The following is a 144,179-nucleotide window of genomic DNA, read 5'->3' on the forward strand; positions in this document are numbered from 1 at the left end:
CTGTGAGACCAATTCTGAATAAGACTCCTTATGAATTGTGGAAGAAAGTAAAACCCAACATTTCTTATTTTCATCCTTTTGGTTGTGTTTGCTATGCTCTAAATACTAAGGATAGATTACATAATTTTGATTCTAAATCTTCTAAATGTCTATTACTTGGTTACTCTGAATGATCTAAAGGTTTTAGAATTTATAATACTGATGCTAAAACTATTGAAGAATCTATTCATGTTAGATTTGATGATAAGCTTGACTCTGATCAGTCAAAGCTAGTTGAAAAGTTTGCAGATATGAGTATCAATGTTTCTGACAAAGGCAAAGCTCTAGAGGAAGCTGAACCAAAGGAAGATGTTGGTAAATCCGCAAGTGTACGGAATCCACCCGATTTTAAATATCGAACCACAGGGATTGTGAGTGAATAGATTCGGTTCAAGCTTTGAGTTTGAAGGTTTGTTTTATTGAGGCAAACATATGTCGAAGTAGTAATAAGGAAAAAGAAAATATAAATTCAGAAATGAAACAGAAAATGAAAAGAAAGAGTGATTTACTTTGGATTCTTGCTCAACTAATCAATTCAAGCACATCATTCTAAGCACATGTTCTCATGAATCTCTCCTTGATGTTATAGCCTAAGCAACTACCTATCGATGCCTCGCATAGATAATTCTTTCAAACCAAAAGATAAGCCCAATTCCTTGCGTACTTAAACATTTGTTTGAAGCATAAAGATTATAAAGTTCAGGCCAACAAACCCCAACCCTTCCTCTATTCCTAGCAGCAAGTAAAGAAGGGGTAATCCCACAACAAGTCCCTAATCTATAACAAACTTCCGTTCTATTATAGAAAAGCATAAAGCTAGCACATGTTCTAACTTGAAAGATAAAGCATGGATATGGGATTCAAGGAAAGAAGAAGAACATGTGGGAAAGAACTTAAGATTATAACTTAAAAGGAAAAGTCTTACAAGAAAACCAAAGTAAAAGAAGAGAGATTAGCCTTGCCATGCTTGGCTAAAAACCTGAATTACAAGCTTGGAAGCCCTCTCTCACTCTCCTAGATGATCCTCTACCTCTGAATTTTACAAAGTATCAAAAGATATCAAAGATTACAAAAGAAAATGACTAGAATCCTATTTATAGGCAAAATCACGAGTCTGGGCTGTTCCGGGCGCTCAGGCGCCAATTCAGAGCGCTTGAGCGCCAATTCCTTGCTGAAAAAGTGCCTCTGGAAGGCAATTGGCGCCTAGGCGCTCAACAAGAGCACTCAGGCGCCAATTACTCTCTAGCATGATGTACACAACGATCCAATTGGCGCTCAGGCGCTCAACACGAGCGCCTGAGCGCTCTCGACATGCAAGAAAGCCTCTTGACCTTCTTCTTAACTCCCCTTTAAGCCTCCCTTCAATTTTCCAAGCCTCTAGACCTTCTCTCTTCAGCTGATTCAACCTGAAACCTTGGTGAACAAGCTTGGAAAATATCTTGAAACTTAAATGTCAGGATTGCACAAAGGCTCCAAAACAAGTGGAAATTGCCTAAGACTTCTAAACTCTAATAAAATGCAACTAAAGCCCTTATAAAACTACAAAATTACTAAACTAATGCAAATGCACAAATAAAAGTAAAAATGCATGAGAATGCATGAAACACTACATGAGACACAAGAAAAAGACTCAAAACTTACAAGGAAAAACCCTAAAAACATCATATAAACTCGGGTCATCAGAAGACTCTCCAAAGGAAGTTGGTCCCTCTGATCCACAACCTCAGAAGAAGAGCAGAATTGTTGCCTCTCACCCCAAGGAGTTGATTCTGGGAAACAAAGATGAACCAGTCATAACCATATCAGCTTTCAGACCCTCTGAAGAAACTCTACTTAGTCTGAAGGGATTGGTTTCCTTAATTGAACCAAAATCAATTGATGAAGCTCTTCAAGTCAAAGACTAGATTTTGGCAATGGAAGAAGAACGGAATCAATTCTCCAAGAATGATGTTTGGAACCTTGTCAAGAAACCTCAAGGTGCTCACATCATTGGAACCAAATGGGTATTCAGAAACAAGCTGAATGAAAAAGGAGATGTAGTCAGAAACAAAGCAAGACTAGTTGCTCAAGACTACAGTCAGCAAGAAGAAATAGATTATACTGCAACGTTTGCTCCAGTAGCAAGATTAGAAGCAATCAGTCTGCTGATCTCTTTCTCAGTGAATCACAACATAATCCTTCATCAGATGGATGTCAAGAGTGCCTTTCTAAATGGATACATCTTAGAAGAAGTATATGTGCACCAACCTCCTGGTTTTGAAGATGAGAAGAACCCTGACCATGTTTTCAAATTGAAGAAATCTCTCTATGGTCTGAAGCAAGCTCCCAGAGCATGGTATGAGAGACTCAGCTCATTCCTTTTGGAAAATGAGTTTGTAAGGGGTAAAGTAGATATAAATATCTTTTGCAAAACTTACAAAGATGATATCTTAATTGTGTAAATTTATGTTGATGATATTATATTTGGATCAGCTAATCCATCTCTTTGCAAAGAATTTTCTGAGATGATGCAGGTTGAATTTGAAATGAGCATGATGGGAGAACTCAAGTACTTTCTGGGTATCCAAGTTGATCAGACACCAGAAGGAACGTACATCCATCAGAGCAAGTACACTAAAGAACTTCTGAAGAAGTTCAACATGACAGAATCTACAATTGCTAAGACTCCAATGCATCCTACATGCATCATGGAGAAATAAGATGCAAGTGGTAAAGTGTGTCAGAAGCTCTATCGTGGTATGATAGGATCACTTCTATACTTAACTGCATCTAGGCCAGACATTCTGTTTAGTGTTCATCTATGCGCTAGTTTCCAATCAGATCCAAGGGAAACCCACTTAACTGCTGTTAAGAGAATCCTGAGATATCTGAAAGGTACCACTAACCTTGGCTTGATGTATAAGAAAACATCAGAGTATAAGCTTTCAGGTTACTGTGATGCTGATTATGCTGGAGATAGAACTGAGAGAAAAAACACTTATGGATTAGTCTCATGGGCAAGCAAGAGACAGTCTACTATTGCACTATCTACTGCAGAGGCAGAATATATCTCAGCAGCAATGGGTATGACATAGACGGTCAGGGCATGCCAGTATGAGAAAGATTTCTCAACTGAGTAAGCTCAACCTTGTCAGGGGCTTACCCACTCTGAAGTTCTCTTCAGATACTCTTTGTGAAGCATGTCAGAAAGGCAAATTCACAAAAGTCCCTTTCAAGGCAAAGAATGTTGTCTCTACCTCAAGGCCGTTGGAACTTCTGCATATCGACCTGTTTGGACCAGTGAAAACTGAGTCTATAGGTGGCAAGAGATATGGGATGGTCATTGTTGACAACTATAGCCGCTGGACATGGGTAAAATTTCTATCCCGCAAGGATGAGTCTTATTCTGTGTTCTCTACCTTCATAGCCCAAGTGCAAAACGAGAAGGCTTGTAGGATTGCATTATCCACTGCAGAGGCAGAATATATCTCAGCAGCAATTTGCAGCACTCAGATGCTCTAGATGAAACATCAGCTGGAGGATTATCAAATCCTTGAGAGCAACATCTCAATCTATTGTGATAACACTGCTACAATCTCACTGAGTAAGAATCCTATCTTACACTCAAGGGCAAAACACATTGAGGTAAAGTATCATTTTATTAGAGATTATGTTCAGAAGGGCGTACTTCTTCTGAAGTTTGTTGATACTGACCATCAATGGGCAGATATCTTTACAAAGCCCTTAGCAGAGGATAGATTTAATTTCATTATGAAAAATTTGAATATGGACTTTTGTCCAGCATGAAGATGAATCAGAACCTCTGACTAAGATGCTTCTTTATCAGAAGATGTCTAGTTCAGAAGGTAACTCAATCAGAGGTTAAGTACCCATTGGTGCTTACTCTGAAGCTGAGACAGTAAATGTGTGTCAGTAGCTATGATACATCGTTCCTTGTGCCCGTGCTGACAATCTGTCGTAATGAGTGTTGATGTGCTTCTCTCCACCGCGTGATATGTGTATTAATTGTTTGTAATGATGTCTTTAATTTTTAACTGTTGATTTTACTTTGCTTTTTAATCAACAACGATTATTTTCAAAAAACCACTATGCACACACGTTCTCCATCACTTATTATTTTACTCTCTCTCTCTCTCTCTCTCTCTCTCTCTCTCTCTCTCTCTCTCTCGTTTGCAAAACCCTTAATCCCCACGATCTCTCTCTCTCTTCATTCATCCTCTCTCTTTCTACCCAAACCTTCAACCGCTTCAGAAATGGTGAAATCCAACAGAGGTGAAACTGTTGAAGGAAGGAGATTTCCTGTCATGGTGGTGGGTCAGGCTACCGGTCAATCGAGCTCCGCTACTCAGCGAAATCAACCAGAAGCTCAAGCTACAGGCCAGGTAGTTCCTCTCGCACAAAGGGGTTGTGTTGTTACTTGTGTCTACTCTCCTGATGAACTCCAGGTTCTTGCTGAATGGAGATTTGATCTTGACAACATTGCTGCAAATGGTTTTTATCTTCGTCCTGAAGTAAAAGCTCAAGGCTGGGAAGAATACTTCAACAAGCTTCCTGGTCCAGTCTACATCAAATTGGTAAAGGAATTCAGGAAACATGCCGACTGTGATGATAACCAAGTAGTCTCCTACATCGCTGGCAGAAGAATTATCATCACGGAGAAATCAATCGTTGATCTTCTGGGTGAAAATACCAGTACAGGCTATAGATTCCAACTGTTGGAATCAAAGGTGAAACCCAAGACCAAAGAAGCTGTTAACCAAGCTCTCTACACAAATTGGCAGCCAGGCAAGAATGACTGCAAAGTGGTAGAACTTCATCCTAAGCTGAGGATTTGGCACAAGATTCTTCTACATTGCATCAATCAAAGGCCAAAGGGAAGCTCTCCAGACTACATCAATTTCTGTTAGAAAGTGATGCTTTTCTTCATTCAGGACCACAAGAAGATCTTCCTTCCTTTCTTCCTGTTCTCTTATCTCAAAGAGTGCATCAAGAAGTCCAGAACAACTGCTTCTCCAAAGTCTGCAATCAGATACATTCCTTTTAGAAGATTGCTCTCAGACCTTTTCCTTGAAAGCAAATTAATAGAGGATCTGACTACAGCAGGCTGCACAGAGGATCTGACGACTGTTGTTGGTGATGTCTTCACCTCCACATCCATGAAAAAGATGGGACTGATTAAAACAAAGGTTGCACCTGCTCATGAAGACACCTCTGATGAAATCCGACAGAGAAGAGTCCCTCTGACCGATTACCCTCTATGGTCCAAAGCTGATGACCCAGTTGCTATCTTGCACTATCTAGCTGATCTGAGGGAACAAGGTTATGAAATAGATGTGGATGAGTTTTTCAGAACCCTGCCTCCAGCTCCAGAATTTGATTCTCCTCCCAAGAAGAAGAAGAAGAGAAGAATAATTATAGAGGAATCCTCTGAAGAGACTGATCCCTCTGATGGTGTTGATCAGAGGAAGAAGAATGAAAAGCCTAAGAGGAAGCATGAGGAACCTCCAAGCCAGATGCTCCATCTGATGGTGATGATGATGATGCTCCTCCACCAAAGAAGTTGAAGAAGCAAGTGAGAATTGTGGAGAAGCCAACTCGCGTGAACCAGCTGTTGAGGTAACCAGAACTGAGGCTTCTGCCAGGATTACTCGATCTGCAGTGAAATCATCAAGTAAGTTTGCTGTTTCATTTAATGATGATGATTTAAGCTCATTTGATGCACTACCCATTTCTGCCCTTCTAAATCGCACTGCTACCCACTCTCTCTCATTCAAGAGTCTCAACCAGCTGACCAAAACACATCTCCAAATACCACACCTAGATCTTCATTCTTTCAACCCTCTGATGAAGAAGCACCTCATTGGAATATGCTTCAGACTCCCAAACCCTCTGAACCTACCTCACCTATAACCATTCAATATAATCCACAAGTCTCTGAACCCATTATTTCTGACCAATCTCACCATGAACTCAGAACCTCTGATCACTCTGTCCTCAGAGTATCTGATCATCCTGCTCGCAGAACAACTGATAGAGACAATACTGCTCCTTGTCCCTCTGTATCCTTTCCCACAAATGTTGCCGACTCCTCACCTTCAAATAACTCTGAATCCATTCGCCAATTTGATCAAATTCCGAAACAGAAAGAGTCTGCTATCCCTGACTACCATCAGACCATTCCTAGCCCAAGGAAATATCCTGGACCTAGACCAGAACGTCTAGTTGATCCAGATCATCCCATTCCAGTAGTCCCTCTGAATGCAGCTTCTCCTTCATCTCTTCCTGTACAACCATCACTTCCCTCACAACCAGAAAATGTCCAACCAGAAAACTCAGTCTCAAACCATTCCTCGGTTAAATCTCCAAACCCTGAGGTTGAGACCTCTCAGCCTAACCTTGAGATCAACACCTCAAACGTCCAAACTCTAGATGTTGGTTCTCCTCAAGGCGCTTATGAAGAAAATAGCAGTAATCATCCCACTTCTCCTGAAACTAATCTCTCCATTGTTCCCTATACATATCTCAAACCCAACTCCCTTCTTGAGTGCATCAGTGTGTTTAATTATGAAGCATCATTAATGGTTCGCAATGTGCAAGGTCACACTGACCTTCATGAGAACCCTGACTCTGTTGCTGAAGAATGGGATCATCTGTGTGATTGGATGATTGCTCAAGTTCTTATCTTGATGAGTCATCTCACAGCTGAAAGGGATCAGAGGATTGAAGCTGCTAGGCAGCGTTTCAACAGAAGAGTGGTTATGCATGAACAAAAACTAAGGGTTGAGTTACTTGATGCTATTGAGGAAGCTAGAAAGAAGAAAGAACAAGAAGAAGAGGCTGCAAGTCTAGAAGCTGAACGCCTTGAGAATGCAAAGTTAGAAGCTCTGAAAGAAGCTGAGAGGCTACAGGCTGAAGCTGATGCTCTCCGATGTCAATTTCTTGCACCAGTGCCTTTCACAAGTGCTGCTTCACACTCCACTCAAGCTCCTCACTCTGCTCACGACAATCTTCAGGATGTTCCATCCAGTTCTACTCAGCCAAGATCTTCCAGACTTGCTATTTTGGAACAATGTCTTAATTCTCATGAGACTCTCTTGTTCAGCATGAATGAAGCTATTCAAGAACTCCTTCTTCGCACTGCAAAACCTTAGTTTTAGGATCTCTCTCGTTTTCTTCTTTGTTTGATAAACTTTTAGTTATTTGTTTCTATGTTTTTAGTTTCTTTATTGCGTTATGTTTTTTTTTTGATAAGCAAAAGATTTGTATTTAAGAATTAGCACAAGGGGTGCTATGCCCAAATACAAGGAGGAGAAAGAAAAGCAAAAAACAAAACACAGTGACTTCCCCACTGATTAGAAGAGAAACAATGAAAAAAGAAACAAGGAGAACCAAGGCCCTAATTGAGATATCTCAAAAAAAAAAAAGAAACAGGGCAACTACAATTAATATCCATGCGATATGTTAATCAAGAATATCCATTCCAGCAACCAAGGAAGAAAACGCAAAAAGAGCCCCAATTCAAGCATCCTTTGTTCTCCTTTGCTATTATGTGATTATTTATTTCGCCTTTCTTCTTGCATTTAACACAACATATATCTGAAATTTTTTTTTCTTTATATATCATATCTCAACATTACATATTACATCATCATACATCTGCATTTATCTAGAATAGAGGATCCTTCCTCATTCTCCTACATTCTTGGCGCTGCTCTACTCTTTCCTTCTCCAGACGATCGAGTATGTACTCTATGTTGCCGAGCCTTTTGCTCAGTTCATCCCTCTCCAGACTCTCTTCCATCGTCTCCAGATCCTTCTTCACTTCTTCCTTCTCTTCCAGCAGATTCAGCTCTAGCTTGCAAAGCTCCTGAATCTCCTCCACGAAGCAGAGGAACTCCTTCAGATCTTTCTCCAATTATGGACTAAGATCCTTTTCCAGCAGCGTTGTAGTCAGCTCATGTATGGTTCTCGAACCCTCTGGGTGCCTAACATTGATGAACAGATCTTCATCAAAAGCCTTCTTTCTGAGCTCCTCCAATGCAACCATGTATGATGCCATTTGTTATTCGGAAGTAGTCTTGTTGTGAAGCCTACTTTGTTTCTAATTGCTTTATATAAGCATCCCTTTCTCTCCAGAAGTTATTGCTCTTGCAGTTTCTCGAGGATAAGTTATTGGTAACAGAAGCTTCTCTTTACTCCCGTGGCCGGTGGTAAACGTTCTAAATATGCATTAATTCCTTTCTTTAATTCACTGATTTCTTTTTTATCATTAATTCCTTATCCATCTTTTTGAAACTTAGACCGTCTCTAAGGGGGAGTACCTTGTACTTCAAGCTAAGTTTTTCACACCCCAAGCTTTTTGCTTATGACAAAAAGGGGGAGTATAACCCAGTTTTTGATGTGTAAGTTGTGTTAGTGTGATTTTTTTTCTCTTGGAGAAGTTAAGAGTTCCAGTTTTATGACCATAGATGTGTCACTGGGCAAATACAAGGAATACATTTCACTTCTTCTGAAGTGATACTGGTTGACTCTGATACCCTACTCGTGACTCTAAATACTTATGCGCTCTGATTATTTCATTTCATCTATGTCATGCGTTTTCACTCTGAACTCTTCTATTATTTAGCTCAGAATCTAGATATCACTAACGTTTTCATTAAGTCTTAGATTCAGGGGGAGCTAAGCTGAGAATCAAGCTGTGACTTGGATTCAGAATGAGTAAAATAAACCATTCACATCAGAATAAGTCTAATTCTATTTCTCTAAACTCTGAGTGAATTCAGTTTATTGTTTAAGAATTGTTCATCAAAATACTTGGTTTTGTCATCATAAAAAAGGGGGAGATTGTAAGAACAAGTTTTGGTCGTGTAGTACAACTCTATGTTTTGATGATTACAAGTTAACATTTTAGTATGACCAATTATGGTACTCTAACGTGTTTTCTGAGTGTGCTCTTAACATGCTCCGACCTTAATATAATCACACACAAATCAGAAGCACTTTGCTTAAAGAGTGACCCTAGCAACGCTTTCGCAATCTCTATGTTCAATCTGAACAGTAGAAAAGCTTTAGAAGATATGAAGTTAATCAAGCTCTGTTATGGACTCAGCTCACTTGAAGTTCTGAAGATCCAGACGTTCTGATAACTCAGACACTCTGAAGGATCATAAGTTCTGACGGTGTAGAAGACTCTGAAGATCCAGAAGCTGAAAAGTGAAGACTCTGAAGTCTAGAAGCAAAATGGCTCTGAAGACCAAGTACTTCTCCTCTATGTTCAGAATCAGAAGGTACAACGGTCAGAGGATCCATGCTTCCCTCTGACTCTGATCAACAAGCTTCACAAGTTCCAACACGAAGCATTCCTCTGATCAGAAGTCAACAAGGTTAAAGGTCAAGTCACTATCCAAAGTACAAAAGCAAGTGTACTATCCTGACGACCTAACCTAACATTCTCAGCCACAGCAGAAGCTAGAAATCCCAGATCTGCCCTCCAACGGTAGCATTCCCATGCAATGTTCAAACCCTAATACTTGGAGTATATATAGAGGCTGAATACTGAAAGATGCGGTTGGAAGAAACTTATAAGCGCAAGCAATATTCAAATCTTCTTATCAATCTTTCTTCGTCGAATTCATTGTGTTTACTACAAGCTTTTAAGAAGCAACTTCTTTGTAAACAATATTCTTTAAACAGTTGTTTAGTTTACCTTTAGGAGATCAAGGTTGATCGGATCCTAGAGAAGACTAAGAGAGTGAATCTTAGTGTGAGCTAAGTCAGTGTATTGTTAGTCACTTGTAGGTTTCAAGTGCAGTTGTAACAAATCTCTGATTAGTGAATTGTCTTCATTCTAAGAAGGAATAAATCACCTTCACGGGTGGACTGGACTAGCTTGAGTGATTCATCAAGTGAACCAGGATAAAATTCTTGTGTGCTTTTCTCATCTCTTATCTTAAGCACTTTACTTGTGTCTCGAAAGATTTGTTAAAATCTTAAGTGGGAAGTTTTATTCTGAAAACGCTATTCAAACCCCCCCCCTTTCTATCGTTTTTCATACCTTCATACTCTACATGGAAACCAGGGAAAAATGACTGCAAGACCAAGGATCTTCATCCTCAATTGAGAATCTGGCACAAGATTCTGCTAAACTGCATAAATCAAAGGCCAAAGGGAAGCTCTCCAGATTACATTAACTTTACTCAGAAGGTGTTACTCTTCTTCATCAAGGAGCACCGCAAAGTCTGTCTGTCTTACTTTCTCTTCTCCTATCTAAAGGAGTGCATCAAGAAGTCGAGAACCACTGCTTCACCAAAGTCTGCAATCAAATACATACAATTTGGCAGATTGCTTTCTGACTTCTTCATTGAGAGCAAACTGATAAAGGATCTGCGACAATTAGGATGCACTGAAGACTTGACAACAATTACTAGGGATGTCTTCACTCCTACTTCCATGAAGAGAATGGGCCTGATAGAGACAAAGGCTGAGGTCAAAACTGCTGATGCAAGACCAAGAAAAAGAACTCATTTGAAAGACTACCCCCTCTGGTCCAAGGCTGATGACCTAGAGGCAATCAGAATCTACCTTGATGATTTGAGACGACAAGGCTTTGAAATTGAAGTGGATGAATTCTTTAGGACTCTCCCAGATCCTCCTGATTTTGAATCTCCCAGGAAGAGGAAGAGCAAGAGAAAGCAAGTTGAAGCCTCTGAGGAGAATGATCCATCTGATGATGATGATCATGATGATGATGAACCACCGCCTCAGAAGAAGGCCAAGAAGGTCAGGATTGTGACTCAAGTCACTCATCTGCAACCAACTCAGGAGCCTGCTAGACATGCACCCTCTACCAGAGTCACAAGATCTGCAGCTAGAGCTTCAAGTAAGTTTGTTGTTCTTTCAGATGATGATTTAAATTTGCTTGATGCAATTCATGATCAAACCAATCCTGAACCCACACCAATCAATCAATCAACCTCTCATCCTTCACCCCCTAGGGCCTCATTCTTCCAAACTTCAATTGAGGAAGAACCCCTCTGGAAAATGCTCCAAGCCAACAAACCCTCTGCTTCCACCTCACTTATTATCCTTCCATACAATCCAGAAACCTCTGAACCACAAGCCTCTGAACCACAAGCCTCTGAACCTCAAGACTTTGATAAAACCACTACCAATCCACAATCACGTCATCCATCAGATCGTGACAACCTCTCTCCTTCTCCATCTGTTTCCTTTACCACAAATGTTTCATTTTCTTCTCCATTCAACAAGTCAGAAGCCACAAGGCAATTCTTTCAAATTGCTAAGGAAATGCTCTCTGAAATCCCTGAACATTTCATCAATGTTCCTAGTCCTCGCCGCTACCCTGGACCTAGGCCAAAACCTCTGGTTCCTCCTGATTTCCCTATCCAAGCAATTCCTATTGCCTCAATGCCTCCTCCTCCTCCTCTTCATCCTCTTTCTCCTCTTCAAGACAATGCTGAGTCAGTCTCCAACCATTCACCAGATAACACACAGAATCCTGAGACTGAAACTCTTCAACCAAACCCTGAGACCAATAACTCTACACATCAGACTCTGCAGATTGGTTCTCCCTCTGAAGTTGCCAGCAGCAACCATTCCTCATCACCTGAGCCAAACCTCTCCTTTATTCCCTATGCCTACTCTGGACCAACCACCCTCCTTGACTGCATCAATGCATTTAATCATGAAGCATCATTAAGGATCAGCAATGTGCATGGTCGCTGTTGGTCAATCTGCAAGTGCACAGATATCTCCGAGTTTTAAATTATCGAACCACAGGGAATTGGAATGTGAATTCAGTTTAAGAGTCAAGTTCAAGGTTAAAAAGCGAGTAAAATTCAGTTTTAAAGGTTGATTCATTGTTGTGATACTTAATAGAAAGCTAACAAAGATAAGTGTGTGATAATCAATGGTGAGAATGCCTTGGGTTCTTGCTTGACTAATTCAGTTCTAATCAACCTATTCTATCCACAAAACTCCGAGTCTCTCCTTGATGTTCTAGCCTAATCAATCATCTATCGATGCCTCGCATAGACAATCCTCTCAAGCCAAAAGATAAGCACAATTCCTTGATAACCTAAACATTTGCTAAAGGCATTAGGCATGCAATTCAGGCCAACAAACCCCAACCCTTCCTCTATTCCTATTAGCAAGTATAGAAGAGGTAATCCCACAACAAGTCCCTAATCTATAACAAACTTCCGTTCTATTATAGAAAAGTATAAAGCTAGCACATGTTCTAACTTGAAACATAAAGCATGGATATGGGATTCAAGGGTTTACTCAGAGGATTCATGAATAGAAATAGGAATTAAGATTAATACATCATAAGTCTTACAAAGAACCCAAACCAAAAGGGATTTAGCCAAACATGGCTATGAAATCCATACAAGAAAAGAAAGACAAAACCTGGATCATAGGACTTGGAGGAAGCTCCTCAAGCTCTAGAACCCAAACCCTCTCTTCTAACTTATTGAAATATGAGAAAATGACAAAAGATCCCAAGAGAAATGTCAAAAATCCTATTTATAGGTAAAATGGACGAGATTTCTGGTGTGCCGGGCGCTCAAGCGCCAGACTGATTTTCCCAACATTTTGGCTTCTGCCTTTCTGGCGCTCAGGCGCCACTGTGGGGAGCTTGAGCGCCCCAGCTCGCCTAAAAAACCTTAAATCTTCAACTTTAACACACTTTAATGCCTCCATCAAGCCTTTAAACTCCTTGGCCTTCTTCCTTTAGCTGTTACAACCTGGTTACTTGCATAGAAAGACTAGGAACAAAAGCAAGAAACTCAAAGGTTAAATTGCACAAAAGTATAAAATGAACTAGGAATTAAACAAGACCCCTAAACTCTACTAAAATACCATTAAAGACCTTATAAAACTATGAAATTACCAAAGCAATGCAAAAGGTCTAATAAAGATAAAAATGCATGAGAATGCATGAAACACTACATGAGACTCAACAAAAAGACTCAAAACCCACAACGAAATGACCCTAAAAACACTACTAAACTAGGGTCATCACACCACTATACTCAACGACAGCTCGCCCTCGAGCTTAAAGAACAACTCGCTTGCCCTCAAGCGCAAGAAATGCTCCCAAAATAAGTACTCTCAACAATATACTTATCACAAAAACCGGGGGATAATGAAACTACAGCTGGTTCCAAAAGAAAGACACAACAATCCACTTCATGCCACTTTCAGACAAAGAAGAGTGTAGAGTCCATTATGAGAAACATATAGATCTAAAATTCCTAGGATGAGATATACATTTAGTGCACTGAGCACACAAGCAGTTCATAGGTTCTGGATTTCATTCACTCAAAAGCAACAAAGATTCAAACATGCACAAATTCAAAGAGACTTCACAAGGGGTGAAATGTGTGGCTTGGTGAAGTACAAGGTGGTTAGCCCCTAAGGAAGACTAGGCTTCAAAACATATTGAGTGTGGTCCTATTAGTACTGATGACCCTTGTTTAGTGGTGTTTTTAGGGTCATTTCTTTCTTTGTTTTGAGTCTTTTTGTTGAGTCTCATGTAGTGTTTCATGCATTCTCATGCATTTTTATCTTTCTTTGAGTCTTTACTTCATTTTGGTAATTTTGTAGTTTTATAGGGAGTTTTCTTGCATTTTAAGTAAGTTTAGGACTTGCATGGTTTTATTGTGTTAATTGAAGGATCTCTTGTGCTAATAAGCTCTTTGAGCTTCTGGAATTTTCCTTGGCTTGTTGGTTAAGTTTGCAGATCAGGAACTGAAGGTGAAAGAAGGCCAAGAAGCTTGGAATTGAATGAGGACTTAAAGAGGCTTGGAAGAGGAGTTACAAGAAGCTAAAAAGTCTTTTCCAGCGAGCTTAAGCGCCTAGGCGCTGGGAATTTGGCGCCTAGGCGCCAATTACCTTCCAGAGAGCATGTTTTTGGCTGGAATTGGCGCTTGAGCGCCCAGACTCGACTCTTTTGCCTATAAATTGGTTTTTAGACATTTCTCTTGGAACCTTTTGTCATTTTATCATATTTTCATAAGTTAGAAGAGAGGGTTTGAGTTCTGGAGCTTGAGGAGCTTTCCCTAAGCCCTATGTTTCAGGTTTCATCTTTATCTTCTTGTATGGATTCCATAGCCATGCTTGGTTAAAACACCTTTTGTTTTGGGTTCTTTGTAAGACTTTGGATGTTTTAGCTTTCATTCCTTTTCTATTCATGTTGTTCTGAGTAAACCCTTGAATCTCACTCCTCTGCTTTATCTCTCAAGCTTGAATGCATGCTAGCTTTTTACTTTTCTATAATCATAACGATAGTTTGTTATAGAATTGGGACTTGTTGTGAGATTACCCCTTCTATACTTGCTGCTAGGAATAGAGGAAGGGTTGGGGTTTGTTGGCCTGAATTGTATGCTTAGTGCTTCTAGCAAATGTTTAGGTTATCAAGGAATTGAACCTATCTTTTGATTAGGAAGGGTTTTCTTTGCGAGGTATCGAAAGAAAACTAACTAGGCTAGAACATCAAGGAGAGACTCCGGATTAAGTGAATAGGAAGGTTTGCTAAAATTGAATTTGTTGAGCAAGAACCCAAGGCAATCTCATCTCTGAATTTCAATCGCTTTATTACTTGATCACTTGTCTTTTTACAAACTCAAGAAACAACCAATCATTAAAACTGAATTTTACTTGCTTTTCAACCTTGAACTTGAATCTTAAACTGAATTTGCAATCTAATTCCCTGTGGTTCGATAATTTAAAACCGGGTAGATTATGTACACTTGCAGAAGAACCAACAAGTACCACCATGGAGCTTTCAACAACAAACATTTTTTTTGTACAAGTCTTTTGGCCCCTCTTTTTCAACGTTCTTTTCGTCTAATTCTTCCTTTTTGCAACTCCAACTTGATTAGGATTCTTTTTTTTTTCTTCTTTTTTTTTCACATGGGGCAAGAGACAATTTCCAACTTTAATTACTAGCTCCAACACAATGCAAGGACCAACACTCCCCAAAATCCAACCTATCATCCATCCCTAATCATTTAGCTAACAAAGAAATCTTCAATAGGCTCAAAAGGGACAACTAGGGACAAATGTTCAAGCCAACAAACTCTGAAGCTCAAAAACCTACAAGTCTCAAGAGATGTGCGAGTATCACAAAGCATGCAAAGTGTGAAATCAATACAGAACCAAGAAGTACGAGTGAGTCAGGATCCTCCAGGGTAATTTTATGGTGAAGGGTCAAAAATGGACCCTTATGGACTCACACCAACTCTATCCTTAAGAAACACTCGGAAGACCGAAGTCTCCTCCTCTCTTCCCCAAAGCATGCAATCACTCATCCCCAAAAGAAACACAAGTATTCACAAAAACATTTTCCAAAACCAGCACAAGCTAGAGAGCATGACTAAGGGCAAAAACATGTGAGTATAGGGAAGTAAAGACCCAAAAACGACTCTAACAAAACAATGCATGATTAAAAGAAAAATAAAAACTACAAAAGAAAATTATGCAAAAATGCATGAGCTTAACTAAGGGAAAGAGTCGACCTCCTTTACAAGTTACCATGGAGGCTTTAGACACACCTCCTACTCCAGAATCAATGCTCTTATTCCCTGCAAAATGCAATAAACAAACAAGCAAAAGAAAACAAGACTTGGGTTGTCTCCCAAGCAGCCCTAAGTTATAGTCCTAGGTGGACTCTCCTTCCTTTGGTGTTAGGAAGGAAATTCCTTACCATCAATCTTTCTTCCACATGTGCAAGGTAGGAGCCTTGCACAAAATTTTTGGAACAACTCCTCCCAAGAGAGGGTATCATCTAAACCATCGTACCAAATCCTTGCTCCCCTCTTCAAGGAATGTGGGAAGAGCTTAATCATGAACTCATCATTAGTCACACCTTCCATATTTACAAGGGAATGAGAGCATACTTGTTTTCTTGGAAATTCTCCTCTTTAGACCCCCTTATACTTGTTTTCACTAACAAGCTTGATGAGAGCTTGATTAAGCTCAACATCTTTTTCACTTAACTTGGGGGTCTCCTTTGAAGACCTGGACAAGCTTTTGATCATATCACAAACAAAACCATCATTAAGGTTAGTTTGCAAATTAGGATTGAAAACCGAAAATCTTACCTTGTCCTCACCTACTCTGAGAATGAGCTGACCCTTATCAACATCGATCTTGGCCCTGCCAGTGGCTAAGAAGGGTCGGCCAAGAATGAGAGGAATCTTTGCATCCTCCTCCATGTCCAGCACCACAAAATCAACTGGGAACACGTACTTATCAACCTTAACCATCACATCTTCAATGATCCCATAAGGTGTTTTTAGGGATCGGTCCGCCATTTGTAAGGAGAGCATGGTCGGGGTGACCTCTCCTAAGTTCAGCCTTCTAAACATGCTAAGCGGCATCAAGTTGATGCTCGCTCCCAAATCACACAAGGCTTCAACAACAGTCAACCCCTCAATCTCCACTGGGATAGTAAAACTCCCAGGATCCCTTCTCTTCTTAGGCATTTTTCTTTGCAAAATGGCACTACACTCCTCGGTCATCATGATAGTTTCATCAACCTCACTCAACTTCCTTCTCTTACTTAAAATGTCCTTCATGAACTTAGCATAGATAGGCATCTGCTCCAAGGCTTCAGAAAAAGGAATATTGATGTGGAGTTTCTTAAAAACTTCCAAAAACTTAGAAAACTGTTTATCCAGATTTTTCTTGACCAAAGCCTTGAGGAATGACATCTTACTAAGTTCAGGAGAAGGAGTGCTCACAACTCTAGCTTTCACAGGTTCACTCACTCTCTTCTTCGTAGCACCCTCATATTCTTCCTGTAATTTCTCATTTTTCTCTCCCTCATCTTGTTTTTTTGACTCGTGTAACACTCTCCCACTCCTAGTGGTAACAGCAGCAAAATTTTCTTGTTTAGACAAAATTAAAGAATCGGGAGAAAACTTACCTTGAGGTATCTCGGCCATTTGCTTGGCTAGCTGGCCAAGTTGGTTCTCCAAGTTCTTGATAGCCGCCTCTTGGTTCTTATGGTTGTTATTCATGCGGTTGATGCAACTCTCCAATAGCTCCTCTAAGCTCTTCTTGCCACCATCATTTTCACCAACTTGCTCTTGGACTTGTTGAGAAAGTCCAGAGCTTTGACCTCGGAAACCCTGACTAGTAATGGTGCAAAATTCACTAACATTGGGCCCTCCAATAGCCACACACTCGACTTTGGCTGCTGTAGCACCGACCAAATTGGTCGCCTTTATGTGATTTTGAATCTCTGCAATTTGTTCGGAGAGTTGCTTGTTGGAGGCCAAGAGCTTGTCGTAAGCTTCCACTTCAAGCTTACTCCTTCGGGTTTGGCGATCATTTTGAGAGTTCATGGCTCTCGCTGCCATCTTTTCTATTAAGTCATACCCCGCTTGTGGGGGAAGAGCATCGAACTCGCCATTTGAAGCCGCATCTAGGCCAAACCTCCAAGAGTATTGTAGACCATCATAAAATGTTGCAACCAATTCAGCTTGGGTGAGATTGTGTTGAGGACATTTCCTCATGAGCTTCTTGAAGCGCTCCCAAGCTTCATAGAGATTTTCTTCAGTGGGTTGCACAAAATTCATGATGTCTTTTTTCATTTTCCTCAAAAGGGCTCTTGGGAAGAACCTTGTTGTGAACTTTTCCGTCAAGTCTTCCCAAGTAGTGAAGCTCCCTTGAGGTTGAGAATTCAGCCATTCCTCAGCGGTGTCCTTCAAAGAAAATGGAAACAAGCTCAACCGAATTGCATCCGCCAGAACATTGTTCACCCGGTAAGTGTTGCAATTCCGAATGAACCTCTCCATGTGAGCATGTGGATCTTCCAAAGTACCTCCACCATATTGGTTTTGGCTAACCAAGTTGATGAATGCCGGTCTCAACTTAAAGTTTCCCACTCCCTCGGGAAAGGCAATGCTCCCGGGATAGTCATAACTCATGGTAGCCGAAGTGAGTTCCCGAAGAGACCGGTTGGCATTCTCAACTTCTTGTTCACATAATCGGAGAGTGATCCCCTCTTGGATTCTTGCCTCGATATGGACTTGCATCTCCTCCTCCGTCATATGGCCACCCATGACGGTGTCTCTCTCTCGAGCAACCTGAAAGTGTGACACTCAAACAGAGAAAGATTAGTAGCACCAATTCTAGACAAAGATAAAAACAAAAAATAAAACCACAAACTAAAAATTAAACCAAAAACCACAAACAATTCCCCGGCAACGGCGCCAAAAACTTGTTGGTCAATCTGCAAGTGCACGGATATCTCCGGGTTTTAAATTATCGAACCACAGGGAATTGGAATGTGAATTCAGTTTAAGAGTCAATTTCAAGGTTAAAAAGCGAGTAAAATTCAGTTTTAAAGGTTGATTGATTGTTGTGATACTAACAAAGATAAGTGTGTGATAATCAATGGTGAGAATGCCTTGGGTTCTTGCTTGACTAATTCAGTTCTAATCAACCTATTCTATCCACAAAACTCCAAGTCTCTCCTTGATGTTCTAGCCTAATCAATCATCTATCGATGTCTCGCATAGACAATCCTCTTAAACCAAAAGATAAGCACAATTCCTTGATAACCTAAACATTTTCTAAAGGCATTAAGCATGCAATTCAGGTCAACAAACCCCAACCTTTCCTCTATTCCTAGTAGCAAGTATAGAAGAGGTAATCCCACAACAAGTCCCTAATCTATAACAAACTTTTGTTCTATTATAGAAAAGTATAAAGCTAGCACATGTTCTAACTTGAAACATAAAGCATGGATATGGGATTCAAGGGTTTACTCAGAGGATTCATGAATAGAAATAGGAATTAAGATTAAAACATCATAAGTCTTATAAAGAACCCAAAGCAAAAGGGATTTAGCCAAACATGGCTATGAAATCCATACAAGAAAAGAAAGACAAAACCTGGATCATAGGACTTGGAGGAAGCTCCTCAAGCTCTAGAACCCAAACCTTTTCTTCTAACTTATTGAAATATGAGAAAATGACAAAAGATCCCAAGAGAAATGACAAAAATCCTATTTATAGGTAAAATGGACGAGATTTTTGGTGTGTTGGGCGCTCAAGCGCTAGTGCCGGGCGCTCAAGCGCTAGACTGATTTTCCAACATTTTGGCTTCTGCCTTCCTGGCGCTCAGGCGCCACTGTGGGGAGCTTGAGCGCCCCAGCTCGCCTAAAAAACCTTAAATCTTCAACTTTAACACACTTTAATACCTCCATCAAGCCTTTAAACCCCTTGGCCTTCTTCCTTCAGCTGTTACAACCTGGTTACTTGCATAGAAAGACTAGGAACAAAAGCAAGAAACTCAAAGGTTAAATTGCACAAAAGTATAAAATGAACTAGGAATTAAACAAGACCCCTAAACTCTACTAAAATACCATTAAAGACCTTATAAAACTATGAAATTACCAAAGCAATGCAAAAGGACTAATAAAGATAAAAAATGCATGAGAATGCATGAAACACTACATGAGACTCAACAAAAAGACTCAAAACCCACAACGAAATGACCCTAAAAACACTACTAAACTAGGGTCATCATTCGCACTGACCTAAGTGCAAGTCCAGACCTGGTTGTTGAAGAATGGGAACGTCTGTGTTCTTGGATGGTTGACCAAGTTCCTCTGATGATGGGGTTTCTCAACTCTGAGAAGACAAAATGTGTTGAAGCTGCTACTCAACGTCTCAGACGAAGAGAACTTCTGGCTGAACAGCAGATAAGGGAACAACTCTATTCTGTTATTGAAGAAACCAGAAGGAAGAAAGAACAAGAAGAAGAAGCTGCACGGATTGAGGCAGAACAACGTGAAGCTGCAAGGTTGCAAGTTCTGGAACAAGCAGCATTATTACAAGCTGAAGCTTAAGCACTTAGTATTGTTGCAATTACTGATGTTGCTTCCACATCTGCTCAAGTTCCTCACTCTGATGAAGCTACAATGTCTGCTCAACCTCAATCAGACTCAAGGATTGATATCATTGAACAAAGGCTCAACTCTCATGAAGTTCTCCTTCAAAGTTTGAAAGAAATGTGCACAGAACTGCTTCGGAGGACACCTAAACCCTAGTTTTAGGAACTCTCTTCTTTCCTGTTTTATCTTTGTTGATTTATTTTCCTGTTTTATGTTTTTCTTTTTCACGTCTAGTTGTTTTGAACCTTGTTTCTTTATCTATTTGTTGGTAAATTCACAAGTATACGAATCCACCCGGTTTTAAATATCGAACCACAAGGATTGTGAGTGAATAGATTCGGTTTAAGCTTTGAGTTTGAAGGTTTGTTTTATTGAGGCAAACATATGTCGAAGTAGTAATAAGGAAAAAAGTAAATATAAATTCAGAAATGAAATAGAGAATGAAAAGAAAGAGTGATTTACTTTGGGTTCTTGCTCAACTAATCAATTCAAGAACATCATTCTAAGCACATGTTCTCATGAATCTCTCCTTGATGTTATAGCCTAAGCAACTACCTATCGATGCCTCGCATAGATAATTCTTTCAAACCAAAAGATAAGCCCAATTCCTTGCGTACTTAAACATTTGTTTGAAGCATAAAGATTATAAAGTTCAGGCCAACAAGCCCCAACCCTTCCTCTATTCCTAGTAGCAAGCAAAGAAGGGGTAATCCCAAATCAAGTCCCTAATCTATAACAAACTTCTGTTCTATTATAGAAAAGCATAAAGCTAGCACATGTTCTAACTTGAAACATAAAGCATGGATATGAGATTCAAGGAAAGAAGAAGAACATGTGGGAAAAAACTTAAGATTATAACTTAAAAGGAAAAGTCTTACAAAAAAACCAAAGTAAAAGAAGAGAGATTAGCCAAGCATGGCGCTAAGAACCTTGAACACAAGCTTGGAAGCCTTCTCTCACTCTCCTAGATGATCCTCTACCTCTGAATTTTACAAAGTATATCAAAGATACAAGAGAAAATGACTAGAATCCTATTTATAGGCAAAAAAAACGTGTTTTCTGCTGTGTCGGGCGCTCAAGCGCTCTCCTGGGGCGCTCAAGCGCCAGATACAAATTCTGGCAAAAACACCTACTGGTTAACTGGCGCTCAGGCGCCACAGACAGGGGCGCCTGAGCGCCCGTGCTCGCCAAAAAAACTCATTAAACTCCATTTTAACTCCACTTTATTGCCTCCTTAAAGTCTCCAAGCCTCTAGACCTTCCCTCTTCAGCTGTTACAACCTGAAAACTTGATGACATAGCTAGAGAAAATATCAAGAAACTTAGAGGTCAGTTTTGCACAAAGGCTCCAAAACAAGAGGAAATTGCCTAAGACTCCTAAACTCTAATAAAATGCAACTAAAGCCCTTATAAAACTACAAAATTACCAAACTAATGCAAATGCACAAATAAAAGTAAAAATGCATGAAACACTACATGTGACACACGAAAAAGACTCAAAACAAGCTAAGAAAAAACCTTGAAAACATCAAATAAACCCGGGTCATCACTATTCTCATGTTATTCTATTATCATATTCATTATGTGTTGCATAATACCTGTTTATCATAAAATTTATTTCATGCATACTCATTAACCACCAATCAAATTTTTTTATTAATAAGATATTGCATACAAGCATGACTACATTAAAAGGGAGGATTTTTCCTCATTTCTCTACACTGCCTACGCATCGTTGCTTTCTCAAGCTCCAGACGATGCTGCCTATACTCTAAAAGGACTAAGCTCTGGCGCAGCTTCTGCATCTGAGTACCCGCCGCCACCGTCTCCAGAGCCGCCTCTATTGCTCTGATTTCCTCGTACAGCTCCAGCTCCTTCTGAAAGAAGACTTGCAATTCCTCCACGAATATGAGGAAGCTCCTAAGGATATTGTCCATTTCTGGATTTAGGCTCATGCCTAATAGCTGGTTTGTGAGGGTATAAATGCTCGGTTCCTCTAGATGGCATACGTTGATGAAGAGATCTCCATCAAAGGCTTTCCATCTCAACTGCTCGATCCTTGCAATAAAGGATGCCATTGAATTATTAAGCTCAAGAGAAAATGAGATGTGAAGACTGATATGGTTTAACCGCTACTTATAAGCTCAGATTAGTCTCCAGAAGTTAATGCTGAAGCAGTTTCTCGAGGTTTATTTATTGGTAACAGAAGTTTACCTTAACTCCTTGGCCGGTGGTAAGCGTTCAACCTCGTCATTTAAACTTTCTGCATATGCATTAATTAAATACGTTTTCCCTAATATTTCTTTTTCTCCATTTTTTTTACTTAGACCTTCTCTAAGGGGGAGTACCTTGTACTTCAAGCTAAAATTTTCACACCCCATGATTTTTGCTTATGACAAAAAGGGGGAGTATAACCCAGTTTTTTATGTGTAAGCTGTGTTAGTGTGATTCTTTTCCTTTTGGAGAATTTAAGAGTTCCACCTTTATGACCATAGATGTGTCACTGGGCAAATACAAGGAATACATTTTCACTTCCTCTGAAGTGATACTAGTTGACTCTGATACCTTTACACTGCTCTTGATACTTATGCGCTCTGATTATCTCACTTTGTCTATGTCATAAATTATCACTCCGAACTCTTATGATTTAGCTCAGAATCTAGATATTACTAATATTTTCATTAAGTCTTATATTCAGGGGGAGCTAAGCTCAGAATCAAGCTGTGACTTGTATTCAGAATGAGCAACATAAACCATTCACCTCAGGATAAGTTTTTCTCTATTCTCTAAACTCTGAATGAATTCAGTTTATTGTTTAAGAATTGTTCATCAAAATACTTGGTTTTGTCATCATCAAAAAAGAGGAGATTGTAAGATCAAGTTTTGATCTAGTAGTACAACTCTAGGTTTTGATGATTACAAGTTAACTATTAAGTATGAACAATTATGGTACTCTAACGTTATTTTCTGAGTGTTCAAATGACAGGCCATGACTCTGGACCTATCTCACAAAAATCAGAAGCTCAATGCTCAAAGAGTAACCTCTGCAACGTTTTCGCACGTACTATGTTCAATCTGAATAGTAGATCAAGCTTCAGAAAATATGAAGATTACAAAGCTCTAATATGGATTCAGCTCACTAGAAGCTCTGAAGGATCAGACGCTCTGAAGGATCAGACGCTCTGAAGGATCAGACGTTCTGAAGCATCAGAAGCTGAGTAGTGAAGACTCTGAAGTCCAAGAGTAAGCTGGCTCTGAAGACCAAGTACTTCTCCTCTGAGTCCAGAAGCAAAAAGTACAAAGGTCAGAGGATCCAAGCTTCCCTCTGACTCTGATCATCAAGCTTCACAAGTTCCAAGATGAAGCACCCTCTGATCAGAAGTCAATAAGGTTGAAGGTCATGTCGCTATCCAAAGTACAAAAGCAATTGTACTATTCGTGACGACCCTACCTAACTGATTCAGCCATAGCAGAACTTGGAAATTCCAGATCTGCCCTCCAACGGTAGCATCTTCATGCAACGTTCAAACCCTAATCCTTGGAGTATATAAAAAGGCTGAAGATTGAAAGAAGCTGTTGAAGAAACTTAATCACGCACAAGAAATATTTAAAATCTTCTAAGCAATCTTTCTTCAAATAGAACTAAGTGTGTTTACTATCAGCTTTTGAAGAAGCACTTATTTGTAAACCCAATACTTTCAAACAGTTGTTTGATTTACCTTTAGGAGATCAAGGTTGATCGGATCCTAGAGAAGACTAAGAGAGTGAATCTTACTGATGGCTAAGTCAGTGTATTGTTAGTCACTTTGCAGGTAGCAAGTGCAGTTGTAACAAAACTCTGATTAGTGGATTGCCTTCATTCTAAGAAGGAAGAAATCCCCTTAATGGGTGGACTGGATTAGCTTGAGGGATTTATCAAGTGAACCAGTATAAAATCATCTGTGTGTTTTTCTTATCTCTTATCTTTGCACTCTTATCTTTGGTGTTCGAAGAGATTTATTTAAATCTCAAGTGGGTTGAGTTTTTAGTTGTAAAACGCTATTCAAACCCCCCTTTCTATCGCTTTTCATACCTTCAATTGGTATCAGAGCGCAAGTTCTGATTACCACACCTAACAGTGTTCAGTGATCCGGGCCGGTGTGAAAAACTAAAATGGCTGCCATCATTGAAACGCAAAAAGATGTCTACAGTGCAAAGCCTCCTATGTTTGATGGGCAAAGATTTGAATACTGGAAAGACAGGATTGAAAGCTTCTTTCTGGGCTTTGATGCAGATCTCTGGGATATTATAGTGGATGGCTACGAGCGTCCAGTTGATGTTGATGGCAAGAAGATCTCAAGATCAGAGATGTCTGCAGAACAAAAGAAGCTTTACTCACTGCATCATAAAGCTAGAACTATTCTTCTAAGTGCTATCTCTTACGAAGAATATCAAGGTTTAGCTTTAGATTTACTTACTATTCCATGTTGGCAATCATCCTCAATCACTAGGCTTTGACATTAGATAGTTTTTCTTATTCTTGTCGCCCCTGTTATTAAAGACACTCTTAGCTCTCATACTTCGAGCTCGGTGTCTTGTGGACTTGTGGGACTAGGCGAGACCCCAGGGGACCTCGCCCAGGGATGCTTGCCTCAGGGCGACGCACAAGCTAGGGAGTTGGGCCTCCCCCGAGAGGCCCAATTGGCCCACTAAGGACGGTTAGAGACGCTAGGCCCAACCCCAAGCCTATAAATAGGAGCGGTTACCAATTGTAAGGGACTCTTAGCTCATTTGAGAAATAACAAACTTGAAATTCAGTTACATTCTCTCTCTAAGTGGTTACGCGCTCTATCTCTCTCTCTCTAGATTCTCACATTGCAATCCTCTCACTCTAGGTACTATACCTTATCTCTATGTTCTTGGCTGGAACACTACTAATCTCGGACCTTAAGGTGAATTATTCAAAATCCTTGCTGTTTGGATGTAATATGGATGAAATCGCGGTAGCTTGGATGGCGGAAATGACATATTTTAGTGTTGGTTCGTTCCCCATAATGTATCTTGGCGCTCCCCTAGGGGGGGAATCCAAGGAGGAAGGCTTTTTGGCAGCATTTCATAGATAAGATGAGGAAAAGGCTAAACATGTGGAATTCCAAATTCCTATCTTTAAGTGGTTGACTCATCATACTAAAATCAATGGTCAATGCAGTTCCAATCTTTTACATGTGTGTTTGCAAAGCTCCAGTTGGTGTGGTGACATGCTTGGAAAAAATCATGAGATCCTTCTTATGGGGTAAGGTAGATGGTGGTCGTGGAATCCCATGGATAGCATGGGAGCAAATCTGCAAAGGCTCACAGTTAGGGGGCCTTGAACTAGAGTTCCTTGGGTGGAGGAATAAGGCGCTATTGCTGAAGTGGGGGTGGAGATTTGGTTCAGAAAGGGAGTCCCTTTGGAGGAAGATGAGAAATCTTTTTATCGTTTGGAAAATCAAGATTTAAGTGGGGCACAACTCAAACCCCCTCCCCTTTCTTGTGCTACTTTGATCAACTTCAGTTGTAGCTTTAGACCTTGAGTTAGTGATTACGTCGAGTGTACTTGTGAAGAGCACGAAGAATGGAAACACTTTACATCGGAGCTACACAATGGTAGGAAGCAAGCCGACACAAAAAACAAAGATGTGATTGGATCGGAGTCACAACTTAGAAAGGAAAATGCTTAAGGTAAGGGTAACTCAGTCTAGAAGTGTAATTCGAGTCATGCATGCTTTAATTGGATTGCTTGTGTTTGAGATGAATGTGTTTTAGTTTGATTGTCGGTTGATTGTGAATTGGCATGTATTCCTCTATTGTATGCTGGCTGAATTTTTTAAGAATATAACTGGTTAAATTGAGTACCTTATTGTGTATATGGCATGAATTGCTCAATAACTTGCTTTATGAGAATTTCTTTGTTGTTAATGTTGATTGGATGAGTTCTTAACTATATTTAATAAGACTTATGCTTGTCGAAATTTGGAATGACATGTGGGGTTATTCTATCTTGATTATTGGATTGAGAATGGTTGATTGAGTGATGATGACCGGGTTTTTGTCCTGGTTTTTAGGGTTTTTCCTTGCTTTTTTGGAGTCTTTTTGTTGAGTCTCATATAGTGTTTCATGCATTTTTACTTTTATTTGTGGATTTGCATTAGTTTAGTAATTTTGGGGTTTTATAGGGACATTTATTGCATTTTAGAAAAGATTAGGAGTCTTAGGTAATTCTCACTTGTCTTGGAGCCTTTGTGCAAAACTAACCTTTGAGTTTCTAGATATTTTCCTCTATCTTTGTCATCAGGTTTTCAGGTTGTAAAAGTTGAAGAGGGAAGTTCTAGAGGCTTGGAGACATGAAGAAGGCATTAAAGTGGAGTTAAAATGAAGTTCAAGGGGTTTTTGGGCGAGCAAGGGCGCTCATGAGCCCCTGATTGGCGCCTGAGCGCCAGATAGGCAGAAGGTTGGGCTGCCAGCATATGATGCTGGCGCTTGAGCGCCATGGTCTGGCGCTTGAGCGCCCTTATGACAGAAAACTCGCTCATTTTGCCTATAAATATGTGTTTAGTTGATCTCTTTTGTATTCATTTCATTTTTTCATAAGTTCAGAGGTAAAAGGAGCATCTAGGTGATTGAGAGAATTGATGACCCTATTTTAATAGTGTTTTTAGGGTCATTTCTTTGTTTGTTTTGAGTCTTTTTGTTGAGTTTCATGTAGTGTTTCATGCATTCCCATGCATTTTTATCTTTTCTTGAGTCTTTGCTTTGTTTTGGTAATTTTGTAGTTTTATAGGGAGTTTTCTTGCATTTTAAGTAAGTTTAGGACTTGCATGATTTTCTTTTGTTTTATGAAGGACCTCTTGTGCTAATGAGCTCTTTGAGCTTCTAGATTCTTCCTTGACTTGTTGGTTAGGTTTGCTTATCAAAAACTGAAGGGAAAAGAAAGCCAAGAAGCATGGAATTGAAGGAGGACTTAAAGAGGATTGAAAGAGGAGTTACAGAAGCCAAAACGTCTTTTCCAAGCGAGCTTGAGAGCCTAGGCGCTGGGAATTGGCGCTAGTGCATTTTTCAGAGGGACAAGGAATTGGCGCCCAGGCGCTGGGAATTGGCGCGTAGGCGCCAATTGGGCTCCAGAGAGCATGTTTTTGCATGCAATTGGCGCTTAGGCGCTCTGAATTGGCGCCTGAGCGCCCAAACTCTGAGACATTTTACTCATTTTGGATCAAGTTTGAGAGTTGAGGAGAACCTTGGGGCTGTGGGAAGGCTTCCAACTTGTATTTTTCTCAGGTTTTCATTACATTTTCTGTATGAATTCACTAGCCATGAGTGGCTAGTTTCCTCTTTTGCTTTGGGTTAAGAGATTCTATGAAGTTTTAGTTTGTTAAATCCTATCTCTATGCATGAGTTCTTGATTTAATCTTGTATTTCAATTCCTTTATGCATGTTTAGCTTTGGTGCACCTTTGCTATAGGCTAGATTATAATCAAATAGAAGTTTGTTATGATTTAGGGACATGAATTGAAATAGATCCTTCTATACTTGTTTCTAGGCATAGAGTGAGGGGAGGGTTTTGTTGGCCTGAATATACATGCTTATAAACCTCTTATGAATGTTTAAGTACACAAGGAATTGGGCTTAACTTTCAGTTTGAGAGAATTACTTTTGTGAGGAATCAACTAGTAAGTACATAGGCTATAGCAACAAGAGATAAATCAAGGTGTCACATGCATAGGATAGGTGGACTAAAGTGGATTAGATGATCAACAACCCAAGGCAATTTTCTATCAATTGTTATTTACAACATTATCAACATTGCTCTTTCGCAAAACTTTTGTCACAAACAACCAAAACCAATTTCTGAATTTTATTGCTTTAGAAACTTGCAAACTTTAGGCTTAAATCAACAATTCTCACTCACAATCCCTGTGGTTCGATATTTTAAAACCCGGAGGTATTCGTACACTTGCAAATTGACCAACAAGAATGCTTCCAAGCTTGTAATTCAGGTTCCTAGCCATGTCATGCTTGGCTAATCTTTCTTCTATTGCTTTGATTTTCTTGTAAGACTTTTCATATTTGACTTCTAATCTTAAGTTCTTTCCCAGATGTTCTTCTTCTTTCCTTGAATCCCATTTTCTGAATTTCAATCTAAGCTTGTATGCATGCTTGCTTTATGCTTTTCTATAATCACAACTGAAGTTTGTTATGGATTAGAGAACCGATTTGGGATTACCCCTTCTATCTTAACTACTATGAATAGAGGAAGGGTTGAGGTTTGTTGGTCTGAGCTTTATAATCTTTATGCTTCAAACAAATGTGTAAGTACACAAGGAATTGGGCTTATCTTTTGGTTTGAAAGAATTATCTATGTGAGGCATCGATAGGTAGTTGCTTAGGCTATAACATCTAAGATAGATTATGAGAACATGTGCATAGAATGATGTGCTTAAATTGACTAGTTGAGCAAGAACCCAAAACATATTTCATTTCTGAATTGTCTTTTTATTTTCCTTTTTCCTTAATACTACTTCGACGTAGCTCTGTTTCAATAAAACAAACCTTCATACTCAAGACTTAGGATGAATTTATTCACTCACAATCCTTGTGGTTCAATAATTAAAATCGGGTGGATTCATACACTTGCGGATTTCACAACAAGTTTTTGGCGCCGTTGCCGGGGATTGTTTGTAATTTTTGGTTTATGTTACGAGTTTAAAGTTTATCTTTTGCTTTGTTCTCAAAAGTCTCCCTAAGACTATAACTTAGGGCTGAATGAGAGACAACCCATGTTTTTTTTATTCTTTTTTTGTTTTACGTTTTTGTTTCTTTTGTTAGTTTTTCAAGAAATAAAAGCCACTGGAGAACACTTGGAGGCATTCAAATCATTACGAAGGAGGTTCTTTTCTTACTCTGAGTTTAATCCATGCATTTTTGCATATTTTTATTTTATATATTTTGTTTATCCTTTGATCATGCATTGTTAGTAGAGTCTTTATACTTTGGTCATTATTTCCCTATACTTACATGATATGTTCCCAAGTTTTGCTCTCTCACATGTTGTCTGTTTTGAAAATGCTTTTTTAGTGGATACTTTGTGCTGTTTTTGGGGGAGTGATTGTATGTTTGGGAAAGAAAGGGGGAGACTTCGGTCTTCTAAGTGTTGTCCTGAGGATAAAGTCGAAGTGAGTTCACAAGGGTCCCTTTTTGACCCTTCACTATATAATTTCCCTAGAGGATCCTGACTCACTTGCACTTCTTGGTTTTGTGTTTCATTTCGTGCACCCTTAAGAGTAGCTCTATGAGACTTGCATTTTTTAGAATGGTAGGTCTTCTTGGAGACTTGTGTGCTAAGTATCAAAGACTTGTACTGTATATATTTGTCCCTAGTTGACCCTTTTGAGCCTTATGGAGAATTATTTGTTACCTTTGTTATTTGGGCTGGTTGTTTGTGTTGGGTCCAGGTGGGCCAGCATCCTGCCTGCAGGTAGCATTCGAAACGGGGCGCTGTCTGCTACGCTATAAGAAATAACGTTGCGCCCTCACTAACACCAATTGGTTTTGGCGTAGTGGTAAGCGCGTGATCCTATAAGTGGTATCAGAGCAAGGTCATGGGTTCGAATCCCCCGGCTAACACTGGGGGGGAGATTGTTGGATTTATTAATCCAGCGTCACCCTTAGGATTCGATGGGCTTAACATCCCACCCCATGGCGCTTAACATCGCAGCCCCTTGAGGACTCTGTGCTATAAGGAAATAAAGTTGCGCCCTCACTAACAGCAATTGCTTTTGGCGTAGTGGTAAGCGCTTGATCCAATAGTTTGGTTGAAAAAAATAGGGAGTTGTGGTTCTTAAATCTTAATGGAGCTAGTTTATGTAAATTGCAATTTTCTCTTACTCCAAGTGTAAAAAAAAAGTTGAAAAGAAAAGTAAAAAGAGAAAATGAACTCCATGGCCAAGGTGGAGTTCCAAAAAAAAAAAAAAAGAACTCCATGTCAATGGTGGAGTTCCAAAAGGGGTTAAGAGACTTGTGTGCTAAGTATCAAATGCTTTAAGCTCCGCTATTTATGAAGGACCACACTAATATTTTTGTGCAGCCTTAGTCTTCTTTATGGACCATCTACCTTGTGCTTTACCTAGCCAACAATTCAACTGATCAGGTTTGCAGTTAATCCTTCCACCAGTAGTACATTGCTCAGGTTTGGAGAACCATCACTAACAATCTTCCCATATTCTTTGATCTTTCCTTTAGCACCATCACCAAAAGTGACATAGCTGGTAGAATGTGGTTTGATATTGTCAAGGTACATCTTCACACCTATCATTTCTCTGGAACATCCACTATCAAAATATCAATCCTCCTTAAAAGATACTCTCAAAGAAGTGTAAGCAACTAGTGTTGTCGCATTGTTCTTAGGTTTTCACTCTCTTCTTTTTGGACTAGCATAAGTGTGCATCTGAGTAAACTTCTTATGTTGAGGAGCTCCATACAGCCTGTAACAATAGGGTCTTATATGTCCATGCTTACCACAGTGATGACATCTCCAGTTTGAGCTTCTCAGTTTTTGGACTGGAGGATAAGCATAAGGAATCTGGCGATACCCTTGTTGAACACCATGTTGTGACATCCGGTTTGACATCTTGAACCCAGTCTTCTTCTCAGCAGGAATGAACTTGTTAATGATCTTTTTGTGTTCTTCTGATGCGGGGTCTTCAGCATAGCCTAAGCCAGTCATATCCTTTGCCACTTCCTGTTTCCAAAATCAGATCAAACACATCAGTTCCTTTATTCAACATACAAACAGGATTTTATCATACCTTCAATCTTTGAATTCAACATAGTGACTTCTTCTTGAAGATTGTCATTTATAATCAGCAAATTCTGCTTCTCAATCTCCAGATCCTTGACAATTCCTTCCAATTCCTTTCTTTTTTCACATGCATCCTTCCAGCTGTTGAACAGAAGTTTATAGGTTTCAACTAGTTTCTCCTAAGATATTTCACCATCACTTGACTCGGTTTCAGAGTTTCACTTCACAGTGAGACCCATGACTTGAGGTTCATCTTCCTCTTATGTATCATCATCAGACCAAGTTGCCACCATCCCTTTTCCTAGCTTCTTTAGATAAGTAGCACATTCTGCTTTAATATGCTCATATCCTTCGCATTCATGACACTGGACTCGTTTGATTTTGTTGGGTTTGTCTTCTTCCTTGCTTCTGCGAGCAAAACCAGAGTTCTTCCCAATGTCAGACTGCTTGTCTGGCACATTTGGTCTAGGTCTTCTTTCAAACCTTCTCATAACTTTGTTGAACTTTCTCCCAAGCAAAGCTATTGCCTCATACAAATTTTCATCAGACTCTTTCTCACTCGAATCATCATCTTCAGCATTTGACATAAATGCTATGCTTTTACTCTTCTTGTTCGACCTTTCATTAAGTGAAGTTTGCAAAGAACCAATTAGTTCATCAACTTTTATGTTGCCAATATCCTGAGCTTCCTCAATAGATGTCACCTTCATATCAAATCTCTTAGGTAAAGACCTGTGAATTTTTCTGACTAACTTTTCCTCATACATTTTTTCTCTAAGGGTAAATGATGCATTTTCCATGTCTCGCACCCTCATGTGAAATTCAGAAACAATTTCATCCTCATTCATCTTCAGATTCTCAAATTGAGTGGTGAAAAGTTGGAGTCTTGACACTCTCACACTTGTAGTGCCTTCATGAGCCACCCTGAGGATTTCCCAGGCATCCTTAGCCACAGTGTAGGTGTTGATCAATCTGAACATGTTCTTGTTCACTCCATTGAAGATGACATTCAGTGCTTTTGAGTTTGCTAGAGCTTCATCGTCTTCTTCTTTGGTCCATTCTTCCTCTGGATTAGGTTCAGTGGTTGAAGTTCCTTCTTTGTCACTCTTCACCGGGTGCTTCCAACCTTTGACAACAGATTTCAAGGTCTTGCTATCAATGGATCTCAAAAATGCAATCATGCGTGCTTTCCAGTAGTCATAGTTAGTACCATCCAAGATTGGTGGCCTATGAACATATCCTCCTTCCTTGCTGTTGTCCATAATACCAGAAATATCTCCCAAGATCTCACCCAATAGTAGAACAGAGGTGTCTGCTCTGATACCAATTGAAATTCTGGCAACTGTATGATAGATGTTCTACCAGATGTCTAAGACATCTTGTACAACATTGCTCAAAACATAGTGAATATCGCAACAAGTTATATGACAGAAAAACTAAAATCACACAAGCGATTATTAACCCTGTTTGGTGCAATATCACCTACGTCTGGAGGGTTTTCACCTAATAGAGATAATCCACTATTATAGAGAAATTGTACACAAAAGGTCTCACAAGAATTGCCCCAGTTCAACTACCTTTTCTACCTATCTCTACACGTGGATTATTACTTAGGTCTCCCCCTAAGTATGAGAACCCCCTCTCACTCTCTCTCACACAATCACTACCACAGTGATTGAACTCAAACACGAGTTACAAAGACAGATCTCAAGATCACACAGAAAACACACAACTCTTAGCTCACAACTATTGCATAAAGTTTCTAAGAGAACAAGAACAGTATGAACTCAAATGAAAACCTAATACAACAATATTCGCTTAGTTCATCGAACCTAGGTCTTGGGTCTTCATAAGTAATAGTCTTCCAGGTCTTGTCTTCGTTGGGCTTGAAAGAGCACAGAGTCCACACACATGTTCAGGAAGTTGTTTTAAAAACAAAACAAGCAACAAATCTGCACAGGATCTTCAAGGCGAGAATAAAGGTGTAGATTCCAACTTCCACAAATAACTCCAAATCAAACCCCCTTGAACCGGGTTTGATTACACAAAGAATATTCGTTGATGGCACACAGAAGCTTCCAACAATAACCTTACTTTATCACAAAGTAATCAATTTAAAGCTTCACAATTAATCTGCCAAGTTACTGAACTTCACTCAGGGACACATGTCATAGCACGATGTTACAACAACTTGTCCGACATCTTGGCACACTAAAAACATTAGCTAAAATGCAGACAACCATAACAAAGGAACAACGTCTTTCTTTTGCTACTTGACTAACTCTGCATTTCTTTTGATTTCCAGTCATACTATCGTGAATTACTTTTCTGTTATACTACTATCTTTCTGGGTATTGGTTTCGTAGTTAAGGATAAGTTATGTTGTAAAACTTACATATGAAATGTTTTATCAAGCAAGGTGACAAGTGCATTTACTTTAGTGATGATGAGTTTTGTGTTAAAAAAAAAACTTAACATTTTTTGGAGCGCAAGATAGTCCTTAGGTTTGGACGGTTACTAATGTGATTCTCCGGTTGAGAAATTTGAGGATTAAGCCTTAATTTTTTTGTGATGATTCAATTACACTTCTCATTATCTTTCTCCTTATTTTCACTTATTTTTGTTCTAATTTTTTCCCCTATTTTTATCGGATCACTCACTATATCTCTTAATTTTGTTTTCTTCTATTTCTATCTCTCACAAAAGGTGTGAACACAACATTGTAAATACATTATATACATATATTATATATGTTCTTAAAACTTCTTGTAACATTCTTTTTATATATTATTTTCTATTCTTCTCACATATATACACATATAGTCAAATTATAATATTATTTTCATCTTTTAACTTAATTTTTTTCCTTTTTCTTTTCTTTGAATTAAGAAAATGATAATAATACTAAGATTTAATGGCCAAATTAGGCTCTATATTTGTAGCGAGTTTTGAGTTTATTCTCACCGGAAAATACTAAGCGATATCTTCATGAACTTTCACGCATGTTGATATTAGTCCTCGTTGGAGGGCGGAGGTTCGACGAAATTGTCTAGTGCCATGTCAACGCTTACATGACATAATCGACGTAATTATTAATTTAATTTTTTTCCATATATTCAATTAATAATTTAATTTAATATCATAATTAAAAAATTGAAATTACAAAAACAACCTTAGAGAAGTGTCATTATAGAAAAGGTCATTATTAGAGTGTATGAATTTAATAGTGTGTGAAGTTCATGGAATTTATTCTATGGTTGATTTAGCCTAAGTCTTTACATGTTAATTCTTTAAGTCATACCCTTATTCCTAAGGTGCAAGCAACAAATCAATCTAATCTCAGGTTCCTTATTCAAAATCAAGCTTCCATTTGTGATGAAAGTAAGTTAAATAACTTGCATGCATTCATACTGACATTATAAAAGCGAACTAAATTCATAGAAGGAAAACCTTGTTCATACAAACTTAGAAACTAAAACATAAACAAAGAAAATGATTCACATCCCATGTGCTAAAAGGAAAATTAGCCAAACATGGCTAAGAAAGACATAATCAAACCTGGAATCAAGCTCCAAGAAATCTTTGTGAACTCTTATCCAAGCCTTTGTTCAGAAAATATAAAATAAAAACTTAAGTTATACTATGGTCTTATTTATAACAAAACAAAGCTAGTGAGTCACGCATTTGTGTGGTATACTTGTATGCACATGCATGGCAAAGTGTCATGCACAACTGCCTCTCCACGTATGTGTGTGGCCTAAGTGCACACACACATGGCCTTCACATATGGAATGCCAAGCTACTGACCTTCCGCGCTTGTGCGTGCCTATGGTGGACGCACATGCATGGGCACCTCGTCTGGCAACATCTTTTGATCTTCTTTTAGCTCACTTTGCTACAATTAAGGCACTTCATGGCCTTCAACAACTCTTATTGTCATCATTACTCAGTTCTGAAACCACTAGAGCCTTTACCATCTCCAACCTTTGTCATTCTATCAAGTAAGATTCCTAGACAACTTATGATGAGCATTAAAGTCTTGGTTGCACACTAAATGAACATCAAACCTTCACTTTGTAACAACAAACATCAAATTAAAGCCATGGAATTTTAGAAGGTATTTCAGCATATGTACATATTGCAATTCCCATTTTACCCTCCAAAGGCTTTAACATGATTGACCAAGGACCATGATGCAAAAAGACTCAATCCTAAGGATTAGAAGTGAAAATAAAGACTCTAAGAATCACTAAAAAGCAAATGATGACTCTATAACCTAAAAATACTCAATTAACACTAAATACACTAAATAAGACCGAAAAAGATTACATGGAAGTGTTAAAAGTGCTGGTGTAGTTGCCAGATGTGTGATTACATATAGGGAAAGGTGTTTTGAATGCAAATTAGTTATGCTCTTATTGTGCATAAGTGTGAGTAAGTTATGATTTTGGGTCTTTAGAAAGTAATGTACTCTTTTTTCTTCACTAGGTTTTTATCCCAAATGAGTTTTTTTTTCTAGTAAGGTTTTAATGAGGCACTCTTCCTAAATTGATGACCTTGGTGGGATGTGTTCTAATGTTCATCTATTCATGGGAGGATTGTTCCCACGAACCTTTGTTACTTCAATACTACTTCACTTTTATTTCAAAAAAAAAGACCCAAAAAGATTCAAGAAATAATAAAAGGTCAAGAAAAGAAAGGGAAAAAGACCATATAATCCTTGGTCATCAACTATTTTCCCTAACAATATCCATATCGGTATGGAATGAGTGCGGGTGTGATTTTTTTCCCTATGGAGCATATGACATGTATGTACTACCCATGCTACCTCAAACTCATTTACATCCCTAGTTGGTCAAATGTGTCTCTCCTTAAAGCGTCTCTAGCAGATGGTCCTCCACCATCCATTTAGACGCATGTTCTACATATGTAATGACGAATATTAAATTTAATTAATTATTTTTAATTTAATTTCACCAATATTAATTATTTCTTCAATTTTTTATATTAATTGAAAAAATATTAATTTACAATAATTTTTTGTTTAAAAGCTAAATGTCTAATAATAAACCATCAAGTGGGTGATGAGATGGTAGAGGTTGGTGCTTTTTATTGAAAAGATTAATATGAGATCTCATGAGTACATAGTTGAATAAAATATTTGAAGATGATTTTTCTCTAGATTCGATGAATGATGCACATTGTATCAATAACAAATCTTCACTTAATCAATCAAAATTAAACATTACTAAAATACTTTTCTTCTTATCCATTATATTGAAATATTTTTCAATGTTTATACTCTCAAACATTTCATACATAAATTCTTATTTCAACATTTCATAGTAACATCAAAACCTCTGTTACTATGCAGAAAGACATGTGACATTTGGAAAACTCGAAGAGCATTTCCCATGTGCCATATAGCATTCTACAAATGGTTCTGATCCACTCATAGTGGTTATATTAATATTATTGAATACAAGATTGGTGCAACCAACTTTGTCGTCACATGTCAATGAGATTGCATTATTAGAATCTGTGGTTCCCCTCACATTGTCATAAGTCACATCACTCACTTGCACTCCCGTGTGTATATCATTATGTCCAATAGCATAAAACTGTTCGTCAATGATAATAGGGTTCTTTGCTCCAACAAGTATGATATCTTCAAATGTTATTTTTCTTGCGTATCCAGATCCTCCCTGATTAAAAAGAAAAAAACAATATTATTGTAGTTTAATACTTGCTTCATTACAGTAGTTCATCCAAAGATAGAGTGAATCATTATTACCCTCCATGTCTTGATTCTAGCTCCATTTTGAGTTCCTATGAAGGTACAATTGTGTACATATATCTCTTCTGCCGTTTCATATGTATTGTTTTTTCCAAGACTCCCAACACTATTAATTTCCAACATAGCCCAAAGTGAGTTTAAATTTTGGTCAAGCATCTCAATAAAATAATCTCAAAAAAAAAATTGACCTTATGCCATGACCAGGACCACATGTAACACCAGTTATGTTGATGAAGGTGGAACCATTATTAATGGCAATGCAGTCACCCCCTATATGTAATAATTAATATTAAAGAAAAAAACAAATAACCTAAAATTAGTTATATTTTTAAATTTATGATCAATCTAAATATATGATAATAATATGAAAATAAATAGTGATCATTGAGTATGATAATAATATTTTCTAAATGTCAAGTAAGGAGTATATAATAATTGATAAATTACCTGTTTCAATATTAGAATTCTCAACGAGGATGTTAGATGATCTTGTGATATCAATCCCGTCGGTGGATTGACTTTTCTCTGGAGCAATAATATGAATGTTCGCGATGCTAAAGTCATTGCATGAATATATGCTTATATGAATTTTTGGGCTGTTGATGTGAGTCAAGTTGCTAAGCCTTAGATTCTTACATTGATGGAATTGAAGTGCCTGCGGATGTGGTCAATTTTGTTATATTTAACTCTAATTCTATTTAAATGCATTTCTAAATTCAAATATATAATTTTCAGTACTCTATTATGTTTTTCAATTTTATCATGATAGACTATAGAAAATTGTACCTTGAGTATGATTCACTCAATAGAATATGCATGTACTTTAACACAAAATAAAAGTCTATCATGTTATTCATGAACTTACATTTGGTGTAATTTCTGGGTAAGTTTGCCACCAAGAAGCACCTTCTCCATCTATTTTTCCTCCTCCCTGGATGACAAGGTTACTTATTCCCGAGAACTTCACCCATGCTCCCTTATTAAGACCACCCCACTTCCAAGCACCTTGGGTTTTTGGGGCGACGATAGTTCCTTGAAACTACCAAACAGAAAAAAGTACTATCTTGAACATTATATTTGGCTGAAAGAAATATTTTGACAATAAATGGACGAAAAAAATAATAATACTACTTTTCCTTGAATGAAATTCAAGAAAATTTCTTAAATTATTGAAATAAGTTTAAAATAGCGGGAATGGTCTCGTGCATTTTGTAAATTTGACCTTTGTAAAGAATAAAAATACTCTTAAAAATTAATTTCAAATAATTAAGTCAAATGATAAAAACATCATATGTATGATTGACCAATTAATCAAGGCATGAACATACAGACGATATATATAAAAACTGCTTCCTTAGTTTGGTAATGTACGTGAAGTTAATTTATTTACGATTTACCTCAATGTTAATAGTGCCACTTTTGCAAGGACCCTTAAATAGCATGGGTTGCAACAAGAACGTTTTCCCTTCAGGTATGAGAAGTGTTGTGGTGTCTTGTGTTGCACCACACACGTTTTGCCATGCTTTCTCAAAGGCCTTTATAAATTGCAAAATAAATAAAAAATGTATCAATTTTAAGAATTTAAGTCTCATAATAAAAGAATAAATAGTAAATTATAATCATAGTTATATGAAATAATATGAAAGTAGTAAAAATATACTTGTGAATCGTCAGTCTGGCCATCTCCTTTTGCACCATAGCTAACAACATTGAAGCTGGAATCTGCATGAGGGACTACTGTAACACACAAGCTAGGAGTGGCAATGACAACCATTATTAAGAGGACTAAAAATATGTCTTTCATTTTGGAGATAAAAATAACACTGAGATTTGATTGTGGAAGCTAGAATATGCTTAAGATGTGAAAAGTGAGAAATTAGGATAACTTATATATAGTGTAGAAACACTGGGAAAATTGCATAAGAAAATAATAATATTATACAATTAGTCAAAGTCAAAATAATAAATTTTAATAATAATAATAACTGAAATTGACTTGACTTTTAGATTAATAATAAAATTAATTAGTAGTTAATAAATTTTTACTAAAACCGTAAAACTATTACATTTCTCATATATTAAAATAAAAATAAAAAATTATTTTAATTTTATATTTAATTAAAAATTGAGTAATTTTGTCAAAATAATAAATTAAATTAATTACTTATATTTATATAAATATATATATATAAAGTGTATTAAGTATTAAAGTTCCATTACGAGAGAAATTGATGAATTTTAATTATATATATATATATATATAATTGAAGTCTAATTGATTTTTACATTAATAACAAGATTAATTAGTTATTTGTTAATATTTTTATCGTTTTTTATATACTATTTATAAATATTCTTATACATATATAACTAAAAAAATTAAATATATGAAGTAGTTAACTATCGACATAAATATGGGGAAATAAATTATTAATTTACTTTTTCAGTTTCTCATGCGAACTAATAATATATTAATTATTAATTAAAAGTAGTTATAATATTACTTATGGAAAAAAATGAAGTACTAAATTAATTAAGAATAAAATACTATTTATTAATGAATAATTTTTTTTCAGAATTAAATATGCATTGATATATAATAAAACCATGAGAACAATTCTCTTATGTAGATAAAGGAAGCACAAAGAGAAGAAACTAGAATTGGACATAACATTTCAAACAAACACCTTAAAATCTCCTAAGCCCAAGTGCTATTTGAAGTAAAAGAGCTAATGAAGGAGCCTCATTAAAACCTCCCTCAGAAAAAACCCAGTGGGAAAAAATCCAACGGAGGAAAAAAAATACTCAGACAAAAGCCACAACAAACAACACATACATAAAATGGGCTCTGCTAAATAACAATATCACCATAGGAAAGGATAGCAGCTGCAGTAATTTAGACAAAGTAATTTTAAAATTTTAAAATATCTTTGTCAGGTTTTTAATATCAATCATGAAGTATGTGTTTATTCTTTTTTTTGGGTACAAAACTGCTTAATAAAACAAAAAGCGACTACAACACTATGCCTCAAGAACGAAGTCCCACGGTAGTCATCCGCCAAAAGAAGAAGGGCAGCCAACGGGGGAGCCTCAAGACACTGGAAGCGAAGGTCCGCACAAGCATCATCCTTAGCCAACAAGTCCGCAACTGCATTTCCCTCACGAAGAATATGCTCAAACCTGACAAGCCAATCACGAGCCAACAACTCCTTGATGATACTAAGCACAACAACATACACATGGAAAAGACCACACCCGTTCAACACTAAGGAAAGGGCCAGCTGAGAATCAGTGAGCACAATCAGCTTACGACAACCACGGTCCCAACAAAGCCTCAACCCAAACAAAGAAGCTCAGCTTTGAGAATCTCAGAAACTCCAACAAAAGCAGAGACACCAAAACATCAAACCACACCCCCAGCCCCGGAACGGCCCGGATTCCCTAAGGAAGACCCGTCAACGTGGAGCGCAAGCTACCCATCCGGAGCAGCCTTCCAGCGGACCCAACGCGGACCACCAGCAGAAGAAGGAGACGCACGCGGCACACAACACCCGTAACATCTCTGCCGCGTGATGCAAGACAAGCTGCCACAGTTTCGACACTTGCCCAAGGACAAAGCTACACCCGCGACGCCAAACAAACCACACATGGACAAGCAAAGAAGGAGCATCCAATCTCGACACATACCCGAACCAATCCTCAAAGGAAGCGGCAGCAAAAAAACCAGGAGCAAGGGACAAAGCAAGGTTATTCCAGACAGAACGGGAATCAGCACAGTCACGCAAACAATGGAGATAAGTCTCCGGGGAAGCATGTCTCCACTCTCCATATCCAAGACCAGGTAACCACAGGACGGTGCTCCGCGTGCTAGTGCAGAAGCCACTCGTAACAACCAGCCACTGTGAACACGCTATCAAGCGTTGAATCCCAAATCCGAAGGTCCGCAAGCAAAGGAACAGTAAAGACACATAGGGACAGCAGCTGTTGAGAAAAATCCGAAGTCAACTGCGTGTGAAGGTATGAAAAATGATAGAAAATGGGGGTTTGAATAGCGTTTTCAACTAAAAACTTTTCCCTCTTGAGATTTAGACAAATCTCTCGAACAAACAACACAAGGTGCAAAGATAAGAGATGAAGAGAAGCACACAAGTATTTTATCCTGGTTCACCTGATAATCGCTCAAGCTAGTCCAGTCCACCCGTTAAGGTGATTTCTTCCTTCTTAGAATGAAGGCAATCAACTATTCAATGTTTGTTATGAAGGTATGAAAAACGGTAGAAAGGGGGGGTTTGAATAACGTTTTCAGTACAAAAACTACCACCTTAAAGATTTTAACAAATCTTTTCGAGAACTAAGTGCAAAAGATAGAGATAGAAAAGCACACAAGGATTTTATCCTGGTTCACTTGATAAATCACTCAAGCTACTCCAGTCCACCCGTTAAGGTGATTTCTTCCTTCTTAGAATGAAGGCAATCCACTAATCAGGTAAGAGTTACAACTGCACTTGAAACCTACAAGTGACTAACAATTACACTGACTTAGCTCACACTAAGATTCACTCTCTTAGTCTTCTCTAGGATCCGATCAACCTTGATCTCCTAAAGGAAAATCAAACAACTGTTTGAGGTTGGTGTTTACAAGGGTTTGCTTCTGAATAAGCTGAGTGTAAACTAAAATAAATTACAAGATAAAAGAAAGCTTAGAATATGTCTTGCGCGTGTGTATTGCTTCTTGTTAGTTTCTTCTACTGGCCGCTTCTTTCAATCTTCAGCCTCTATATATACTCCAAGGATTAGGGTTGAGCGTTGCATGGGAAATGCTACCGTTGGAGGGCAGTTCTGGAAAATCCAGCTTCTGCTGTGGCTGAGAACGTTAGGTAGGTCGTCAGGAAGGTACACTTGCTTTTGTACTTGGATAGCGACTTGACCTTTTAACCTAGGAGACTTCTGATCAGAGGAATGCTTCGTATTGGAACTTGTGAAGCAGGTTGATCAGAGTCAGAGGGAAAGCACAGATCCTCTGACCATTGTATCTTCTGATTCTGAACTCAGAGGGAAGAACATGGCCTTCAGAGTTTCTTGCTTCTGGACTTCAGAGTTTCCACTATTCAGCTTCTGGATCTTCAGAGTCTTCTACACCATCGGAACATCTGAACCTTCAGTGTTTCTTGGTTGTCAGAACTTCTGGATCATCAGAGCTTCTAGCGACTGAGTCCTCATCAGAGTTTGTATAGCTTCAGATCTTCTGAAGCTTTTCCACTGTTCATACTGAACATGGTGAATGCGAAAGCGTTGCTTGGGTTACCCTTTATACACAGTGCTTCTGATTTGTGTGAAATTGAGTCAGGGTCAGAGCCTGTAAATAGCACACTCAGAAAAACACGTTAGAGTACCACAATTGTTCATATCAAAAGGTTAACTTGTAATCATCAAAACATAGAGTTGTACTACTAGATCAAAACTTGATCTTACAATCTCCCCCTTTTTGATGATGACAAAACTAAGATTTTTGATGAACAATTCTTAAACATTAAACTGAATTCACTCAGAGTTTAGAGATATAGAATAAGACTTATCCTGATGTGAATAGTTTATCTTGCTCATTCTGAATTCAAGTCACTGCTTGATTCTGAGCTTAGCTCCCCCTGAATCTAATACTTGATGAAAACGTTAGTAAAGTCTAGATTCTGAGCTAAATCATATAAGAGTTCAGAGTGAAAAGCTTATGACATAGATGAAAAACGAATAATCAGAGCGCATAAGTGATCAGAGTCATGGACAAGGTATCAGAGTCTTGGGTATCAGAGTCAACTTAGAATCACTTCAGAAGAAGTGAAATGTATTCCTTGTATTTGCCCAGTGACACATCTATGGTCATGAAGGTGGAACTCTTAAAATCTCCAAAAGAAAAATAAGTCACACTAACACATCTTACACATCAAAAACTGGGTTTACTCCCCCTTTTTGTCATAAGCAAAAAGCTTGGGGTGTGAAAAACTTAGCTTGAAGTACAAGGTACTTCCTCCTTAGAGAAGGTCTAAGTTGAAAGAAAATGAAGACGATGTAAGAATCAGAGTGAGGCGATAATAAATAGAAGAGTTAATGCAAGGGATGAACGTTTACCACCGGTCAAGTGAGGAAATAGAAGGGTCAGTTACCAAGTACTTAACCTCGAGAAACTGTAAGAGCATTAACTTTCAGAGAGAAAGTGAAGCCTATAAAAACGTTGGAGAGAAAGGTAAGCTTCACACCTCGAATAATATTCAGAAAAAAAAAAATGGCATCATACAAAATGGCATTAGAAGAGCTCAGAAGGAAGGCGTTTGAGGAAGATATGTTCCTCAATATTAGGCATCCCGATGGTACAAAGACCATACAAGAGCTGACGAAGACACTGCTTGAAGAAGATCTTGGTCCAGAGATGGAGAAAGATCTGAAGGAGTTCCTCTGCTTCGTGGAAGAGATTCAGGAGCTTTGCCAGCGGGAGCTGAATCTGCTGGAAGAGAAGGAGACTGTGGAAAAGAGACTCAAGACGACAGAAGATAGTCTAGAAAAAGACGATCTGAGCATCAAACTTGGCAACATAGAGTATGCATTGGATCGTCTGGAGAAGGAAAGAGTGGAGCAGCGCCAAGAATGCAGAAGAATGAGGAAGGATCCTCCATTCTAGATATAGGATCCTCCATTCAGACGTTCTGGGTTGTGGTTCTGTTGGTTTGGGTTCGGGTTGGTTGGGGATGATGGGTTCAGAAGTTAATGGGTCGTATGGAATGGTAAGGAGAGAGGTTGGATCTTCTGACCTAGAGGGTTGGTTCTGAAGCAAATTCCAGAGTGGTGCTTCAGTAGGAGAAGGTTGAAAGAATGAAGATCGTGGGGAATGTGGTGGAGAGGTGGTTTGTGCGGCTGGCTGGGATTCATGAATAGGAGTGAGGGGATTTGAAGAGTGTTGGAGTAAGGCAGAAATTGGGAGTGCATCAAATAAATTCAAATCATCATCAGAGGTAAGTGCAGGCTTACTTGTATGTGCTGATGATCGAGTCACTCTGGCAGGAGGTTCAGTCCTTCTGACCTCTGCAGCAGCTGGTTCCACCCGAGTAGGCTTCACCACAATTCTGACTTTCTTCTGCTTCTTCTTTGGAGGACCATCCTCACTATCATCACCATCATCATCAGGCTTGCTCTTCGCCTTCTTGACCAGAGGGACATCAGATTCCTCTGAGGATTCGTCCAGAACCATCTTCCTCTTGGTTTTCTTCTTGGGAGGAGAAGGAAACTCTGGAGCTGGTGGAAGTCTGCTGACGAAATCATCAAGGTCAATCTCGAATCCTTGAGCCCTGAGGTCTTCAACATAGCATCTGATGGCTTCAGGATGGTCTGCTTGAGTCCACAGAGGGTAGTCATTCAGAGGCATTCTTCTTCCTCTGATCTCAGAAGATGTGTCCTCATGAGCAGGAGCAATCTTCTTCTGGACCAAACCCATCTTCTTCAGAGAGTTGGCAGTGAAGACATCGCTAACAATTGTGCTCAAATCCTCTGTGCAACCAGCATTGATCAAATCTTGCACCAAGTTGCTTTCAATGAGAAAGTCTGAGATCAGCCTCCCAAAAGGGATATATTTGATGGCTGACTTGATGGAGGAGGTGGTGCGAGACTTCCGGATGCATTCCTTCAAATAGGAGAACAGGAAGTAGGGAAGGCAGATCTTCTCCTTGTCTTGAATGAAGAACAGCATCGCCTTCTGATTGAAGTTGATGTAGTCTGGAGAACTGCCCTTTGGTCGTTGATTGATGCAGTTGAGCAGGATCTTGTGCCAGACCCTGAGTTTGGGTTGAAGGTCCATCACTTTGTAGCTCGTCTTGCCCGGTTTGAAGGTGGTGTACAGGGCCTTGTTGACGATGTCCTTGGTTCTGGGTTTCAGCTTCGATTCCGTCAGTGAGAACCGATACCCATGAGCAGTTTCTGCACCTAGCAGATTCACGAATGACTTCTCCGTGATGATGATCTTCCTACCCAGTATGTAAGAGACCACCTGAGTGTCATCACAATCAGCGTGCTTCCAGAATTCCTTTACCAGCTTCTCATACACCGGTCCTCGAAGTCGATTGAAGTAGTTTCCCCAACCTTGAGCTTGGACTTCAGGACGGAGATCAAACCCATTTGCAGCCAAGTTGTCGAGGTTGAATCTCCATTCTGCAAGGACTTGGAGTTCCTCAGGAGGAAATACACAGTGAACGGCACAGCCCCGTTCTGCAATAGGAACAATCTCCTCTTGAGCTTGAGCTTGTTCTTGTGCTGGGTTCTCAGAGCCCCGTTGACCCGTTGCCAACCCGACTACCATGTGAGGGAACTGAGGTGCATCTGCAGTAGATCTTCTGGTTCGTCTCACCATTTTGAAGAGGTTGAAGGTTTGAGGTAGAAGATGAAGTTTGAAGGATGAAGAGAGATCGAGAGAGAAATCACGAAGGAGGCGGTTTTGAAAAGCAGGGAGTGCGAGAGTGAAAACCGGAAGTGAGAGAGAACGTGTGTGTATAGTGGGTTTTATCAAATAACCGTTGTTGATTCAAAAAGCACTTTAAGATCAACGGTTGAAAATTAAAGATAGACAGTAACAGTAAAATACACAATCACACACAGAAGATAAGCATATCTACACGCAATCACAACAGACTGTCACACGGGCACAAGGAACTATGCATCAGAAATTCTGACGCACGTGTTGTTGTCTCAGCTTCAGAGTCAGTACCAGTGGGCACACACACTCTGATTGAGTTACCTTCTGGACTAGACATCTTCTGATCAAGAAGTATCATAGTCAGAGGTTCTGATCTATCTTCACTCTGGACAAAAGTCCATGTTTAGATTTTTCAGAATAAAATTAAATCTATCTTCAGCTAAGGGCTTTGTAAAGATATCTGCCCATTGATGGTCAGTATCAACAAACTTCAGAAGAAGTACGCCCTTCTGCACATAATCTCTAATGAAGTGATACTTTACCTCAATGTGCTTTGCCCTTGAATGCAAGATAGGATTCTTGCTCAACGAAATTGCAGCAGTGTTATCACAATAGATTGGGATATTGCTCTCAAGGATCTGATAATCCTCCAGCTGATGTTTCATCCAGAGCATCTGAGTGCTGCATATTGCTGCTGAGATATATTCTGCCTCTGCAGTTGATAGAGCAATGGTTGATTGCCTCTTGCTTGCCCATGAGACTAGATTGCTTCCCAGAAATTGACAATTTCCAGAAGTACTTTTTCTCTCTGTTCTATCTCCAGCATAATCAGCATCACAATAACCTGAAAGCTTATACTCTGATGTTTTCTTATACATCAAGCCAAGGTTAGTGGTGCCTTTCAGATACCTTAGGATCCTCTTAACAGCAGTTAAGTGGGTTTCCCTTGGATCTGATTGGAAACGAGCACATAAATGAACACTAAATAGTATGTCTGGCCTAGATGCAGTTAAGTACAGAAGTGAACCTATCATGCCACGATAGAGCTTCTGACATACTTTACCACTTATATCTTCTTTTTCCAGAATGCATGTTGGATGCATTGGAGTCTTGGCCACTGTAGATTCCAGCATATTGAACTTCTTCAGAAGTTCCTTAGTGTACTTGCTCTGATGGATATATGTTCCTTCTGGTGTTTGATCAACTTGTATTCCCAGAAAGTACTTTAATTCTCCCATCATACTCATCTCAAATTCAGCCTGCATCATCTCAGAAAATTCTTTGCATAGAGATTGATTAGCAGAACCAAATATAATATCATCAACATAAATTTGCACAATTAAGATATCATCTTTATAAGTCTTGCAAAAGAGAGTTGTATCTACTTTACCCCTTACAAACTCATTCTCCAGAAGGAATGAGCTAAGTCTCTCATACCATGCTCTGGGAGCTTGCTTCAGACCGTAGAGTGATTTCTTCAATTTGAACACATGGTCTGGTTTCTTTTCATCTTCAAAACCTGGGGGTTGATGAACATAGACTTCCTCTGAGATATAACCATTTAGGAAGGCACTCTTTACGTCCATCTGATGTAGAACTATGTTGTGATTTACTGAGAAAGAAATCAATAGTCTGATTGCTTCCAGTCTTGCTACTGGAGCAAATGTTTCAGTGTAGTCTATTCCTTCCTGCTGGCTGTAGCCTTGAGCAACTAGCCTTGCCTTGTTTCTGACTACATCTCCTTTCTCATTTAGCTTGTTTCTGAATACCCATTTCGTTCCAATAACATGGACATTCTCAGGCTTCTTCACTAAGCTCCAAACATCGTTCTTGGAGAATTGATTCAATTCTTCTTCCATGGCCAGAATCCAATCCTTGTCCTGAAGAGCTTCATCTATGGACTTGGGTTCAATTAAGGACACCAATCCTTTCAGACTCAGCAAGGTCTCTTCAGAGGGTCTGAAGGCAGATCTGGTTCTGACTGGTTCATCTTTGTTGCCCAGAATCAATTCCTTAGGATGAGCTGCAGTGATTCTGCTCTTCTTCAGAGTTTGTGAGTTAGAGGGACCAGCTTCTTCCTCTGGTTCATCTTCCTCTGGCTCAACTTCCTCTGGAGCTTTGCCTTTGTCAGAAACATTAATGCTTAAATCTGCAAACTTTTCAACTAGCTTTGACTGGTCAGAGTCAAGCTTATCATCAAATCTAACATGAATAGATTCTTCAATAGTCTTAGCATCAGTATTATAAAATCTAAAACCTTTAGATCTATCAGAATAACCAAGTAATAGACACTTAGAAGATTTAGCATCAAATTTATGCAATCTATCCTTAGTATTGAGAACATAACAAACACAGCCAAAAGGATGAAAATAAGAAATGTTGGGTTTTATGTTCTTCCACAATTCATAAGGAGTCTTTTTCAGAATTGGTCTCACAGAGATTCTGTTCTGAATGTAACATGCTGTATTTACTGCCTCTGCCCAAAAGTGCTTAGCCATGCCAGTTTCTTGGAGCATGGTTCTAGCCATCTCCTGAAGAGTTCTATTCTTCCTCTCAACAACACCATTTTGTTGAGGAGTTCTGGGACAAGAGAAATCATGTGTAATTCCATAGGAATCAAACAGACTCTCAAACTTGTCATTCTCAAACTCTCCACCATGGTCACTTCTGACACGCACAATTCTACAAGCCTTCTCGTTTTGCACTTGAGCAATGAAGGTAGAGAACACAGCATGAGACTCATCCTTGCGGGTTAGAAACTTTACCCATGTCCAGCGGCTATAGTCATCAACGATAACCATCCCATATCTCTTGCCACCTATAGACTCAGTTTTCACTGGTCCAAACAGGTCGATATGCAGAAGTTCTAACGGCCTTGAGGTTGAGACAACATTCTTTGCCTTGAAAGGGACTTTTGTGAATTTGCCTTTCTGACATGCTTCACAAAGAGCGTCTGAAGCGAACTTCAGATTGGGTAAGCCCCTGACAAGGTTTAGCTTGCTCAGCTGAGAAATCTTTCTCATACTGGCATGCCCTAACCGTCTATGCCATACCCACTGCTCTTCATTAACAGACAGAAGGCACTTCACATTCTGAGCCTCCAACTCAGATAATCTGATCTTATAAATGTTGTTCTTCCTCTTGCTGTTAAACAGAACAGAGCCATCGATCTGACTTACAGCCCGGCAGGACTTTTGATTGAATATAACATCATAACCCTTGTCAGCTAATTGACTTATAGACAATAAGTTATGTGTTAAGCCGTCTACCAATAAAACATTATCAATGCATGGACTACTATCTACACAAATAGTACCAGTACCAATAATTTTACCCTTTTCATTTCCTCCAAAGCCAACTTCGCCTCCAGGCTTAAGTTTCAGCTCTCGGAACATACGCTTTTCTCCCGTCATGTGACGCGAGCATCCACTGTCCAGATACCATGATTGGTGTTTCAGTGGAGCTATCAAGGATATCTGCAACATAGATAATCTTGTCCTTAGGTACCCACTTTCTGGGTCCTCTTTTGTTAGTTACCCCAAGGGTTCTGATCACCTTGGGTGTCTCAACATGATATTTTAAAGGAATATTTGCATGATATTTAGTCATAGAGAAAGATCCCTTTTTAAGAGGGTTTTTAGCAACTTCAGCAGGTACAGAATCAGGCAATATGGTACCAGAGGGAACAAAGCATTCATACAAGGATTTAGCTTTAGACACAGAAGGCTCATTTCTAATTGGTTTAGAATAGCCAATGCCATGCATTCCATTTCTGCTTACACCATAGATCATTGAAGCCATTAAGCTTCTATCTACGCTTTTAGCCAGGAATCTTTGAAAAGATTTTTCATACTTAGATTCATGCTTACTATCAGAGGCATCGCAGGCAATAACTTCTTCTAACTTTGCAATTTGATTCTTAAGCACAGAGTTAGAATTAACTAAAGCATGGTTATCATTTTTCAAATCAGATATGATTTTCTCATGTTCAGAAGGAGTTTTAGAAACAGCAGATAAGTTCTTTTTCAGCTTCTTATGCTTAGACAACAAGGAGTTATACTTATCCATGATATCAGACAAAGCATGTTTCAGTTCAGAGGTAGAGAAGGAAGCAAATACCTCATTTTCATCGTCAGAGTCTGGATCTCCTTCTGATTCTGAGTCAGAGTCAACAGCTTCCTTTGACTCTGTTCCTTTGTCTTTGACAATAGCCATGAGTCCTTGGACTTCACCATCAGAGTCAACATCCTCTGACTCTGATTCATCGAATGTCACCATCAGACTCTTCTTGGTCTTGAAGTGCTTCTTTGGCTTCTTGTCCTTCTTCAATTTTGGACAGTCACTTTTGTAGTGCCCTGATTCTTTGCACTCAAAGCAAGTGACTTCCTTGATTGATGACTTCTTCTGACCTGAGGATTCAGACTTTCCTCTTGCCTTTCCAGAGCCTTTGAACTTGCTCTGCCTGTGCTTCCAGATGCGGTTGAGTCTCTTGGAGATCAGAGTCAGCTCATCTTCATCAGAATCTTCTGATGCTTCTTCAGATTCTTCTTCTTCAGCTTGAAGAGCCTTTGACTTCTCAACCTTAGCCTTTTCAGATTTGGATTTCAAGGCTATGGACTTTTTCCTCAGATCTTGCATCTCTGAGCGCTTCAGCTCATGGCATTTCAAAATGCTGATGAGTTCTTCTAAACTCATATTCTCAACATCTCTCGTGAGCTCTATTGAAGTCACCAAAGGCATCCAACTTTCAGGAAGACACCTGATGACCCTTATGACGTGATCTTTTGTTGTGTAGCTCTTGTTGAGAGGACGTATGCCAGCTACAAGCAGTTGAAATCTGGAGAACATTTCTTCAATGGACTCATTTGGCTCCATGATGAAGGATTCATACTTTTGGATCAAAGACAATGCCTTTGATTCTTTGACTTTCTTGTTTCCTTCATGAGACATCTTCAGAGAATCAAAAATGCCTTTAGCAAACTCACGATCTGTAATCTTCTGGTACTCCTCATAGGAGATAGCACTTAGAAGAATTGCTCTTGCTTTATGATGTTGTGAGTACAGCTTCTTTTGATCTGCAGACATCTCTGACCTTGGGATCTTTTTGCCATCTGCATCAACTGGACGCTCATAGCCATCCACAATAATATCCCAGAGATCTGCATCGAAACCCAGAAAGAAACTTTCCAGTCTATCTTTCCAATATTCGAACCTTTGACCATCGAACATAGGAGGCTTTGCGTTGTAACCATCTCTTTGAGTTTCACTGGTGGTGGCAGCCATTGTTTTTCACACCGGCCCGGATCACTGAACACTGTTAGGTGTGGTAATCAGAACTTGCGCTCTGATACCAATTGAAGGTATGAAAAACGGTAGAAAGGGGGGGTTTGAATAACGTTTTCAGTACAAAAACTACCACCTTAAAGATTTTAACAAATCTTTTCGAGAACTAAGTGCAAAAGATAGAGATAGAAAAGCACACAAGGATTTTATCCTGGTTCACTTGATAAATCACTCAAGCTACTCCAGTCCACCCGTTAAGGTGATTTCTTCCTTCTTAGAATGAAGGCAATCCACTAATCAGGTAAGAGTTACAACTGCACTTGAAACCTACAAGTGACTAACAATTACACTGACTTAGCTCACACTAAGATTCACTCTCTTAGTCTTCTCTAGGATCCGATCAACCTTGATCTCCTAAAGGAAAATCAAACAACTGTTTGAGGTTGGTGTTTACAAGGGTTTGCTTCTGAATAAGCTGAGTGTAAACTAAAATAAATTACAAGATAAAAGAAAGCTTAGAATATGTCTTGCGCGTGTGTATTGCTTCTTGTTAGTTTCTTCTACTGGCCGCTTCTTTCAATCTTCAGCCTCTATATATACTCCAAGGATTAGGGTTGAGCGTTGCATGGGAAATGCTACCGTTGGAGGGCAGTTCTGGAAAATCCAGCTTCTGCTGTGGCTGAGAACGTTAGGTAGGTCGTCAGGAAGGTACACTTGCTTTTGTACTTGGATAGCGACTTGACCTTTTAACCTAGGAGACTTCTGATCAGAGGAATGCTTCGTATTGGAACTTGTGAAGCAGGTTGATCAGAGTCAGAGGGAAAGCACAGATCCTCTGACCATTGTATCTTCTGATTCTGAACTCAGAGGGAAGAACATGGCCTTCAGAGTTTCTTGCTTCTGGACTTCAGAGTTTCCACTATTCAGCTTCTGGATCTTCAGAGTCTTCTACACCATCGGAACATCTGAACCTTCAGTGTTTCTTGGTTGTCAGAACTTCTGGATCATCAGAGCTTCTAGCGACTGAGTCCTCATCAGAGTTTGTATAGCTTCAGATCTTCTGAAGCTTTTCCACTGTTCATACTGAACATGGTGAATGCGAAAGCGTTGCTTGGGTTACCCTTTATACACAGTGCTTCTGATTTGTGTGAAATTGAGTCAGGGTCAGAGCCTGTAAATAGCACACTCAGAAAAACACGTTAGAGTACCACAATTGTTCATATCAAAAGGTTAACTTGTAATCATCAAAACATAGAGTTGTACTACTAGATCAAAACTTGATCTTACATGTTACAATTGCACTAGCAACCTGCTCAATGACTAACAATACAATGAACTAGCAAACACTAAGATTTACTCTCTTAGTCTTCTCAAGGAGCTGACCAACCTTGGTCCCTTAAGGAAATCAAACTAACTGTTTGAGGGTTTTGGGTTTACAATGAATGCTTATAAGAAAGGTAAGGTAAACACAGTAAGAACGATTGAAGAAAGATTGCTAAGAGAATATTGAATGGTTGCTTAAGCTTGTACAAAGTTTCTTAGCCTCTTCTTCCAACTTCAGCCTCTATTTATACTTCAAGGATTAGGGTTGTATTCGTTGTTTGAAATGCTACCGTTGGAGGGAAAATCCGGAACTTCCAGATTCTGCTGTGGCTGAACATCTTAGGTAAGGTCGTCAGGATAGTACAATTGCTTTTGTACTTGGACAACGACGTGAGCCTTATCCTAATTGCCTTCTGATCAGACGACGCTTCATGTTGGAACTTGTGAATCTTGGTGATCAGAGTCAGAGGGAAGCTTGGATCCTCTGACCTTCATATCTTCTGCTTCTGGACATCAGAGTTGGAAGTACTTGGTCTTCAGAGTCATCTTACTCTTGGACTTCAGAATCTTTACTTCTTAGCTTCTGGACCTTCAGAGCTTCTGGTCTTAAGAACTTGAAGTGATCTGAATCCACATCAGAGCTTATCATCTTCAGAACTTCTGAAGCATATACTATTGTTCAATCAGAACATAGTGAGTGCGAAAGCGTTGCGTTGGTTACTCTTTGGGATAAATGCTTATGAGAATTGTGAGTATTGACCAAAGTCAGAGTCTGTCATTTAAACACTCAGAAAACAATGTTAGAGTACCATAATTGTTCATACACAATAGTTAACATGTAATCATCAAAACATAGAATTGTACTACATGACCAAATCTTGGTCTTACAGCGTGGACAAGAGGCGAAGATTCCAAGCCCCTTCCCGAAAGACATCACACACCCGAAGGTTGGTGGCAGAGATGTGAACATAAGACACCAACAAACATAAGGGACCAAGCGAACACCAATGATCATACCAAAAGGAAACATTCCCGGCGGTAACCCGCCAAGAGAAACCATCATGGATGATATTCCGAACCTTCAGAATAGCATTCCAAAGAGGAGAACCACGTCTGGTAGGGACATCAACAAAGTTTGAGTGGTGACAATAGGCAGCAAGCAAGCAACGAGCCCAAAGCTTATCAGAATTATTAAGGAGGTCCCAAACCAATTTCTCAAGCGTGAATCTTACTGATGGCTAAGTCAGTGTATTGTTAGTCACTTTGCAGGTAGCAAGTGCAGTTGTAACAAAACTCTGATTAGTGGATTGCCTTCATTCTAAGAAGGAAGAAATCCCCTTAATGGGTGGACTGGATTAGCTTGAGGGATTTATCAAGTGAACCAGTATAAAATCATCTGTGTGTTTTTCTTATCTCTTATCTTTGCACTCTTATCTTTGGTGTTCGAAGAGATTTATTTAAATCTCAAGTGGGTTGAGTTTTTAGTTGTAAAACGCTATTCAAACCCCCCTTTCTATCGCTTTTCATACCTTCAATTGGTATCAGAGCGCAAGTTCTGATTACCACACCTAACAGTGTTCAGTGATCCGGGCCGGTGTGAAAAACTAAAATGGCTGCCATCATTGAAACGCAAAAAGATGTCTACAGTGCAAAGCCTCCTATGTTTGATGGGCAAAGATTTGAATACTGGAAAGACAGGATTGAAAGCTTCTTTCTGGGCTTTGATGCAGATCTCTGGGATATTATAGTGGATGGCTACGAGCGTCCAGTTGATGTTGATGGCAAGAAGATCTCAAGATCAGAGATGTCTGCAGAACAAAAGAAGCTTTACTCACTGCATCATAAAGCTAGAACTATTCTTCTAAGTGCTATCTCTTACGAAGAATATCAAGGTTTAGCTTTAGATTTACTTACTATTCCATGTTGGCAATCATCCTCAATCACTAGGCCTTGACATTAGATAGTTTTTCTTATTCTTGTCGCCCCTGTTATTAAAGACACTCTTAGCTCTCATACTTCGAGCTCGGTGTCTTGTGGACTTGTGGGACTAGGCGAGACCCCAGGGGACCTCGCCCAGGGATGCTTGCCTCAGGGCGACGCACAAGCTAGGGAGTTGGGCCTCCCCCGAGAGGCCCAATTGGCCCACTAAGGACGGTTAGAGACGCTAGGCCCAACCCCAAGCCTATAAATAGGAGCGGTTACCAATTGTAAGGGACTCATAGCTCATTTGAGAAATAACAAACTTGAAATTCAGTTACATTCTCTCTCTAAGTGATTACGCGCTCTCTCTTTCTCTCTAGATTCTCACATTGCAATCCTCTCACTCTAGGTACTATACCTTATCTCTATGTTCTTGGCTGGAACACTACTAATCTCGGACCTTAAGGTGAATTATTCAAAATCCTTGCTGTTTGGATGTAATATGGATGAAATCGCGGTAGCTTGGATGGCGGAAATGACATATTTTAGTGTTGGTTCGTTCCCCATAATGTATCTTGGCGCTCCCCTAGGGGGGAATCCAAGGAGGAAGGCTTTTTGGCAGCATGTCATAGATAAGATGAGGAAAAGGCTAAACATGTGGAATTCCAAATTCCTATCTTTAAGTGGTAGACTCATCCTACTAAAATCAATGGTCAATGCAGTTCCAATCTTTTACATGTGTATTTGCAAAGCTCCAGTTGGTGTGGTGACATGCTTGGAAAAAATCATGAGATCCTTCTTATGGGGTAAGGTAGATGGTGGTCGTGGAATCCCATGGATAGCATGGGAGCAAATCTGCAAAGGCTCACGACTAGGGGGCCTTGAACTAGAGTTCCTTGGGTGGAGGAATAAGGCGCTATTGCTGAAATGGGGGTGGAGATTTGGTTCAGAAAGGGAGTCCCTTTGGAGGAAGATGAGAAATCTTTTTATCGTTTAGAAAATCAAGATTTAAGTGGGGCACAACTCAAACCCCCTCCCCTTTCTTGTGCTACTTTGATCAACTTCAGTTGTAGCTTTAGACCTTGAGTTAGTGATTACGTCGAGTGTACTTGTGAAGAGCACGAAGAATGGAAACACTTTACATCGAAGCTACACAATGGTAGAAAGCAAGCCGACACAAAAAACTAAGATGTGATTGGATCGGAGTCACAACTTAGAAAGGAAAATGCTTAAGGTAAGGGTAACTCAGTCTAGAAGTGTAATTCGAGTCTTGCATGCTTTAATTGGATTGCTTGTGTTTGAGATGAATGTGTTTTAGTTTGATCGTCGGTTGATTGTGAATTGGCATGTATTCCTCTATTGTATGCTGGCTGAATTTTTTAAGAATATAACTGGTTAAATTGAGCACCTTATTGTGTATATGGCATGAATTGCTCAATAACTTGCTTTATGAGAATTTCTTTGTTGTTAATGTTGATTGGATGAGTTCTTAACTATATTTAATAAGACTTATGCTTGTCGAAATTTGGAATGACATGTGGGGTTATTCTATCTTGATTATTGGATTGAGAATGGTTGATTGAGTGATGATGACCGGGTTTTTGTCCTGGTTTTTAGGGTTTTTCCTTGCTTTTTTGGAGTCTTTTTGTTGAGTCTCATATAGTGTTTCATGCATTTTTACTTTTATTTGTGCATTTGCATTAGTTTAGTAATTTTGGGGTTTTATAGGGACATTTATTGCATTTTAGAAAAGATTAGGAATCTTAGGTAATTCCCACTTGTCTTGGAGCCTTTGTGCAAAACTAACCTTTGAGTTTCTAGATATTTTCCTCTAGCTTTGTCATCAGGTTTTCAGGTTGTAAAAGTTGAAGAGGGAAGTTCTAGAGGCTTGGAGACATGAAGAAGGCATTAAAGTGGAGTTAAAATGAAGTTCAAGGGGTTTTTGGGCGAGCAAGAACGCTCATGAGCCCCTGATTGGCGCCTGAGCACCAGATAGGCAGAAGGTTGGGCTGCCAGCATATGATGCTGGCGCTTGAGCGCCATGGTCTGGCGCTTGAGCGCCCTTATGGCAGAAAACTCGCTCATTTTGCCTATAAATATGTGTTTAGTTGTTCTCTTTTGTATTCATTTCATTTTTTCATAAGTTCAGAGGTAGAGGAGCATCTAGGTGATTGAGAGAATTGATGACCCTATTTTAGCAGTGTTTTTAGGGCCATTTCTTTGTTTGTTTTGAGTCTTTTTGTTGAGTTTCATGTAGTGTTTCATGCATTCTCATGCATTTTTATCTTTTCTTGAGTCTTTGCTTTGTTTTGGTAATTTTGTAGTTTTATAGGGAGTTTTCTTGCATTTTAAGTAAGTTTAGGACTTGCATGATTTTCTTGTGTTTTATGAAGGACCTCTTGTGCTAATGAGCTCTTTGAGCTTCTAGATTCTTCCTTGACTTGTTGGTTAGGTTTGCTTATCAAAAACTGAAGGAAAAAGAAAGCCAAGAAGCATGGAATTGAAGGAGGACTTAAAGAGGATTGAAAGAGGAGTTATAGAAGCCAAAACGTCTTTTCCAAGCGAGCTTGAGAGCCTAGGCGCTGGGAATTGGCGCTAGTGCATTTTTCAGAGGTCAAGGAATTGGCGCCCAGGCGCTGGGAATTGGCGCGTAGGCGCCAATTGGGCTCCAAAGAGCATGTTTTTGCATGCAATTGGCGCTTAGGCGCTCTGAATTGGCGCCTGAGCACCCAGACTCTGAGACATTTTACTCATTTTGGATCAAGTTTGAGAGCTGAGTAAAACCTTAGGGTTGTGGGAAGGCTTCCAACTTGTATTTTTCTCAGGTTTTCATTACATTTTCTGTATGAATTCACTAGCCATGAGTGGCTAGTTTCCTCTTTTGCTTTGGGTTAAGAGATTCTATGAAGTTTTAGTTTGTTAAATCCTATATCTATGCATGAGTTCTTGATTTAATCTTGTATTTCAATTCCTTTATGCATGTTTAGCTTTTGTGCACCTTTGCTATAGGCTAGATTATAATCAAATGGAAGTTTGTTATGATTTAGGGACATGAATTGAAATAGATCCTTCTATACTTGTTTCTAGGCATAGAGTGAGGGGAGGGTTTTGTTGGCCTGAATATACATGCTTATAAACCTCTTATGAATGTTTAAGTACACAAGGAATTGGGCTTAACTTTCAGTTTGAGAGAATTACTTTTGTGAGGAATCAACTAGTAAGTACATAGGCTATAGCAACAAGAGATAAATCAAGGTGTCACATGCATAGGATAGGTGGACTAAAGTGGATTAGATGATCAACAACCCAAGGCAATTTTCTATCAATTGTTATTTACAACATTATCAACATTTCTCTTTGGCAAAACTTTTGTCACAAACAACCAAAACCAATTTCTGAATTTTATTGCTTTAGAAACTTGCAAACTTTAGGCTTAAATCAACAATTCTCACTCACAATCCCTGTGGTTCGATATTTTAAAACCCGGAGGTATTCGTACACTTGCGAATTGACCAACAAGAATGCTTCCAAGCTTGTAATTCAGGTTCCTAGCCATGTCATGCTTGGCTAATCACTCTTCTATTGCTTTGATTTTCTTGTAAGACTTTTCATATTTGACTTCTAATCTTAAGTTCTTTCCCAGATGTTCTTCTTCTTTCCTTGAATCCCATTTTCTGAATTTCAATCTAAGCTTGTATGCATGCTTGCTTTATGCTTTTCTATAATCACAACGGAAGTTTGTTATGGATTAGGGAACCGATTTGGGATTACCCCTTCTATCTTAACTACTATGAATAGAGGAAGGATTGAGGTTTGTTGGTCTGAGCTTTATAATCTTTATGCTTCAAACAAATGTGTAAGTACACAAGGAATTGAGCTTATCTTTTGGTTTGAAAGAATTATCTATGCGAGGCATCGATAGGTAGTTGCTTAGGCTATAACATCAAAGATAGATTATGAGAACATGTGCATAGAATGATGTGCTTAAATTGACTAGTTGAGCAAGAACCCAAAACATATTTCATTTCTGAATTGTCTTTTTATTTTCCTTTTTCCTTAATACTACTTCGACGTAGCTCTGTTTCAATAAAACAAACCTTCACACTCAAGACTTAGGATGAATTTATTCACTCACAATCCTTGTGGTTCAATAATTAAAATCTGGTGGACTCATACACTTGCGGATTTCACAACAAGTTTTTGGCGCCGTTGCCGGGGATTGTTTGTAATTTTTGGTTTATGTTACGAGTTTAAAGTTTATCTTTTGCTTTGTTCTCAAAAGTCTCCCTAAGACTATAACTTAGGGCTGAATGAGAGACAACCCATGTTTTTTTTATTCTTTTTTTGTTTTACGTTTTTGTTTCTTTTGTTAGTTTTTCAAGAAATAAAAGCCACTGGAGAACACTTGGAGGCATTCAAATCATTAGGAAGGAGGTTCTTTTCTTACTCTGAGTTTAATCCATGCATTTTTGCATATTTTTATTTTATAGATTTTGTTTATCCTTTGATCATGCATTGTTAGTAGAGTCTTTATACCTTGGTCATTATTTCCCTATACTTACATGATATGTTCCCAAGTTTTGCTCTCTCACATGTTGTCTGTTTTGAAAATGCTTTTTTAGTGGATACTTTGCGCTGTTTTTGGGGGAGTGATTGTATGTTTGGGAAAGAAAGGGGGAGACTTCGGTCTTCTAAGTGTTGTCCTGAGGATAAAGTCGAAGTGAGTTCACAAGGGTCCCTTTTTGACCCTTCACTATATAATTTCCCTAGAGGATCCTGACTCACTTGCACTTCTTGGTTTTGTGTTTCATTTCGTGCACCCTTAAGAGTAGCTCTATGAGACTTGCATTTTTTAGAATGGTAGGTCTTCTTGGACTTCAGAGCTTGTACTGTATATATTTGTCCCTAGTTGACCCTTTTGAGCCTTATGGAGAATTATTTGTTACCTTTGTTATTTGGGCTGGTTGTTTGGTTGAAAAAAATAGGGAGTTGTGGTTCTTAAATCTTAATGGAGCTAGTTTATGTAAATTGCAATTTTCTCTTACTCCAAGTGTAAAAAAAAAGTTGAAAAGAAAAGTAAAATGAGAAAATGAACTCCATGGCGAAGGTGGAGTTTCAAAAAAAAAAAAAGAACTCCATGGCAATGGTGGAGTTCCAAAAGGGGTTAAGAGACTTGTGTGCTAAGTATCAAATGCTTTAAGCTCCGCTATTTATGAAGGACCACACTAATATTTTTGTGCAGCCTTAGTCTTCTTTATGGACCATCTACCTTGTGCTTTACCTAGCCAACAATTCAACTGATCAGGTTTGCAGTTAATCCTTCCACCAGTAGTACATTGCTCAGGTTTGGAGAACCATCACTAACAATCTTCCCATATTCTTTGATCTTTCCTTTAGCACCATCACCAAAAGTGACATAGCTGGTAGAATGTGGTTTGATATTGTCAAGGTACAGCTTCACACCTATCATTTGTCTGGAACATCCACTATCAAAATATCAATCCTCCTTAGAAGATACTCTCAAAGAAGTGTAAGCAACTAGTGTTGTCGCATTGTTCTTAGGTTTTCACTCTCTTCTTTTTGGACTAGCATAAGTGTGCATCTGAGTAAACTTCCAATGTTGAGGAGCTCCATACAGCCTGTAACAATAGGGTCTTATATGTCCATGCTTACCACAGTGATGACATCTCCAGTTTGAGCTTCTCAGTTTTTGGACTGGAGGATAAGCATAAGGAATCTGGCGATACTCTTGTTGAACACCATGTTGTGACATCCGGTTTGACATCTTGAACCCAGTCTTCTTCTCAGCATGAATGAACTTGTTAATGATCTTTTTGTGTTCTTCTGATGCGGGGTCTTCAGCATAGCCTAAGCCAGTCATATCCTTTTCCACTTCCTGTTTCCAAAATCAGATCAAACACATCAGTTCCTTATTCAACATACAAACAGGATTTTATCATACCTTCAATCTTTGAATTCAACATAGTGACTTCTCCTTGAAGATTGTCATTTATAATCAGCAAATTCTGCTTCTCAATCTCCAGATCCTTGACAATTCCTTCCAATTCCTTTCTTTTTTCACATGCATCCTTCCAGCTGTTGAACAGAAGTTTATAGGTTTCAACTAGTTTCTCCTAAGATATTTCACCATCACTTGACTCGGTTTCAGAGTTGCACTTCACAGGGAGACCCATGACTTGAGGTTCATCTTCCTCTTATGTATCATCATCAGACCAAGTTGCCACCATCCCTTTTCCTAGCTTCTTTAGATAAGTAGCACATTCTGCTTTAATATGCTCATATCCTTCGCATTCATGACACTGGACTCGTTTGATTTTGTTGGGTTTGTCTTCTTCCTTGCTTCTGCGAGCAAAACTAGAGTTCTTCCCAATGTCAGACCGCTTGTCTGGCACATTTGGTCTAGGTCTTCTTTCAAACCTTCTCATAACTTTGTTGAACTTTCTCCCAAGCAAAGCTATTGCCTCATACAAATTTTCATCAGACTCTTTCTCACTCGAATCATCATCTTCAGCATTTGACATAAATGCTATGCTTTTACTCTTCTTGTTCGACCTTTCATTAAGTGAAGTTTGCAAAGAACCAATTAGTTCATCAACTTTTATGTTGCCAATATCCTGAGCTTCCTCAATAGATGTCACCTTCATATTAAATCTCTTAGGTAAAGACCTGTGAATTTTTCTGACTAACTTTTCCTCAGACATTTGTTCTCTAAGGGTAAATGATGCATTTTCCATGTCTCGCACCCTCATGTGAAATTCAGAAACAATTTCATCCTCATTCATCTTCAGATTCTCAAATTGAGTGGGGAGAAGTTGGAGTCTTGACACTCTCACACTTGTAGTGCCTTCATGAGCCACCCTGAGGATTTCCCAGGCATCCTTAGCCACAGTGTAGGTGTTGATCAATCTGAACATGTTCTTGTTCACTCCATTGAAGATGACATTCAGTGCTTTTGAGTTTGCTAGAGCTTCATCGTCTTCTTCTTTGGACCATTCTTCCTCTGGATTCAGTTCAGTGGTTGAAGTTCCTTCTTTGTCACTCTTCACCGGGTGCTTCCAACCTTTGACAACAGATTTCAAGGTCTTGCTATCAATGGATCTCAAAAATGCAATCATGCGTGCTTTCCAGTAGTCATAGTTAGTACCATCCAAGATTGGTGTCCTATGAACATATCCTCCTTCCTTGCTGTTGTCCATAATACCAGAAATATCTCCCAAGATCTCACCCAATAGTAGAACAGAGGTGTCTGCTCTGATACCAATTGAAATTCTGGCAACTGTATGATAGTTGTTCTACTAGATGTCTAAGACATCTTGTACAACATTGCTCAAAACACAGTGAATATCGCAACAAGTTATATGACAGAAAAACTAAAATCACACAAGCGATTATTAACCCTGTTTGGTGCAATATCACCTACGTCTGGAGGGTTTTCACCCAAGAGAGATAATCCACTATTATAGAGAAATTGTACACAAAAGGTCTCACAAGAATTGCCCCAGTTCAACTACCTTTTCTACCTATCTCTACACGTGGATTATTACTTAGGTCTCCCCCTAAGTATGAGAACCCCCTCTCACTCTCTCTCACACAATCACTACCACAGTGATTGAACTCAAACACGAGTTACAAAGACAGATCTCAAGATCACACAGAAAACACACAACTCTTAGCTCACAACTATTGCATAAAGTTTCTAAGAGAACAAGAACAGTATGAACTCAAATGAAAACCTAATACAACAATATTCGCTCAGTTCATCGAACCTAGGTCTTGGGTCTTCATAAGTAATAGTCTTCCAGGCCTTGTCTTCGTTGGGCTTGAAAGAGCACAGAGTCCACACACATGTTCAGGCAGTTGTTTTAAAAACAAAACAAGCAACAAATCTGCACAGGATCTTCAAGGCGTGAATAAAGGTGTAGATTCCAACTTCCACAAATAACTCCAAATCAAACCCCCTTGAACCGGGTTTGATTACACAAAGAATATTCGTTGATGGCACACAGAAGCTTCCAACAATAACCTTACTTTATCACAAAGTAATCAATTTAAAGCTTCACAATTAATCTGCCAAGTTACTGAACTTCACTCAGGGACACATGTCATAGTACGATGTTACAACAACTTGTCCGACATCTTGGCACACTAAAAACATTAGCTAAAATGCAGACAACCATAACAAAGGAACAACGTCTTTCTTTTGCTACTTGACTAACTCTGCATTTCTTTTGATTTCCAGTCATACTATCGTGAATTACTTTTCTGTTATACTACTATCTTTCTGGGTATTGGTTTCGTAGTTAAGGATAAGTTATGTTGTAAAACTTACATATGAAATGTTTTATCAAGCAAGGTGACAAGTGCATTTACTTTAGTGATGATGAGTTTTGTATTAAAAAAAAACTTAGCATTTTTTGGAGCGCAAGATAGTCCTTAGGTTTGGACGGTTACTAATGTGATTCTCCGGTTGAGAAATTTGAGGATTAAGCCTTAATTTTTTTGTGATGATTCAATTACACTTCTCATTATCTTTCTCCTTATTTTCACTTATTTTTGTTCTAATTTTTTCCCCTATTTTTATCGGATCACTCACTATATCTCTTAATTTTGTTTTCTTCTATTTCTATCTCTCACAAAAGGTGTGAACACAACATTGTAAATACATTATATACATATATTATATATGTTCTTAAAACTTCTTGTAACATTCTTTTTATATATTATTTTCTATTCTTCTCACATATATACACATATAGTGAAATTATAATATTATTTTCATCTTTTAACTTAATTTTTTTCCTTTTTCTTTTCTTTGAATTAAGAAAATGATAATAATACTAAGATTTAATGGCCAAATTAGGCTCTATATTTGTAGCGAGTTTTGAATTTATTCTCACCGGAAAATACTAAGCGATATCTTCATGAACTTTCACGCATGTTGATATTACTCCTCGTTGGAGGGCGGAGCTTCAACGAAATTGTCTAGTGCCATGTCAACGCTTACATGACATAATCGACGTAATTATTAATTTAATTTTTTTTTCCATATATTCAATTAATAATTTAATTTAATATCATAATTCAAAAATTGAAATTACAAAAACAACCTTAGAGAAGTGTCATTATAGAAAAGGTCATTATTAGAGTGTATGAATTTAATAGTGTGTGAAGTTCATGGATTTTATTCTATGGTTGACTTAGCCTAAGTCTTTACATGTTAATTCTTTAAGTCGTACCCTTATTCCTAAGGTGTAAGCAACAAATCAATCTAATCTCAGGTTCCTTATTCAAAATCAAGCTTCCATTTGTGATGAAAGTAAGTTAAATAACTTGCATGCATTCATACTGACATTATAAAAGCGAACTAAATTCATAGAAGGAAAACCTTGTTCATACAAACTTAGAAACTAAAACATAAACAAAGAAAATGGTTCACATCCCATGTGCTAAATGGAAAATTAGCCAAACATGGCTAAGAAAGACATAATCAAACCTGGAATCAAGCTCCAAGAAAACTTTATGAACTCTTATCCAAGCCTTTGTTCATAAAATATAAAATAAAAACTTAAGTTATACTATGGTCTTATTTATAACAAAACAAAGCTAGTGAGTCACGCATTTGTGTGGTATACTTGTATGCACATGCATGGCAAAGTGTCATGCACAACTGCCTCTCCACGTATGTGTGTGGCCTAAGTGCACACACACATGGCCTTCACATATGGAATGCCAAGCTACTGACCTTCCGCGCTTGTGCGTGCCTATGGTGGACGCACATGCATGCGCACCTCGTCTGGCAACATCTTTTGATCTTCTTTTAGCTCACTTTGCTACAATTAATGCACTTCATGGCCTTCAACAGCTCTTATTGTCATCATTACTCAGTTCTGAAACCACTAGAGCCTTTACCATCTCCAACCTTTGTCATTCTATCAAGTAAGATTCCTAGACAACTTATGATGAGCATTAAAGTCTTGGTTGCACACTAAATGAACATCAAACCTTCACTTTGTAACAACAAACATCAAATTAAAGCCATGGAATTTTAGAAGGTATTTCAGCATATGTACATATTGCAATTCCCATTTTACCCTCCAAAGGCTTTAACATGATTGACCAAGGACCATGATGCAAAAAGACTCAATCCTAAGGATTAGAAGTGAAAATAAAGACTCTAAGAATCACTAAAAAGCAAATGATGACTCTATAACCTAAAAATACTCAATTAACACTAAATACACTAAATAAGACCGAAAAAGATTACATGGAAGTGTTAAAAGTGCTGGTGTAGTTGCCAGATGTGTGATTACATATAGGGAAAGGTGTTTTGAATGCAAATTAGTTATGCTCTTATTGTGCATAAGTGTGAGTAAGTTATGATTTTGGGTCTTTAGAAAGTAATGTACTCTTTTTTCTTCACTAGGTTTTTATCCCAAATGAGTTTTTTTTTTCTAGTAAGGTTTTAATGAGGCACTCTTCCTAAATTGATGACCTTGGTGGGATGTGTTCTAATGTTCATCTATTCATGGGAGGATTGTTCCCACGAACCTTTGTTACTTCAATACTACTTCACTTTTTATTTCAAAAAAAAAGACCCAAAAGATTCAAGAAATAATAAAAGGTCAAGAAAAGAAAGGGAAAAAGACCATATAATCCTTGGTCATCAACTATTTTCCCTAACAATATCCATATGGGTATGGAATGAGTGCGGGTGTGATTTTTTTCCCTATGGAGCATATGACATGTATGTACTACCCATGCTACCTCAAACTCATTTACATCCCTAGTTGGTCAAATGTATCTCTCCTTAAATCGTCTTTGGCAGATGGTCCTCCACCATCCATCTAGACGCATGTTCTACATATGTAATGACGAATATTAAATTTAATTAATTATTTTTAATTTAATTTCACCAATATTAATTATTTCTTCAATTTTTTATATTAATTGAAAAAATATTAATTTACAATAATTTTTTGTTTAAAAGCTAAATGTCTAATAATAAACCATCAAGTGGGTGATGAGATGGTAGAGGTCGGTGCTTTTTATTGAAAAGATTAATATGAGATCTCATGAGTACATAGTTGAATAAAATATTTGTAGATGATTTTTCTCTAGATTCGATGAATGATGCACATTGTATCAATAACAAATCTTCACTTAATCAATCAAAATTAAACATTACTAAAATACTTTTCTTCTTATCCATTATATTGAAATATTTTTCAATGTTTATACTCTCAAACATTTCATACATAAATTCTTATTTCAACATTTCATAGTAACATCAAAACCTCTGTTACTATGCAGAAAGACATGTGACATTTGGAAAACTCGAAGAGCATTTCCCATGTGCCATATAGCATTCTACAAATGGTTCTGATCCACTCATAGTGGTTATATTAATATTATTGAATACAAGATTGGTGCAACCAACTTTGTCGTCACATGTCAATGAGATTGCATTATTAGAATCTGTGGTTCCCCTCACATTGTCATAAGTCACATCACTCACTTGCACTCCCGTGTGTATATCATTATGTCCAATAGCATAAAACTGTTCGTCAATGATAATAGGGTTATTTGCTCCAACAAGTATGATATCTTCAAATGTTATTTTTCTTGCGTATCCAGATCCTCCCTGATTAAAAAGAAAAAAACAATATTATTGTAGTTTAATACTTGCTTCATTACAGTAGTTCGGTAAATGCTATGGTGTCACCCAAAAAAGTGGATGCACCGGTGTTCCCTGTAATTTATAAGTCAGATTACTAATTTATCCCTATAACATTTCTGGCGGTTTATAACCTTCAGTATGTGAAAGATGAAGATCAACAATATCATTTAACAGAAGTACAAAACTACGAAAAGAAGAGTGAACTAGAACCCAGACAGCATAATGAAAATCAACAATGTCATGTAACAGAAGTAGAGAAGAGTGATTGGAACCAAAGCCAGTAAGCCACTGATAGAAAAATCAAATTTGACAAAAAAATAAAACCAAGTAGTCATTGATCTAGAACCCATATAGCATTGAAAAATGAAAATCAACTAAAATAAAATCCAGCCATAGAGAAAACAGATCCGGATTGAGATATGGATATGGTTATTAATAAGGCAAACAATCATCATTCGTGAAGTTCCATATGGGTGCTAACATGTTAGTATAGTTGTTTGATCTCAAACTGTCGATCACCATTTTCTAGATCTGAACATTAGAAAAAAAGGCAAAATATAGAGGAGATCGGGAATAAAAAATGAAGCACGAATCTGGAATAATTGCTGTGGAAGAGGAAGGAAAGAACCGGTGCTCCGTGCATGTAGCACACCGGCGATTCCACTACAGAGCAGAACGCGGTGGTTCTGTGCATGTACCAGTCGTGAGGAACCCGTGAGCGATCTTCTATCGGTGGCGAATGGCGTCTGAGTGGAGCCTCACGGCGAGCACGGTGCGACGGCGGCGGCGAATGAGGCACTTGATGTGGGCGGGGATTTGAGTGAGAGTGTGAGACAAAATCCGCCACAAGCTGATATCGAGATACCCATATTCTTCCACATGTTAGGGTTTGAAATGGGTAATAGAAGGAATCAAAATTCTCTCCAATAAATAAAATATATGCTAAGACAGAGATATTGGATTGGTGTTGGGGCTGGAGAAGTTGGGTTGCCGGCGCAGCACAAGCTCTCCACCAGGAAGAAGAGGGATTTGGATGAGGCCAATCAAAACCAGGAAGAAGAGGGACTTTTTTTTTAATGAATGGCGGGGCAATTTAGTAAATCTATAGATTTAATCTAAACCGTTTAAATATTTAATTAATATATCTATGGTATAAAATTAGTTTACATACAATATCCCCCTTTTTATGAAAGTTTTTTTATAGGAGACACCGGTGCATCCACTTTTTTGGGTGACACCATAGCATTTACCCAGTAGTTCATCCAAAGATAGAGTGAATCATTATTACCCTCCATGTCTTGATTCTAGCTCCATTTTGAGTTCCTATGAAGGTACAATTGTGTACATATATCTCTTCTGCCGTTTCATATGTATTGTTTTTTCCAAGACTCCCAACACTATTAATTTCCAACATAGCCCAAAGTGAGTTTAAATTTTGGTCAAGCATCTCAATAAAATAATCTCAAAAAAAAAATTGACCTTATGCCATGACCAGGACCACATGTAACACCAGTTATGTTGATGAAGGTGGAACCATTATTAATGGCAATGCAGTCACCCCCTATATGTAATAATTAATATTAAAGAAAAAAACAAATAACCTAAAATTAGTTATATTTTTAAATTTATGATCAATCTAAATATATGATAATAATATGAAAATAAATAGTGATCATTGAGTATGATAATAATATTTTCTAAATGTCAAGTAAGGAGTATATAATAATTGATAAATTACCTGTTTCAATATTAGAATTCTCAACGAGGATGTTAGATGATCTTGTGATATCAATCCCGTCGGTGGATTGACTTTTCTCTGGAGCAATAATATGAATGTTCGCGATGCTAAAGTCATTGCATGAATATATGCTTATATGAATTTTTGGGCTGTTGATGTGAGTCAAGTTGCTAAGCCTTAGATTCTTACATTGATGGAATTGAAGTGCCTGCGGATGTGGTCAATTTTGTTATATTTAACTCTAATTCTATTTAAATGCATTTCTAAATTCAAATATATAATTTTCAGTACTCTATTATGTTTTTAATTTTATCATGATAGACTATAGAAAATTGTACCTTGAGTATGATTCACTCAATAGAATATGCATGTACTTTAACACAAAATAAAAGTCTATCATGTTATTCATGAACTTACATTTGGTGTAATTTCCGGGTAAGTTTGCCACCAAGAAGCACCTTCTCCATCTATTTTTCCTCCTCCCTGGATGACAAGGTTACTTATTCCCGAGAACTTCACCCATGCTCCCTTATTAATACCACCCCACTTCCAAGCACCTTGGGTTTTTGGGGCGACGATAGTTCCCTGAAACTACCAAACAGAAAAAAGTATCTTGAACATTATATTTGGCTGAAAGAAATATATTGACAATAAATGGACGAAAAAAATAATAATACTACTTTTCCTTGAATGAAATTCAAGAAAATTTCTTAAATTATTGAAATAAGTTATAAGAAAAAAATAGCGGGAATGGTCTCGTGCATTTTGTATATTTGACCTTTGTAAAGAATAAAAATACTCTTAAAAATTAATTTCAAATAATTAAGTCAAATGATAAAAACATCATATGTATGATTGACCAATTAATCAAGGCATGAACATACATACGATATATATAAAAACTGCTTCCTTAGTTTGGTCATGTACGTGAAGTTAATTAATTTATTTACGATTTACCTCAATGTTAATAGTGCCACTTTTGCAAGGACCCTTAAATAACATGGGTTGCAACAAGAACGTTTTCCCTTCAGGTATGAGAAGTGTTGTGGTGTCTTGTGTTGCACCACACACGTTTTGCCATGCTTTCTCAAAGGCCTTTATAAATTGCAAAATAAATAAAAAATGTATCAATTTTAAGAATTTAAGTCTCATAATAAAAGAATAAATAGTAAATTATAATCATAGTTATATGAAATAATATGAAAGTAGTAAAAATATACTTGTGAATCGTCAGTCTGGCCATCTCCTTTTGCACCATAGCTAACAACATTGAAGCTGGAATCTGCATGAGGGACTACTGTAACACACAAGCTAGGAGTGGCAATGACAACCATTATTAAGAGGACTAAAAATATGTCTTTCATTTTGGAGATAAAAATAACACTGAGATTTGATTGTGGAAGCTAGAATATGCTTAAGATGTGAAAAGTGAGAAATTAGGATAACTTATATATAGTGTAGAAACACTGGGAAAATTGCATAAGAAAATAATAATATTATACAATTAGTCAAAGTCAAAATAATAAATTTTAATAATAATAATAACTGAAATTGACTTGACTTTTAGATTAATAATAAAATTAATTAGTAGTTAATAACTTTTTACTAAAACCGTAAAACTATTACATTTCTCATATATTAAAATAAAAATAAAAATTATTTTAATTTTATATTTAATTAAAAATTGAGTAATTTTGTCAAAACAATAAATTAAATTAATTACTTATATTTATATAAATATATATATATAAAGTGTATTAAGTATTAAAGTTCCATTACGAGAGAAATTGATGAATTTTAATTATATATATATATATTTAATTGAAGTTCAATTGATTTTTACATTAATAACAAGATTAATTAGTTATTTGTTAATATTTTTATCGTTTTTTATATACTATTTATAAATATTGTTATACATATATAACTAAAAAAATTAAATATATGAAGTAGTTAATGATCGACATAAATATGGGAAAATAAATTATTAATTAATTTACCTTTTCAGTTTCTCATGAGAACTAATAATATATTAATTATTAATTAAGAGTAGTTATAATATTACTTATGGAAAAAATGAAGTACTAAATTAATTAATAATAAAATACTATTTATTTATAAATAATTTTTTTTTTGAGTATTAAATATGCATTGATATATTAGAACACCATGAGAACAATCCTCTTATATAGATAAAGGAAGCACACAGAGAAGAAACTAGAATTGGACATAACATTTCAAACAAACACCTTAAAATCTCCTAAGCCCAAGTGCTATTTGAAGTAAAAGAGCTAATGAAGGAGTCTCATTAAAACCTCCCTCAGAAAAAACCCAGTGGGAAAAAATCTAACGGTGGAAAAAAAATACTCAGACAAAAGCCACAACAAACAACACATACATAAAATGGGCTCTGCTAAATAACAATATCACCATAGGAAAGGATAGCAGCTGCAGTAATTTAGACAAAGTAATTTTAAAATTTTAAAATATCTTTGTCAGGTTTTTAATATCAATCATGAAGTATGTGTTTATTCTTTTTTTTTGGTACAAAACTGCTTAATAAAACAAAAAGCGACTACAACACTAGGGTCTCAAGAACGAAGTCCCACGGTAGTCATCCGTCAAAAGGAGAAGGGCAGCCAACGGGGGAGCCTCAAGACACTGGAAGCGAAGGTCCGCACAAGCATCATCCTTAATTAGCCAACAAGTCCGCAACTACATTTCCCTCACGAAGAATATGCTCAAACCTGACAAGCCAATCACGAGCCAATAACTCCTTGATGATACTAAGCACAACAACATACACATGGAAAAGACCACACCCGTTCAACACTAAGGAAAGGGCCAGCTGAGAATCAGTGAGCACAATCAGCTTACGACAACCACGGTCCCAACAAAGCCTCAACCCAAACAAAATAGCAAGAAGCTCAGCTTTGAGAATCTCAGAAACTCCAACAAAAGCAGAGACACCAAAACATCAAACCACACCCCCAGCCCCGGAACGGCCCGGATTCCCTAAGGAAGACCCGTCAACGTGGAGCGCAAGCTACCTATCCGGAGGAGCCTTCCAGCGGACCCAACGCGGACCACCAGCAGAAGAAGGAGACGCACGCGGCACGCAACACCCGTAACATCTCTGCCGCGTAATGCAAGACAAGCTGCCACGGTTTCGACAATTGCCCAAGGACAAAGCTACACCCGTGACGCCAAACAAACCACACACGGACAAGCAAAGAAGGAGCATCCAATCTCGACACATACCCGAACCAATCCTCAAAGGAAGCGGCAGCAAAAAAACCAGGAGCAAGGGACAAAGCAAGGTTATTCCAGACAGAACGGGAATCAACACAGTCATGCAAACAATGGAGATAAGTCTCCGGGGAAGCATGTCTCCACTCTCCATATCCAAGACCAGGTAACCATAGGACGGTGCTCCGCGTGCTGGTGCAGAAACCACTCGTAACAACCAGCCACTGTGAACACGCTATCAAGCGTTGAATCCCAAATCCGAAGGTCCGCAAGCAAAGGAACAGTAAAGACACATAGGGACAGCAGCTGTTGAGAAAAATCCGAAGTCAACAGCGTGTGAAGGTATGAAAAATGATAGAAAATGGGGGTTTGAATAGCGTTTTCAACTAAAAACTTTTCCCTCTTGAGATTTAGACAAATCTCTCGAACAAACAACACAAGGTGCAAAGATAAGAGATGAAGAGAAGCACACAAGTATTTTATCCTGGTTCACTTGATAATCGCTCAAGCTAGTCCAGTCCACCCGTTAAGGTGATTTCTTCCTTCTTAGAATGAAGGCAATCAACTATTCAATGTTTGTTACAACTGCACTAGCAACCTACTCAATGACTAAAAATACAATGAACTAGCAAATACTAAGATTTACTCTCTTAGTCTTCTCAAGGAGCTGACCAACCTTGGTCCCTTAAGGAAATCAAACTAACTGTTTGAGGGTTTTGGGTTTACAATGAATACTTATAAGAAAGGTAAGGTAAACACAGTAAGAACGATTGAAGAAAGATTGCTAAGAGAATATTGAATGGTTGCTTAAGCTTGTACAAAGTTTCTTAGCCTCTTCTTCCAACTTCAGCCTCTATTTATACTCCAAGGATTAGGGTTGTATTCGTTGTTTGAAATGCTACCGTTGGAGGGCAAATCCGGAACTTCCAGATTCTGCTGTGGCTGAACATCTTAGGTAAGGTCGTCAGGATAGTACAATTGCTTTTGTACTTGGACAACGACGTGAGCCTTATCCTAATTGACTTCTGATCAGATGACGCTTCATGTTGGAACTTGTGAAGCTTGGTGATCAGAGTCAGAGGGAAGCTTGGATCCTCTGACCTTCATATCTTCTGCTTCTGGACATCAGAGTTGGAAGTACTTGGTCTTCAGAGCCAGCTTACTCTTGGACTTCAGAATCTTTACTTCTTAGCTTCTGGACCTTCAGAACTTCTGGACCTTCAGAGCCTCTGGACCTTCAGAGCTTCTGGTCTTAAGAACTTGAAGTGATCTGAATCCACATCAGAGCTTATCATCTTCAGAACTTCTGAAGCATATACTATTGTTCAATCAGAACATAGTGAGTGCGAAAGCGTTGCGTTGGTTACTCTTTGGGATAAATGCTTATGAGAATTGTGAGTATTGACCAAAGTCAGAGCCTGTCATTTAAACACTCAGAAAACAATGTTAGAGTACCATAATTGTTCATACACAATAGTTAACATGTAATCATCAAAACATAGAGTTGTACTATATGACCAAATCTTGGTCTTACAGCGTGGACAAGAGGCGAAGATTCCAAGCCCCTTCCCGAAAGACATCACACACCCGAAGGTTGGTGTCAGAGATGTGAACATAAGACACCAACAAACATAAGGGACCAAGCGAACACCAATGATCATACCAATAGGAAACATTCCCGGCGCTAACCCGCCAAGAGAAACCATCATGGATGATATTCCGAACCTTCAGAATAGCATTCCAAAGAGGAGAACCACGTTTGGCAGGGACATCAACAAAGTTTGAGTGGTGACAATAGGCAGCAAGCAAGCAACGAGCCCAAAGCTTATCAGAATTATTAAGGAGGTCCCAAACCAATTTCTCAAGCGTGTTTATTCTTTAAAAACATACTTAAATATAATTGTTTTATCTATTATATGTTAGTGAAATTATATTAAGAAAGCATAAAAATTGGTTTTTCTTTATGTTTTTATCTTGTTTGTGTCTGGTTATTAGGCTTCTTTATATTGTGGTTTCTACCCCTGATTTTTAATATGAGTTTGGGTTTTCCAAAAAAAAAAATTGAAAATAATTATGACTAAATTTAAATGTATTTACTGAATAATATTTTACTATATTAAACTTGTAACTTATTATACTTATAAAATTTAATTTAATTTTATTTTATTTTTGATAAAAAAAGTATAAAAAATGTTAATATAACTTATTTAATGATACTAATTCATTAGTTGATTTAAAATATATTAAATTATTTTAATGAATTTTCATACTATTAAATAAAAAATTATTAATTTGTCAAAGTTAATTCAATGATAATTATTGGACATCAATTATTAATTTAAGATGAGTAATAATATTTACTTACACATATAATACTCTATTAGTATTTATTGAAATGTATCAATAAAATTATGTTTTATTTTATTATATTTTACGATTAAAAATATTTTATAATGATAAAAGTATTGTATAGAAACCCTTCCAATGCACGGATATTAGAAATAAAGGCTAATGAACACCCACACAATATATTGCAATAGCTTCCTTGGTTTGACAATGTACGTGCAGTTAATTTATTTACGATTTACCTCAATGTTAATAGTGTAAATTTTGCAATGACCCTTGAATGAAACTTGTTGCAACAAGAATATTTTCCCTCTTCATATGAGAAGTGTGGTGTTGGCTTCGGTTGCCTCTCACACGTCTTGCCATGCTTTCTCAAAGGCCTTTGTAAAATGAAAATTAGTTTAGAATTGTATCAGTTTTTATGAATTTTAGTCTCAATAAATATAAGTAAAGATTAAGTTATAATCATAATTATATGAAACAATATGAAAGAAGTAAAAATAAATTTGTGAATCATTAGTCTGACCATCCCTATTACACTATAATTAACTACATAGAAGCTTGAATCTGCACGAGGCATTACTCTAGCACACAATGATTATCGATTCTAATCATTTATATGCTTGAGATAGAGAAATAACCGCTGGTGATTCTAAACGCTACTTTTGGATTTATTTCTTTTTATGGTGCTTATCTCAACGAGTCTATCTTTCACATTCAACGACTCTTTTTGGTTAAGGGTATTTGCTTTGATAGATGATAAGTTTAATCTTTGTGAAGTGTATTTCTTTTTTAAGATCCTTCGTTTTGCATTTCTGGTCTTCTGATGACGCATATTTAATGGTTTTGACCATTTGGTAAAGTTTTATGTTGTGTGTTAGAGGATATGACTGATGACGGCTTGAGATACATAGCTTTCCCAATAAAGTAGTGTTAATGTCTTCTTCTAGTTGACACAAGATTTTTACTGCTTCTTCTTCTTTCTAATTATGACTTCTCCATCTGACTCAAGATCTTATCAACTGTTCAGTGGGGATTTCTTTGATTTGCACATAGTTGAAACCTAATCTCTTTTTTCTTAGAGATATTCTTCCTCAATTACTTTTCTTCACGTGCATAGTCTCTTTGGTAGACTTTACCAAGAGAGTTACGCTGTTGTGGACAATGTACTTCGATTAGTGGTGTAAGATACTTTCAAAGTGTTTCCTCGTGAATAATGATCACATCTTATTTAATGTACTATACTTTTTTATCAAACTATGATCCTTCATATTTCACAATGTACCATGATGCCTTTGCTCACGACTTTTTCTTTCAATGTCTCTTTTGATGAGAATCTAACCTCGTAGACCTGGTGTAAGTGCAAATTATTTTGATCTTGATGAGGATATGAATTTTTTGCTTCTGAGTTCCTTTTGATCCTTAGGAGCTGTAAGATCCAGGTTTTAGGCTTAGCTAAATAAATAATTTTCGACTCGCGCCTAGGTTGCGATGTATGCGTGAAAGGAACATGAACTACGTTTTGTTGAGTTATCACAAGAAACCTTTCAGAAAACTCAATTTATGTTTGTTTATAGCTTCATACTAGTTTTAGGTTTAGCACGAGTCGTTTCCACACTGGACTAAAGTCGAGAGTGTCCGAAAAAAGCTATTTCCGTGACTAGAGCACCGTTTAAGACTTAGTTTGACAATGACAGGGAATAAGACCTTCAGGGTATTTTTCCCTCGACCTGTGTTCTCGTACAAAACTTTCGACTGTAAACTCGATAGTTTCCCTTTCCCAAAACTCAATAAAGTTAGACTATATCTCTTGCAGGAACTTAAGTGAGACACTGTACAAAAGATTTTTCCATTCAGAACTTCTTTCGGAAATTCCACCCACGTTGTCCAATTTCCTTCGCTGCTAGGAATCTTTCTTGTGAATGAAGTTTTCTCATCCGAGGTCAATTCGAAAAGTAGTGATGCGGTAGTTTTTAATGCATAATGTGTTTAAGCCGTTTTCTCATCTTAAATGAGCTCTGATATGAGTTTTGACATTCTGTCGCCGAATCAATTTAAATCAACAGATGAATGTACCAAAACAACCGGACTCGCGAAATCTTTTTTTTTTTCCTTTCCCTTCTCCTATAAAAGGAAAAAAAATCAAAAATATCTCTCATTCTCACCTAAGGAGGTCGCGGCTAGAGAGAGAGAAGGAGGAAGAACTTCGCTGATTCTTTCCCATTCGTCGTGATTTCAGTTGTTGTGGATAGATACGGAGGTAAGGATCACTATCCTTGCGACCTTTTCTTCTTTAGAATGTCATTTTTCATGTCTTTTTGTGCTCAAAGTTTGAAGTTTTTTGATAAAATGTCAGATAACTTCATTTTCTTCTTTCAACTACCTTAATCACCTTCTATACACTTCATAATCATGATCCGTGCGCTTAGATTTTCTTTCTATCGCCGTAGATATGAATTTCCACACCAAAAACCCATTTTGTACCACCGTTACGTTTTTATGCTTAAAGCCTTGAACTTGCTTAGTGCCTGTAGGAAAAGTTGCTAGTAATGCATTGTTTATAACTATCGATTCATTTTTGGAAAATTTCAACTTTGAGTTTTGAAACTGTTTATGTGGACCAAAAAGCTCATATTCTAGTTTTAGGTCACAAAATTATTCTGAGTGTTTTTCTACCCTAGATATCACCTAAGAATACCTAGGAATTAAATTAGATCGAAGAAAAAGTTCGGGAACCCTTTTCCGCTAAAGTGGTCGTGGGCTACTTTGAGTGTGGGGGAGGATTTCTTTTGCGAAAACTCTTCCATTCGTGCTTATGTGTTAAACTCTCAAGCTTTATAAGCTTTTACGACTTCGTTTAGGTTTATTCTATCTCTTTACTTCTTGAGTAACTTAGCAATGATTTTTGCTTAAGGTTTGGAACAAGTGCAATCTTGGGAGAAACCGGAGCAAGCTGTTATCACTCGGGGAGGAGACGACACAAGAAGTGAGGACAACTTACTTTATTAGCTAATGATCTAGGTGTCGAGAATTCGACTTGAATTATTGAATTTGATTGATTGAGGCTTATGCCATTTTGACTTGCTGAGGCTTATGCCACTTGATGATGTAATTTATCTTTTCAATGTACAAAAAAACTCAGCAACTTAAGCTTTTTAGAAAGTTGGTTGTTTGACATGACATCAGAGCATTTATGAACAAGTAGTTTAGAGTTCGATTCTTGCCGCCCCCAATTCTTCTAAAAAAATTGAATTTAAGCATATAGTAGATGGGTTTGTGCATTGTTCACGCTTCAAACCCAATTGACTCTAGCTTGAGGGGGCTAGTTAGAAATAATAATAATAAACCATTTAATTCTTATCGAATAGCTTAAACTTTTGGAAAAATTAGTTGATTCACATATGTATTCTTTTTTTTCTTCATCGCAAAACCACATATGTATTTTTTTGAATAGAAAATATATTTTTTCATAATAAGCAAGAATTAAAAAATGAAAAAAATCATGTGGGCACAACATGTATTATGAATTAACTCGCAATGGAAAAGATATTGTTTTTTATAATAACCCTGAATTAGAAAACGAAAAAAAGTTAATGTGTGCACAACTTGTATTATGAGCAGAGCAGAGGATCGAATTTTCTTGAAAACATCACTAGCAAAAATGGCAGAAAATTTAATTGTGCAAACCTATTCATTTGGGTTAGCGGACCCGATCCCAAAGAAATTTGTGGGCCTCCAACATTTAATGCATGACTACTCACGCTCAAAACACTGACCACCTTTATGGACAAATCAAATGCCTCAGATCTTCTGTTGAACACGAGTGGGTTCATGCATGTAAATTAAAATCATGAAGAAACTTTCGTTATCCACTTTGGTTCTCTTTAATTTTATTTTTTGATAAGCACTTTGGTTCTCTTTAATATCTTTTAGTGATCTTTACGGAAGATAATTATGTTCGAGTCAAGTATATTTGTTATGGTGTAGCTAACTTTTTTAATGGAGTTTTTTTTTTCATATACACCATTCATACTTAAAACATTATTTAAAGTGAATCAATCATGTATCACTTGAACTAAGGGTTTGGATCCTCTCATGTGTAAAAAAACTTGAGAGTGTCAAGTTTTATCATCTCACCATTAATTTTATTTTATTTTATTTTTCATTTAATATCTACACAAAAGTTAATGGTGAGATGGTAAAACTTGAGGATCCCGACTCCTTGAACTAACCACATGTTGATATCTACTCTTTGCATCTAATTAATATTCCATATTCAAATATTAAGTATTTGCTGATAAAAAAATTTAGTTGTTCAATAAAAAGTTAAGTAGAAATAACCAATGTGAATTTTGATAAATTTGAGACTTAATAACCAATGTGAATTTTTTTAATTAAAAGTGATTTATAATTAAAAATAGATTGTACAATACTAATATTTTGAGTAGTAGCTAGGTAGTGTTTAACCCAACTTTATTTTTTTGACTTTTCATGGTGCTCCGATGTCCGTCATGCTCGGGAGGGGTTCCTGCGATGACACTCTGACACTCAAGTTAGAACGTGGGTTTTAGGAATCTTAGAAATGAGATAGATAATGTTCACCTAGCTTATGTTCTCTCTTAGCTTCTATAGAGCTTGTGACTGTGCCGTTCGAGGCGGTCAAGAGTGTTTGATACATTTTCTTGGTTGTTGGTCCATAGTTACTTGGGTTGGTCGGCTGAGGTTGATCGTTCTTATATTGATCAAGTGAGGAGACAACATGATCAACTCGGGAGGTGATCGACCGGAGCGTCTCCCTAAACAGTATATAGTCTCCTAGCTCTGGTCCACAAGAATTGTGGAGCTTGAGATAATAGTGTATGAGTTGTAGGTCGCAAGGTGTATTTGATCGGGTGAGAAGACAACGTGATCAACCCTGGAGGTGATCGATTAGAGCAATATCTCCCGAACCAATAGTTTCCTTGCTCTGATCCACAAAAATTGTGGAGCTTAAGGTAATAGTGTTTAAGTTCAAAGTCGAAATCCAACCTTAATTTCCCTCACGAAACAAGTTGGTCTGTATCAGAGCTTCGCCTTCGGGGTTGAGCATATCAACCGTGCTCTTCTTTTACATGAGTGCATTTCTCATTATACTCGAACGTATTTAAGTAAATTTAAACTTTTTTTGTGAGTGTGACATCAGTGTCAAAAATCTCATAATTAATGATATCTCATATATATGCCACAAATGGCTCTATATATAATAAGACTCACATCGCATGTATTGCATATGGTCTACCAGACTCTGAGGGATACAACTAAACTGCATTTCCTTCATATCTTCCCACACTTTTAGACACGCACAAACTGCGTACTCTCCTTCATTCATATTTCATTTACACAACACACTCTTTCTATCTATTTTCTTTCGTGTGTTTCACATCTTAGCGTCTTTGATTTGAGTTTTCTTCAGACTTCAACTAGGAAACATGTCTGCTGGCGCAGCTGTTATTGCTCGAACAGTAGTCGGTATCATAGGTGGGTTACTTAATTTTGCTTGGTGATCAACTGCATAAAAATATCAAAACATGTTCACACACACACTTGGAAGATTTTAACTTCTTAATTTTAATTCACATTTTTTCTTGCCTTCAGGTAACATCATATCAGCCTGCCTATTCTTGTCTCCAGTGTAAGCTTCTTCTCTTTCTTTGTTTTGGGCACCGTTACGTCATTATATCTTCAATGTCTTCCCTTCATTATATTGTCATTTTTAGACAAAGAAGGGGCGTTGCTCTGATATTTTAGATTAAATTGTAAATTATAAAAAATTATTTCAACTGATAATATGACACTCAAAATAAAAAGCTATGGTATATATCCCTTCATCTTTAATTGTGTACCGAAGAAATCACGTTTTATTATTTACTCGATCACTTAAAAAATAAATTTTGCTAATTTTTAAATAGATTGTAGAGAAATCACATTTTAACTAGACATGAAGATGACTCACATAATTAAATCCACATATTGCATACACCTAAATCCTAATACACTAAAAGTGTACAAGAAAGAGTTAAAAAGAAGAGTATACAATTGATACAATATATAGACTTTGTTTATTTTGAAAAAAAAAAGAATTTGGTTCACAAATTAAATAGGTTTCTTTTGAGAAGGGGAATATCCAGAGATCGATTTCAGGAGACTGTAATTTATTTTTACGATGTAAAAAAAATTAACATATAAATATATTGTAAATAATATGCAAAATTAAATATTGTAAATATATGATTTAGACCGATCAACCTTATAATTTCCATATATAATATATAATAAGAGGTATAGATAAAAATAATCTGCAGTATTTAGGTGTCTAATACTCTAATGTATACATTGCCACATTGATGGGAAGAAAAGAAAAATAAATAAAGTATATAAAATGAGGTTGTTTAAATTATCTTAGAAGAATGTTTGAATTAAATATTCATCATTTTTTTTGGGAAGGCCAAAAAAGAATGAATCATAATCTTATGACCAATTATATTTAGATAATTAAGTGGTCTGTAAATTTCATATGTTATCACTTTTATTGAATATCATCATTAATTCCACTTATGATTAGGTAATTTAACCCAAACTTTAGGCATTTAAACAATTATAAAATTAGATGACCACACTATCTTGTAATATGGGTGGATAATGAACTCACAGTAAATCACTGATCCAACATGTTTTTGACAGTCCAACTTTTGTGCAAATATGCAAGAAAGGATCAGTGGAGCAATACTCAGCAGTACCATACCTAGCAACACTCATAAACTGTTTGGTTTGGACCCTGTACGGCCTCCCCATGGTGCACCCACACAGCGTGCTGGTAGTGACCATAAACGGTGCAGGGTGTGCAATTGAGATAATCTATATCATCCTCTATTTGATCTACTCTGATCGGAAGAAGAGGCTCAAGGTCTTGTTGGGCCTCCTCTTGGAACTCATTTTCATCGCCCTGCTCACTTTTTTCGCATTGACTATGGTCCACACCGTCAAGAAGCGCTCTGCTATTGTGGGTACCATATGCATGCTCTTCAACATTACCATGTATGCTTCACCGTTGTCTGTCATGGTAAGTGATCAAAATCTCAAAACTATATATGATCATTTTTATGTAGGACGACCAAGAAAAATTTACTTCTCACAAGTATAAATGAATCTAACTTAAAATTTGATTTAGCAAATAAAGTGCATATATTTTATAACATCATATTTTAAATAACATGTCCTTAATGTTACTGGTAGTAAATAAAAACACGGTTCGTACGTGCAACAATTTTGAACATATTTCAACTCCAATGTTGAATTTTCATTTATTTTATCATGTTGAATTGCTGCCAGTGAAGGGAATCAGAACATATATACAAAATGGGTAGCTAGGCTTCCATGCTGAGATTTTTTTAGTAAAATAATATTTAAATGTTATATTTCGCTCTCATAAAATTTTTATGTTGTCTGATCTGATTATTTATTATTAATTTTTCATTAAGGGTTAAACTTTTACATTTTAATTAGTAATATTTTTTCTGACTACTGAGTAGTAGTTCTCAACTTCTCATGTAAACCATAAGTAATTATCTTTGTTTTGCGATGGATTAATATATGTATTTTTGTGGTGCAGAAAATGGTGATCAGCACCAAGAGTGTGGAGTACATGCCCTTCTACCTCTCATTGGCCTCATTTGGTAACGGCGTGTGCTGGACCACTTATGCGTTCATCCCTTTCGACCCATTCATTGCTGTAAGAAAACTAAAATAATATCCCTCTTTTTTCCATTTTCTAAATTATAGTAACATGGATTTGTATAATTAAGGTACACTAACATTAACTTTTGCATGTGGGGTTGTTAATTGATTGTACTAAATGATCAGATACCGAATGGGATTGGGACAGTGTTTGCCGTGGCACAACTTGTTCTGTATGCAACCTATTACAAATCGACCAAACAGCAGATAGCAGCAAGGAACGCCAAAGGGGAGGTGAACCTGTCAGAGGTGGTGGTTGGTAACTGTGTCCAAGAAGCCAATAACAACAAGAACAAGAAGATTGGTGCTGCCCCCAATGGTCTTTGAGTTGCATTCAAAATACGGATGGAATGGTCCTCCATACTCACCTAATGACATCATTGTTATAGTTCTAGATTCCCATAAATCATAGTCCTATGTTAGTTGCTGCCATCTTTATGGCAGTCTTTTTTTGGAATAAGGAGAGAGGGGGCAAAGACCCAACATTTGTGGTAGTGTTTGAATAATTTGTTTTAGGAACACTTGTAGGGAAGGGAAGAGATTACCAAAGAATTTTTACTTACATAATCTGCTATTGAATAATTTGTTGAGTTTCATGATATTTGTAAAAGTTTTCATTTAAAATGACAAGTACAGTGGTCTTTAGATAAAAAGTTTTACTATAATGTAGCAGGAGTATTTTTTTTAAAGCAAAAGGGATTTTATTAAAGGAAATATTTGAGAACATACTCTCAAGATGAGCAAGAATGATAAAACCCCAAAGCAACCCAAACAGCCAGAATCAGGCCAGAATTCGTGATAGAACACAAAAACCAGCCCAAAACACCTACAGGCCAGGTACCCCAAACACCAAAATAACTAAATGGCAAGCCCGAAAGATGCAAGAGCAAAAAGGCCCACAGAAAACTATCAAACGGATCAGAGAAAAACAGAATGAGAGAGGGAAAGAGAGAAACATATTTCCAAAAATACTATTCTTGATTTCTTGGGAATATGAAGGTCCGAAATGTCATTTTTGGATAAAACCTATAAATGTGTTTGGTTAATATTTATATTACTGAGAATATTTTAAATTTTATTTAATTTAAAAATTCAAAAATAAAAAATAAAAAATAAAAAATTGAGATCGAGTAGTGAAAAGTTATCGTCACTTCTCATGAGAATGTAAAGATTCTTAACCCATTTCATGAAAATCAAATAAATGGAATTATGGAAGTTATTCCATTCCTAAAACATTAACATTTGTTAATATAGAATTATAAATTAAAAACCTTCACAGTTTTCATATGCCTCCATTTGTGGGCTTGATTATAACTAATCTCAACCGGAGACACAGTTAAAACAAATGAAGTGAGAAAGAAAAAAAAAGTCCTCGTCATCCTAATGATTACACAAGGGGTTGAAGAAGCAAATGCATTTTTTTCCTTGCCTTCAATATATACAGAATAAAAACTAAAAGGGTCTCCATCTTCGTTTCAAAGGTCATTAAATAAATCATCACTTAACTAGGATAGTTATATTGAAAAGTGATATACAGAACAATATACTAATAAAAAGAAAATGTTTATCATAAAAAAAGAAAAAAGGTTCAGCGAATGGGAATCTAAAACAAATTGCATGTTGCATACTAGTAGTAAATAAGAGCTTGCAAAAGGTCTTGCCTGGCCTACACATAATATGTTTTTAAGCATTCGCAACTGCAAAACAATGGCATGATGAAATGAATCAAACTCCAACTTTCTTTTCCATGTCTTCATTTTCATTCCTCCCTCCGTTCCTAAATAACTGACACTTTAAGGTTGTTGCACAAGTATTTTCTTTTCCCAGTTCTTGTTTTACTCTAACTTCATACTATACCCTTTATCTCTTATATTAATTTTAACTTTTCAAATTTTCTACCACCAATAAATGAAGGGTACAATTGGTAAAGTATAATTAATGATCTCTTAAACTTTGTAAAGTGATAGACAATTAGGAACAAAATTTAGCTAGAAATAGTGTCAGTTATTTAGGAACGGAGGGAGTACTATTAGTTTTACCGAATAAATTTTCTAAGAGTGTGATAATACATAAAAATATATTTTCTATCAGACATTATTTATAGACATACTATTTTGTAGCGGTTTTTAGCTTTTATAAACTATTATGACAGTTAAAAACCGTCACAAAATGATATGTAAACATGTCACGCATAAATATATGTCTATAATTTTGTAATTCCTGAAACTTGTTAGGTGTGTTTGTATTTGCAGATAACAAACAATTCAAAATACATCAATTGCTAAATAGTAAAATTACATTTTATGACTTTGCTCTCAATCTTCTAATCAAACAAATTTTGATAATGAACTCATTGAAATTATTTACGGCCTGTATAATTTCCAGCCTTAGAAAGTATGGAAATGATAAATGAACAAATCCAGAAACTTGCTAAGAACTTAGAACAAACAGATTTCTTTTCTTTTAATTTCTTTTTTTTCCCTTTAGGACACAATCACCAGATTTTCATGAAAGTCAGCACTAATGATGATGCAGAAAGAATGTGCTCAAATGTTTGGGCCCATGCATATACAATGAAGACAACTGGGCTTGGCGTGAGGATATATATCTCAGTGGAGGGTCATGGGCTAGTCCCATCATTTAAAAAAAAAAAGAATATATATGTACAAGTGCCACTATCACTATAATTATGTATAAAATGCTACTTTCAATATGACAAAAAAAATGCTAGTGCCTATACCCTCCCTAAGTCCTAATTTATCATTCTCTCTTCGCCAATTCCAACCTCAATTTTTTCTTGTCAAACAAAGGAAAGAACCAAGGAAACAGGGCTCTCTCAGAAAATAAAACTTACCACCTCCACCAGCATATCTTGGTAAGTAGTGTATGCTCAACTCAAGTTATTACCTATTAGATTGTGTTTGAATATTCAACATGCTCAATATCTATACTTATTCAACCACAACAATAACTCTCTAAAGTTTTCATTTTACATGTGCTTAATTTGTATGTATCACACTGGCAGGAGGATTGTGAATGTTAGGAGATGGGTTTTAAATGGTAGTCGGCAATCGTAATTACACTTGCATCATAAAGGTTTTTGGACTTTCTCCTTGCATCGCGGGCGTAATTACAATTACATCAACCTGTATTTGTCTGCAATTTCGAAACCATAACCGCAACCACTACTGCAATTTAAAACTCGAAGCAAGAGACTCCGAACATGATCATGGGCAATGTTCCACAAACTACAACAAGCAATCCTCCTCCACACCTGTATCCACAGGAACTTCAGCTCAAGCTTTACCAGGCTTTCATATTCTCAATTCCCATACTATTTTCCATTATTCTCATTCTCCTGTTTTATTTGTTCTACCTCAAGAGAAGGACATCCTCTCTCTCATCCTCTGCTCCTCACTTACTTCCAATTGTTACCAATCCAACAACTAGCTATCTCTATCATACCTCAGTAAGTCAATAATCTCACTTCTTCATCTCTAGTTTCTATTATATATTGAATCAAAAGAAATGTTAAGCTTGTTTTTTGCACTGCATCATCCATAAAATAAAATCAATAAAATTAGCTAATATTAGTCTCTCTGTTGATAATTCCATAGCCTTGTCGTTTGGACCTGACCGTCAAATTCCTGGAAAAACTTCCAAGAATTTTATTTGATGAGGATTTGCGAGCAAGGGATTCACTGTAAGTCGTTTTGAGTGTTCACGGGTTCTTTTTCTTTTGTTGCTATATTTTATTTGACATAGGTTCCTCTTGAGATGCTTTAGTTGCATTTCATTTCTATCTCAATTTTCATTCAATAAATTTCTATTCACGTCTAAAATCACATAAAAATAAACGGTGGCCGACACCCGACCCCTGCAGTTTGTTTCAATAAACTCTTCAATTTGTTACTGTTTCTCACTTTTATAAATTATAGGTGTCGGGTGCACCACTATTTATATGCTTACAAAATTCATGAACAGTACAACAGAGATAAAAATAGAAAGTATATAAAAAAATAAGATATATGATAAGTACGTAATATGATAGTATAATGTATAAAGTATAAACTCACTCCTTTTCCTTTTGGTGTGTGTCTTTTTGTCTTGAAAGTTGTATTAGGAACCGATTAATTTAAGTTCTTATCTTAATTAGAATTTATGGTAGGTTCATGTAACTAGTTCAGTTAAGCTAATTTAAGAATGCATGTTATTGAAATAAGCTTAAGACTTGTTATAAAAAAATTCAAAACAACCGTTTATACTAAAGTTATTTACATAAGTTCTCTCAAACATATAAATATTTATGAACCTTCATTAGAGTCTTACTCTTTCCTGGTTGGTATATTTTGGATAAGACGGAAGGAAGGGGCTATGGTTATATGGTTCTCCCAAATACATATAGATGGAAAGAATACTAAGGCCAAATACCAGTAAATTAAATCCCCATCCTGGAAGCAAAGCTGGAAGCAAAGCTTCAGCTTCTTCACAAGACAGCAACGTCTTAAATACCACATTGAATAAACTCAAGAAAATTACAGCATCTCCAAACAAACCTGTGGATTCTCCAACCATGTCAATTTTTTTTAATGTTGTACAAGTTTGCTCTTCACTCATTGTTTCTCCTCTCAAAATAAAATTCTTAATTGTTTCTACCTTGAAGTGAATTATGAAAGGAGATACTTGATATCAAAATTTATATAAAAGTTAAGTCTCTTTAAGATTAATATAAAAAATTGATAATTTCTATGATATTATAAATCTTTAAGATATTTTTAGGCCTTAGAATGTGTATACTATACAGCCTAACTTGGAATCCACATCTTGTTCCAAATCACCAGTATTCAAATTCTTACGTGTATTTATTTGATTTGATGAAGCAGCACTATTTAGCAATTCAAATTCTAACTTGAAATTTTCACTTTTGGCAAAAAGATGTTGTGTTTGTCTAGGAGAATTTGAGATGAAAGAAGAGGTGCTTCAGATTCCTTATTGCAAGCATGTGTTCCACATTGATTGCATACATCACTGGATGCAATCAAACTCCACCTGTCCACTTTGTAGATGTTCCATCATCCCCACTACCACCAAGTTCCTCAATCCAGAATCAGACCCACCTCAGCAAGGTGCTATCATTTCACACTCTCCATTACAAGTCATGTCATTATTGCAACCTCAAAGAGAAGATGAACCCAGTGCTTCCTCAAATACAGAGAATTTTTCAAGGGAACGAATGATGCAGTGGCTGCACTAGCTGCATTGTATAATAATAATGGACACTGATTTGGAGGAAGGGATATTCAGAAGCTACACATCAAATGTTATCTAAACCAACATTATATTTACGAAATAAAATTTTGCCCTTCTTTTGGTACATTGTATATATATATTCAATCATTTAGTCCAATGTATAGGCTAGCAAACATGGCAGCAACACACAGCAAGAAATCAATCAGGCCCTCAGCAGCTCCAAAGCCTCAAAAACTCCACAACCAATACCAGATCAGATCACCAACCAGACACAAAGAGGTGAAATTAAGCCAAAGACCAAACTGGGAATTCCCTATTACAACGTCGAGCCTTTTAACCCTGACAACAACGCCAGTCCATGATAAACGACTATAGTATGAGATTTTGTATTGTTAGCTTCAACTTCTAACCAAGATTAATAAATGTTTTTTGAACTGGACCAAAATAATGGTGGGCTAATTGGTTGTTTGTGACGACCATAACAAATTTGTTAATGAATAATCAATAAAGAGGAGAATGTAAGAGTATCTCCCATGCTAGTTCTTATTTCTTAGTTCTTAGCACTATTTATGTGGGCCTGTACTGCCACATGTGCTTAAGCAACTCTATGCATATGCACATTTTGCTCCAACTATGAGTTCTTAGTTCTTAGCACTATTCATTTGGTCCCACAATATCATTATAGTAGTAATATTTTTTACTTTCATATAATTTTGATTTAAATTTAAATGCTAATTCAATATCTAAATTAAATGAATTGATGAATGAGAGAGAAAAAATTAACTTTTCATGCTAAGAACTCAAAAAGCACGTCATCTCCTCCAATGGTTAAGAACCCAGTTCTTAGTTCTTAACTCAAAAATAAGAACTAAGAACTTTGCATTGGAGATGCTCTAACATATTCCAATGAACTTTAAACTTAAATGTAAAAGAAATTATTTACACTATCTAATAATCATTGTAAAATCAATTAACATTGAAGAAATCCATCAGAGGATCATAGACAAGTTCATTAGCATTGACACCCAGAACAAAATCAGCATGTGAATAATCTTCCCTGAACACTACCACAAGCTTGTCCCCATCGTGATCTTTGAGGTCATTGAGCAAAACCTGCACGTCTTGTACATCAGATAGCATATCTTGCCCTCCATAGCTGAGAAAAAGTGGAAACTCATTTGGAATTTTGGTCATGTCATAAACAGGAGGAACCGGTTGTCCATAGTGTTGCATATTTTGGCCTGGATCACCATAATCATACTTTGCTATTTTTCCTGTTCTGACCACTACTCAAAATCCATGGAAAGAAACACACATTAGCCAGAAATTAAGAAAATAAAGGACCAAACTTACCTACAGTTCTATTGGTAATATTTATACCGTTGTTGTCCAATTAAAGACTTAGTAACTATCTTTCTTAATAATTTATTAATTTTATTAATGTAATAATTTTCCTTGACTTCCAATTTTTCAATCCACGACTCATGTTGTAATTGACAACAATAGAAACAGAGTTTATAGAACAGTTTGTAAGTTTTGTCCTGAAAAAAGCTTCAAAATTAAATGATAGTGACAGGAAAAGAACTTGATTATTAATAGACTTACTTTGTGATAGATGGATCAAAGTCTTAGTTGATGTTGGTTGTGGTTCATGATCAAGTAAGACATCTATCTTGGAAGAATTGACGCAGCAATATGGACCTAAAATTTCAAGTTAAGAGTATCAAAATTTGAAGGAATCAGTGTGCTCTCTAAACTGAAACTTGCTCCTCATGACAACATTTTATGTACCTATGAAAAGATCCATCAGGTTTGAGCAGTCGAGGTGTAGAGTGTGGCAGATTTCTTCAATACATTTTGATGCAGCATTCCTGATTATCATCAGAAGAACATTATGCTAGAGTTGAAATTCTTCTTATTTCTTTTTATCCCAAAAATGTGAACTCTTGAACACTCAAACATATTGCACAAAGAGATAGTAAATTTTGAGGATCAAGTTTTTCTCTTACCCGTTAGGAATGAACTCATAGATGCCTAACCAGTATACATCCTGTTATAATAAAAAAAAGGAAATAGTTTTTCATTAAGTCAAATTGTAAATGATATTTTAGTGTCTCATTTAATAGTATTGCTTTTTCTGTGTCTCTTACATTAGCTAAAAAGACGTCAGCAGCAAGTTTTTTTGGCCATGATGTAATCTGATCCAAATGAGCAATTGGGCTAAGTAATGCAGCTGATCTCACCATACTCAGCAACTGCCCTTCTGATAGCGCAGCTAGAGCCATTAAAGTTCCCTGAAATTTTAGTTCATTGTTACCTATGTATAATGCTTCGCCCACACTTGAAGTACAATTACACCCAGTGAAATAAGGAAGAGAGTGAAAAATGAGAGATAACATAGGTGTGTTCAAGGTTGTCAGACTCGTGAGTCTAAGCAGACTCGTTTTGGGTAGGTAGACTCGACTCGTAGACTCGACGAGACTCGAGTCTACCAGAAATGAAAATTTACTAAGTATAACCCTGTCACATGAAGAATAAATACAAACATATAATCTAATTATAAGAGCATCCAAGATTTTTTAACGCAAAGGAGGAAGAGGAACGCGATAGAGGTTGAAAATAGGTTTAGTTTTAGGGATTTTTAATAAATTTGGGATTTTTTAACTTAAAAAAAAAAAACCTTGACGACCGAGTCAGGCCAGAAAACGAGTCTGGCAGCGAGTCGACTCGTTTTTCCTATGTAGACTCGCGAGTCTACCGAGTCAGCGAGTTAACTCGCGAGTCTAACAATCTTGGGTGTGTTATAGGAACAAAGGAGAGAAATAAGAAGAGAATGCGAATGAAAGTGAAGTGTGAATGAATCAATACTCGTTACATATCTATGCACACTAGAATACACAAACATAAAGGAAAATAGTAATTTCACGCCTTAGTTCCACTCTAACTTAGAGTGCATGTTTGGAAATTGATTCGAAAACAACACTTGAAGTCAAAATTATGGTTAACAGAAGCAATATCCCTCAGATTTTGCTTCTATCCGGCATCATTTTGACTTCACCATAGTTTTAGAACTAGTTTCCAAGCCTCCACAGTATGAGGTAGAAACAGAAGAGTGATATGAAGAAAAAGTGAGTTAAAATGTGATGGAAGAGAATGTGAATGTGAATATATCAAAACTGCACAAATGAGTTAAAATCTTACCAAAGAATGAGCAGCATAGTGCAACTTGTGACCAGTTTGGTTGTACACATACTGGACTGAAGCAGAAAGATCATAACTAGCTAATTCATCCCATGACCAATCCCAATAAGCCTATACATTATCAATAAATTATATTGTTAATCTAATAGAGATTTTGTCACTAGATTACTGTAAGTGTGAAGAAAAAGTGAGTGTGAGAATGTATCATCAAAGTTGTAATTACTATAACCTTGTCATTAGGACTAAGTGTTTTGTGCTTGCTGCTATATTTTGTCCCGCGAGAATTGACAAGCCACACATCAAACCCATTATCTGCTAAAATAAATGCCAATGATTCCTCTGGCGAATTGAAAAGCCATGTTATGGCATCCTGAAACAAAACACCATAAATTTATCTTTGCTGAGTACTTATACTTCAACATTTACAAATTTCTTAAGACCATAATAGACTAAATGTTAGCTTCAATGCACCAACTCAACTTACATTGAGGACGCCATGTTGTAATAGCACAGGCGGCTTGTCAGCTTTCTTACCGGACCGCCCTTCTGGCATCCTCTGAAGACTCAGGATGTAACCATCCTGTGTTGTAACCTGAGTCCAACAAAAATATTGCCTCACATATCGGTAAAAGAACTGTCTTTATAGTGGTAGTTTGGTTACATGGTGGAAAACCAAGATGACGCAAAAATGATGATGAGTACTCGTAAAAGTTAAGGAAAGTTGCTTCTACCCATTGTGATTTTGGCGTGACTGTAATTTTTAACCGTTTATTCAAACATGACCATAAGCGAAATGGAAGAAATAGGCCAGTAATATTTATTTACCGTGTGTTCTTCACAATTGTAACCTTGTGTCTCTACCATGGTCTTGCAAATACCATCATTAGAAACTGAAGATGCTGGAATTTCATTGTATGTGTGAAGTGTTTTTCTCCCTTGTGCTGCTGTAATGCAAAGCAGAACTATTGAAAACAGAACAAGCACAATATTAGCCATTGAAAATGTGGTTATGTTATGCCCCTCACAGAAAAAGTAAATGCTGGTTTTTTTTGTTTTTTTCGAAAAGCAAAATAGTTTTATTTAATTGATAAATCCTTGAGAACAAACTCTCTTAAGAGAGTAAACAAGTGAGGAATCTGACTGCATAAAAGTAATCCTTTCTTCCTCTATCAATCATAGAATCAAAAACCAGACAATAAAAGCACAAAAAATCAAGCCTTATGATGATTGCCCAATAACTAACAAGAACGATCCTCCTATGATATGATCAGAAGAAGATTCAAATGCTGGTTATTTTATAGCCCTTTGGAGTATAAGGATAAAATTGAAGATAATTATGTTTGTCAAGTCAACCTGTAATAATTATAATCAACTTATGCATTAAATTAAATGAATTAAATGACAATACAATTATGTTTCTCAAAAAAATTAAATAAAAATAATGATGATTTCAATAAAATAAATCAAATAAATATTTATTTCTAAAAAAATACATTCCAAAATTATCATCTAATCTATCTATATCTATATTATATACTAAAGAAATATTTTTATCTAGAAGGGCTTATGCCACATGTCAGACACCTGGACATGAAGCTTTCCCACAAAAATTATTTTTCAACAAAAAAAATTAATTTTAATTTAATGCATAATAATATATCTAAAACATAACAAATGCAATAAAAAGTCTTACCAAACAAAAAGTATTCTTTTAAAGTTTTTGAATTCGCGTTTAATATATAAAATATTCAAAACATAAATATTATTTTGAAAAATAGACTAATTTTTAATAATATTTAAAATAGTATTATAGAAAAATAATTTGAGTAATATTATATTTTTTAAATTTTTATCATTTTTGTTTGCACAAATATATAATTTTTTATAAGCACAAATACAAATGTTTGTTGAGAGAGAAAAAGATAAATTTTTTAAAAAATTATCATCTAATATACATAAAAAAAATTCGCATTCTCATTTAATCTACATGAAAGTTTTTGAATTCACATTTAATATATAAAATATTCAAAACATAAATATTATTTAAAAAATAGATTAATTTCTATGTTTTACATAGTCATTCAATTACAACCTTTCATTTCCTATTTTAATTATTATTAAATTTAAAATTAATTATGAGCTAACAAATGAAGGATGTAATTAAATAATTGTGTAAATAGTATTATCATCTAATATACATAAAAAAAATGTAGAACGAAAAGTATTTTTTCGTTAAAAAATATTAATTATCATTGATTGCATAAAATAGTCAAACCGTACTAATTAGAATCTATGTATGCATTGAATGCATTATTTCCTATGAATAACAATTTGAAATTAAAATAAAATAATTAACCTTCCTGGACATGAAATTTCTCTCCAAAATAAATAAAAAAAAATATTTCAATAATTGTTTAATAGTCATTTAATGCATGAAAAATGAGTCAAAAAATTTATCTCTTTTTCTCTCTCAACAAACATTTATGTATTTGTGCTTATAAAAAAATATATATATTTATGCAATCAAAAATGATAAAAAGTTAAAGAATATAATATTACTCAAATTTAAACACGCTCATAAATAATGAAAATTATCAAATTGAACACCAAAACAAATACATACCTTCTCATCCATTACCACCAGTTCAAGGGACAGAGGTAGTTTGGAATTAGTATAGCTTTGCCCGTACCCACATCCTCAGCACCTTAACCAGCACCCTCCAAGTGGGTTTTCCATCGACGCAGTGTTAAAACATCATCATGCAGATTGTTTTGTGCGATTGGGATGGATATAATGTTGGGGAGAGGCACGGCGAGGACCCATGGGGCAAGGTCGAGGGGAAACACCAAGGGGATTTTGGACACCACATCTTAACCCAAAACCTTAAGGCATTAGGTTTATGGGCCACATCTCTTATAAACTCTCCCTCTCACCTTGACTTCTCCGATGTGTGACTTGACTCCAACACTTGATTCCAACAATCTCCCCCTCAAGTGTGAGTCCCTCAACCACATCACCCACGGTCCTCCCGTCTGCGGAAGCTATCCACCTTGCACCGCCGTTCGCTGCCAACGGAACCTGCCGCCTAGCCACACTGCTAGGAAGACTTTCGACACAAGGAGCCGTCATGGTCCCATGAACCATCGGCTTTGATACCACATGTTGGGGAGAGGCACAGCGAGTACCCATGGGGCAAGGTCGAGGGGAAACACCAAGGAGATCTTGGACACCACATCTTAACCCAAACCCATAAGGCATTAGGTTTATTGGTCACATCTCTTATAAACTCTCCCTCTCACCTTGACTTCTCCGATGTGGGACTTGACTCCAACACTTGATTCCAACAATTATTACTAATAGTTGGGGTCAAACACCATGAGGAGTCATATGGCATTCCGCTGCTCTGATAAGCCAGCCAGAGGAGCAAGAAGCAGCCATACAACTATTAAATGCTCCTAGAACCCACATGCAAACCTCTTCCATTACGGAAACACACCCAACTCCAACGGATAACACAACGTGCACCGTAAAATGCTGCACTACCTCACCCATTCCGGGAAACTGGGTGCTTTTCCCACTTGGGCGATATTGATTGAGTTTTATCTATTTTCAAATTCATTTTTAAAAACGACTCTTGAGTTGAACAACTGTGGCCACATAAACAACCTGATATAATCACCAAAAAATATATGACCATCACAGCCAACAAAATCATTAGCTAAGAGCCATAAGCAAAGATAAACTATTCAAAATTTAGTTCACCTATAACTACATAACCAACAATCTCATTAACATGATCATAACACAAGTGATCAGTGTAGGTACACAACATAGCATAGTATGTGATCATCATCTTCATGCTATCGTGTATAGATCCACATTGTGTCTTCCCAAGAAAACACAATCAATCTCACCAAGAGATTACAAACATGTTTCTCATGAAACATCATTTCTTTATAGGAAACCAACATCTTTCAAATGAAAGATCAAAATCTTTCGACCAAGAAAACATCAACATCTCCCCAAGGAGAAAATAAACATGTTTCACATTTCACATGAAACATCAACATCTCCCCTGAGGAGACAATAAACATGTTCCATAAGAAACACCATTCCTTACAAGGAACAAAACATCTTTTGGATAAAGACCAATGTTTTTCCAAGAAAACATCACCATCTCCCCAAAGGAGACATTAAACATGCTTCTTAATGAAACATCATGTTTCTTAATGAAACATCATTCCTTGAAAGGAACAAACCATCTTTTAGTGAAAGATCAATGTTTTCAAAGAAAACATCACATCTCCAGATATTATTATCATATAACAACAAAATCATGATATCCGTGGGAGTCACAATTACAGATAGATATAATCTCAATTTCTAATCAACTCCCACTAACTCATCATATCAAAAAATCATAAACTACACAGGTTTATGCAAGTGATAAATTAACAATATCACTAAACTATCACACTTCGAAGCTAATTAAAGTAACATGATTCTAATAATCAAAATAATATGTACTCAACTCAGAAGTATCAATCAATTGCCATAAAAATAGTTGATTAAACATCAGAGACAAGATCAACAAGTAATACACACTTTTAATTATCTCGGAGACCATGTTCATTGAACACAATAATAATCTAACTAGATTTAAAAGATGTTATAATATGGGTAAAAGAAAATATACAAGGACATCTAGTCCTACCAGGCAAGCACAGAAATAAGATATTTCTAGGTATAACAAATAATTACATCTAAAAATTTTAATAATATAAGCTCCGACTTATATTAATAACATTGAGAAAGAAATATCAATATAAAAGAAATTTCTCATGAGTAACACTCAGATTTTTTTTTATTATTTTTTTAAAAAAATGTCATATAATATAAGTGTCATATTTGTATCTCTTGTCATAAAAATGTCAAAGCATTTTGATCTTTCATTTGAAAGATGTTGGTTTCCTATAAGGAAATGATGTTCCATGAGAAACATGTTTGTAATCTCTTGGTGAGATTGATTGTGTTTTCTTGGGAAGACACAATGTGGATCTATACACGATAGCATGAAGATGATGATCACATACTATGCTATGTTGTGTACCTACACTTCGCACTTGTGTTATGATCATGTTAATGAGATTGTTGGTTATGTAGTTATAGGTGAACTGAATTTTGAATAGTTTATCTTTGCTTATGGCTCTTAGCTAATGATTTTGTTGGCTGTGATGGTCATATATTTTTTGGTGATTATATCAGGTTGTTTATGTGGCCACAGTTGTTCAACTCAAGAGTCGTTTTTTAAAATGAATTTGAAAATAGATAAAACTCAATCAATATCGCCCAAGTGGGAGAATGTTAGAACTTTATTCTAATTTGGACTTATATTAATTGATGGCTTTTTATTTTATTAAAATGAGTTGAATGTTACCTGATATATTCTTTCTATGTGAGTTCTTTTGTTAATGTGATCCTTTTGAGCTATTTTGGGAATCACCATGTGCATATAAGTTTATTGATTTGAGCCCAATTGACAAGTGTGCATGAGCTTTTGTGTAGGGCCCAGTGGGCCTAATATCCATAATGGATGGACATTAGGTTTTCTGTAAGGCCCAAGTTTTTAAACTTATGCCAAGTAAATAGAATCTTATTCACGATTAGGGTTGATGTATCGTGAAGGGAAACCTGAACTAGAGTTACCAAATGAAATAAATTTATGAAGGAGAAAGTTCAGGAAAAGTCTAAGGATTGTACCAAAGTCGATAAAAGTTATAGCACGATCGTTACACGCTTAAACCTAGGTCAGAAACCCTAGTATATAGCTAGTTTTCACTTATAGGCACGATGGAAGTTAATTCCAAAAATCTTCAGAGAAATGTTAGAACTTCTCTTATTCATTGTATGACAATCGTTTCGAGGCGAAACTCTAGGATCTATGAACGTCCGATTCCAATCATCGGAAGTTTGCCGAAACCGAAACCCTGGTATTTCAAAACCCTAGAATCACCCGACAATGAAGACTTTTTCTATTCGGAACATCAAATGAAGATTCCACACGCGTACACCCATTTCTCTTGATGATTTCAATCTTTCTTCAGAAGGAAGTTTTCTATTCCGACAATCGATGCAAAAAGTAACTTATCGGGTAAAATAGTTTTACACCGACTTTGCATTAGTTACCAAAAATACAAGGAGACCTCATTTTAGTTTTGGAATTCTTTCGCCAAAACATATCTTAGAATTCACGGAGAATGAAGCCGGAAAAATCAGATTCGCGAAACTTTCATTTTCGCGCGTTTTTCCAACCTCTATATATAGCAAGAAAGGAGAAAAAATGGCAAATATCTTCACCATTTTCTCTCCAAACCCGCGAGCTTCACCAAGGAGGAAGGAAGAAGAGTTTTTGTTCATTTCTTGCTTGATCGTCGATTAATCAGTTGCTACTTCAAGGTGTCGAGGTATAGTCGCTAATCCTTACCTCTGATCGTCTTTTCCATAGCTTTTCTCTATGTCTTTCTGTGCTCATAGTTTTGAGGTTTTTGCAAAACTATCCTGAATATCTCATTTTTTATTCTAAACATCTTCCCTACATTCTTCTGAGTATGTTTAGCTAATAATACTCCGCCGATGCTCGAAAAACTACCGTCGAGTTTCAATTCTGGTGAAAATACCCATTTTGGGGCAAAGCTTCGTCCTTTGGGCTGAAAACTATCGCCTTAGCTTAGTGCTAGTAGGATTAGTTGTCATAAACGTCGTTGGTGACGTCCCCATCCAATTTGCTTTTTTAAATTTCAGTTTTGAATTTCTGAGCTAAAAATATTGACCAAAATACCCCTGCGACAGTTTTTGATCCGATAATTTTTCCGAGTTTAGAATACCCTTAGTTACGACTAATGATAGCATAGGAACCAATTTTGATCGAAGAAAAATCGAACCCCACAATTACCAATAGTGGCCGAGCACTCTAAGGGGGAGGGGGAAAATTCCTTTTTCGAAAACTTGTCCTTTCGCGCTAGATTATCGTACCTCGGAGTATGTACTACTTCGTGTAACCTTAGTAAGTATTGATAGCTTAGTTTCCGATAGATTCTGATAGTATTTCTGTGGTTTTGCTCTAAAGGTGATTTTGAGGAATTCCCATAGGAGCAAGGCTTTGATTGTGAAGAAGTGTTAGAAGATCATCCTGGAGAATCTTCAGGTGAGGGCTACTCACTGAATCTCTAGTTAATGCTTAGGGTCGATGCTTTCGACATTGTTTACTGTTTATGCACTTGTTTGTGTTTGATTGGAAAAATGTTTTCTGAGGCTTCGGCTGACAATGTAGATGATTCATCTACTGAATGTTTTTGAGAGTGAATTACATGCTATGTGCTATGTCGGTAATTTAGGATGTGTGATGCATGCTTTATATGCTAAGTGCTACGTGGTTATTGCATAATATGTTGATATATGACATGTTGGTTGATTGTGCTGAGTTAATTATGCTTTTGCAATGAAATCTGTGATTCTGAGTAGTGAGAATACCGGGCAGGTCATGCCGATTTTATTTTGAGAGTTTTGAGAAAGTTTGATAGGACGAATGAGATTCGGGCCTTGTTATGGTGTTTTATGGATCGAGACATTCTCTGGAGTCAGTTGGGGATTAGGAGATCCCGAGAACTTATAAGATTTTGCGATAAGACTAAAAGGATATTATTTTGTAAAGAAAACTCATAAGACATTAAACAACCTCTAAATCTTCAAATAATGATAACAAACTCGAAAGGAAGCTTAGGATGCAAATCTTAGTTTTTGGAAAACGAGAAGTGTCGTCGGATCCAAGTGTTGAGGAAGTTGAGAAGTATTGAGTATGTTGATGCTCTTGTGCTGTTGGAGCAGCTGTGTTGTTGGGCTATCCGGGGGATAAGTCCGGGAAATTGATAGTTTCCGAGTATGTTGATACTCTTGCTCGTTGAGCAGTTTTGACCATCGGATTGAGATGAGTCGGATGATTTGGAGATCATCATGAGTTATGTGTTGTTGTGAAGATGTGTCTTTTGTCGCAGAATCGACTGTTACCTTAGGGTAAGCTTTTAGAGACTTTAATTTAGCTAGAACACGTGGCGACGTGTCGAGTGAGATTCGGAGACGTTGTTTGACTAATCATCCTGCATTCATGCAACATTAATGAGGTATTAACACAGGACGTACTCTGGACCTCGTCGGTTTCCAAAATGGTCATAAGACCCGGAATGCCGTGTAAGAGCGTTTGTAGACGACTCTTGTTGCAGACCGAAATGGCAGACCTTCGGGTTTACTGCTGATCTGACTACCGTTGTTGTTGGAGTAAGAGGCACGCGGGCCGAAATGGTCCCACTGTGGCTGGTGTTAGGGCTGATCCGTTTGATGTCCATCCCCTTCCGGAATGCATGTGGTTAACTGGGTTAACCGTCATTTGCATATCATGCAACATGCATACTGACTTAGTTGTTGAGTGTGATTGATAATTGTTAATCCTACGTGATGCATGCTATTTGTTATTATTGTTGTTTATAATCATTGTGGAGTATGCAACCCTAGGATGTTATCTCTAGTTATAAGCCTAAGGGGCTATTCTCTTATCTGTACCTATTGGGTGTAATATTTACATAATTCTTTGGAGTTGACCCTCGCGTCTTCTGTGTGTGTTTTGGCGGACAACGCCTTTGTCAGATGTCCATTGCGGACTGGTTCACAATGGTCCACCCTTCAGGGGGGGGATTAGATACGAGATGATTGACCAGGATGACCCCGGTTCGTGGGTGGTAGACCCCGCTAGCCATCGCGCGACGTACTCCGGGAGGATCATGGAGGATAGAGTAGATAGGGAAGGGCGCTTGATGGAAGGAGTGCTGAGGAGGAGCATTGTCAGCTTCAACTTGCCGCCAGGAGTGCACTGCGGACCAAGATTAGGAGGAGCACCACCGCCACCGTCGTCTTCGGATGATGAGGACCCCTCCGAGGAGGAGCCTGTGGGAGTGCATTCATCAGAGTCCAGCACACCCACCGTTGCGATCATTGATGATCATGGTTCGGGCCCAAAGCCCGTTAGTCCAGCACCGGAGCGCATTGCGGTTGTGAGGGGAGGCCGGATAGTGTTTGTAGACTTGGTCGTTCTGGATTCTGATTCAGACGACGATCATGCTAGCATGTAGGTTTTAGTGCTGGTGTGAGCTCCTCGAGATAGGATTAGTGTAGGAGTAGAGTCTTAGCTCTGAACATCATTTGTTTCTTTGGGGACAGGGTAGTTTCCCACCTATAGCTTTTTGTGTGGTTTCTTTACGGGAATCACAGAGAGTTGGTTGGACTTAGGAGGTCTTGTTTCAGGCCGATGGGCCAGCTTATTCTCAGTTTTGAGGGATGGTGTTGCGGACACTTAACCTTACCTTTTGGGTTGTACATATTGCCTACGGGCGCTACTCTTCTTATTACCCGTCACTGGAGGGTTACTCGTGACGTGGTTAGCTACTTACAGCGGGGGGGTTGTAATTATTATTGTATATTAGTTCTGTTGTCTTTCGCATTTGCGTTTTATTTAATTCAGTCTTGTTAATATCATTATCGAAAAAAAAATATATCACGTTTTTCCGCATTAAGTTTATTTTGGTTACTAAAGTGACGCCACCGAAATCGGGGTGTTACATTTTCCATGTTTTATTAATAGAGGGCAGGATCTCCACTTGACTCTGACGTTCTTTAACGGCTTGTGCTCCATCGAATGAGTTAGTTTGCAAGAGACGGAAGATCAAGTGGAAGATCATGTTCTGTCGCATACAGTTGTGTGTCGGCTTCCGCGAATTAAAAGGATCTTCAAGAGGTATGCGATTTATAGTTTTACTAGATCTCATGGTGTTCTAATTCCTAGTATAGATCCAATTAATATGTAATTTCTACATATAACACCATTGGAAAAGTATATTTATAGGAAAATTTGTGAAAAGAAATGCGGGAGAATGTAAAGCATAGAACAAAATAAAAGGGGCAGGGCAATGGGATCTTGCAAACGAATTCTTCCAATGCTCTCAGAGCTTGACACGTCTGCTAAAGTAACTATTGAAGGACTTGTGAATTGTATCATACAAGGTAGTTTACCCGTGCGATGCACGACTGCTGTATTATTTTTTGAAAATAAAACAAAATATGCCAATAAAATAAATTAACAAAAATTTGAAATAAGATAAAATCAGAGACATTTGTCCTTCTATTCCAAATGTGTCTAAATTGCATTAAAACAAAAGCAAGGAGCAGTAAATTCTACGTGGAAGAAAAAAAATTGTGCCTGGAGTGAGGTAAGAAAAAGAACCTCAGTAATTGGAGTATCAAGAACCTCTCAGGGTCATACTTCTCCAACAGACCCTTGGTTATCTACAATGAAAGAAGAAAGAGGTTAACAGATATTTGTAAATCAAAATTTGTAATACTACCACTTTGAACACTTGACAATCAAGAGAAAATACTACCACTTTGATTCAAAAGTAAAAGATTTCCAATGAGAAATAATGTGTCATTCTAAACTTACACCGTAGTTAAGTTAAGCCTAGTATGCAGTAAATTAACATCAAGCAATGCTAAGCTTAATATGCAGCAATGCTAAGGAAATCCAAGCATATTATGCAGCAAACTAATGAAAGCCTAGTCATTTATGCAACAATCTATAAGGGAATCAATATGGAACAAACTAAGGGAATCTAAGATTATTGTGAAACAAGCTAACGAAAGCCAAGCTTATCGAACAAATTAACAAAGCAAGGCGAGCTTTATTTAAAATAAAAATCATGCTGCACATTTTATGAATTTGTAGCAACATAATCAATAAACAAACACAAAGGCACTGCAGTATTACTTTGTTTATGGTAAGCTTTTCTTCATTTTAAAGATCAAGCTACCACTCTCAATGTACATAAATTATAAAGCAGTTAATATGACTTCTTGTTTTCCTAGATTGATTCAAATAATTACATGTGTCACCACATATAATGCATCTTCTACTGCCATGTAATCTTTCTTTTACTTCATGGTATATTACATAGTATAAGAGTGATTCTTAAATTGATTCAGTTCTGCCATGTAGCGCTTCTCTAGCAACATGGTATGTTAGACATTTGGTGATATATATTAGAGATGTCTAACATACTACTAAATTTATTTCATTCAGTTCTATTTCATTATTTTCCAATTCATTTCACTCGTCTTTAACATATTCTAGGGGACTTCTTTGTAAATGAACTTAACCATGAAACAAACAAAAAACATTGTCCAGGGAGGCCAAGATAACGATTATGTAAAAGAATCATTTTTTGGGCTATAACATCCCTTGACATTCCCGCATCAATTACACATTTCTCTGTTGTACAAAAAATGAAGAAAATGAGTTGATTATTTACACATGAAAAAGAAGCTATTTTGAAATCCTCTCTGTTCGCAACAACCTTTTCTAACTATGCTGATACACATAATGACACAAACAACCAAATTCTCCTTTACACATTTTCTGGCCAGAACTCTCTAAAGAATGCGCGCTCAAATTCCTTCTCCTACATCTGCTTTTCATACTCCTGCATCTTTCTCATCCGTTTAAAGCGCTTTGGTTTTTTTCTTTTTAGACGAATCTTCCGGAAATCAATTGACATCAATGAAAAGCAGGAAATATTACACTGTTTAAAAAAGAGAGATAGAGAGAGAATGGGAGGGGGTATGGTGGCAACCGAGTGGCCAAGGGCTTCTATGCGCTATTATAGCGCTATAGTACATTATTGACAACTCTGGTAAGTATGATCCTATGCCCACTGATTCTACACTCGACATAATACACAAAGTTTGCTACTCTGAGAATAAATTATTATGTTCTTATATCCCTTCCTCCAATTTTCTAATTTTGTAGTTTTTGCAGTTAGAACTCAATTGTACGAATTCTGAAAATATATTCCAAGGACCATCAGAATGACAAATATTGAAAACAAAAGGGGACAATGGATGGAGTAGTTCAAGACAAAGGGAATGCAGTATTTTACTAATTAGTAATGACTGAGAATAGTTCGATGCAAAAGCTGACTGAATACCTCAATTATTTTATAGTAGTACTATGTTACATGAAGATACAAATAACCATTACTTTGGTTGCACTGAAGGAACTAATTACTCAATCATCAAAGTTTATTCATTACTGAATACTATATCATATTTCTTAAACTCCCCCATCAAATTGAATGGAATAAAACTTGAAAATTCAATCTATTCCAATCAAAATAACTTGGACAGCTAACACTATCTTAGATAAGAAAATCTTTGGCAACCATATAAACTTCCAATTCCAAATGAATGAACTGTTACCATTTTCCATAGTTATCTTATTGCTATGGAATATGTCCATAAGCTGATGATTTATAGATGATGACCTAGGAGCAAAAAGTTACCTGCTGATAGTTCCCTTCAGAGGCATTACTATCATCAGACTTCACGGCCTTTTTCTTCCCTTTGTTCGCTCCCGAACCTCGTTTGTTATTCTTCACACAAGTTTCCATGGGTTCTAGTCTACCCTGTTTCCATCATGAATCCATTTATCAGAACCAATGCAAGAAAATTTCAAACATAGGATTAATAGACTACAATTATGGGAATGAGACAAGTGCACAAACAGGAGCATTTCACTGATTAAATTCATCACCAAGTATGAATTTCTTTGGTCAAATCGGTTGCTGGTTATAAGGAATAATTTCACCAACAAAATACACATTCCCAACATTTAAAACAACATTTGTAACTGTTGATTCCATCTTTTAGTGAAAAAGAAAAGAGAGTAAGAAACAAAACCTGCTCAGATATCCCAAGACCAGTCCCTTCTTTCCAACCTTGCTTCTTTAATAGCTGCAGAAAACAACATCCCCAATTATATTTACATGAAGGAGGAAAAAAAGGAATGACAGAAAATAAAAATAAAAATACAGCACATAAGGAAAGAAGGGAGAGAAACAAAGGTACCTGAAACTCTATATTGGAAGAGTTGATTGTTGTTGCTGAACCACCACATGAACCCAACATCTCTTCCATGGCACACACTGGAGAGAGAGAGAGAGAGAGAGAGTACAATCAAATCAAAACACTTCAAATTCCAAAATTGTTTGACAAATTTACCATTGCATTCCTTAAACCCCTTTTCCAGTTTCCAATATTTTTATGAAGAAAACTGAACCAAAAATTGAATTTTAACTACGAATAGAAACTACACAACAATAAAGAGGATTAATTGTGAATTTGGAACACATCGCTAACCTCGATTTGATCAGAGTTTAGGGGAATAATCGTTCTCGCGTTTTTTCTTTTTGGTAAATTTCCTTCTCTTTCTCTCTCTGTTTCAAAAAAATAAAAATCACTTTTCGCCGCCCAGAGGAACTGGTGAGTGCATCAAAATCATAGAACTGCAGCCTTAATACATAGTATAGGTTGAGCCAACCATTCACATGTTGAGCAATTGAATCCCTTCACTCTTCCTGTAAACCAATTCCAAGCTCTAAGTTGAGCACCTTCAAAGATTGACACATCTTGATTTCTCCCCTTCTTGAAGATTACATAGTTCCGATTTTGCCAGATTGCCCACGCCATTGCAAACCATGTAACTCTGAGTAATTCATTATGTTTTGCTGTCAAACCCAGATGAGAATGATGCTAAATATGGCTCTTGCAGTCCCCTGGAAGCACAGTGCACACACCAAGCCATCGGTAGTAAAGCCCCCAGAGATTGACAACAATCGGGCAAGAGCATAACGGATGATCGAGAGTCTCCTCTTCCTGTGAACACAATGGACAACAAGCCTCCTCCACGGTATTTAAAACCTTCCTTCTCCTAAGATATAGCAGTGAACTTAATTTGATCCTCCAATTGTGATTTGTAGGACAAAGTGATGCAACATTGTCAACAGCAGCAAATGAAGCCATTAGAATAAACCTCCCAGATAACACAGCAAATTGCAAATAGAAAATACCAGATAGCAAATAATAGAAAGCACAAAGGAGTCAATGAGCTTTGCCTCAGAAAACACAGAATCACACCCTTATATAGCCATAAACTGGAGGCAAAATCACACACAACACATTTGCAATACTTTTCCCTATCAAAAGTTGCCCAAAAAGTAATATGTACTGCAAACTTGTCCAACATCTTTCCAGGGAACAAAGGAACATAAAAAGCAAATAACCCAAAAAGTGCATGAAAAAGGAATAAAACCCAAAAAGTTCATGAAAAAGTTCATCAAAAAGCTGAAAAAACAAATTAATTACTCCCTTATGGTGCACCTCCACCACATTGAATAAAAACCCTTATGTGAATAGTAGCCAAAATGCTTCCCTTTGTAGTTATATATATATATATATATATATATATATATATATATATATATGAATCTTGAGTTGATTTGATGACGCTAAGAAAGAGACTAAGTTGTGAACTTATGTTGAGATTGTAACATGATTTTTTTTTTATAAGCAGATTGTAACATGATATATGGCATTGTGGGATGTGAATATGCATGGGTTATGCTTCTAATCATGGAGCATATCATTGCATTGGAGAAAATCTAGGAGTTTCTAGTGAAGAGAGAGTTCGACTCTTGGTGGGTCGAGGATTCCGCATGTTTCCATTTGAGATTTGATCCCTAATGATTGTGAGAGCCAATCAGAAGCGACAACAATGGTAGGTGACGTAGGTCGCTAGCTTCGGGCTAACCGACTGGGTTTCTGTGTGTATGTCTCTCTCGTCGTGTATGGAGTTGACGTCCTTATTCGGATCATGATGAAATTGCATTAAGCATGTAGCATACACTTGAAGTTGACCAGAGTTGCACAAGAAGGGGGGGTTTGACTTGATTTCTCAAACGATATAAAAATTTATCATCTTCATTGGTATCGTTTGGTGCAGCGGAAGTGTAAGAGCAGAAAAGTAGACGATGCACACATACAATTTTATCATGGTTCACCCCAGAACGATAGGGCTACGTCCAGTCCTTGGTAGCACCAACATTTCACTAACCACTGTTGGAGAAAATAGAGAATAATGTGAAAGAGTAGAGAGAGAGATTGAGGGAAAATATATTATTGACTTAATTAAAACTGAAAGCAATACATGTCTTATATAAAAGACCTAACTTACTAGAAGATAACTAAATGATAACTTCTTATCATAATAACTAAATCAGTTATTATCTTTTATTCTAGCCTCTATCTAATAGCACTATATCACTATCTATTAGCTAGATTTAATATTTGAATTAATATCCACAATACTCCCCCTTAATTCAAATACCCAAGAGATACTACACCTATCTCTTTCCTTAAGATCACAAATCTTTCAGTCTTCAAAGGCTTGGTGAAGATATCTGCCTTCTGCTCATCAGTGGGGCAGTACACCAGCTCCAGCTTCCCTCCATTCACCTGTTCACGCAGAAAGTGAAATCTGACTTCAATGTGCTTACTTCTTCCATGAGAAATTGGATTTTTAGCAAGACTAATCGCTGAGATGTTGTCAACCATCAGCTCCATTGGCTTCTTAGTCACAAAACCCATTTCTTTTAACAGTTCTTCAAGCCAAACAGCCTGGCAGGCAGCAAAGGACCCTGCTATGTATTCAGCTTCACATGAGGAAAGAGCTATGACAGGTTGCTTCTTTGAGGTCCAAGAGATTGGAGCTCCATGCAGCTGAAACAAGTACCCAGAAGTACTTTTCCTGTCATCCAAGTCGCCACTATAGTCAGAATCTGTGTAGCCAACCAGTTCCAGCTCCTTTCCAAGCTTCTTCTGCCTTGGAAACAATATTCAATAATCTGTAGTACCCTGCAGATACCGCAAAATTCTTTTGGCAGCAGCCAAATGTGATTTCTTAGGTGCACACATGAACTTGCTGATGAGTCCTACACCATAGGAAATATCAGGCCTTGAGTTGCACAAAAATCTGAGTGAACCAACAAGTTGCTTGTACAGAGATGCATCAACATCCCCTTCATCATCCCTCCTCAACTTGATATTCACTTCAGATGGAGTTGTTACTGGATGACAATTCCCCATGTTGAACCTCTTCAGTATGTCTTTGATGTACTTCTGCTGGTACATGAAAATTCCTGCTACAGTATACTCGAATTGCATGCCCAGGAAGTAACTCAGCTTTCCTAAATCTGACATCTCAAATTCAGACTTCAGAATCTGCTTCAGCTCATCAAGTTCTTTAGGATCTGACCCAGTTATCAACAAATCATCTACATATAGACAGATGAGTAGCAAACCAGTGTCTCCATGACTCTTTTTGACATACACACCATACTCCACAGAGCACCTATGAAATTTGAGTTGAAGGAGGAAACTATCAATTCTCTTATTCCATGCTCGCGGGGCCTGCTTCAAGCCATATAAGGCTTTGCTGAGCTTGAAAACCATGTTCTCTTTTCCTTGTATCTCAAATCCAGGAGGCTGACTGACATAAACCTCTTCTTCCAAAGGTCCATTCAGAAATGCAGATTTTACATCAAGCTGAAAAATAGGCCAGTTTCTCGCACTAGCAATGGAAACCACTAGTCTTATGGTTTCTATCCTTGCCACCGGTGCGAAAACCTCAGAATAATCCAGCCCAGGTTTTTGTAGAAAACCTCTAGCCACAAGCCTTGCCTTGTGCCTAGCAATAGAACCATCAGGATTTAACTTCTGTTTGAACACCCATTTAACCCCAATTTTGTGCTTATTTGGAGGTAAATGGACCAGAGACCAGGTCTGATTTTTCTCAATTGCTTTCAACTCATCAATCATAGCAGCCTTCCAAACTGGTTTCGCAAGAGCTTCCTCCACATGCAATGGCTCAGCATCAGCCATCAAAGCAAAGTGAATCAGATCGCCTTCATCATTAACTGCATGGTCAGGGACTGTCTGATACTCACTATATCTTTCAGGCCTATTCCTCTGCCTTTGAGGTCTTGGAACATGGTCTGCAGAACCATCTGAATCAGCCTGATCATCATGTGGTAAAGCCTCAGAATTAGTTTGGTGGACATGTGATAAAGGTGCAGAATCATTGTCCTCATCACTTTCATCACTCCCTGTTGAATTCATTGTTGTGACCATTAGCATTATAGGATCTTCATCAGAATCTTCCCTTGTTGCATAAGCTTCCTTGTCTGCATTCTTCTGCTGTTTTGGTTTACCAGTGCGACACTCATAGGAGTAGTGTCCCATCTTGTGACACTTGTAGCATTCAACATTCTTCTTATCAGTCTTCCTCTGATTGCCACCATTCTTTGCAGATTCACCTCTCCTTTTGGACGATTCTGGCTTGTCAGAATTATCTTGAGACCACTTTGACTTGTTGTCGGACTTTCCTTTGCCTGTCCACTTCTTCTTTTTGCCATCATGATTGTCCAGACCAACCTTCAAAGCTTGTTCTGCAACTTTCACAGAATTACGATCAGCAAGGCGCATCTCATGTGCTTCCAATGAACTCTGCAACTCTTCTATCTTCATGTTGTCCACATCTTTAGATTCCTCAATTGCCACTACGATGTAGTCAAATTTGGGAGCCAAGGACCTCATGATTTTCTCTATCACCATCACATCAGTGATCTTTTCTCCACAGCCCTTCATTAAATTGACAGTGGTTAGGATCTTGGTGAAGTATTCACCAACCTTTTCATTCTCCTCCATCTGAAGACCTTCATACTGTCTTCGAAGAGTTTGCAACTTTACCTTCTTTACCTTGTCACTGCCACTATGAACTTTCTGCAGAATGTCCCACATCTCCTTTGCTGAAGATGCATTTGCTATTTTTTCAAAATGCGTATCATCCACGCATTGATGAATGAGAAACATCGCCTTACAATCCTTCTTCTTCATATCGTTATGAAGAGTCTTCTGTTCTTCAGTCATGTCTTGGGTCAGTGGTTGAAACCCATTCTCTATAACATCAAGAACATCTTGAAACCCAAATAGAACTTTCATCTGAGAATTCCATCGATCCCAATTCTTATCAGTTAGAACTGGGAGATTTACTCCCGGCAGATTGTTACTTGCCATCGTGAGGGTTTCGGTTTCTTGATCAAAATCGAGATTCACAGCGTGTAGGGGAGGAACCTCTGAAACTCGCAGCTTCCACCAATTTCAGAATCGCAGAATTACAATTCTGATGAAGGACGAGACTCGCAGAATCGCACTTCAACAAAACCGAGCCAAACAGATTTGAAACACACAGTTTCACAGCAACCCTAAACCACCAAACCTATCACAGGCCTCGAAACTCGCAGCTTCGATTAGAGGTTGTGTTTGGCTCCGTTTAAACAAGATTGAAACACGCAGCTTCAATCTTCACGACCCGCAGGTCCAAGAATCGGAACGTGCTCTAGATACCAAGTTGTTGGAGAAAATAGAGAATAACGTGAAAGAGTAGAGAGAGAGATTGAGGGAAAATATATTATTGACTTAATTAAAACTGAAAGCAATACATGTCTTATATAAAAGACCTAACTTACTAGAAGATAACTAAAAGATAACTTCTTATCATAATAACTAAATCAGTTATTATCTTTTATTCTAGCCTCTATCTAATAGCACTATATCACTATCTATTAGCTAGATTTAATATTTGAATTAATATCCACAATAACCACAAGTATCAAGGAGTTCTCCTCACAAGTATTCGACAGTACACTTCTCTCAATGAGTATTCTTGTACATGCCTCTCCAGGCATAGCGAGTATTATTGTACATGCCTCTCTAGGCATAACGAGTATCCTTTTGTCACTGCTTCTCCAGGCAAAACACAAGTATTATTTTCCCACTGCCTATCCAGGCATTAGCGAGTATTCTTTCAACAATGTCTCTCCAAGCATTGAGTATTAGACATGACTCCTCCCAACAAGTATTATTGTACATGCCTCTCCAAGCATAACGAGTACTATTTTACCACTGCCTCTCCAGACATTGAGTATTCGTTTGCCACTGCCTCTACAGGCATTGAGTATTAGAAAAGACTCCTCCATTACAAGTATTGTACAGGACTTCTCCCAAAACAATCTTTCTCAATATTGATTTCTTCTACTCTAAAATCTCTTATTGAAAGAGGGAAGTTCAATTAAGTTCATGAATCATAAAGTATTAAGGTTTGACTCTTAAGTGAATACTTATGTTCAGTTACATGATAAAGGTAGAAAAAATTTGACATAAACGAGTCAAGTCATACCCAGACCTTTAACGGGCTAGGCTGCAGACCCCTAACGGACTACCTAGCTTATTTCCATCCCTAACGCCAATCGTGTTTACGTATAATCGGCTTGTACGATTGACACTTATATTTAAGATTTAGCACCGCCCATGGGAGTAGGTGTGTTGCGTCAGCTTAACCGACGCTAAATTGTTGCGTCAGTCAAGTTACCGACATAAAGTGTAGGCGTCGAGCCTTTTAACGTTGACGGCAACACTAAATCCACAATAAACGACTATAGTGTGAGATATTGTATTGTTAGCGTCGGCTTCTAGTCAATATTAATGAGTTTTTTTTCTTTTTCTAGTGGACCAAAACAATTGTGTGCTAATTTGTTGTTTGGAAGGACCATAACAAATTTGTTAATGAATAATCAATAGGGAGGAGAATGTAACATATTCCATTGAACTTTAAATTTAAATGTAAAAGAAGTTATGTACAATATCGAATAATCATTGTAAAATCAATTAACATTGAAGAAATCCATCATAGGATCATAGACAAGTTGATTAGCATTGACTCCCATAACAAAATCAGCATGGGCATAATCTTCCCTGAACACTTTCACGAGCTTGTTCCCATCGTGATCTTTGAGGTCATTGAGCAAAACTTGCACGTCTTTTACATCAGATAGCATATCTTGCCCTCCATAGCTGAGAAAAAGTGGAAACTCATTTGGGATGTTGGTCATGTCATAAACAGGAGGAACCGGTTGTCCATAGTGTTGCATATTTTGTCCTTGATCACCATAATCATACTTTGTTATTTTTCCCGTTCTGACCACTACTCAAAATCCAAAGAAAGAAAAACACATTAGCCAGAAATTAAGAAAATAAAGGACCAAACATACCTACAGTTTTATTGGTACTATTTATGTTGTTGTTTTCCAATTACTGACTTAGTAACTATCTTTCTTAATAATTTACTAATTTTATTAATGTGATAATTTTCCTTGAATTCCCATTATTCAATCCGCGTGTCATGTTGTAATTGACAACAATAGAAATAGAGTTTATAGAAAAGCTTCAAAATTAAATGATCGTCGTGACAGGAAAAAAAGTTGATTATTAATAGACTTACTTTGAGATAGATGGATCAAATTCTTAGTTGATGTTGGTTGTGGTTCATGATCAAGCAAGACATCTATCATGGAAGAATTGATGCAGCAATTTGGACCTAAAATTTCAAGGTAAGAAAGAAATACCAAGATGGTATCAAAATCTGAAGGTATTAGTGTGATCTCTACACTGAAATTTGCTTCTCATACCAACAACATTTTAAGTACCTGTGTAAAGTTTCATCAGGTTTGAGCAGTTGAGGTTTAGAGTGTGGCAGATTCCTTCAAGAAATTTTGATACAACATCCCTGATGAGATCATAAGAAGAACATTATGCTAGAGTTGAAACTCTTTTTAATTTCTCGTGTATCCTAAAATTAAACTCTTGTGCACTCAAACATATTGCAGAAAGAGATAGTAAATTCTAAGGATCAAGTTTTTCTTTTACCCGTTTGGGATGAACTCATAGATGCCTAACCAGTATACATCCTGTTATATTAAGAAAAAGAAAGAAATTTTCATTTAGTCGAAATGTAATTGATCATATTTTAATTGATATTATATGGCTTTTTTCTGTCTCTTACATTAGCTATAAATATGTCAGCAGCCAGTTTTGTTGGCTGTGAAGGAATCTGATTCAGATGAGCAATTGGGCTTAGTAACGCAGCTGATCTCACCATATTCAGCAACTGCCCTTGTGAGAGAGCAGCTAGAGCCATTAAAGTTCCCTGGAATTTCAGTTCATTGTTACATATGAATAATGTTTCTTTGAAACTTGAAGTACACTTACATCCAATGAAATAAGGAATAGAAATGAGAGATAAGAGATAAGAGAGATGTGAGTGAAGAGAATGTAGGAACATAAGAGAGATAGGAAAAGAATGTGAGTGAAAATACGATGGAAGAGAAGAAAGTAAAATAATACTTTCCACCTCAGTTCCACTCCACACTCAGAGTGCATATTTGGAAACTCGTTTAAAAACAATGGTTGAAGCCAAAATGATGGTGGACTAAAACATTTTCTGTCCAGCACGAAATTTGACTTTACCGTAGTTTTCGAACGAGTTTCCAAGCATGCAGTGCAATGAGGTAGAAGTAAAAGAGATTGATTTGATTAGTGATATGAGAGGAAAATAAGAGAGACATAGATGGAAAAAATGAGTTCAAATGTGATGGAAGAGAAAGTGAATGTGAGTAAATCAAAACTGCACAGAAAATTTAAGAGCTTACCAAAGAATGAGCTGCATAGTGCAATTTGTGACCAGTTTGGTTGTACACATACTGGACTGAAGCAGAAAGATCGTAACTAGCTAATTCATCCCATGACCAATTCCAATAAGCCTATACATGACCAATAACTTGTTAATCTATTAGAGTAACTATCAACTAGATTACTACAAGTCTCGAGAAAGTGAGTGTGAATGTATCAAAGTTGTAATTACTCTATAACCTTGTCATTAGGACTAAGTGTTATGTGCTTGCTGCTATATTTTGTCCCGCGAGAATTCACAAGCCACACATCAAACCCATTATCTGCTAAAATAAATGCCAATGATTCCTCTGGAGAATTGAAAAGCCATGTTATGGCATCCTGAAACAAAACACCATAAATTTATCTTTGTTGAGTACTCATACTTTTTACACATTTCTAAGACCATAATAAACAAACATGTTAGCTTTTTTGCACCAACTTACATTGAGGACACCATGTTGTAATAGCACTGGCGGCTTGTCGGCTTTCTTGCCGGACTGCCCTTCTGGCATCCTCTGAAGGCTCAGGATGTAACCATCCTCTGTTGTAACCTGAGTCCAACAAAAATATTGCCTCACATATCGGTAAAAGTATTGTCTTTATGGAAGTTTGGTTACACGGTGGAAAACCTTAGTGAGACTAAAATCATGATGGACAGTCGTAAAAGCTAAGGGAAGTAGCTTCTACCCACTGTAATTTTGGCTTCACTTGAGCTTTAACCGTGTATTCAAACATGTACATAGGTGAGACTATGCATGAAATAGGCTAGTAATATTTATTTACCGTGTGTTCTTCACAATTGTAACCTTGTGTCTCTACCATTGTCTTGCAGATACCATCATTAGAAACTGAAGAAGATGTTTGAACTTCATTGTTTGTGTGAAGTGTTTTTCTCCCTTGTGCTGCTGTAATGCAAAGCAGAACTATGGAAAACAGAACCAGCACAATCTTAGCCATTGAAAATATGTTTATGTTATACCCCCCACAGAAACAGAAAATGCTGGTTGTTTTATAGCCCTTTGGAGTGCAAAGACAAAATTGAAGATAATTCTGTTTGTCAATAGGTGTAACATAATTTTCCATGGTCATTTTGACATATTTTCAGTCAATAAAAACGAAGAATGCAAAGACATTGGTATTGATAGGTTAATTATTGATTTTTTCTTAAACACACTTATATTCGTATGAGACAATCTTGTTCGAGCTGGATAAGACCTTTATAGGTGGCAAAACACTCCCTACTAAGTATTTAACACAACTGCATTCACAGTGACTCGAACCCGAGACATCTGCTTAAGTTAGAACAATCTAATATCAGTTGATCTACGCGTTTGGGGTTAATTATTGTTTTATTAGTTATAGTTTCATGGTTGTACCCACAAAAATCATACTATTAAAAAATATTAACGGTGAGATGATTTATAAGTTATATTGGTTTGACGTAACTGCCAGGTTCTTGCACTTGTCTGATAGTTCTTTTTTTCTTGTTAAATTCGTTAAGTTTAAACTTAGATTAGGAATGCATAAAGTTACGTTAATTGCATTAGGACAATTGAGGAGTCGTACCAGCAAACAGTTCAATAGTCTTTCAGAGACTGATAAAAAATTCTAAATAACAGATTTATTTATTTTTGGTAAGCAAATAACAGCTTTATTTGTTTTGGTCAACCATACTTTTTCTGCTCTAATAATTGTGGTCCAAAACAACTGGTCTGTTTATTTTTGTCAAACAAACCAAACTCTTTTTTGCTCACATAATTGTGGTTCAAACAATAAAGTCCCTTTTTTTACTCAGCAGATAAGATGAGAGTGGGCCTTACAATGTTCTCACTGAGTCACATTTGAGAATCACTATTAATATGCCATTTTCTCTGCCTACACCATCCAGTTTTTCTATTTCTCAAATTTCTTTTGGAAATTAGTTTCTGGAAGCTTTAAAAAAATTGGAAATAAACATCTGGAATATAAATTTAAAACTTTCGGAAACTAATTTTGGGAAGTTTTTCGGAAACTAATTTTGGGAATTGAAAACTTCCCAAAACTATTTTATTTTTCTTTAATGACAAGTGCTATGAATTTATGCTTCAACCAAATTTTCCAACCTTGAATCCACTTATCATCCTTTCCTTTCACTTTGAATCTCACTTAGCCCATTCTTTTTCTTCATTTATTATCTCTCTTTTTTCTTTTCTTTTCTTCTTCTCTTTTTTATATAATATTTTTCATGCTGGTGCTGCTACTTCGTGCTGGACCTGTGTTTTTTATGCTCTGTTCCTATTTTGCTTGTATTTCTTTTCTTTGTAGTGTCTCTTGTCTTGTTCCTACTGTGTTGTACTATTGAACTCACAAGGGAGAGCTGTGTTCCCTTGCTTTTATCCTTTAATATCAGATTTCTATTTTCTAAAAAAAATATAATATTTTTCATGTGTCTTTGAGACTAATCACATGGATACAAGAAAAGGATTGAATTGTATTTATAAAAACTTTTCAATGCTTGAAAACTTCTAATCTTTTTGAATCAAAGTTCTCCTTCTAACGTTCCATCACACGATGGTGCAACAGATGTACATTGTGAGCAAGACAATTAGAAGGGTTGCACAATCAGATTTTATTATGCTTCACCCAATCTCAAGCTACGTCCACTCCTTGGTCTTCCATCAAGATTTTTCATTAAGTATTAATAAAGGGCTTCTCCTACGAGTATTAATAAAAACCTCCTCCTACAAGTATTCTTTCTCAATCCTCTTTAGGCTCATTGAGTTTGGTTGCCAAGGACTCCTCCCCATGTATTTTTTCTCTCATTTTGCTAAGTAAATAGATGTTTGATTTGAGCCTTTCTCTCTTGATTTTTCATAAGAGGTGTCTAATAGATCTTCTATGTGAATGTACAACCTCTTGGTTCAAGTTTCTCCCTCGTGCATTTCTTCTAAGTTACAAGCTTCATTGCTTGGGTATGACTATAAGCTCATGTACGGTGATGCACCCTCATTGCACCAAATGCACACCTTCTACAACTTCGGATCTAATCTTTATATCTGAAGGTGGTAGAATTTGATCGTTGGAATAATAGTTGCAACGAATCTATTTGTCATGTTGCTTGTATGTGACGTTTTTTCTTAGCATGGAGTCTCAATGAATCTTTTCTTGTAATGATCAATGTGATAGACGATTGGGCTTTGATAATTGAGAGAGTCTTTGGCGGTAACCTTTTCCTTCGTATCCTTGTTCCTAAGTTGAACAACTCTTGATCGTTTGACGACATTTTCAGCTTGTGCAGCGGTTAGATGTGACAGTTGACATCTTGAGACGATGAGTCTTCCCAATAAAGTAACATCAAAGGAGTCTCAATTGATATAGATATTTCATACCTACTCCTTTTAATTGATTGGGTTATGATTCTAGTTCTTTTTCAACCAAATCTATTGGTTTTCTTTTCATAGTCTTCTTGTAATTGTATATTGATAAATGTGTACCAAAGTTCTTATCTTTTTACTAAACTTGTTGAAGAGCGCTTCAGTAGACGACAATATGTATGTACAAGGGACGGGTTTTGGTTAACCCTAACCCGACCCTAAATATTGATCGAGCCAATTCATAGACCCTAACCCGTCCCTATACCCGAAGCAACCCGACATTATGCGGGTCCAATTTAGGACGGGTCTATGTAGGACGGGACCGGGTTGGCCCGAGGGACAGTAAGTTTAAGACTATTTGATACTAATTGTAAAATTTAAAGATAATAACATAGTAAAAGAGTTATAAGTTGGAACTATTTTTTGGAAGAAATAACTTGAAAGGATCCAATTCTTTCATAATCTATTGCACTTGAGGTTTACATTTTGTTTGATCATTTCTTCACCTGTCTCACATATGCATAATACACACACATGATTTTCTCTTGTTAGAACATGAAAGTGTGCATAGTTTGACAAACATTTATTTAATTCATAAGGTAGATGTTAGACATTTAATCTCATCTACATGGTAAGATAAATTTGAGCACCGTGTATCACATTTTAATCATTATAACAAATTAAAATTTTATAAAATATATATGTGGGACGGGCCGGGTGACCCGAGTGTCAACCCGAACCCGACCCTACCCGAAGTCGGGTAACTCAAAGATCAACCCGAACCCGGTCTCTTTTAATAATTGGGCCGGATTCAACCCGGCCCTAAAGGCTTGGGCCGGGACGGGTTGGCGGGTAGGGCCGGGTCTTGTACACCCCTATTATGTATGTAACCTCTAGCTTGATGTACTTTAGTTTCATGATATGCTGCTTTGTTAGACGATGAGTTTCTTCATGTTTGTGTTTCGTCTAGAAGATTTTTGAGTTTTGTATTTCTTCGTTTTGAATACAATAATCTTAAATTTTTAGATTGTAGATGATATGATTCTAGAGATCTTTGCTTTCATCATTCTTCAATCTTCTTTTTTTAGAGCTTTCCATTCTTGGACAACTCTATCTTTCAGATGATAGATAGTTGAGGCTCATGTAGATATGTGATCTTTCTTATGTACTCTTAAGCAAGCATTGAATAGACGATCTTTCTTTGCATTGGCTTCGAGTTTCTTGTAGTCTTCTAAATCTTTTTTAATGACTTTGAACGTTTGGCTTGACTTTGAGAAGACTTGAGTATAGATGGTCTTCTGATGCTTTTAGCTTGGTCTTTCTTCTTCTGTAGATCACTTTTTTAGATGATGTAATCTTATACCTTTTGGTCTTGCTTTTGTTGCGGAATACATCTTCTCTCTTTTGCTTGATCTTGTTGGCTGATATGACTTTGAGGGCCTTGATATTGTTTTTCTTTCTTGAACCTTGTAGAGGAAGCGATCTTCCGAGGAAAGACCCCGACTTGCCTTTGTTAGATGTGGGTTCTTCTAGCAGGTATTTCACCATAGCGAAAAAGGTGTGGCTCCTTGGAAAAGTTTCTTGTAAGACCCAGGATTTTAGAATTAAAATAAATTAATTAATTTCCACCTCACGCATAGGATTATGTGTAAGCGTGAGAGGAACTTGACTTGTGTGTGATGTTTGGATTAGTATTGTGAAGAAGAAAATTTAGGAAAACGACATAGAATATTACTAATTTCGCTATAGGTTATAGCACGAGCTTATTCACTTCCGCCTTAGGGCGAAAACGTTAGTAAATGGCTAATTTGCTCTTAAAGCACTGTAGAAACGAATTCAAAAATAATTAGAGGAATATAAGAATTTCTCTTATTCCTTTCCACGACAAGTGTTTCGACACGAAACCCTGGACTGTACGAACGACCGATTTCAATTCTCGGAAGTTTGCCGAAACTAAATCTCTAATAGCTCAAGAACCTTAAAGTAAACTGTCGATGAAGACTTTTTCTATTCGGAGCTTCAAATGAAGATTCCACACGCGTTCACCCATTTCTTTCGATGTTTTCGACCTTTCTTCAGAAGGAATTTTTCTCTTCCGACATCAACTGCAAAAAGTAACTTTTCGGGTTAAATCGATTAACACCGTTAGTGAATCGTTTGCTCAAATTCCAAGAAACCTGGTTCGAGTTCTGGAATTCTGTCGCCGGATTCTATCTTATAATTCACCGAAGAATGCACAGGAAAAATCGGAATCGCGAAATTTTCATTTCCCCGCGTTTTCCATCTCCTATAAATAGCATAAAAACTCAAAATCCTCACCATTTTCACCACCAAGGCCGCGAGCTCAAGAGGAAGGAGGGAGAGGAAGATTTTCGCCGTTTCTTACCTGATCGTCGCTCTGTTCGTTGCTACGCGTAGACCTCGAGGTACTGATGCTTTTCCTTACCTCTGATCGTAAATTCTGTCGCTTTTCTCTATGTCTTTCTGTGCTCAAAGTTTTGAGTTTTTTGTAAAACTGTCCAAATAACTTGATTTCTCTGTCTAAACTTATTCCCTGCATGCCCAAGAGCATGTTTAGCGGATTACATTTCGCCGAATCTCGCTGAATCGCCGCCGAGCTTCAATTCTGCTCAAAATACCCATTTTATGCTGAGGTTCCGCTTTTTGAATCAAAAACTCTTGACCGAGCTTAGCGTCAGTAGGATTAGTCGTCATAAACGTCGTGGGTATCGACCTCATCCAATTTATTTTTCGAAATTCCGATTTTGAGTTTCCGAGCTAAAAATCTTGACCAAAATACCCATGTTCTAGTTTTCGATCTGATAATTTTCCTGAGAGTTTCCCTGGCCTAGATATCGCCTTAGAATACATAGGAATTAAATTAGATCGAAGGAAAAGTTCGGGAAACCCCTTTTTAGAAGTGGTCGAAACCTGTTTGTTAGGGTACAGTGTCCAAAAATAATTTTTTGGTCTCTATGACCTGAGCTATAGCGTAGCTCTTTCGATTGTCGAAGTTTTGGCTTTGGTTTCGTGTCATTCCGAGTTCTGTAGCTCAAGTTATGCACGTTTTAGCAAACGAAGTTCTGTTGTCAATTCGTGCCTAAATAGGAACTCTGAAGCTTTAAAAGCTTTCTTTCCGGTTCCAATTTGTGTTATTATACAATGTAGCTCCTAGTAGGGCTTGTGTTGATGATTGTGTTTCCTTGTTCTAGGTTCACAACTTCCATGCACAACTTCTACTCACGAAGGTAAGGGTAACTCAGTTTTAGCGTGTCATTGAGTCTTGCCTGCTTTTATCGCATTGCCTGCGTTTGAGATGAAGATGTTTATATTGATTGGCATTGGGTTATGATTATTGTGCTGAAATGGGAAAATGTTTTCTGGAGGCTTTGGTCGAGTGAACTGATTGAGACGTGTGTCTCCGTTTTCTGAGAGGCTTCGACCGTTTACTGGTTTCCGTCATTATTGCTTTCTAGTGGATTGGACATGATTATGTTTTATAGCACTGAATTATTGTTTCATCGTTCAATAGAGCTTGATGTGTTTGTACCAATGTTGTGATTATGAATAACATGTAATTATGTTGTTTTGATTATTGAATTTGAGATTGTTGTTTGAGTGACTACTGAGTTGGATGAGATGTTTTGACTTGCTGGAAGTAGTAGTGGAGTGGATATTTTCACATGATTATCCCGTCTTTCGGGGCGTTATCAAGTGGTAGTGGAGTGGATATTTTCACATGACTATCTCGTCTTTCGAGGCGTTACTTAGTGGTAGTGGAGTGAATATTTTCACATGACTATCCCGTCTTTTGAGACGTTACTTAGTGACAGTGGAGTAGATATTTTCACAGGACTGTCCCGTCTTGCGAGACGTTATCAAGTGGCAGTGGAGTGGATGTTTTCACATGACTGTCCCGTCCTTCGAGGCGTTATCAAGTGGCAGTGGAGTGGATGTTTTCACATGACTGTCCCGTCTTGCGAGACGTTATTGTTTGATTGATATTGTTGAGGATTGTCGATATCTGATTTGTTGTTATATTGTTGAGGATTGTTGATATCTGATTTGTTGTTATATTGTTGAGGATTGTTGATATCTGATTTGATGTTATATTGTTGAGGATTATTGATATCTGATTTGTTGTTATATTGTTGAGGATTGTTGATATCTGATTTGATGTTATATTGTTGAAGTTATTGTTATCTGAATTAACCTATGCTGTTAAGTTATTGATTCCTGAGTTATTTTATGTTGTTAAGTTTTGTTGATATCTGTTTTAAAACCATATCGTTTAATTATGTTAAATATATGATTCGATTTCATTATGTTAAACCCTTGTTGATATCTGCCCTTTTTTTAACCCTTGTTGGTTTTCCTATGATTAGCCCATATTTAAAGAGCCCATATCTTCGCTTTTGTAGATAATATAAATCCTTTAGTTTTTTAAAAATTAAAATGTAACTCTTATGGGGGTTCATCCCTCAATCTACATCGCTCTCTGCTATGCTACCTCCACCAGATCCTACTAGGTAGGTATAAAAGCAAGATCACATGTGGCTCCATCAATAATTTTATTTATATAGTTTTATGATTAAAATTAATATTTTATCATTTATAAATTAACCCACTTTTAATTATATTTATATGACTAACAAGATTATTTTAACATAGTAGTAGAAATTAGTAATCGATAAATAATAAATTAATATATTTTTTTAGTCTTTGACGGATGTAAATCCGTTAGAAAAACTGTGCTATCTCTCTCAAATGTCTTTTATAGGGTTTGAACTTGTGATTTCACTCGTACGAAGATCTACCTTACCTATCACTAGACTAACACCATATTGGTAAATAATAAATTTAAATTAGTATTTTTACATTTTAAATTATTATATTTATAAAAAATATGAATATTGAAGTAATTTAATTTGGGATCAGGGTCAAAAGGAATACAAAATCTTTATGATTTGGGTTACACATAATTGGCACAATAGGATAAGAGACATGATTGCATTATTTTGTTTTATGGGTACAACAAACTGCAGATCACAGTAGGATATGATTATTATTTTATGGAATGTTTTTATTTTTCTCACCAAAGGAGCCCTTCATGTTTGAAACAAATTCTATTATATATGATACTATGATTGCAAAATGCATCATACAATGCATTTTTTGTTTACAATGCTTTATAACTAGAAATTAATCTATATATATTAGAAAAGAACAACTTCTAGCATGACGTGTCGCTCTCACAGGCTAAGTTAGTGACGTGTCGCTCCCAGATTAATTCTCACCTAATATTTTACATGTAAACTCTTTCTCCTTGCCACATGTGCCCTGATTTTTCCTTACCTTATTTCTCCTTAATAAAAAAAATATATTTTTAAATTTTATATTTGATTAGGATTTAGGTTTTTTATTTCTTGATTTTATCTTAATTTATTTTTGATTTATTTTTAGAGTATTAATTAATTTTTATGGTATTTTTATTGAATTTTCGGATTTTTAATTAATTCCGGATTTTATGAGTTTTTATTGTGATTTGCTAGATTTTGATAGTTTTCATCTATATTTATTTAGTACATTTTTAAATTTTAGATTTGATTAGGATTTATGTTGTTTATTTCTGGATTTTATCTTAATTTATATTATTATTTATTTTTAGAGTATTAATTAATTTTTATGGTATTTTTATTGAGTTTTCGGATTTTTAATTAATTCCGGATTTTATGAGTTTTTATTGTGATTTGCTAGATTTTGATAGTTTTTATCTATATTTATTTAGTACATTTTTTATTTTAGATTTGATTAGGATTTATGTTGTTTATTTCATGATTTTATCTTAATATAAAATCTGTGATAAGTGATTTAAATCAATAATACATCCCATCACCAAATACCCTCTTAAAACCCTGCCTACCTCCACCATCTCCTCCATGGAATTCATCTCCTCCATGCAATTCTCATCTCATCTCTCCACTGAACGGAACCACCCCTACAAAATCGTCTCATCTCTCCACGGAACGACTTTGCCATCGACTTGCAATCGCATCCCTCCGATTTGCTGCCTTAGACTGATTGAGAAGGTTGCAGATGGAGGTTTCAAATTATTTTCTTCCTTTGCTTGCATAATATGTTATGGTTTTTTTCAATTTTATTTTACTTTACCTTTAACTTTCATTCACTCATGTTTGACTTTAAGGTCAATTTCGTTCATCACTTGCCATGCTAATTTCAAATTCTTTTCTTCATGTTTTTTTTTATAGATATTCCACCAAAAGAGATTCTTTGGAAGCCATGGATGGTGAGTCCATTTTATATTCTATATGAAATTTTGCAATATTTTGATTTGTTTTTTATGTTTTCTGATTCTCCTTTGTATGTGATTCTATTTTATTCGTTTTTCTTAATTTGCATCTAAAATTTGTGTCCTATGTTATAGGAGGTGAAACATTGATCTGTGTATGTTTTGATTAACCTAATCATTGTCAGTGAAGTGGATTGAGGGAGTGAAAGAATTGAGAGGAGAGAAAGGAGAAGTTGTAGATTTTTTTCCTTGCAACTTTTTTATTTGGTAATTTTTTCTTTTTGCCTGCTTCTTGCACCGAGGAAATTAATTATTATTGTTGGTGCTTGCCGTTACAACTACAGAACTACATATCATGGATGAGATTTTACTGTTTATCTTTGTTCGCTCAAGCTATACTATTGAGGTTAGGCTTTTAAAACTGGTGCTATCCTTTCTAATATGCTAAACGCCTAAACCAATGTTCTAACAATAAATTAATTTCCTTGGCTTCCCTGGAAACATTTGACATGAATTTATCCGTAGGTACAGAACGGCAATGAGGTGCATACCTCTTTCTGACTACACTCTCTGATTCTCAGCTAGCTGACGATGAAACATGATTGATGACTCAAGATCTTATCTTGCTCTCATTTCAAGTAAGCCACGAAACATGTGAGACCAGTACTCATGGAGGTTTTTCTCAGTCCATTATATGTATATATTCACCAGATAAGAGATAGAGATATGTGTTTGGTGTTGCACTACTTTGATGCATATGTATATATTCACTAGATAAGAGATAGAGATGTGTGTTTGGTGTTGCACTACTGTGATGCATATATAGTTTTACTGACTTAGTTCATCAATTCTACATCTATCTATCATCATTACATATATTAAAAGTCACTTTTCGAAGGCAATATTAGATTTTATAATTAATCATTGTTCTACTATGGTTCAATTAATCAAACTTTAGTGTGATTGGAAGTCTTGCTTGCATGAGTGTGTAATTATCACATTACGATTTAGTATCAGCATATGTTTTTGATTTGGTTATTGTACTTTCAACAACAGTGCTACATAAAGCAAAGAGTTGTTTTAGCCGTTCAACAAATATAATGGGTCTAAAATTTCTAGGGGGGTTTTCTTCCATTCATCTTCTTTAGTAGCATGTGATTAGTTTCCCCTTACAAATAGATCTGATTGGTTATGGAAACCACTGGAAGGCCATAGCCAAAAGTGGCTTCAATTCATTCTTTGGCTTTCATATATGTCTGCAAATTTGATTGCTATCTTTGCACTATCATAGCTAAATTGATGTTGCACATATTGCTATTATGTTTGGTGGTCTTTAGTCTATCCTACTCTAACATGTCTATCAATCTCACTTCATGAGTTCTTGATTTTCTGTTACTTAGAATGCAGATACGGCTGAAAGCTGCTGATTTGGAAGCAAGTTTCATTTGAATTAGCATGAGTTCATATTAATTCATGTTAAAGTTGGACAACAATCAGGAATGGCACCTAGGATTGCTGCTGATTTGGAAGCAAGTTTCATTTGATTTTTTAATTAGAAATAAATATTTTAATGATTTAAATTCAAAATGTGATACCTTCTTACTTTATGAAGTGCTTTTTTATGCCAAAGAACAGACTCTGATTGCAGTGAAAACAAAATTTGCATATGATGTTAGGTACTGTGTTGAATTTGTGAGTGTGTTTGTGGATAATTTATAAGAAAAGCGGTGGTGATAGTGAGGTAGAGAAATCTGAGAGAGATTTTGATGTAAATTGAGATTTTTCTTTCTTATGAGATTTTGGACTTTTAATCCTTATCCACACCTTTCGAAATTTCCATTATTAATACTATTATTTTCGACACTTATGTCACTGACAAATAATAATTAGGTTCTGATGTAATGTATATTCTTTGTAATGGAGAATTAAGTAGTTGTTTTTAAGAGTCTTTTATATATAATTCAGATGTAAACAGTATGCACTCAGCTATCACTTGAGCACTAGAGCAAGTAAAGGGAGCATACTACGACTGTTTTACTATTCTGAATTTTTTTATCGCAGAAATGCTCTGGTAAGTACAACAAGCTCAAAAGCAGAATAGCATGATGAAACTACTAGATATTATTAATGAACCAAACCTTTCAGTTCCAAACTGTCAAGACCTTCGCTACAAATTTGTTCTAAAGTACGCCCATTAGTACTACTATAAGAGCAAAGCAACATGCTTCTTATATTGGGAGATAGACAAAAGCAGAGGTTGCCTTAGTAAGCTTTATCACCTGGATCAACAGAAAAAGCAACTGAAACTCGATCGATGAAAGTTGGAATGGCAAGGTTTACTCTTAAAGTCTTCGGCAGGAGGAGGATACAAGAGATCGACCTTGAAGCAAGTAAGGTATGGTGGGTGTCATCATCTTCATCGATATTACCCACCAGATAGACTTGAGAAAAGACTTTCAGGCATCCTGAGAGTAAGGAGAAGCTGGATCTAAATGTATTAGAAAGAGCCTAAAAGCTTTTATATATAGGAAGAATATTTTACATGAAAATACTTCTACATAAAAATAAATGTTAATAAGATTTCATCGGAATTTTTTTTTGTTACAAGAAAAACATAATATAATATAGTTTGATGTTAATTTTTTACTACATAATAATATAGTTCACTTTAATTTTTTTGTACAAATTATTATAGGAGTTAAATTCTCCTACGGGAAGAAATATATTTTAACAAGAAAGTACCTTCATTAAGTATTAATTAATTTATCAAATACAATAACAAATTTCGCGGTACATTCTTTTTTTTCTAAGATTAAAATGTGTTCTGAATGCTTTATTGGTGATTCTTCATATCTATAATTTGTGTTATTGTCTTTAGGCTCATGGAGAATGTGAAACGACTTCATGTTGATATGGGTCAAACTTAGTTTATTTTATTGTGTAAAAAATGAACTCGCATAATCACGTACATAAAGAATCTTTTCTCTTTTTTTTCATTGTAGATTAAATTAGTTATTGTTTATTAGCCATCATTAAACCACATCCCCTAATACGTTATGCATAATTTGAGATTTGGTTAACCAATTTTTTTATTAGTTATTCAATTGTACGAAGTTCAATCTATGCAACAAGGGTTTTAATTTAAGACATTTTATCCACTTTGCTCATCATTTCACACTCTTCTATTTCATCCGTTGTTTATTATATTTTTAATGATCAAGGTATTAATTGACCTATCAAATATAATAGATGTATTCCCCATGCAACGCGCGGGTAAAAAACACTAGTTATATAAATAAACTTGTGTTTAATTTTTGTTAAGAGTTTGGAGGAGTCATAGTAGGCTCCGCCAATGCTTGATTCTCATAAAAAATATATAATCCACCTGGTATAAGTGGTATATAAGTCATTTTATAAATTTTTTCCATACCAAACTTACCATAAGAAATGGGTAACATATTTCTTTTCATAGACTTCAAATTTTGTTTTATGGAAATGGCAACCAACATGTGCGACTTGACTCGATCTCAATTACTCAACCATGACTTCTAGAATGGGATTGCAAAATGTTACCTTTTGTAAACGCGTGGTTTGCATAATTGCATAAGTCATCGCTCTACCTAACTAAAATAGTAACAATTAGCATCAAATAAGAAAATATAATCCCTTAAAAAATATGTATATAATAACATTTACTTAAATAATTTTTGATGAAAAAAATCACCTTAACATTTGTATTATCAAAGAATGACACCAGTTCCTTCTTACTATCAATTTATTAAACTTGAGAAAATAAAAATGATACAGTGATAAGCAAGCTAGACTCGTATAATAATGAGAGCACAAATTTAAATCTATGAAATAAAAAATTTATGAAGAAATGGTAACAATTATAATTTATTTTTTGAAAGAATTATAATCTTACTAAAACTTTTATATCTTTCACCAATTAAAAGTTAAAAAATTAAGCAATTTTATGTTTAGAGAAAAATATACTCTCCTTCCCGAAGAGATATTAATATTACACTTCCCTTTCCTCTTAATTAATTTTCTTTTTTTGGAAAGTTAACATAACAGAAAAGGAAAACCCAAAGATCTAAGGAACTCCTAGACCATCCTTAAGAAAGGTAGACTCTAAATCCGAGGGACGGCTACCCACTACATGACACCCATGATTTTGAGAGGTCTCCCCCACCATTGCTCTGCTGCTGAGTTCCCATCCCTATGTTCACCAACTCCTTTTAAGAAGCTCCTTCACTTCATGGAGCACTGAAGCGTGAATATGCAACATCATGCACTCTTCCCTCACTGTGGCCAAGTCGAAGCAATCAACCTCACAAAGCACAAGACAATGGCCTTCGTCCCACGCAAGATGGAGCCCATCCCTCAACGTCGTTGCTTCTGCGAGAAAGGGGCTGCCTCCCTCCCCAAAGCTCATAAGTTTGGTCATCCAAGCACAGTCACTAGTTCCCAACAAACCTCCACCCCCATGCAATTACCAGCATCGCGATAATTGCCATTGGTATTTAACTTGAAAAAACGCTGAATCGACAACCACCACCGAGAGCTTAACGCTACGCCCGGGTCAAACTTTTCTGATGACGAAAACAGAGTTAACTCATCACGAAAAGTGGAAGAGTTTATGCCATGCAGTTTGCACAGTCCAAGGCTCAAAATCCAGTACCATGTTATTACGCCATCTCCAAATTCCCCACAAGCCCGCAATAAATTTCAAACAATTTGTGCCTTGAGCTTGAACTCGAAGCCATTCACGACAATCAGCAAGCCAAAACCCTCTCCAACTCAAAGCCCCCAGTTTACCCCAAAGCTCTCTAGAGTGGGCACAATCTCGTAGACAATGAAGACAATCTTCCGCACCATTGGAGCAACACGTGCAGGCATATGAAGTGGTGAGATGGTAGCGAAATCAGTTCGAATTAATGGGGAAGGCATCATGAAGGGCAAGTCAGAGGAACATCTTAAACTTTTTCGATGCTTCCAACTTCCACAGCCAGCTCCACGTCAATCCATTCCTAGGGACTAGAGCTGTTTGATTTCTCAACCAAAGATAACCATCACTAACAGTGTAGGAACCCTTCTCTGAATCAAGCTAAGTCCAACGGTCAGGGGGCTCCACCCGAGAGTAACAATCGGCAATGCCCTGGGGCAGTATCGTTTAACTTATAACCATTAAAAATATTTTTTTAATATACAATTTTAATTAGATATATATTATATTATTTGATAATTACTAGTATTTCTTTACTAAATGTCTTAAAGTTTAAAGTGTTTAAGTCATTACAATCATTAATAGTGAATACCTACTTTTAAAAGCCAGTTAAACAAATCAATCAATAATAAAAATAACTTAATTTACTATATAAAGTAAGTGAGTCTCACACTTCATAGAAATCATACACTTTAAGCATTAAGGTGTGGCACAACTGGTAGATAGTTGAGCTTCTTAAGTATCTAGTTCAGAGTTTGATTCCAGAACGATGCGTATGGATAAACATTTGTTGGGAGAGACCTACCCACTCAATGTGATCTCAAAGTCGTGGATGATTACCCGCTGTGAGAATACCTTAAGAACCAAAAATAACCAAACACTTTGAAAAACTATTTCTTTAGTAATTTTTTGTCCTCTGAATTTTGTTTTTAATTACCCAATTTTGGTTTCAGTATTAGAGACTCAAAGTATTTTAAAATTTTTGAGCATACATCTATTGAATAAAAAAAAATTGGGACCAAAAACCGATATATCATGGAGGGATAAACATATTTAAAATAAAAGTTAAATTAATACTAATACATATTTTTACTCACTTTGGTTGCATCTATTTCCGTCCATCAAATCACGAGGAGCCATTTCAAAGTTTGACAATTAAACACGCAATACCCCCCTCTTCCCTTTCAACTTTCCAGGAAGCTTCATACCCATTGATTCATCCATCTTTATTTAACACTAAACCCCCTTTCTCAACATCTCACTCTTCTCTTCATTCTTCTCTCTTCACATCAATTAGACACTGTTCTCGCGAATTTGCTACCAAAAACTTGTTTATTCGCAGCTAAACTGCTACCATGGACAACAACAACAGCAATGAGCAATCGTTTTGGCAATTCAGTGACCAGCTTAGGGTTCAAGCATCTGGTTTAGCAAATCTGTCACTGAATGATTCAATTTGGAGCAACAATTACACTTCCAAGAGACCTGATCAGAGAAGAAACTTTGATGCAAGTGGTGTTAATGGTGTTGTTGATCATCATCATCATCATGTTAACAACAACTCCTTCACCAACTTCATCTCAAAACCTAACTCTGATTTCAATGATGGTGGCTGGAAGATGATGAACACTTCTTCCAATTCCAGTAATGGGTCCCTTTTCTCCATGCCTCACAACAACAACATCATCACCAACAAGGGGATTTACTCCAACACCAACATCAACCTTGACATGAATAATAATCTCAAGGGTTACAAATCTGGGTTTAATTTTAAGGGTGGTGATGAGTTTTACCCACCCAAAAGTGCAAGGAAGAACACCAATAATCACAACAACAGCAGCTACAAGCATGGGGACAACAACAATAGTGATGTGACCAAAACTGGGGCTGAGAAGAGGTTCAAAACGCTGCCACAGTCGGAGTCTCTACCTAGGAATGAAACTGTTGGAGGCTATATCTTTGTTTGCAACAATGATACCATGGCTGAGAATCTCAGAAGACAGCTTTTTGGTGAGTTCCCTCTTTCCTTTGTTGTTTGTTGCTTTAATCTGATTTTTTATTCTTTTTATCTGCTTCCTAGCTATGTGAATTTCAATCAGTTTTATATTTGTGGAGCCTTAGGTTTTACAGTAGTAATAGATTGATAGCATGTTTGGATTTGCTTATATTTTGTATCCAGAACTAGATTCTCCTTAAAATTGATTTTGACTTTAGAATTAATTATAGAAGACTTTCCAAATATGACTGAATCTTCCTACTTCCTAGCTATGTGAAATTTTATAACAACAGTTTCAGAGTTTATGTTTTAAATTTATTTTATATCTGTGGAGTGAGATTTTACAGCAATAGTGATAGCTTATCAGCTTTTTTTTTTCATAGAATCAATTCTGGCACTCAAAAGCTATTCACATAAGTTTATTTGCATATTTGAATTTGACTTCAGAATCAGTAGTAGTAGAATTTTTAAATATACAATAAATTGGAATCAATTATTTGATCAATTTAGCTATACATAAGCTTCTTTTGAGTAATCAATTATCATTAGTCTTCTGCAGTGCTAATTATCAGGGCAAAACACCCTTTTTTTCTAAAAACATGCTTCAATCCTTTGTTTCCCTTCTTCCTGTGAAACTGTCTGTGTATGTAACTTGCTTTCTAAATTGGTTTTCTTGGTAAATGTTTGTGTTTTGTAGGTCTGCCTCCACGATACCGAGATTCAGTTAGATCAATAACTCCAGGGTTACCTCTTTTTCTGTACAACTATTCAACCCACCAACTCCACGGTATCTTTGAGGTATGTGTGACTGTTTGGCTGTATCTCTTTTTCTCTCTTTATTGCTTCATTTTGTAGCATATTTCAAAATCAATTCTCTCAGCTAGAAGCTATTCATGAAAGTTTCTACCCATAATTGATTTTGGCTAAGTAATCAATTGTAGAAGGATTTTAAAACATGCTATTAGTATAATGATAGTGCTTCGTTTGGAACCTTCTCAAATCAAGTTATGGATTAGGCCATTCACTTTAACCTTTAGTTGTACTCGGTTTGGAATTTGCAAGTTCATATCTAGGAGTAACTATAGTATGTTTGGTTTTCCGTTGGGAAACCCCTTAGTTGATTCTGGTAGACTGAAATCAATTAAGGATAAAAATATTGATGTTTGAGAGTCACTTTGGACAATTGATTTCAGAACCAAAATCAATTCTAGTTGAACCTAGGGAGGCTAGCTTCTACGTTGAACATAATCAATTGTGAGATTTTACAACTGAATTTCATAACATTACCCAACAAGAATCATGTTTTCGTAAATGTATTTGAATATAAATCACTTCACTTTCAACTCACTTTTACTTTAATCAATTTTATCAAAATCAAATGTGACAAACGCTGATCCAAACACGCACTAAATGAGTGGTGGGTTTTGTTCAGGCTGCAAGTTTTGGAGGAACCAATATTGATCCAACAGCTTGGGAGGACAAGAAGTGCATTGGTGAATCTCGTTTCCCTGCTCAGGTATCATCTCCAGTCCAATTTTATCTATATACACATGGTACAAGGAACCAATATTATATTGCTTGATTTTAATATTTTTGTCAAAGCTTATGAATTTCCATACATGATGTTTACAGGTACAAGTGATTACTAGGAAAATTTGTGAGCCACTGGAGGAGGATTCTTTTAGACCAATTCTTCACCACTACGATGGCCCCAAGTTCCGTCTAGAGCTGAGTGTGGCTGAGGTAACTTCATCTTCAACTCAGGGATTATTGATTCTTTCATTGTATGAAGCTACAGTTCAGTTTTAACTCTTCCTTGTTATACTTTCAGGCACTGTCTCTCCTGGATATCTTTGCAGATCAGAATAGTTTCAATGATGTTTTCAAAGCTATACCGGCATAAAAGGGTAGAAATTGCAGAGAATACAAGGAAAAGTAGTAATGATAAAAATAGAAAATGAAAACCAAGGATTTCTAAAGAGGGTCCAAGATAAGACTATGGATATATGGAGTTGACGATTGGATATTCAGCCTATATATGTATCAATGTATGTGTTGTATAACTATTTGTACAGAAGTGGCTGTTATGCCTAATTGCCCATTTTTCTTGTTATGGGTGTGTATGCAATTCACATAAAAGAATACAATAAGAATGAACTATCTTGCTTATAGCTTTTCTGTACAAAACTACAAGTTGAGACCCAATGGAAGGAATGCAGCATTGTTAGTATTTCTTTGAAGAAACTGGTGTTTGAGACCTTGCTTTAAATATTCTCCCTTCATAAGGGAGATTTGGTATTAGATTGAACCCTCAAATTCGTCTCTAAAAAATATAGCTAGCGCTTTAATAGGATATTTCTTCAAAACTTTCTGAATATGTCAATTGTTGATGCATTTGGTCCGTCCGTTACTTTAGTGACAGAAAAGTCAATTTAATTGACAATTGACGCATTCATGGACTTCTGAATGTATTTCCTTCTTTTCTTGATGAATCTGCCCATATGCCCAATCGTGTATTTTTCAGGAAATAATATGAGGATTAACACTTCGGTTTTATAGTTCATTTTGTTAGGGTTCTTAGCACATCTATATGTCTAACTTGATATGCTTCCAACATCTTGGAGATCTCAGCTCAAATCATAAGAAAAGCTTTGTATGGCTCAATAGACAGTAGGTAGAGGTATAGGTGGAAATAATTTTAATGGTAGGATATTCAGTTTGGTTAAACTGTTACATCTGGTACAACCATTTCATGTGTTGTCGTTGACTTAAAACCAAAAATTGCATGAACTAAAAGGGAAGCGTCTAGTTCCAAAACTTAGACCAAAGAATAAAGGGAAGCGTCTAGTTCCAAAACTTGACCAAAGAATATTGAGTACAATCCGATTATATAATTGCACAAGTAACTGGAACTCTTTTGTTGGAAAATTTCATATCTAGGTAATTTAAAATTCTATTTTATGTCAGTGATATTTTATTTTTAAAAGCTATCTTTTTGATATGATTTTTATTTCAAAACCCTTATCCTACTTTTAGGGATTTTGTTTCTCAATTCAGTTTTTATAGCTGATAGAAACTTTCTCCACTCCCATTGCACGTTCTTTATTTTTTCCTCACGTTGCCTATTTCTCTGGCTGCACGTTGGCACAAAAGCTTTACAAAAGGAGTCTTGAAACGTTTTTCTCAACCCAGAAAAACAGAACATACAATTGCCTTCTTCTTCCCCTAATTTTCATTGGTTTTCCATTAATCAATATTCAAAGAGCACTGTTTGTTCATCTAGTTCAGGGATCTATTGCTGCACACGACAGATTCAACGGGTTGACGTATCTTGGGAGAGGAGCGCATCAAGTTCTTAATCTACCCAGTGCAGTTGGGGCGTTTTCTCTCTAAGGACAGCGCCTAGCGTGCTTCAACCCAGGCTACTCTGAACTCATTCTCTTGTTATTTTAATTATAGGCTTATTTGTCTGTTATGTTGCATTGATTGTTTCCTGCCTTGTCTGTTGTCTGCTGGTTTTCACGTGTTCAGTTTCTGTTTGTGTTTTCCACTGTTCAAAAGATTCTAACAACTTTCAATGTAAATAACAAATGAAATGAAGTAGAAACAACCATCGGAATGCGCCTTCCACCAATTGAACAAATGTGAGCAATCAGTCTCAAACACCATCCTTCTAAAGCCAAGCTCAACCGCCAATTGTAAGATCCACCAGGTTGCTTTGGTAAGTAACAGAGAGAGAAGAGAAAGATATGCCGTAGCCGCGGCCAAGACCTCTCCATCCGTGTCCCTTGCTACCATTCCCAAACCAGAAGCACCCCCCTCGAAGAAAGAAGCATCGAATTGAGCTTCCACCGCAACATTAAGAGATGGGGATTTGGGTTTGGCACCCCACCTATTGGGTTTGGCACCCCATGTATTCAATACGGAAATTTAATTTCCGTTTTCAAAACGGAATTTAAAATTCCGATTTGTTTTTTATATGCAATGAACGGTTGAAAATGTGCCACATATGCTAAAATACATAATGGTTTTTTAATTTCCGTTTTTTCGTATTAAAATCGGAATTTAAATTCCCGTTTTTAATAAAGTGGGGTGCGAAACCCAATAGGTGGGGTGCCAAACCAAATTCCCCAACATTAAGCGCTTCATTGTTTGCAATTTTAAAATTATTTTCATTTTTAAAAACCGAGTGAAAGTTGTTTTCGTTTTCAGTAAAATCTCAAAACATCTCAAAGATGTTTGTTGTTTTTTATTTTCAAATTACATTATTTTTAGCATTGTAAAACATCTCATTGACAATTTTTTTTAAAGATGAATTTTATAATTCTTTCCTGACAATTTTTTTAATACAAAAACCTAAAATAGAAATCAAACATTCACTGAGTTAATTATAGAAGAAAAATTCAGTTGGTCCAATCTAATCAAAATTGTTAACACAAAATGCCATGTAATTCAGTTCCATCAGTAGACTATAAACTAATTTATCAAAATATAATGTATACAAATTTGATTAAATTCATTAAAATAATGTAAAATGCAAATATGTAATTGTAAATTTTACAATATTTGTTCAAACCTAATACTACAACTCAATCCTAGGATAACTTTAGTCTTTAGAGATGCTTATGGTGAATAATCCTAAGCATTCTCCGTTCCTTGATTGCCCTGATTATGGATGTATTGATGGTGGTAGGGTAATCAAGGGACAAGTGCTTAAATGAGGGATTGTGTTTTAGATCTATGACAAGTCATTACCATGATTGCACTAATCTTTATGGCCGGGTGGTCCTATTTCAGTAAAGTTAGATTCTAGCGGGTGACGATGCTCTTCCATGTTGATTGACTAATACGTTGGTCATTAATGAGCTCGGTATGCCAGAGTTGGGGAACATTGTGATAGAGGATACAGTTACACAGCTCCAAGTTTTATGCTCGGTTTGGTTTTAGGTATTTTAAAGTGAAAGAAGGAAATGTAAGAGATAATTTCGAATAGGATTTATACTAGAATTTAGAACACGAATAATTAGGATAAATTGCGTACCTCTTAAAGACATTTTAATAAGTCTTTTTGATTCGCCGAAGCACAAAACAATCGTATGCAATAGAACATTTTCCCTTGGATCTCTCATCTCTTGCAAACTGACTATATTCGATGGAGGTCGGGACAACGGTGCTCGAGGCACGGCGCGACGGTGCGCGAGTCACGGTGCAGGTCACCGGAACCTTGACGGCACGACGGAATGAGCCCATGCGAGGTTGAGGCGGCGAAGGAAGGGGCTCACACGACGAGGCGACGATGGTCGTCCTTGGTGCGGTGGAGCTCTGTTTATGTGGTTCCTAAATTGTTCATTGTGAAAGGAAAGCTACAACGGTTGGGCTACGTGCTGGTTGTGGTGGCTAAAATGGAGATGGTGGTTTTGGGAGGTTAGAGGAAGAAGATGAAGTGGGTGGGTGAGTGGGATTTTGCTAAGTCTGATGTGGAAAAAAGTTACACATGTCATGTTCTAATTGACAAACAGTAAAAACAGGACAGGACATAAGCAACTGTATGTAAGTTTTTTCCTTAATAAAACATAAAAAATCTAAGGGAATTGTTATTCAGACCCCCCCACCCCTATTTAGACCCCCAAAAATATGGGAAATGTCTAAAATACCCTTAATGAATTTTTTTTTTGAAAAATACCCCTCCCTCCATCCTCACCTTATGCCTAATGCTTTGTTGAAACCCCCCCCCCCCCTCACCCCCTCTCACCACATACTCTTTCTTCTTCCAAACCCACTCTCTACTCCCCACATTGTTGCCGACCACTGCCTCCACCACCCACGCCACCGCCGCCGTCGTCCTCACCCAACACCATCACCAACGTCGCCACCGCCGTCGTCGTTGTCAGCCGACTTCTCCTACTTCGTTGTCGTCGTCATCTGGGAATGTACTGCACTCTAATCCCGATCTAGATCTATCACACTCTCATTAAGCGTGAGCATCGTACTCTATGTTTGCGTCCGGTTCGCACCATGTGAGTGTGACAGAGACGCACACTGATAGTGCGTTTATCTGTTATATTTATCCAGACGCATTGTTTAACCGCGTCGCTGTCGCACTTATAAGATGCGTGTGTGACGCGCTTTCAACGTGCGATTAAAACATTTCTGGCCTGTTACAGAAACAGTAAACAATTTGCATATTTTATTTTGCATTTCAGGATGAGTCTCCCTGAGTCATATGAAGTGAACATGCCACAAGAAAGGCAATTAGCCAATGTAGAAGATATACATGATGTGCCAATTGCAACGGACTACACATAACAATTTACCACAGACAGGGTATTTTCATAACCAATGAGTGAGTTTATGTCAATAAGTTGAATTTATATGTGATGTATATGTGTTAATATTTTGTAGGTTTTTGCTACTCGGGAGGAGATTTTGGATTGGGCTAAGAATGTAGGAAAGCAACATGACTTTGTGATCATAATTAGAAGGTCTGATTGTGGGAGCAAGGGCCATGGGAGTAAAGGCAGACAAGTGGCTACTTTGGTGTGTCAATGACAGATTATACTGTAAGAATTAACTTGAAGTTTATTAATGTATCAATGACAGATGTAATATAATCTTAGTTTCTGTTTCTGTTGTGTTAAAGTAGTTTATGTTTCTGTTGGAGTTCCATGTCTCTGTCAAGTTTCTGCAAAAACTCGCACTACGGAACTGCATCCACCACGCACGCACAGGGTGCGATGGTAACGCATTTGAAAACAACGACTCATACCACGCTCTTTGTAACTGCGCGAGCGCATATGTGCCTCTCCTATGTATAGTCAGACATTGGGACATCAACTCTGACCCTAATTAATCGCACCTTCAACATGCGCTTGCAACGCATATTGAAGGAGCGTCTACGTCGCTCAGTGGGCAGGTGCGAGGGAAACGCACTACAAGGGTGCGTTCGAAAGGGGTACTTTCGGGTTTCAAAAATTTCCTTCGGTCTAAATAGGGGTGGGGGGGTCTGAATAACAATTTCCAAAATCTAATGTCCATCCATCATGAATATTAGAGCCATTAGACCCTGCACAAAAGTCTGCACACTTGCCTAGTGGGCTCAACGCAATAAACTTATATCAACTTGGTGATTCTAAAAAAACCAATAAGAATCACATTAACAAATTAGCTCAAAGGGACAAAATATATCAAGTAACATTCAACTCATTTTAATAGAATAAAAATCCCTCAATTAATATAAACCCAAATTAAAATAAATTTCTAATATTCTCCCATTTGAGCGATATTGATTGAGTTTTATATATGAAAACGATTCTTAAGTTGGACAACTATGGTCGCATAAACAACCTGATATAATCACTGTAAAATATATGATCATCACAGCCAACAAAATCATTAGTCGTGGGTTATCTCTCCTTGGAGTGAAAGACACTCTTGGTCTTGATCCTCTTTGATTTTCCTTGACTTTTGTCTGCTTTGTCATGTTCTTCTTTCCTCTATCTTGACCTTGTCGTGACCTAGTCTGCTTTGTCTAGTTCTTCTATGCTTTGCATTGACCTTGTCTTGTTGTAGTCTGCTCTGTCTTGACTTGGACTTGTCTTGATCTTCATATTCTTCATGTAGATCTCATCAAAGATTTGACCTTTTCGAACTCTGTCTGTAACTTACTATAGACTCAAGAAACAAAGAGAAGATGTGTACGGACAAGATATCCAACAACAAGAAGAAGGAAAAAGATAATATTTAGTATACTCCTTGTTCCGGTCATGGAATAAATGAAATAAACCATTTTTGTTCAAGAATGACATCTTATTGGAGCTGTCCAGTTCATCCTTCAGAGCCATATCACATATTGGATCTTATGAAATATGATGAATTGAGACGGTATTTTGTAAATGCAGAATTATCTTGAATATATTCATTATTGATTTCTTTTCCGATTTATTGGAAAGATCAAAAGAAAATAAGCAAATTCAAACCGTTGACATTCGCCACAGGGTAAACCACCGCCTCTCAGGCCCCAATTGATTCTAGCATAGTGTGTAAGGTTCACATGAATTCTCTTATTGGGGACAATACTCCCTTGAGTGAATATCATTGTTTACAATCATATTTATGCCAAATCAGGCATCTCCACAACAGAAACCATAACAATAAACCTCAATACAGAGAATCCAAAACAACATAACAAGTTCCAACTGCAAGTTGTTAGAATTACTTCAATGTTATTTATTTATTATCAATTATTAAATTTTAGTAATATTAATTATTTACACAAAATAAAACTCTAATACGAGCAATTTAATACAAACAAAAAGCTCTAATTCAAATGTCTCAACACAATTAATTATTTTATACTTATAGTGAAAAATTATTTTAATTTTTGCTTATTTATTTAATTACACAGTAATAATTTTTATACAATATTTAAAAATATTGTACGTAAATAAACCCGTGCACAACTATTATATCTAAAGAGATAGATTTTTGTTACATCTTATTTCACCGAAGCGAGTTTGTGGGTTGTTTCTCCGAGGCGCTAGGAAATCACTAGGCTTATGAGGCTGAGGTTATTGCAATCTCAAAAGCTCTCCAATTCTGCAAACAACACTCTCTTCATCACCTCTTGATCGAAAGTGACTCCACATTAGTTGTAGGTTGGGTAAACAATAAGTCCAACATACCTTGGAAGCTTGGAAACAACCTGAATTTGATTGATTCTTTGAAAGTAGAATTGGATGTTGTAAGATTGGATACTCTCACCACAAATTGTGTGTGAGGTAGACAATGTTATTTATAATAAAAAATTACAGAATATGCTAAGGAATATTCTGAGGCATATTACAAAATAGAACAAATAATAACAGGAATATCCTGTAGGATATTATGGCTATTTAGCTCTAACACCCCCCGTCAAGCTTAGCGTTGGATTGAGACCAACTCGAAGCTTGGATCGAAAAAACTCAAACAACGGACGAGGCAATGCCTTAGTGAAAATATCAGCAAGCTGGAGAGAAGTAGGCACATGACGAACAGCTAAACGGCCAAAAGCAACCAGCTCACGAACGAAGTGACAATCCAAGGCAATGTGTTTGGCATGCTTATGAGCAACAGGATTCTGAGCCATAAACAAGGCGCTTTGGTTGTCACTGAGTAGAAGAGGAGTCACAGATAACCGAACACGAAGCTCATGGAGAAGATTAAGCAACCAAACGAGCTCAGAAGCAGTATTAGCCATGGCTCGGTACTCAGATTCACAACTAGAGCGAGCAACAATGGGTTGTTTCTTGGCACTCCAAGACAATAGATTATCACCAAGAAAAATAGCATAGCCATAAGTAGAGCGGCGAGTGTCCGTGCAGCGAGCCCAATCAGCATCACTATAACCAAGAACAGCGGGGGATGATGTACGACGAAACGTAAGACCAAAATGTTGCGTGCCACAGACATAACGCAGAATGCGTTTGACAGCCTGAAAATGTTCCACATTCGGAGCCTGAAGGAACTGACTAACCGTGTTAACAGCATATGACAAGTCAGGACGAGTAATAGTCAAGTACTGCAAGGCCCCAACCAAAGAGCGATAATGCGTAGGATCTGAGTAAGCCTCACCAGAACTGACAAGATGGGAACCAGCAGCCAAGGGCGTCGAAGCAGGACTGGCTTCAAGCATCATAGCACGAGAAAGCAAATCATGTGCATATTTGGCTTGTCCCAAGAACAAACCATCAGAAGTATAAGTGATCTCAAGACCAAGGAAGTAGCCAAGCTTACTCAGATATTTAATGGCGAACTCAGCATTAAGGCGAGCAATAAACTAAGTCAGAAGAAAGGGATCACTACCAGTTAGAATGATGTCATCCACATACACAAGAAGATAAAGCGTAGTATGGCCTTTGTAGAAAAAGAACAAGGATGGATCAGCCCGACTACACGAAAAACCATTACGCAGCAGAAACGAGCTTAAGCGCTGAAACCAAGCACGAGGCGCCTGTTTGAGGCCGTAGAGAGCCTTGTTCAACCGACACACATGAGTCGGGAAACGAGGATCAACAAAACCAGGAGGCTGTTCCATATAAACAGTTTCAGTGAGATGACCATGAAGGAAAGCATTTTTGACATCCAACTGATGAAGTTGCCAATCATTAAGCACGGCAAGAGATAAAATAAGGCGTACAGTAGTAGCTTTGACAACAGGACTGAAAGTAAGAGAGTAATCGAACCCTGGAATCTGCGTGAAACCCTGAGCCACCAAACGCGCTTTTAAGCGCTCAACAGTGCCGTCACTGTGGAATTTAGTGCGAAAAACCCATTTACTTCCAACAACATTTGTAGTGGAAGGGCGAGGAACCAAAGTCCAAGTACAATTGTTATGAAGGGCAGAAAGTTCATCCTCCATGGCTGCCAACCACTGAGGATGCTTCATAGCTGATTTGAATCCCTTAGGCTCAGTAACAGCATGCAAAGCAGTGAGAAGACCAGTAGGTTGAGCATGAACCAAGGCATATCGCGGATTCGGCTTAAAAATACCATTCTGAGAACGAGTCCGCGGACGAGTAGCAAGAGGAGCAAGTGGAACCTGAGCCACAACAGGGGAAGTAGCCGGCGGTGAAGCAGGCGAAGCCGGAGGCCCAACAGGAGGGGTGTTCGGCTGTACCGGGGAAGTAGGAGCCGGCGAAGGTGGTTCATCATCAAGAGGAACCGGCAGAGCAGGTAGGGCATCGGAGTCAGCACAACATGGACAAGACAGAGAACCAGCAGGCGGTGAACTCTCCGAAACGACAGGAGGAACAGGTGGTGGAGATGGAGGAGAACCTGCAGTCGGTTCATAAAACGTAGAGACCACCAAATCAGGAGGTGAAGAGGGAGAACCTGCAAAAGGGAAGCAAAATTCATCAAATTGAGCATGACGGGACACATAAGTCCGAGAAATGGCTGGATCGAAGCATTTAAATCCTTTGTGGTGACTGCTATATCCCAAAAATATGCAAGGAGTACTCTGAGGGCTAAATTTATTTTTCATGTATGGACGCAAGCACGGGAACACCCGACATCCAAAAGGATGAAAATTAGCATACGTAGGCGCAACATGAAACAGAAGCTGAAATGGAATCTGATTAGCGAGCACCTTAGAAGGGACACGGTTAATAATATATACCGCAGTACTGAAAGCATCAACCCAATAGATAGTAGGGACATGAGAGTGATACAACATAGCAAGACCAAGCTCAAGAACATGTCTGTGTTTACGTTCGACCCACCCATTCTGGGCCTGAGTATGAGGACATGAAAACCGATGAAGCACACCTGAGGAAGCAAATAAAGTCTGAACTTTGTTATTAGTGAACTCAGTGCCATTATCACTTTGAAAAACTTTGATCGACCGGGAGAATTGATTTTCCACAAACGCTTTGAAGCGAACAAGAACGTCATAAAAATCAGACTTGCGCTTCAATGGATAAAACCAAGTAAACCGGGAAAAATCATCCACAAAAATAACAAAGTACGAAAAATCATCAGCAGAAACAACAGGAGATGGTCCCCACAAATCACAATGGATAAGGTCTAAAACTGCAGAAGCTCTTTTATTATTATCATAAAAGACTAGACGTTTGCTTTTAGCCATCTGACAAGAAGTACAACAGATAGGCTTAGGCAAAATGGAGGAAACATTGAAACAACCAAGTTTATGCAATTGTTGAATAATATCAAAATTAACATGTCCTAATCGGGAGTGCCACAATTCAAAAGAGGCACGAGGTAATGGAGAACTGGTAGTAAGCAGCGCCTGTGATCCTTGGTCAAGCACATAAAGTCCTTTATCACATTGGCCCTTTCCCAGAACGGCGCCTGTCTGTCGGTTCTGAATAACAAAAGAATCATCCAAAAAAATAGCTTTAGCATTATGGTGACGAGTCAATTTGCTAACAGAGACAAGATTTTTAGTTAACTGGGGCACAACCAAAACATTAGATAAAGGAACAGAGTGTGAAACAGAACGAGAACCAATATGAGTAATATGTAAACCAGCACCATTACCAACAAGAACACGATCATTACCAGAGTACTCCTGGGAGTTCGTCAGCTGAGATAGAGAAGGAGTCATATGAGAAGTGGCACCTGTATCCATGTACCAGTCGGAACGGTTGGAGTTGTCCATGAACAACCCGTAGCAAATGATTGTGCCAAATGAGCGGACTCAGAAGAACGATCCCAGCGAACTGGACACTTATCAGCATAGTGACCCTGCTCACAGCAAATTTGACAGCGAGGAGTGTAAGAGCCACGGCGACCAGAGCCACCATTATTGCGACGCTGACGAGATCCACCATTAGAGTTTCCACGATTTCCACCACGAGAACCACCACCGAAATTTCCACGGTTGCCACTAGTGGAAGACTGAGTACCAGAAGAGCGGGGTTGATTGCTCGCATGGAAGGCAGCAGGTGGAGGGGTCACTGATTCTTCAAGAGAAGCCTGAAAAATAGCATGGCTCTCGACCTTACAAAGAATGTCAGTAAAGAGAGGTAGAGGTACCTGATCAAGCTGACCCGTGGAAAAATTTGCATATGAGGGGCCAAGACCACGAAGAAACCAGTGAACTTTATCATCATTAGGCACAGGTGCACCAATAGCAGCCAGCTGTTCACAGATAATGCGAAATTTCCGCCCATACTCAGAAACTGATAGAGAACCACGACGCATAAGTTGAAGTTCATCACGGAGACGTAGTTCACGTGCCTTGCTGCGTGAGGCATAAGCAGAGTGTAAAGCAACCCAAACATCACGAGCAGTGGTTGCACTTAGAGTCTCAGATAAGGCCTCCTCAGTGAGGGAGGAAAGAAGCAAATTGTTGACATTTCGATCTCTAACCTGCCACTGAGCATAAATGGGATTTGGAGAAAGAGCACCGTTACGTAACGGTTGAGTGACAGTTTGTGCAAAGGTCTGTTGAATAAATTCGGCCGGAGGATCAACCGTAGGGTCAACAATATCATACAGGTTCTGATTCTGGAGAAGAGCAGTAACCTGTTTACGCCAGAGTATAAAATTGTCTGGTTTAAGTTTTACTGTAAGCATATGCACCAAAGTATTCATGGAAAAAGTCGGAGGAGTAGCATCGGAAGCCATTTGGAAATTCTGAAAAAAGAACAAAGCAACCGCAGCCAAAAATAGTAAAGAAGTTAAATCTGTAGATGACAAAAAAGTGACAAAGGAAAGAAGGAGCAGCCGGTCCAATAAGGGAGTGGCACGGATCCCAGAAGCTGACGGCGGCTGGACAGGAATGATTGTTGCTGTCGGTGCGGGGCACAAGACTGGCGTGTGGAAGAATGGGCTGGCTCCTCGGCGGCGCGAAGCACAAGGCGTGTGCACGTGGAAAAGCAGCTGACTGGAACAGAAGATGCTGTCGGCTGCAGCAGGGGGCAGCGCACGGAATTGGAGGAGATGACTACACAAGGGGAACAACACGGAGCACAAGGTATCTGGCACGTGGAATCCCAAGGCAGGTGCGGCTGGACAAGACGCGGCACGTGGATGACGTCAGCGGCGCGGAAAGCTGCGAAGAGGATAACGTCAGCGGCGCGGAAAGCTGTGCAGAGATGACGTCAGCGGCGGAAAAAGGATGGTAGGGAAAAGGAAAGGAGACTATGGTAGGTGGCGGCACAGGGAGAGTTTGGAGGCTAGGGTTTCAACCTAAACCTGATACCATGTAAGATTGGATACTCTCACCACAAATTATGTGTGAGGTAGACAATGTTATTTATAATAGAAAATTACAGAATATGCTAAGGAATATTCTGAGGCATATTACAAAATAGAACAAATAATAACAGAGGAATATCCTGTAGGATATTATGGCTATTTAGCTCTAACAGATGTACTGTCTGTAGTTCACATTTACAGAGAAGCCAATCCAATCGCAGACCATCTTGCAAAGTCGGATGTGGAGAGAACCAATCCGCTGAGTGTTTTCTTTGGGCTGGGATGACCCTGTCGATTGCTCTGTCCTATTGTCCTGTTAGCTTCTTTGTGCTGCTACGCTTTGTTCTGTTTTTCCTTGCTGTGTGTTCTTTCTGTTTATTTCTTTGTACTTTGAATTTCTGTTTTCTTGCCTATTTGAGAGGGTTGGTCTCAAGTTTGTTTTTAATCAATATTATAAGTTACCTTTTCGGAAAAAAAAAATATTTCACTCTTTTTGGCATGAACCACATTTTTTTTTTTGTACATCAGAAAAATAAATTGCATCGGCTAGAAATCAATCACTGAACCTCCTCCTACCCAACCCATATGTCCCCAGCTCCTACCACTTAAACTATTCTACAAGGATGCATGAACCACATATTATATACGAATACTCTGTTAACTCTATTAAAATATAAAGAAAAAAAGTAAAAAAAGCATATACCGATGAAGAACCGTAATTATAAAACCCTGAAATGTACAATTAGAAAGCAAATGATACGGAATGTTCCAACTTCAAAGATAAACGATCAAGTATTCATTCAAAATGTCCTTGATTTATGCAAGTAAATAATAAAATGCAAGGTGAAAAGATCATTCTATATATCCTTCAGCCATAATTAGAAACACGCATCCAAGACACAGCAGCAACAGATTGCAGCACAACTGCATGAAACAAATTACAGATAATTGATTAGATTGGACAAAGTTGTGAGAAACAGATATTAACTATTTAAGAACATCATAGAGAAATTAAGAGGACTTAATTTTATTTTATTAATATAATTACCATCCCTTCCAGAAGCCATCACCCTTGGACTTGGTTTTTACTGCGTTATTTTGAAGGTACTCTGGTGGAGTTTCGTTGGTAGGATAACCAACAGGTGGAGGAGCAGCGTACGGAGCAGGTGCAGTTGAAGATGGAGGATGTGCTATAAATTAGGAAAAAAAATGAAATGTGTATCTTAATATTTTACACTAATAGTGCATTATCATTAAATTCATAAAATATTTGGATGCCACTCAAAAGGCAGTTGACATTATTGTTGAAAATAATTTCAAAAGAGGGTGGGATTTGAGTAAATCTAAAAATGGAAAAAAAAATTGTGAGAGTATAGTTGATTTTGGAGTATTAAATTAAACATGTTGATTATGGATTAGATCTTTACAAGTAAATTAACAATTTCAATTAAAACATTATCTCAATCTCTTTTTATAAATATTTAAAGAACTCAATTATTTAATACATGTATGGTTATAAAATTTTATCTCGGAGAAAATTGAGAGAATTTACGATAGAGATTGAGAGAATCGGCATGGCTATAGTGACTTTACCTGTAAGCTGACCTGAACTCATCTTCAAATAATAGATGAAACTCTTCACCTTAAGACAGCAATATCCAAAGAATGGAATTGAAACTGAGAAAATGATGAGATATGTTACACACCTCGAAGTAGAAGAATACAAGTTGATGAATATTGGAGAATGAATGGAGGTATTGTTCAATATATATAAATATTGCCAAATATGAAGCGGAGAAATCAAGGCTAACAATATGAAACGGTGTTACTTAGAAGGCAACGCAAAAGAATATTGGACGGCACACACCGCGTGAATCTTTCAGAATATGAGAAAATGAAGAGAAAGAAAGTGCAACAGGGCGGCAAACAAACCCAAAGCAGCGTCAGATATGCCTAAACTGATAAAGAGAGAAAGATATGTGTTCACAAAAAGACTGCAAAGGCAAAGCCAAATAACCGAGTTGTTTATTGCTTTGTCCCAATGGACATGCCTATAGTGAATGCAAGAGACTCAGGGTCACGAAAATGATGTTTAATGTAATGTGAGATTACATTATGTGGGAAGAAATAAGGGGAACTAGCTAAAATCACAAAATAAAATATAGTATGAGTTTATGTATCGAAAAATGGGCTCTAACCATCGATTTAGTTGCCTTTCTTCCCTCTTCCCTTTGGATTGTGCGGGAGTATAAAAAAAATTAATTTATGAATATATGCGATAAAAGAGTGAATGATGTTTTTGGGCCAAGCCACACATGTACCTAATGCATCTTGGATGCTAATTAAACAGATCGCATGGTACTGGTATACATAGTCTGAGGGAAGTGAACGGTTAAATAGTGTATTCACTGCCATCGTTATACATTGTTCCTTTGGCAACCACACAAAACTAATGCTCTGTTTGGTAGAGTAGAGAGAGATAGAGAAGAGAGAGTAGAGAAGAGAGAGTTTGAGTAGAGAGAAATAGGTGAGAAATAGAGTAGATTTTGAGGTTGTTTGGTATGATAGAGATAAATGAGAGAGAGAGATGGAAAATAATGAGGTGAAAGAAAGAGAAAAATTGACTTTTGATTAAAAAAACATTTTTTATTATAAAGGTGTCAGAATGCATTTAGTGGCGGTTCAGAACCGCCACTAAATGCTAAGAAAAGGACAAAAAAATATAATAGTGGCGGTTCCAGTGGCGGTTTGGAACCGCCACTAACTGCACCGGAATAAAAAAAAAGCACCCCACGTGAATCTCTTCGCAAAACGCGAAGAGATAAAAAAGTGGGTTTTTCCCACCCTCAATCTCTCTCTCCCCTCAATCTCTCTCCCACCAAACAAGGTATCCTCCCTCTATCTCTCTCTACCCTAACTCTCTCCTACCAAACAATGTGTAAGGGTCTTCAAACATAAGGAACATGAAATATTGCCCTAAATCAATTATAAGAAAGGAACTATTAATGTACTTAACTATGAATCAAAAACACTATGAATGTGTTACAAAAACACTAACAAAACCACTTACCACAAATTTTGATAGATGCTCCCGAACTAGGAGTGTAAGCATGTATGATATCTGCGAATTCAATTAAATTGGTCCAAACCGAACACATTATAGACTTATAGTAGATTAGATTGAATCATTGGTTTGATTGTGTTGATCTGATGATTGAAAATCAATTGAATCCGAACCAACCCCAATGGTATTGAGAATTTTTTTTTAACCATTGAGCTCAAAGACTCCAACCCAATACATAATTTCAATTTACTCATTACTATTTAGGTTTATTGTAAGACCCAAGTTTTTAAACTTATGCCAAGTGAATAAAATTCTTATTCGCGATTAGGGTTGATGTATCGTGAAGGGAAACCTGAACAAGAGTTTATTAAATGAAATAAATTTATGAAGGAGAAAGTTCAGGAAAAGTCTAAGGATTGTATCAAAATCGATAAAAGGTATAGCACGATCGTTATACGCTTAAACCTAGGGCAGAAACCCTAGTAAATAGCTAGTTTTCACTTAAAGTCGCGATGGAAGCTAATTCCAAAAATCTTCAGAGAAATGTTAGAACTTCTCTTAGTCCATATATAACAAGCGTTTCAAGGCGAAACCCTTGAATCTACGAACGTCCGATTCCAATCCTCGGAAGTTTGCCGAAACTAAAACCCTGA

General features: G+C 37.1%; 8 protein-coding genes, 1 non-coding gene and 1 pseudogene across 10 annotated transcripts; 4 read left to right on the plus strand and 6 right to left on the minus strand.

Annotated features, from left to right (window-relative positions):
• Nucleotides 1-17,559: 17,559 nt before the first annotated feature.
• LOC130727052 (small nucleolar RNA R71) lies at nucleotides 17,560-17,666 on the plus strand. Its single transcript, XR_009015094.1, has one exon. It is a non-coding gene; the product is annotated as a small nucleolar RNA R71 (small nucleolar RNA).
• An 18,430-nt stretch (nucleotides 17,667-36,096) lies between these two features.
• Nucleotides 36,097-38,415, minus strand: LOC130725873 (probable polygalacturonase At3g15720). The gene is made up of 7 exons (XM_057577062.1): nucleotides 38,242-38,415; nucleotides 37,979-38,116; nucleotides 37,447-37,620; nucleotides 37,029-37,236; nucleotides 36,770-36,851; nucleotides 36,579-36,687; nucleotides 36,097-36,489 (listed from the first exon to the last, which is right to left on the minus strand). The coding sequence occupies exons 1-7, from the start codon at nucleotides 38,383-38,385 to the stop codon at nucleotides 36,151-36,153; spliced, it is 1,194 nt and encodes a 397-aa protein (XP_057433045.1). The 5' UTR covers nucleotides 38,386-38,415; the 3' UTR covers nucleotides 36,097-36,150.
• A 26,467-nt stretch (nucleotides 38,416-64,882) lies between these two features.
• Nucleotides 64,883-67,997, minus strand: LOC130724791 (probable polygalacturonase At3g15720). Its single transcript, XM_057576071.1, has 8 exons — nucleotides 67,953-67,997; nucleotides 67,413-67,580; nucleotides 66,996-67,203; nucleotides 66,737-66,818; nucleotides 66,546-66,654; nucleotides 65,438-65,545; nucleotides 65,321-65,329; nucleotides 64,883-65,221 (listed from the first exon to the last, which is right to left on the minus strand). The coding sequence occupies exons 1-8, from the start codon at nucleotides 67,995-67,997 to the stop codon at nucleotides 64,883-64,885; spliced, it is 1,068 nt and encodes a 355-aa protein (XP_057432054.1).
• A 10,061-nt stretch (nucleotides 67,998-78,058) lies between these two features.
• On the plus strand, nucleotides 78,059-80,702 carry LOC130726075 (bidirectional sugar transporter SWEET4-like). The gene is made up of 5 exons (XM_057577297.1): nucleotides 78,059-78,107; nucleotides 78,225-78,261; nucleotides 79,311-79,689; nucleotides 80,239-80,358; nucleotides 80,490-80,702. The coding sequence occupies exons 1-5, from the start codon at nucleotides 78,059-78,061 to the stop codon at nucleotides 80,688-80,690; spliced, it is 786 nt and encodes a 261-aa protein (XP_057433280.1). The 3' UTR covers nucleotides 80,691-80,702.
• Nucleotides 80,703-82,985: 2,283 nt separating this feature from the next.
• Nucleotides 82,986-86,008, plus strand: LOC130723624 (probable E3 ubiquitin-protein ligase RHA4A). The gene is made up of 4 exons (XM_057574733.1): nucleotides 82,986-83,238; nucleotides 83,389-83,832; nucleotides 83,981-84,066; nucleotides 85,299-86,008. The coding sequence occupies exons 2-4, from the start codon at nucleotides 83,587-83,589 to the stop codon at nucleotides 85,615-85,617; spliced, it is 651 nt and encodes a 216-aa protein (XP_057430716.1). The 5' UTR covers nucleotides 82,986-83,238; nucleotides 83,389-83,586; the 3' UTR covers nucleotides 85,618-86,008.
• A 523-nt stretch (nucleotides 86,009-86,531) lies between these two features.
• Nucleotides 86,532-93,664, minus strand: LOC130724281 (triacylglycerol lipase 2-like). Of its 2 annotated transcripts, XM_057575479.1 has the most exons (10): nucleotides 91,438-93,664; nucleotides 89,640-89,776; nucleotides 89,299-89,406; nucleotides 89,044-89,184; nucleotides 88,815-88,925; nucleotides 87,764-87,907; nucleotides 87,623-87,663; nucleotides 87,405-87,484; nucleotides 87,219-87,314; nucleotides 86,532-86,899 (listed from the first exon to the last, which is right to left on the minus strand). In XM_057575479.1, exons 2-10 carry the CDS (start codon nucleotides 89,676-89,678, stop codon nucleotides 86,580-86,582), a joined length of 1,080 nt encoding a protein of 359 aa, XP_057431462.1. In that variant the 5' UTR covers nucleotides 89,679-89,776; nucleotides 91,438-93,664; the 3' UTR covers nucleotides 86,532-86,579. The 2 variants fall into 2 exon arrangements, with proteins under 2 accessions (XP_057431462.1, XP_057431460.1); XM_057575477.1 differs by lacking the exon at nucleotides 91,438-93,664 and having other exon boundaries at nucleotides 89,640-90,066.
• Nucleotides 93,665-99,239: 5,575 nt separating this feature from the next.
• Nucleotides 99,240-102,251, minus strand: LOC130724792 (uncharacterized; annotated as a pseudogene).
• Nucleotides 102,252-108,445: 6,194 nt separating this feature from the next.
• On the minus strand, nucleotides 108,446-111,344 carry LOC130724271 (triacylglycerol lipase 2-like). The gene is made up of 9 exons (XM_057575467.1): nucleotides 111,157-111,344; nucleotides 110,817-110,924; nucleotides 110,572-110,712; nucleotides 110,352-110,462; nucleotides 109,706-109,849; nucleotides 109,570-109,610; nucleotides 109,350-109,429; nucleotides 109,145-109,240; nucleotides 108,446-108,847 (listed from the first exon to the last, which is right to left on the minus strand). The coding sequence occupies exons 1-9, from the start codon at nucleotides 111,328-111,330 to the stop codon at nucleotides 108,528-108,530; spliced, it is 1,215 nt and encodes a 404-aa protein (XP_057431450.1). The 5' UTR covers nucleotides 111,331-111,344; the 3' UTR covers nucleotides 108,446-108,527.
• A 14,585-nt stretch (nucleotides 111,345-125,929) lies between these two features.
• Nucleotides 125,930-128,932, plus strand: LOC130723238 (B2 protein-like). Its single transcript, XM_057574212.1, has 5 exons — nucleotides 125,930-126,775; nucleotides 127,459-127,559; nucleotides 128,194-128,277; nucleotides 128,394-128,504; nucleotides 128,593-128,932. Exons 1-5 carry the CDS (start codon nucleotides 126,121-126,123, stop codon nucleotides 128,662-128,664), a joined length of 1,023 nt encoding a protein of 340 aa, XP_057430195.1. The 5' UTR covers nucleotides 125,930-126,120; the 3' UTR covers nucleotides 128,665-128,932.
• Nucleotides 128,933-140,511: 11,579 nt separating this feature from the next.
• On the minus strand, nucleotides 140,512-142,212 carry LOC130723949 (protein CYSTEINE-RICH TRANSMEMBRANE MODULE 9-like). The gene is made up of 3 exons (XM_057575098.1): nucleotides 142,056-142,212; nucleotides 141,511-141,652; nucleotides 140,512-141,386 (listed from the first exon to the last, which is right to left on the minus strand). Exons 1-3 carry the CDS (start codon nucleotides 142,075-142,077, stop codon nucleotides 141,341-141,343), a joined length of 210 nt encoding a protein of 69 aa, XP_057431081.1. The 5' UTR covers nucleotides 142,078-142,212; the 3' UTR covers nucleotides 140,512-141,340.
• Nucleotides 142,213-144,179: the final 1,967 nt, after the last annotated feature.

Source organism: Lotus japonicus, chromosome 6, assembly GCF_012489685.1.
Source record: "Lotus japonicus ecotype B-129 chromosome 6, LjGifu_v1.2".
Lineage (NCBI taxonomy): Eukaryota > Viridiplantae > Streptophyta > Magnoliopsida > Fabales > Fabaceae > Lotus > Lotus japonicus.

Coding starts and splice junctions, on each gene's coding strand:
- LOC130725873 (XM_057577062.1), bottom strand. CDS start 38,385: ATGAAAGACATATTTTTAGTCCTCTTAATAATGGTTGTCATTGCCACT. Junction 38,117..38,241: donor GCCAGACTGACGATTCACAA/GTATATTTTTAC, acceptor CAATTTATAAAG/GCCTTTGAGAAAGCATGGCA. Junction 36,688..36,769: donor GGTCCTGGTCATGGCATAAG/GTCAATTTTTTT, acceptor GGAAATTAATAG/TGTTGGGAGTCTTGGAAAAA.
- LOC130724791 (XM_057576071.1), bottom strand. CDS start 67,997: ATGTTATTTAAGGGTCCTTGCAAAAGTGGCACTATTAACATTGAG. Junction 67,204..67,412: donor ACCCGGAAATTACACCAAAT/GTAAGTTCATGA, acceptor CCACATCCGCAG/GCACTTCAATTCCATCAATG. Junction 65,546..66,545: donor CTAGAATCAAGACATGGAGG/GTAATAATGATT, acceptor TTTTTCTATCAG/TGGCTTACTGGCTTTGGTTC.
- LOC130726075 (XM_057577297.1), top strand. CDS start 78,059: ATGTCTGCTGGCGCAGCTGTTATTGCTCGAACAGTAGTCGGTATCATA. Junction 78,108..78,224: donor AACAGTAGTCGGTATCATAG/GTGGGTTACTTA, acceptor TCTTGCCTTCAG/GTAACATCATATCAGCCTGC. Junction 80,359..80,489: donor CTTTCGACCCATTCATTGCT/GTAAGAAAACTA, acceptor CTAAATGATCAG/ATACCGAATGGGATTGGGAC.
- LOC130723624 (XM_057574733.1), top strand. CDS start 83,587: ATGATCATGGGCAATGTTCCACAAACTACAACAAGCAATCCTCCTCCA. Junction 83,833..83,980: donor GCTATCTCTATCATACCTCA/GTAAGTCAATAA, acceptor ATAATTCCATAG/CCTTGTCGTTTGGACCTGAC. Junction 84,067..85,298: donor TTGCGAGCAAGGGATTCACT/GTAAGTCGTTTT, acceptor TTTGGCAAAAAG/ATGTTGTGTTTGTCTAGGAG.
- LOC130724281 (XM_057575477.1), bottom strand. CDS start 89,810: ATGGCTAATATTGTGCTTGTTCTGTTTTCAATAGTTCTGCTTTGCATT. Junction 89,185..89,298: donor TACAACATGGCGTCCTCAAT/GTAAGTTGAGTT, acceptor GTTTTGTTTCAG/GATGCCATAACATGGCTTTT. Junction 87,908..88,814: donor ACTATGCTGCTCATTCTTTG/GTAAGATTTTAA, acceptor CTAAAATTTCAG/GGAACTTTAATGGCTCTAGC.
- LOC130724271 (XM_057575467.1), bottom strand. CDS start 111,330: ATGGCTAAGATTGTGCTGGTTCTGTTTTCCATAGTTCTGCTTTGCATT. Junction 109,241..109,349: donor CCTGATGAAACTTTACACAG/GTACTTAAAATG, acceptor TTGAAATTTTAG/GTCCAAATTGCTGCATCAAT. Junction 108,848..109,144: donor TTTGATCCATCTATCTCAAA/GTAAGTCTATTA, acceptor GATTTTGAGTAG/TGGTCAGAACGGGAAAAATA.
- LOC130723238 (XM_057574212.1), top strand. CDS start 126,121: ATGGACAACAACAACAGCAATGAGCAATCGTTTTGGCAATTCAGTGAC. Junction 127,560..128,193: donor AACTCCACGGTATCTTTGAG/GTATGTGTGACT, acceptor GGTTTTGTTCAG/GCTGCAAGTTTTGGAGGAAC. Junction 128,505..128,592: donor TAGAGCTGAGTGTGGCTGAG/GTAACTTCATCT, acceptor TTATACTTTCAG/GCACTGTCTCTCCTGGATAT.
- LOC130723949 (XM_057575098.1), bottom strand. CDS start 142,077: ATGAGTTCAGGTCAGCTTACAG. Junction 141,653..142,055: donor GAGTTCAGGTCAGCTTACAG/GTAAAGTCACTA, acceptor CCTAATTTATAG/CACATCCTCCATCTTCAACT. Junction 141,387..141,510: donor GATGGCTTCTGGAAGGGATG/GTAATTATATTA, acceptor TGTTTCATGCAG/TTGTGCTGCAATCTGTTGCT.